General features: G+C 36.9%; 1 protein-coding gene across 2 annotated transcripts; it reads right to left on the minus strand.

The window, feature by feature from the left end:
* Nucleotides 1-3214: 3214 nt before the first annotated feature.
* On the minus strand, nucleotides 3215-114672 carry GBE1 (1,4-alpha-glucan branching enzyme 1). 2 transcript variants are annotated; one of them, XM_018077075.2, is made up of 16 exons: nucleotides 114465-114672; nucleotides 105758-105873; nucleotides 88853-88978; nucleotides 86774-86909; nucleotides 84223-84313; nucleotides 83234-83443; nucleotides 59764-59879; nucleotides 58116-58243; nucleotides 54310-54408; nucleotides 51484-51594; nucleotides 48407-48578; nucleotides 20646-20830; nucleotides 19423-19553; nucleotides 13502-13619; nucleotides 11715-11771; nucleotides 3215-5221 (listed from the first exon to the last, which is right to left on the minus strand). In XM_018077075.2, exons 1-16 carry the CDS (start codon nucleotides 114655-114657, stop codon nucleotides 5165-5167), a joined length of 2046 nt encoding a protein of 681 aa, XP_017932564.2. In that variant the 5' UTR covers nucleotides 114658-114672; the 3' UTR covers nucleotides 3215-5164. The 2 variants fall into 2 exon arrangements, with proteins under 2 accessions (XP_017932564.2, XP_017932565.2); XM_018077076.2 differs by lacking the exon at nucleotides 11715-11771.
* Nucleotides 114673-144179: the final 29507 nt, after the last annotated feature.

Here is a 144179-nt window from a genome sequence, read left to right on the forward strand (position 1 = left end):
GCTCAGCACCTACCTCCCTGTGGGATGCAGTGAATGAATTCCTTGCTTTGCTTGTATGCATGGCTTTTGCCTTCCCTATTAAACTGTCTCTATCTCAACCACAAGTTTTCTCACTTTTACCCCAAGCTGATTCTTTCCCCTCAGTCCTGCTGGTGGGGGAGTGAGTGTCTGTGTGGGGCTTGGCTGCTGGCGGGGGTTAAACACTCTCTCTCCAGTAGAGAACAGAAAACAGACCAGAGTTGGTTTCTTTTTTATAAGAGACTAAGACTGCTACTGGAAAGTAGCACAACAAAAAAATGACCACAGGGAAAATGCTACAGCATTACAGCATTTGCATCTTAGTGTTTGCAGTTCAGTGTTTGAAGACATTGCAGACAGACTTTCTTCCTAAGAAGGGAAGAGGGTTTTTTGTCATAAACCTCATATCATTAGCAGAGATTGAATATTCAATGCATTAAATTTACATCATTCTGTCACAGACTGTCCTTGTTCTATACATTAAAATTATAATCTGCAAGGCATAGTCAGAAGAAACAAGCAAGTTTAGAGAGAGTTCCCTCTTAGCTTTTAACAATGCTGAAGATTATCTCGGAGTCAAATGGCATGGGTGATTAGTGCTGCATCAATCTCCTAAAATTGAGAAAGCACTGTGTTTGTCTTACCTTTATAAGACAGTTTTCAGGCCTAGTTCAATTAAACACTTAAGTTTTTTTTCAGTGTTCAGAATAGCTATGTAAATGTGCAAAAACATCAGCGGAGACTTACTTCAGTACATACATGTTCTTACATTTTCTCCTTATTTTTTTTAGGCTTTACTTTATCATGAATATCCAAGACCTATTTATATTTACAAGGTATATATTGTACTCACAGGCATGTAAAATACAATTTGTCTCATCCAGTGAGTCACCATTAGCTTTTGTTTTTACCTTTCTATAAGCGGATATTTTTAACGTAATCAACTGGAGTTATTTTTACCCAACAATTTATGTAATTGTTTTTAATAAGATCAGTCATATGTCAGACCATCACTATTAATAAAGCTTATTTTCAGATAAAACAAAAATGGAAAAGCCTACATAAAGGAAACATTGCATGAAGAAGAAAATACTTCTCTCCATATAAGGGCAAAATGACCAAAACTTTTGCATTTTCTCTCCTTTTTTTTTTTTTTTTTTCCCAGTGCTCATGAGGCTTTCAGAAAGATGCTGCTTTTCTCCTAAAGAATTTAAAACCAACTCTACATAATCTGGAAACTTAAACAGAATTAAAAAATAAGTTTGGCAAAAAAGCCAGCGCTCCATCAGAGCAAAAAAACCCCTCACCCTCAACCCCTTCAGAAGACTTGCACCATATACTATGAGGTTTGAACACAAACACATCCTTGGTAAAAAACTTCTAATTAATTGTTACAAAGATGCCACTTATAGGCTGATTTTTATGAAATTCAGATCTTAGATAGGGTATGATGTATGAAAACATGTAAAATACTGGTTCATCTCTGTAGCAGTACTTCAGTGATGACAACACGCCCAGTTTGGAAACATCAGTCAAAGATAAAACCCTTAAATGCTGAATACTTAAATTCCTCAGAAAGGGAGTAATTTATGAAACAGAAGACAGACAAATCATACACCTTAACATATCCTGAACAGAATATCCACATCTATTTAAGTTAAAGGAAATAACTCCTGCTGTTCATTCAGTTAACCCTCTCCCTTCACTACTAACGAGTTACTTTTAAGCTCTGAGAACGGAGACTTAAACAAACAGGGAGTTCTTCCTTTAACCATTATTGAGCCATTAAGAACCTGGAGTCATGAAAAAAAAAAAAAAGGGGAAAACCAAAACTATTTCAAGCTGCTTAAAACATCATTTGAGAGCAGAACTGTGACTGACAGATTAACACAGAAAAATATCACCTTCCATTGTCTGCTTACCCAGTTTGTTGTCTTACAGCTAGTCTCCTTTTGGCAGAGTATCAGCTACACCACATTCCTGTCTTTCAGAGCACATAGTTAACAAACTTCTCACTAAATTTAATATAAAAAGCAGGAAAAATTTCCTAGGGAAAAAAAAAAAAACCCAGAAAGCTCAAACAGGTTTTTTTCCACTAAAATCGGTTTTCCTGAAGTACTCACCAAGCTGAAATAACCACTTCATTCTTCATCTTCAAAATAAACCTCAGGATAGTAAGGCTTGAATTGTGGGAGGAGATAAAAACAGCAGGGAAATCAAAACTTATTGCTCACAGAATACACCAGTCTAGTGGGTGCCTTCCTGTTATCTCAATAACCACCTGGTTCAGAGAATAACCTGAATTATTAAGTAAAAAGAACCACTGAGCACACACAATGCAAGATGGAAGGAAGGTCAGCCTGAATCTTCAGATAAACTGGTAGGTGGAGATGAGCTTGAGCTCTCATTGACTGTGGAGCAACAACTTCTGGAGACCTACCAAGTATTACCAGTACTCTTACAGGTGACAGGGAAGTATATATCTCTAAATGTTGAATTATAAATCCTTACCAGTCCTTGCAACCAAGAGAGGCTAACTTTAAAGAGGATTCTTTCATTACATCGAAATATCCGTGGAGAGTTTTGTACCCTGGGGTATATCACCATGGGCCACTTAATTTACTCCTGTGACACAGTCAAAGAGGACTGATTTGAGGTGTACCCAAGCAGATAAAGCTCTGGAGCTCATGTGCTTCTCAGAAGGAATCTGAGGCTTCAACCAGTCATGGTGACAGGCAGCTACAAACCTCAGTGCATGATGGCAAGGAAGGACCTTGGCTGCAATCTGAGTGGCACCAGATACAAGGTGAAAGCTGAATTTTTCTTCGTAATCCGTCAAAAATTCCAAGAGCAGGAGCAAGAAATTGGCTTTCCGTGGGTATTACAAGGAAAAATATTCCAGTCTTGCAAGACAGGCAGGAGTACACTCACCATTGAAACGTAGAGGTGGATTCCAAAAAAGCCCTAATTATTATATTTCTTGAATTTACATGTTCAGTTTACACATTTTGTAGTTTGCTTTTATTAATCTATCACTATATCGAAGAAAATGAGCACAGGACAAATATTCTACCAGTTTCAGAGTATTTATGACCAGGATAAGTTCCTGATTTCAAGACAGAGTAAAATCTAATCTGTCTTCCAGTGTTAAGACTACTGTACAATTGTTTTACAATACAAGCAATGAAACCGTATATGAATTTATTTTCTCCTCCTCAGAGTTTATTTTGCATGTAATTTTACAGTTTATACTTCACATCATACATTTATTCCTTCTCTTGAAAAAAGGTTTGACACAGACACTTGCCTTGCATTACATTTTGAAACCTGGAACTGGTGCCAGTAAAAAAACAAACCACCCTATAAAACATATTAGATCAATACAATGTAAATATAACATGTATTAGAAGTTGCTCGTTATTTCACTACAAGAAAAACAATCTGGGGAAAAAAAGAAACAAAGATAATCAGTTCCAGTTGCTAAAACAGTTCTGTATATTTTATTTAAAGTCATAGCGTAACAGGAATGCTTTTATTAGCCCACAACCAAACAATGATCAAACTGGTGTAGAGGAAAATGAAGCATGATCCTAGAGTACTCAACTGCAATATAAGATTCTCTGTCACACAGAACATATCAGACTGGGGATGTTCACAAAGTCCTTTCAATGTGAACTCTGCAAAAGACTGTTTTCCATCATGCTGCATTATTCCATCCCTTATTTTGCTTAAGAAGTAAGCCACAAGTAAGCATTCCAAGAACTGTGGATAGATTTTCAGTGTTGGCACAACTATTCAGTAATTTACACAATGGTTCACAAAGGAAACTGGGTAAAATTATGACTTGGAAATGGTCACGGACATCTTCCTCTTTGGCTATTTTAAAAGTTAGAAAATTCAGATTTGTACAAAAGACATTCATTTCAGAACCAATTCAAATTTTTAAATTAATGGAACAAAATAAAGCATGTCTCGTTAATTTGGTATTAATTTTCCAGAATACTCTGCAACATTTTCAAATATACAAAATCTTACTCTTTACAAAAAAAAGTTGTAGCTCATGAAGGAACTCACTTGAATTATCTTAGCAGCACTCCAATAATTAACTATCTTAATTTTAATCAAAAAAACACCTTAATTTGATCACTGTATTTTGAGACTGCTTCTTCATGAGAAGCAATGTTTCAAAAGTCATAAAAGTGCAAGAACATCATCATGTTCCAAGCTGAAAGGCAGCTTCTGGAAGTAGTGAAATCAGTGTTGCAAGGTCCTGATGTCAGTGGAATAAATCCAGTGGGAAGAACTACACTTTAAATACATCTTCCAGTGTGGTATCATTGCAGTAAGAACAAAACACACTTCTCACTGAACATTTAAGTGATCTAAATAAAATAGTTGTGTAAATTTTTGTCCAGCTGTAGCAAGTGAGATGGACAAACTAAGTGATTTGGGTGGAAGCAAACAAGCAACACACACAAGAGCATCAGCCAGGTCGCCAGTCGATCGGCCGGCTCGTTCTGCTGTTCAGCATTATTTGTGCATTTTTAATTACATAGAAAATGGCAAAGTACGATACTCTCAGAGGACCTTCTCATCCATTTGGATAAACATTTCTAATTTCATGCTGGACTTCATTGAAGAAGAGGAGCCTCAAATTAGGTCCCACAAACCATTAAGGCTGCCTTTTAGCCAAAAACTTCTGTTTTATTTAAGCAAACTACTTACTTTTAGTAAGAAGAATTCATATATAATGAACATTTGAATTCACTATCAAAATGAGGATCACAAGAAATTACAAACTTTGGAGCAGGATCACTCTTATTATTCCTGATAAAATTCTGTAAACAACAGTTTAATTGAGAATACCTGCTGCTCTGCAACACCTTAAGTGTAATTTTGTACTACTAGAACTACAAACCCAACATTTTCCTTTCTGCCTCTTTGTAGAGTTTCCTCAAAAGAGGATCTAGCAAGTCAAGAGCTCTGCAATTATATGTGAATATTAATCTTACATTTTAAACACCTAATATTACTATACTCAGTTTCAGAAAGCCTCCTTAGAGCAAGTTTTGTTATACTTAGTACTAGCACAGTGTTTCAGCACTTCTTCTATGACTTGCTTCTTCAGTGGCAGTTACAGAGAACTTCATTTTGGGATATCCATATTCTGAAGCACAAGAGCCACTCTGCTTGGAATGTACACCTAGTGAAAATATGACAAGAACACGATTAGCTGAAAAAAGCATATACCTTTACAGGAGACAACTTTGAAATAACAGTTTGTTTAAAAAAAGAATTAACTGCTCAAAATCTGTCATTTGTGCACTGTTGTGGGTCATCACATTTTTAAAGAACGACTGCTTAGTCCCCAGCATTTGAATTACACGAGATAACCTAAAAATTTAAAAGACAGCTTGATTGCAACCTCTTTTCTATTTTTTTTTTTTGTTTTTTAATGCATGTATTTTACCTTGATCTATTTTAGGTGGTTACCAGTAGAGGGCCTCGTTGACTCACAATGACCGGTTTCAAAAACATGAGGGCATGTGGGTCAATAGACCGTACGATGACAAATGACAAAGTTTCACAACACCCTTCTGCTGTGAATTAAAGCTGCCCCAAGGTCTGTGATGTCATTTCATACAGGTAAATACCAGCAACATGACACAGCAGCATATTCTTCTCACTCTTGGCACCTATGGAATGTGAGTGGCCCAACAATAAAACCCACTTTCAAGACCGGACAGAATCAAAATTAACCACTTAAGTTATCACATTTTCTTGCCCTTTTTCCTGGATACCATGAGAAAAACCTAAACACATATAATCAAAAAACTCCTCATAGATCACACAGAAGAACTTGTGGCAATATATTTTACATGACATTCCTTGCAAGCAGAGTAGAGTCACAATCTGCAAACAAGACCGATATGTACTATCTCCCAATTACCTTGATATATGGTACTCCATCAATTGTCAAGTCTATGAATGTGTTCTCTGAATAAGTCAATAAAAATGCAATTATAAAAGGTAACACAAGATTGAAGATTATTGGCTTCATTCTGACAACGTCCTCTTTCAGGCTACCCTTCATCCCTGTGGAATGCCTAATATTCTGCAATTCCAGCTGTGTTATCTGCTAACTAGAGCCTGATGGCATGAAAGGCTTTCATTGTTTTCAAAACAGAATAAAGCAATGAAGCAAAAAGCTTCAGGAAAAGGAGAAAAAGGAAAAGAACAGCTGATCTTCATTGAACCAGACAGAGCTACGTCCAGTGCTTCTTGAAAGGCAGTGAACATAATGATTTCCCCTTAAGGTTTCAGTGATAAATAGCTTCTATAAATCTGTGCAGGAGAGGAAATACCTAATGAAGTCAGCTACCTCAAAACATATAGATGAAGGAGAGATTTTGAAATTGTGTATTGAGAAATTCAGCGCTCTGGGTTTGAAAAATGAAGTGAGAAGTGAGAAGGAACAAACAGAAATAAGTTTTCTAACAGAGAATTTGCAAAATGTTACTTCAGTTAAGGGAATAAAAATTAACATTAATACAGGACACAGCAATTCTCAATTATATTCTGGTCAATATGTCAGATCTTCGGAGGAGTAAATTAGCCCAGCTCCATTAAAGTCAATTTACATCAGCTGAGAGAGGATCTGGGAGCAGTGTGGAAGCATCCCACTCCAACCACTTCACTGCCAATCAGAATTTTAAAACTGGCTTAAGCACAATTTCAGAACTTGTGCAGATGACTGTATTTAGACTAACGACAGATATGTTTTCCATTTGCCATGAAGGTATGTATCTGCCAGCTTATTACTTTAGTCACCTGTTTCTTCCTTACCTAGGCAAATTCAATATGCATTTTAGTGTCTTTTTTTTGTCTTGGTGGTCTCCTTGCTAAATCATAGAATAGCTACATATGGCACTATCTCCTAATCTCAACTTATTTCGTTGATCAGTGCAACCATCTCCAAGGCTGTTTACTACAAAAAGCAACAATTAAGGCATGAACAATGAATAAATATTAATTATTGATTAATAATCACAAATAAGATGATTAATTATTCATTACACTGGTGTAAATTTTTTTAGAAAGGAAAAATACTACACAAGTATTTGATAATTCCTGTTACAAATATATAGGTAGTATTTCTCCTTCCCAGCCCACTGGTATTTCAAGAAATACAACAGTGAATGTGCTCTGGTCTTTATTATTTATTTGAACAGACAGAACTCAGAACATTTGTGTAATGGACTGAGGGAGATATAGATCTATCTATAAACAGATTAGTAAAAGTACATAGAGGTGTCCTGATTAAAACCATTATTGGAAATCTCAGTATTCATCAGCAAGAGACATTATGAGAGATGTGCAATTTTTGACTTTTCCCATACCCTGGGAAGAGGGTCTCAGAAGTTTATTTTGTTGCTGAATTATATACTTCCAATTACCTGCTTCAGTTCTATTGATTTCTGCTCTTCTAACCTGCTGCTTCTGATCACAAGGTTTTTCTCATTCACGTCTCCTTCACCATTTCACAAGGCTCACTTGATGAACGTGGACAGAAGTGAAAGCCCAAAGAACAGAGTACTAAAGAGAATGTAATCTCAACTAACCCATGTCTTGACTATCATTCAGCCAAACCACCCTCACAAGCTCTCTTCTGTTTCAAGCTGTCAGTTCATCTTGAACATCCTTCTCAGCGCTTTCCTCCCCTCCAGGCTCACCCATGTTGGAAAGGGCCTCAGGAGGCCCAGATTCCTTGAGCTCTGAAGTCAATCCAGGTTATTCAGGGCTTGAGATATCTCAGTGAATCATCTCTCTACTTTCTGTACCGATTGCTTAATTATTACCTCAAGTCCTCTAAGGTGTTACATAAAATCTGCTATTTTAGGAAGCCATAAAGACATCTAAAAACACACATATGAAGCCTCATAAGGCCTTTTCTGATAGGGGACTAGAATATGGAGACTGGAAAACATCAGGTCTGTTTGGGACAGTTAGGATGACTCAGCTTTAAAGATGAAGTTTTTGACAAAGTTAACGTTCAAACATTTAGCCATCAAATAATATTGAAATATTCTTTTTTCCTCAATGGAATATTTGGTAGGAATGAAGTAGAGTAACTGTGGTTGACTTCACCAGCAGATGTGCTACCAGAGAGGATGATGGAGGATAGGAATCTTGTTTATAAGTCAAATACAAAACTTTTTTTTGTTATCCCCTTTGACCTTTTTTTATACTGCATGTCCATTTAGGCTATGAGTAAGTTACACTGTCTGAAACTAGGCAAACCCCACAAAGATTAAGGCTTCTGGTACTAAAATAGCATAGCCACACACAGAGGCAAAACAAACAAACAAAAAAAACAAAAAGAGGTTTATTATAATCAACCTCTTTTCCACCAACACACATATGGAGTTCTATTAAGATCATAGTCTATTCATGATGGCTAATTCAAAACCAGGGAAAAAAAACTGGTACTACTACTGGCCAGAAAAATGAGATGCTTTTCAGCCAAATGATTACTCATATTAATACCCAGAATACCCTGTGAATACCCAGATAATTTCAAGAAAAAAAAGCAATTAAAAAGCTAAGAAGAATACAGGAACACCATGTGTAGGGAGCACTTGTGAACAGCAGCGACTACAGGCAGAAACCTCACCTTACATATTCTAGGAGAGGACTAAAAGACACAGCAATGCCCAAATGTATCTAAAACCCCACAAGCAAGAGGTTCTGCAAATGACAACTGCAACTTTCAGATCTGTCAGACTAATTCAGGACCAGCTGCAAGCACAACTGAAATTGGCTGGAACTCCAATGAACTCCTCTTCACCCTACTTTCAGGACTGGAAAACACCAAGTCCTAAAAATAATTTCAAGGTCATTTTGTAACAGATGGGAGAATTACTAGAACTCAGAGCTAGATCAGGCACTGCAGAAAAATATTTGATAGCACATATTGCAGCTGGTAGATGCAGAAGGCAATGTCACAAGAGTCTGTGCCAGCACTATTCCAAACTTTTAATTAAAATGAGGGCTTTAGATAATCTCATGTCTCTGTATCACTACTAATTGTCAGACACTGACACTATTCTGAGAATATAATTAACCATCAATGAATAAAATAGACGGTAGCTTTTGCTTTTTGACTATAATTTACTATACAAAACCTCAGACATTTTGGTTATCATTTTGCTAGATATTGCACATGACAAAGGAGGTATGCTTAAAATAAGGTGAAGTTCTGCCTTTCAATTTGTTTTTTCAATTTTACAGCTGAACAGAATGAATATGCAGAAAATAATTTCTTAGACTGTCTTGCTTCATTTATGTAAAAGAAGACCATATACTGCACAGGCTGTATCTCAGAATTCCTCCTCTATTATCTTCTGCACTCTTTTTCCAGTTTATGAAAGGGTACTTTTTAAAAAAAGACAACGAAAACCCCTGACAAACAAGTAGACTGAAAAATAAGATAGGATGAAACAAAATTACCGACAGAGTAACTTTGGAATCATTGCATTTGCTGGTGGTTTTAAGAAGCCAAACGATCGATGAAGATGAGCAAATGAATCTATAAGTCTTAATCATCAAGAGGTAAAAATAACAAAAGACCTTTCTGGTAATAAAGTCTTGCTGATTCCCTCAGTTAGAACAGTTAAGTTTCTAGCTACAAACATTCTTTCATTTAATCTGTATATCTGTGCATGGCAGGGGAGAAAACAGTTAAAGATTACATCAGACCCTTAAAATTCAATACATAAATCCTTATCGTGAAAGTTATTCAAATCAGTTTTCAAAGCTAAGGTCACTAAAAGCTTTTAGATCATTTCACTCTATGTGAGTACTTTAATCTGTCAATAGACTCAAGGAGGCAGGAAGTTGCACTTTGACCTTGAATAGTACACATTAAACTCAAGGTTAAAAACCCAACCCTGTAATAAAGATACTCTTAAAATAAACTATATAATTTCAATTTCATTTAATGTGATAAGATTATATCAGTGAATTCCAAAAATAATCAGAAAAAGACAGCACTGGAGACAGGAGAAAAAGAATACTTTGACATGTATTTGTTTTTTAACTAACTGAAATGAACGACAGAAAAAGTAAACCTAAATTTGAACTATGTTAAACAATTATATTTCTTGATAAACCATATACTACTTTTCCAATGACACAACATACTCTGTAATATTCCATTTAATCTTCTTATTACTCAAGTCTGTTGGTCCATGAAGTACAAACCTCACCATTTTCACATAAATCCTAACTTTTGCTGTGATCCAAAAAAAAATTTACTAGGACACACATTGATATCTAGTTCTTTTTTACAGCAAAATTCAGTCAAGTTGGAGACTTTAGAAAAGACCAACAAAATATTTTGAATGACACGTGTTATAAAAAAAATCATTGCTTTTCTTCCTCCTGCCCCAAATCTAAGTTTCACATCCAACTATAAAAGCAAAGTAACTAAACAAATTACTTCATCCCTTAAGGGGCATTAGGATCTGACTGGAGTTGAAATGTGTGTGCAGCACTTAATTTACATCTTACAAAGAGATGATAAGACATAAAAAACAGAAGCCTTGAAAAAAGCACACATCTTTTATAAAACATACCCCAAAAAGCTATTATAAGAATAATACAGTGGAGATGTAAACAGAAATAAAGCTGTGCTAAAAAGAATCTATTCTTACAGTGACAGAACGGTTCACAGCTTATTAGAAAGTTTGATAATGTGGAAAGTTATGCACATTTCATACATTTGTTAATAACCAAGAACAGAACAAGCAGTGAAATGGAAAAAAAATTATAATAATTATTTACATAAGTCATACAACAAAGAACTTTTTTGTGCATTTTTCTATGCAGTTTTCAAGGTTTGTCTGATGACTTTGAAATCTGGCCCTTTAGAGCTTCACTAAACAAGCCTGAAAATTGTACAGAGAAAGGCCTAGCAGTGCTTAAAAAAGCTTCCTCTTCATCCAGGGTTCTTTGCACCAAGAATTTCACATCTCTCTTTTCTGATTTTGCTATGTCACCTTGAATATTTCTTTTATTAGGTGATGTTTCCAGAATGAATCCTGTCACATTTCATCTTCTATTTTCTTAACACATTTGTGTGCTATTTAAGCTTGACTTGAGAAACAGAATTATTGCATGTGATTTCATTTTGTCACAACCCTCTGGGCATGTTTTGCTGACAATGTTTACTTACACACCTTAAGGGAGGTGTATCTGTCATTAAAAAATTACTTCTTTGAAGTTTGTGGTAGAGGAAGAGCTAGAATTTTTGAAGCAATAAACTAAAGTCTCATGTATTGTGTAAAGAGAATAAAATAATTGTTAAACAGCAGGAAAAGAACTTCTATGAGTTTATTGGGGTGGCATCATATGCTTTTTGAAAAGAAATTGGAAGGGAAGACTTCTACTTGGATTTTAGAAACTGCTATTAAGACTAAAGCAACTCCCAAGCAGGACAAATTACCCAAGAACTTGGAGGCAAATTGCTATTTAAAATAAAACATCTCTGTTTTACTGCAAAACAGCTGCTGGAGGCATTTACTGGAACCTTTGCTCTTTCTTAGCTGAAGATCTATCCTGCTGAATTTAGTCCAGTTTTCCAGATTTTTTCAACTTGCTTACTTTTACTCTGTGTCCTTTTGTGAGTATTTTACCTTTATTTGGTGCCATCCTCTGGGGGGGTCGCTGGAGGTGCTCTGTGAATTGAATTGCTGAAGGACACAAGAGAAAGTTTACCTGACCCACCTTGCTGGGTTTCTTTCTAACCTACAGGTTGCCATTGCCATGCCACAGCTTATGCTGCAAAAGTGCATTTGCTGCCTCGTTTGTCACATGCCTTATCTTCCACATGCTCCTGGCAAACAGCATCTTCACAGTTTGTTTTTCCCCCTGTCTTCAACGACTTGCACTCACCATCTAACAGGCTAAATGTGAACTGAACATTCCAAATTCCTGTTAATTGGCTCGCAAAAGTTCAGTTAGTGGTAGATAATGAAGATGCTCTCCAGTCACCAAGGCAAGGTATTTGAATTGGACACATGAAGCAAGAACTCTGGAGGCATTAATTTGCTACATAACCTCACGTTTCTTTGCCTGCAAATTAGCACAAATACTTACCCACACTTTGAGGGCATTGTCACATGCATACACTTTAAAAAAAAAAAAAACCACCCCAAAATATTCCCAAGATCCTTTACACCAAGCACAACGAAAGCACAAGAATTCTTTCATGTAATGAAACTATATTTTAAATCAAGCAAATGAAAGAAATGCCAATATTCTGAATGCAATGAAAGAAAGAGAGAGATCAAAAGTGACAATAATTCTCAGGAGTTTAGATCTTATGAGAAACGTTAAGAAGTGACACTAGAAATTCATGTCTCCATTCTGTCATGGAAGAGGAGTGGCTCTCACAAATCATTTTTGTAGGCTAGGATTACAAGTGTAAGTTATTTATAAGTGTTTATATGTATCAATGCACCTATGCATGGAGACACACACCCCTTCACCCATATACATGTTTTAGATATAAAAATCTTTTCAGTGATATATGCATTTTCAGAATCTTTTCACTGATCTCTTGCCTTAATTCACAGCCTTTTTGCATCTTATTTTCTTGTGCATGTGAACATACAACCACATACATATATGTGAAAACTTACAAAGAGTGGGAAACACGTGCATATATGTATACATACATAAAGAATAGGAAAAATGACATTTTAAAATTGTTAATTGTGGTGATTGATTTCAAGAGTAGTTAAGAAAGGTAGAGTTCTATTAGTGATCATCTCAGCTAACAGAAATTGTATGCAAGGATGTGCTTCCCACTCCATCTCAAGTGATTTGTGGGAAAGTCTTTATCCATTATTCATATCACTTTAGGACTGCAAAGTCTTGAAATTCTTGATGTGAACCAAGAAATCCTGTTTCATTTTGCAAGGTTTTTCTGTAAACTGAGGAGGAGAAATGCATGATTTGCTCAAACTTGTATTTGTGGAGTTAAGAATACGACTTTAAGAAAGCCAAGCAAGATTCAGTTTCTACAGAGCTTTAAATCAAAAGCAAGCATGAAGATGGAGCTTCTTAGGCATGAAAATAAAGCAAATTATAATAATTAAAATGGCAACTCAAAAGCATATCAGTAGGCTTTCATGCATGTTGGCAAGGAGCACTGTGTGCCAGACACTAAAAGAGTGCACAGAAATTTAAAAGTAGTGTTGAAAAAGAAAGATCAGTTAACAGTGTTAGTTATAATCAAACCATAACATTGTTATCTCTCCTGTATTTACACAAAGGCTGACTTCAGAAAATAAATTAAAACTACAACCCCCCGAAAATACTGGAATAGACTCCATATTTGTGAAAAACAAACAAGCAAACAAAAAAGCAAAACTTACACAGATGAAAGTAGAACTAAAAAAAAATAAATCTTGCTTACCATAATTGAATGAGGTCGATAATTGTGAGGAAATTCTTCAGAGAAGTACTCTGTATTGTGGTCCAGCCTTTGATGCCCTCCATATTCTCCAGCATCAGAATCCAGAAGGATTTTATACTTAAAAAAAAAACTGTTAAGGAACTATGCCAAGTTACTTTAAACTGGGAAAGAAATCAAAGCAAAAAATCTAGAAGAACTGGAGTAACTAATATAACTAATATACTCAATATAAAGCACAAACAATAATAAAATTTAAGAAAAGAGTGGAAAACCAAAAAAAAAAAATATAGAAGTTGTATCACATTTTGTCCTGAAAATTTAATTTTAGTATAATAACTCAATCTGCCATGTAAGTTTATAGCATCACAGCAGCTCTGCCCAGCACTTCAAGTGAAGAACTAGTCAAAAAATGTTCCATTAAACAAAATGATGCATTTGAGTTGCATTTAAGAAGCAACATAATTGTGACCGTATTCAGCAACGTTTTATGGTCTGTCAGAATCTGATCAATGAGAAAAACGTAATTTTACATAAGAAAACCCCATAACTCCTTTGAGAGTTTGCTGGAAAAGAGTCAGAGTTCTTATAGCACAGAGGAACAAAAATAAAGTATATTTAATAGAAGACTTTTTAAGAGATAAACATTCTGACTGCAGTTGTTACAATGGTGTGAACTATTTAACGAAGTGTAACAATGAGTTTAAATATCTGTACAGATACTTAAAAGGATTCAAACAGATTTCGCAAATAATGAAAGATAAAGTTGAAAGAATAAAATCAGAAAGCGTAAGGGAATAAATGAGGAGACAAAGAGCTAACTCACATTCAAAAGTGAATTTCTTCTTATTTAGAACAACAACAAATAGAATATTTTAATTTTATGATTATTTCAGTGCCTTTTAGTTTCTTGATTGGGCATAATTAAAGCACCTTTTCCCTCCTGAAGTTACAACAGAAAGCAATCTCTACTCCCCACCACCCAAAAAAGAGAGGGAAATAACAGTGCTCCAAAATCCACAGTCTGCTTCCTCAATTCTAAGCCATGGAAGAATCTTATTTTCCTACAGCTTGTATTTAATAGGATTAGGCATGAAGGAAGGAACAGTCCTTTAAAGTCAGCGGATCTTAAACTGCTCTTGCCCTTCTGCGTTTGCTCAACCTGATGGAAAATAGACCTGCTCAAAAATGTTTTATTAACAGAATTGTTTTTCAGTCTTTTTACACGACTCACTCTCAGATGAGCTGGGAAATTTCCCAGCCACCAGCCTTACTGACTGAAATCTCCAGTGACAAGGGAGACTGAAGCATGACATAACACAAAAGTAACTGCAAATTTACTCTGAGACACTTGAGTATAAAAGATTGCACAGGTTTTGCTGACAAAGGCAACAAAGAAAAACAGATGCAGAGGAGGGAAAAAAGCAAAGCTGTCAATTAGCTACCAGATCACTAATGGTAACTAATCCCTTCCCCACAAGTATTTGCAGCACAATGAGAGAAGGGTCCAAAACTGCTAAGTTAGTTTCTGATTTCTACAGGGCAGGTGCCCAAAGATCACCACATTCTCTGGCAAAATCTTCATGATTGTTACCTTTTTTTAAAAAAAACCCATAAGTTAGGAAAATTCTACTTTGCCAACTTTAGTCCTCAATGGCTTTTTTAGATGCACCTCTGCCCTCTATTTTACAAACACATACAAATTACCATTCATTTTGTTATAATGCACAACATACAAAACCACAAGCTACAACTTCTAGTCACTCTCTTCAGTGTCCTTTTAGCATCAGCAATGTCTGCTACTATTCCTATATATATAAAATGATATTCTGTATATTTTATTAACATGGCAAGAGAATATCTCTGTCAAGCATTTCACTCCTTGCTTCTGTGATTGACACTGTACATTAAATTCAATAATTTATCAATGTTGCAGAAAGCCCTGACATGTTTAATGATTCTCTTAAAACTAGTTACAGCAAATGCCATTGTTATGGCTACAGTACTTTAAAAACAATTTATAAAATTGTATCTGTATTTCTAGAGAGCAATGCTAAAGTTAATATCACTGTGTCTTTGCACATGTATAGCATATTTAGTGTAAATACTGTTAACCAGATCCTGAACAAAGGACTTTAAGATCCTCACAAATTGGGTATTTTGCTGGAAAAAGAATTAACTAGTTTGGTAAACATGCCCATTTGCCTTCCAACTTAAAACCTCACAAAAAAGTCACTTTTCACATTTCAGAACTTTACAAGCATCTGGTTTTCTGAAGACTACTTTCACTAAAACATTAAACAATAGTTGTGCATTTTAATTAAGCACATAATAAAAGTATTTCCTTTTGCAGTGAGCTCTCTTGTTTTAGTGACAGATTGTTGGAAATACTAACCTGTATTCTCGTTGAAAAAAAAAAAAGCCTGATTTGTGTTCAGATTGGTGCTCCAACTAAATTTATTGCCCAATACAGGGGAGGAGAGCAGCAAAATCCATGAACTCTTGTATGGATAGAGCTGCAAATAGAAAAGCTGACACATTATCTACCATATTACTTACTGAATTATTATGGTTTTACAATATTTTGAAATAAATATTTTAGTGTAATTTTAACGTAACCTTATGCATGTTTAATAACATATTTGCAGGGTAAATGCAAATCACAAAATAGGATAATTTGGATTTTGTTCCTCAATCCTTATATTTATAAAACAATCCAAGTGCTATTTGAGGGGGTGATGGTTCAGCTTCATTTAAAGCTTTGGAGAAAAGGAGGTAAGAATTTCTACTGACCAGCTGTAAAATGATGTCAGGTTTATTGACTATTTATAGAGAAACTTCTCTTTTCTCTACAGTCTGGTTTGGCTTACCCAAACATCTATCACAAATCAAATACATTCAAATAATATTAAATAGATTGGGACCTCTGTATTATATGCAACTGCCCTGTTACAGAGATTATCCATCAACTTAGCCTGGGCACAACTGAGTAGGACTCAGGAAGATATTAAAAAAGATTACAGGTGATCTTGATTGTTTCATGTCCATCCTTTCATAATCTGTTTTAAAATCAGGATTAGGAACTGCTGTATATTGTACAATGACATGTGTTGCCTAAATAAGCATCCATATTTCTGTCTTTCTGGTGATTTCCAGATGTGCAACTACAGCATGGTTGTGCATGTAAATATTTATTTTCTTTTAAATTCACATGTAAATCAGCTCTCATTTTCTCACTGCACTTCAATATACAAAAGATTACCTAATTAAGATTTCATCTTTATCTCTTGCTACCATTGCTTGGCTAAAAGCAAAGGATATGGTTCTGGCAACAGAGATGGGATGAAGATAAAAGTACAGAGCAAAAAAAGATAAAAAACTGTGCTGAAACATTTAATACAGAAGCTAAAAGGACAAAATGTATGCATTAAGACACATTAAGGAAAGTAAGAAATTGGTTATTAAATGCCCCATAAACACAGGGAAAATGAAGGAAAAGGCACTTTCAAGTAGGACTGTAAAGAGTCCAAAGTGGTTAGGCCATTTTTTTTTTAATAATTCTTGGATTTCACTGAAAAAAACCCAGCATAATTAATTTCAAGACGAAGGGCACCTCTGTTTCTCCTCTCCACACACTGCTAATTTTGGAGAAGACTAATTGACAGAAAGCATTTGAGGATATTTGGTTGAATTTTGCAGTGAAATTAAACACCTTGTCCTGATGAAATTCAGCTCAGAACATTTAGAAGACAGAGGAAGCTATTTAGCACTCAACTCATGAACATGTACTGAGGAGAAAGGGGGTACTGTAGCTTTTTTCTTCAACAAAATATGAATGTCTTTTGCTTAAACCAAATGCAAATTTAGAGATTGGTAAATCCATATTGATTAGTAATCAAACATGAAACACAGATTTATTTTTGTGCCAAGATAACAAACCTTGCTTATAAAGGGGGGAGACATATACAGTGTGGGACCTTAAGGACCTTAAGGAAGGAAAAGGAGTGATTTCTGAAGACTTTAAGCCTCTTTCCTGTTCTTTCTCCATCCAAAGAAAGTATCTGTATTGAATTTTTACTGCAGACTGGCCTTGGAACCCAACCACTACCCCACAGTATTAAAAACATAAAACTGGAAACTTATGAATGGTTTTCCTTTTAACATCCAAAGTTTTATGTACAATCAGAGAACTAGAGACAGCTGACCTAGATGTTGATTATTCATCTACCTCAAAACTGAAGCAAATTAGGCCAAAATAATTTGTTAGTTCAAGCTGCCTGTTTCTCGTGAAAAGGCTTCTGAAAGAGCATAATTTATGAAGGAAAATTCCAGCACAAGCACAGAAATGTTTTCCTTTTGCCTTCACATAACGACACAGAAACTGGGCAATAGAAGATGCCACTCTAATATTAGTTACACTGACTCACAGTGCTGTAAACCTGTGCCTTTTCCCATGCAGATCAAAGATTCATTCCCACATTAGTATGCTGTGTTTCTCATTCACACCTATTAACCTTAGGTATCAACTACCTTGATAGAATTTAGCATTTGACTGATCCCAAATTAAGGGGTTTTTTTGTCTCAACGTGCCAGATACCCCCTGAATTCTAACAGGCAGGGACAGTTACACAACTGCACTTCAAAGTAGTCTGTGAAGCAGCTTCTTTGCCTTCAGCAATTGCACACCAGTGACTCATTTAAGTGACCTTACGTGCTCATTAGGAGCTCTAGGTGCATGTTGTAAATGTCAGAGAGCCTGAATTAATGTGTGGTGGCTTTTTTTTTTTCCTTAAGTATGTTTTTGCTGCATTTTGATGACAGTATTTGTGATACCCCAAGCCTCGCCTGGCTATTTGCTTATGGACAACTCTGACCTCAAATTATGGAATCATAGAATATGCTGAGTTGGAAGAGACCCACAAGGATCAAAGTCCAACTTATGGCCTTGCATAGGACATCCCAAGAATCACACTGTGTGCCTGAAAGTATTGTCCAAATACTTGAACTCTGCCAGGCTTGGTGCTGTGACCACTTCCCTGGGGAGTCTGTTCCAGTGTCCAGTTTTTTCCTAACCTTTTCCTAATATCTAACCAAGCCTCCCCTTACACAGCTTCACAGTATTCCCTCAGGTCCTGTCACAGGGCATTAGAGAGGAAAGATCACTGCCTGAATGTTCTTAAGCACCCTAAATTCAGGGCACTCTGGAGTTCCTTCTCTCTAGGATTAAAATGCTTTGATATGTTACACTATGTAAAAATGGCAATGTGTAACACAAAGAAACCACTTTTCCCCATGACTGTTTTTCTTGCTTTACCAGTATATGACAGGAGTTGGACTCGATGGTCCTTGTGGGTCCCTTCCAATTCAGCATATCCTGTAATTCTGTGAAACAAAATTCTTCCAGTAAATCGGCATTAATTTTTTGAATCTTCCTCAATGCTAAGAATTTGGACACAAATGCAAAACCAGCCAATTACTCAAGAGTAATCATTTACTGCTTAGGTGATCCAAGAGCAAATTTTCAGTCCACCCAGTCTTAAAACAGAAACTGTGCACCCTTCCTGATGAAGGTTTACACTGATGCATTTTCCTGTGGGACTGCGTGCACAGCATCACCTTACTGTGGTCACTCTCTGTACTTCATTTAAGTTTACTTGCTTTTTGATGCCTCAACACAGTTCCAGGAAGCAAGGAATCACAAGTCTTCAAACTGCAATTTTTTTACTCATGCTATCTTCAAAACTATCTTTTATTAAAAAAGATAAATTTCTAAATTACTTTTCTGTTGTAAACAACTAAAGCAAGATTATACTGACAAGTAATTTCTTACGTTTTCACTACAGTTTGCATTCGCATTAGAAAAGAGAAATAAAACCAACTTCTAAAACTTTTCTGCACAAGCAAAATGGTAAAGAAAAGGATATTTTCCTGGAGTTTCAATACCCACTCTGTAGTCCACGTAACTTTGATATGGATGGAAGTTAAAAATAAAAACAAGCCTTGCTCTCTCAAATGCTATGACCTTATTGCCTTCATGCTTTTCACTCACATAGGCCTGGGAAAGAAAGGAAAAAAAAAAAAAGACAAACCAAACAAAAAAAGTTTAAAATATTTAATTTCTAACAGAATTAACAAAAACAAGAACTCTCCCACTGTTTCCATATCTCATTTCAATAACGCACTTAGAGATTCTAAAAACAAAGATATGGATGTTAACATGCAAACCAAAATTGTTTACCTATGCAATGTTGTCTAAAGTTTTAATTACTAAAGTGTAGCTGACAGTTTTTATAAGGTAATAAAAAATTAAAGAGGTAGATACCTGGCTGACATAGAACACTTGACAAATTCTTGCTCAGAGGTTCATAACATGGTCTTTTTATCACACTCTCCTTCAGTAAAAAAATGGATTCCTTTTATCAAATGAAATATTCAATCTACTTGTTATGGGGATCTGCACCCCACCTACTGTTATTAACTTAGAAAATGAAGGGGTTTTGTTTGTTTTTTTAGAAACCTCTGTCAGAAATAGTTTTGCTAAGCCACATTAAACTGCTGCACATACCACCTTTTTTCTATTTCCTAAAGCCATAACTAGATATCAATTTAAAAAAAATTATTTAAAGTGGATTATGTCTAATATGAAATAATTAAACACTGAGAAATTACAATAATCGAGTTTCTTTCATAAAAGTTACAATGTACACTTAAATAAAAAATGCAAATACAAAAAAGGTAAGTTGAAGAGTGGGAGACTATTACTGACAGTTTTTTCTCAGAACCAGAGTAATTATTTTTATAAAGTGTATTGTCAGAACAACTTACACTTTCCCAAAGCAACACTTGGATTGGATTATGGACAATTTCATTGTCTGCTTTATCCAATCCACAGTTACTAAACAAACACAGGAAAAAATAATAGGAAAAGACCTTGCTATGAAGCTAAGAGGAGACTGTTTCAGATTTCTATTCTCTGTGGAAGATATTTCAGTGCCATGTTTTGACAACTTGAAATATATGGTGAGGCCTTAAGCAAGGCATAATAAAGTGCTGTTTAAAATTTCTGCATGCAAATTTGGTATTGCTGTTATTCTGAACATGTACCCAAATGGTGACTAGAACTTATCATTTAGTCTGTACAGCTTACCTGGGGAGATGCAAGCCAGCCAAATCTTTCCTCCAATCTATTCATATCTCTATCAAAGGCATTTAGGAATTTATAGCGAAGAAGATCATCCTCAGTAAGATTAAACTGTCTCCTGGCATAGTGGTAGCTCTCATTATTCCCTATTCTGGGGAAGTCAAGCCATTCTGGATGTCCAAATTCGTTACCTGTATTTAAAAATATTAAGGATCTGTGAAATTACACACTAAAAATACACTAAACCCGTAGAAGTAAAATATATTAATGTATAACTTTCCACAAGTTAGAAATTCCAAACAATATGTTTCTTTATATAAACCAGTAGTTTTATTATTAATATGTCTCTCAGAACTTCCACATTTGTTAGCAGATTTGTTTTGGCCAGAGTAAAATATCCATGGACTCCAGGGAAAGAAAAAAGTAATGAATAAACTATAAATTCCATGCTATCATACCATGCTTAAAAATTTCCCATTCCCATCCCTCAACAGAGGCAAGACAAATTCAGTCATCTGGGCTACAAATTTTACAGTCACTGTGAAACCTAAACCCATCACTTTAATAGTAAAAATCTGTTGGTTTAGAGTCCAGTTCTGGGCTCCTGAGTACGAGAAAGACATGGAGCTCCTGGAGCAGGTCCAGTGGAGGGCAGCAGGGATGATTAAGGGACTGGAACATCTCTCTCACGGGGAAAGGCTGAGGGAGCTGGACCTGTTCAGCCTTGAGAAGAGATGACTGAGAAGGGACCTCATCAATGTCTGTCAGCACCCAAAGGGAGAGTGGCAAGAGGATGGATCAGGCTCTGTTTGGTGGCACTAAGGAATAGAATGAGAGATAACAGCAAAAAACTGATGCACAGGAAGTTTCATCTGAACACGAGGAAGAACTTCTTGACTGTGCAAGTGACCACTCACCCAGAGAGGGTGTGTAGCCTCCTTTCTGGAGATATTCAGGAACCATCTGGATGCAAACCTGTGCCATGTGCTCTGGGATGACCCTGCGTGAGCAGGGAGGTTGGACCAGATGACCCACTGAGGTCCTTTCCAACCTGACCCATTCCATGATTCTGTGAAATCAGAGCTGCCATTCACATAACCATTGAGAGAGAAACCTCCCATTTTACCTATTGAACTCCAAACAATCAAAAGACCAGTTGCACGCACTTTGACCACCTTTTCAAGACTTTTTATCTTGGCAATGAATACTTTCATTATATTTTCCAGTGATATAAAAAGTAACTATTAAAAAAGATGACTTGAATCTCAGTTCTAGAAAAATTCAAAAAGACATTCCAGTTCAAGCAGCAGCCTAGGTAGCAGACAGTAAAGCACAATGCTTCACAATGATGCATTTAGTATTTGATACTGAAAACCAGTGACTGAAGGGGTGTGACTATTTGGGGATCCAACAGTATGTCTCAATTCAGCAACCTTACAAGAGCAGCTCCTTTTCCAAACATAACACACTGTCACGAGCACCAGAGACACATTTCAGGCTGTGATGAGGGATGAGTGCTGTGTCCCTCTGTGTGCCTATCAGTTAAGGTCCCTTTGCACATGTGTAAATGCCATTATATTTCAATTTGGTTTTTTACAGCACTATGCTTCATAAGTCTCATCCTGATTATCTTGCCCACACTACTGAGCAGACTTCACTTGAAGACAAAGGTTCATTCAGGCTTGGATTACACTCCTTTAAAAAAGAAGGAAAAAGACTGTCATTTAATCAAGAAAAAGATTAGCTTTTCTTACATAGAACCTCCAAAGCAAATCTCAGCTGTCAAAGCTAAGGATTCACAGCAAGACCTCATTTGGGACTCAGTATTTGAGTGATTTTCATGTATCCAAACTTTTCTCGGTTTATACATTGCCATTATTAAATCTGAGATAAATTCAAATGGATTTGATCATCCTAACTCATGCTGTAACCCGCTGCCAGGCAGACTCTCAGTCATTCTGGACGATTCATTTTACACAGGATCAAAATATGTCAAGTTAAACGCTCATTTCAAAACCTATGAACAGCTGGTTCACGAAAACCATTTTGGAGATTACACAACACCTCCTCACCATAAAACAGAGACAATAATGGTGTACCCGGAAATATGTAAGGAAAAACATTTCTACAAGCTGTTCCTCAAGTTTTATCAACGAACTGGAGGTTTGTGGACCGACAAAGGGCAGGGATGCTGGGGGAAGGCAAGTGTTGCCTGGATGGATACCCTGCACGTGCAGCCCCAATGCTTCTGCTGTCTCACCCAGCCTGCACTGCCTGGAGGGCCTGGAGCAGTGACAACAATGGACTTATACTTCTGCAGTGATTTTTGTGTAATTCCATGCTTCCTAGGAACAAAGAAATGACCAGAGAACAAAAGAGAAAAGCCTCATGTATGTGTTTAGGAGAATCCTTCAGAGTGGTATCCGCTTTGTAAACGAGTTGACAGGTTGTAAATTAAATTTCTCATTCAAAAGCTAAACCACTAAATTTCATATTCAGCTCAGAACTGGAGACAAATATAAAAGAATCAGAACCACAGCAGGGCTTTCAAAATGACCTTGGAATAATGCTGGACTGAGCTCTTAAACTGTGCTAACAATACGGTTTGGAAAATGAGGAAAGATATTACTGCAAAACAGACACTGTATCTAACCAAATTCAATATTCTCTGAAGAGCTGGGCAAGGTATTACCTTCTTTCGTGATCTGCACACTATTGAAAAGATACACTACATGAGACAGCTCAGGTAAAGACAGGAAAAAATATCAGAAAGTCAGAGATGATACATATCTTGAAACAACAGCCAAGGAAAGCATACCTATTTGTTCAAGAAAAAAACAAAACAAAACAAAACAAAAATGGGGGAAATAAGTAAGAGAAGATAGCAAATAAATTAGACTAAACTAGCACATCTTTTCCATAGATTATTTCACTGTAAGCAGAGCATACTTCCTCCACTGGCTTTGCCTATTTCCCCACCACAGTAACTGGTGTTGTTCCAATGCTGTGTTTTGTTGCCTTGTTTTTTGTTTTTTGTTTTTTTTTTTTTTTTAAACAAAAACAATACAAGTGCAGAAAAATCAAAAAAAGCAGTCTTAATTTCCTAACGATTACTAATGGCTATGAAGAAAAAAAGGGAATTTAGCACAGTGCAACAACTTGACAGAAGACTAAAATACTTGCTGTGGTCAGAAAAGCATGTTGAGGGTCTAAACAGCACACACACTTTGACACTGTTTCTATGGGCAACTTCTGCACCACATACTCATGAGACTTTTGCATAAGCTGCTTGATTTTAAGAGGGCCTTTTGATTTCTCTTTGTAGAAAGAAAAACAGAAGTCCACAAATTATAACTGAATGAAATCAAGTAGGCTATCTTGGTTATGTTTTTAACTGTGGTATAGGGAAAAGGAACTAACATGTAGGATGTAGCAGGCCTATCAATAAACTCCCAAGATGATTCTGCACTTGAGATGCATTAAGGCTATGCATCCTTTAAAAAAACCCCACATCCGATACCTCCTTTTTTTTGTTTGTTATTTTTTTTTTCCTAGTTTAAGTTTATAACAAATTCCAGGAGGGACCAGGGAAGGGAAGGCACAGGTAAGGGACCAGGACTTACTTCTGGAGATAACTACTGGTGGTACCTGTGAAGTGTGCTCTGCATCCTTCCCCACATTCCACTTCCATTCTTGTGAAAGTCCCTAAGCACAGAAGTACTACTGGGATTTCTTTTCCTCTAATTAATTTACTGTTTGATGTAAAGGTTCAAACTACAGATTGACAAGGAGCCAGCTGCCACAAATGATGCAAATCAAGACAATGGAACTAATGGGGGGAGGGGGCAGAGAACAAAGCTGAAAATTAGGAAATTTTGATTAGAGAAACAAAACAAAGACAAATCCTTGAAGTGCAATGCATACTAATTTTATCTAGGAATTAATTCAAGTTTGCTATTTCCTGCATATTGCACATACTGGACAACCTTTCTATGTAAAAGATTTCAAGATCACAATTACAACAAATAAATTGACTACCTATTACCATAATAAAAATTTCTATCATGCCTGTTTATTAGGCTAGAAATGCATTTCCACCACACAGAAGTTACACTGCTGCTGATTGCTTTGAGGTTGTGCCCCACAGGTCATTCAAGTTTTCTTGATCTCTCTTCTTTAGACATCTTCACTAGCAGCTCCCTCTCAAAGATTCAGGCTAAGCAGAACTGAAGGGATATTTAAAGGATGGAGCAGGCAGTGTCAAGAGATGTTTGTATTTTGAATTAAATATGACACTTAATTCTTAATTAAGTATGACACTTAAGTATGAATTTAACGTCATTGCCTTTGTGAACAATGATGACAGTGCAACAATCTGCAGATTATAAATAGAATCAGTGCAAGTCAGATCTAGATAGCATGTGATATTTACTGTTATTTCAAAAAATAAACACTTCAAACAATGAATCCCCATTTGCCCTAATTGTGAAGCTCTTGGATTTTAAGTGATTCTGATACTCTGCATTTACTCATATTTGTACCAAATCTTCTTAACATTCATTACTATCAAAACCAAGCAAGAAACACTATATTGCCTTCAAATGATGAGAGAATGAGCTTCATTGCCAGCATTCATTTAGTCTTGTAATCCATGCAAAATTAAAATAAAGTGAAATTCCAAACGTGCTCCTCCCAAAACACTTGGGTTAGATGACTCCAAGACATTCATATTTTCTTTTAATCCTCTAGCACTTGTATTCAGTGACATATTGGGTCAGAAAAGACAAGCAAAATCAATTTAGGCAAAAAATTCTATTGTAACTCCTACATAAAGAAGAACCAGACCAGCTACAGAATGAAATCCTGAGGAATTCCATTGGAATGTCTCACTTGTTTCCCTCCCATTCCCACTTCCTATCAAGTTTGGTCTGTCTTCACTCATTTCCAACTGATGTTTAAATGTTAGGAGTTTTTGCACCATACAATTTTATAACATCGACCAGAGAGTTCCAAGCTCTTAAAGGAGATAATTTCCCATTTGTCCCAACAAAAATTCCAACCACACTAAATGGCCTTGTTCTGTTCTCATATTTCAAACCTACAAACCTCTTTTTTTCAGATCAATTACAGAAAAATAAAAAAAAACAAACAAACCAAGTAACAAGAAAAGAGCAATTCTGCTATGATTTACTTTATTTTTCACCAGAAGCAGTGGGTGTGATGGTTATGCCAACATGTTTGTAATGCAGGGCTAAGAGTTGGACTCAATGAGCCTCATGGATCTCTCCCAACTCAGCATATTCTGTGATTTACATAGGAAAAAAAATAATTATCTGGAATAAATAATTCCAGATAAATAAAATAAACGAGTATTCAGTGAAACAGTAGTAGTGTCACTGACAATGGTACTCAGTTCCTAAGGGCAGATGAATGTTTTCCCTTGAATGCTTTACTGAGCAGAGCTCAAGACTTTCTGCAATTCACACAAGAAATAAAGAGTACCATGAGAAGTTACTTAAAGTAGAAGGGGCCCTGAGAGGATGGTTATTTTATTTGTTTACTTTTAGAAACTTTCAGTCCTGAAAGTTTACATTTCAGCACCCCTTTCCTAGCGTAGAATACAATATTTCAGATTTTAAATTTACTCCATGCCCTCATAGAGCACTTAAAAAAAAATAAAAGTAGCAATTAAACTATCTGTGGAGCTTTTATGCTGAAATGGTTCCCATTTTGCTGTTTCCTATTAGCTGCAACTTGGTAAAAACAAGAGACCAACTTTGATGCTGTGGCATTTCCACCAGGTTCTGTGTACATGCACAGTATACATTATCTAGGTAACCACTTCCAAGAGCTCACTAAAATATTAAAGAACAGAAATATTGCACAACACACTGCAAAGGTTAAAAAAGAAGAAAAACAACAAAACCAAAATTCAACAAAAACATACAAAACCTATGTCAAGAAACTTTCTTGAACAGAAGATGCAGTCAGAGAAGTTTAGCTAAATGTGGTGCATTTCTGGGTATTGACTGGTACCACAACTAACAGGTTAAAGGGCCTGAAAAGTGAATATAGGACCAGACTGGAGCAGGATAAGAGGCCACACAAAGAAGGATATTCAATAAATAGCAGTTCACTTACTGCTATCAGTAAGTACAGAATTTCATTGTCCAACTTTGAAAGAGCACATAAAGGATGGAGAAAAAAAAATGTAAACTTAAAAAAAAGACCACATAAATAATATTTGATGCATAGGAAAATTAAAGCTTTTCATGTCAAGTAAATAAAAAAATTAAAGTTCAGTATTATTCTGTTCTTGCTATAGGAACAAATCTAGTTACTTCAATAACTATGAGTTTGTTAACAACACAAAATAAGAAAATTTTAAATTAAAGTTTGGGAAAAACTTTTTAAAAAGGAGAGGGGAAAAAAGAAAAGGCATCCTAAAGTAAATGTTAGTAAGCAAAACAGAAAGAGATGGACTGTGAGAAGCCTTGAAGGTTGTGGAAAAGTAATCTGAAGGAAAAGAGAGACATGGGGATGGAGAAGAGGGAAGTAGCATAAGACAAAGTAAAGCATCAGATAGACAATGGTTAAATTAAATGGTTTTATCTGGGGTGAGGGAAAGGTAGGGAAGTAGTAAAGTACGTTTGCATAAGGGAGAAGTCATACCCAAAAGATATTTAATGGTTTCTGTTACTTCTTTTTGCATATGCAGAGACATCTATTGTATCCCTACCAGCCTGACTGGACATGGTATTGTCACCCCAACCCTCACAAAGGTGAGAACAACACACAGAGAGCATCAACTCTCTTGTCTTCAGGCACTACTCAAATGCACACAAGGTCCATCTGCAACTGGCATATCATCCATTCTGGGAAACTGGCTTCTTTCTTTTATATAAATAATTATATGCACTACGAATATTTATATCTACATAACACACATTTCATATACAGAATTGATACAACAAGAAAAAAAAAAAGGCAGAAAAAACACTGGTTGAAAACTTATTCCACTGTCTACACACCAGGCAGGTCATCCTTATGCCAAAGTAGGAAAAAACAAAAAAACAAAAGAACTGAAAGGTCTTGTTTTCTTGAAACAGTACAAATCAGCCATCAAAGTATACTGTATACTTCTGGTTACAGGTCTAAACCTTTTCTTACCTTATGTCCTTATGTACATTCCCAAGATTCTTCCTAGACTCACATATCACTGCTTTGAGAATACATTAAAGCTTCTTTCTGCCAGCTGCCTCCTGCCCTCCATCTGAGGCTGACTTGACCCTGCCATGCTGAGAACGTATTTATAAACCTCCTGAAAACAGTTCCTTTAAAAAACATCTTCTCAAGACCTTCACGGTTTTAACCATCTCTCATTTGCTGCTGTTTCCAGTGAACCCAGGTGTTTTCAAAACCAGAATGACGTGTTCACTGTAAAAGTCTTTGAAAAGGAACAGAATCATACTGGCTTTTCCTCAAAGAAATGGAAGACTCCAGACAGCCACCACGGCACCTGAAGCAAGTGGTACCTGGGCACGGTGGCACAGCTCTTAGAGTCCAGAGACTTGCCCTTGATGTGCTCAGTCTCAAGGCTGTGGCTGCCAATGTTAAACTCCTCTGATGCAGCAAACCAATCGATGGTATTTCCAAGTTCCCATATCAAATGTGTTTTACTGCAATTAAGGAAATGGAGTTATTTTTTTTCTGACTGTTACATACGTGATTTGTGAATTTTGAAGGGACAACCAGTGTTCTGCCTGCAGGACTTGGCCCTGTTTCGAAGCAAACTGTTACTGTAACGTCTCCTCATTGTGAACTTGCATATAGACAAATATATATGAACATAACAGGGAAAAAGGTAATGAAACGGTTTATTTTTGTTTCTAAACACAGTTCTACACAACGGCTGAAATCTTAGGTGTGACTGACATCTAACTGGAGCCAGACTTTAGATATGTGAGGATATTTGTCTAAGAATTACTTGGAACAAATAGAAAAATGGTAAAATCAAGCAGAAAAACAGCTATAGAGCCAGGCACATTGCATGTGAGCTAGTCCTTTCCTGGAATAATTCCAGCGTGCAACATTCTGCCTGCAGAAGACTTCACTACGACAGAGACCACGCTATCCATACATTTTTCAGCAGTGCACTCACAAGTTGAATTGTGCTACCTGTCTGCTCACTCCTCAATCTCTTTGTGAAGATATATAGGAGATAGTTAGTTCATGTTGCTAGGTTATCAGTGTTCTTTTCAAATGGACATTCTCCAGATTTATGAGGGCAGCCAGGCTGAAACACGGCTTGCACTTCAAACACAAGGTTGCAGGGTTGTGACAGCCCTGTTGAGGAGCTTATTTCTTGTTCTCTGATCGCATTTCATTGATATCTATTCCTTCAAAGATCTGCTTCCCCCATTTAGTAATCCTGGAGTCAGAGATGCCCATCTGTGAGCATGGTCATCAGCAGGTCTCTGAGACATGGATTGTGTGACACGTCCCAGCACTACACTTGGCTTTGAGATATGAAACAAATGGGAAAGTTATGCAGAGGACTGAAGAAAGAGCAACAGCATAACCTGATTTATTTGTGTCAGGTTCCAGCTGAATGGCACGTGAACTTTCAGTGCTTAAATAGCCCACACTTTACATCCAGCACAGTTCTGGTGAGTGTACAATGAGCTGACCTGCTGTGGGCAAATACAAACCGTGTATAATCAGGTCTGGACACAGTTTAGTCTCCAAGACTTATCTCTGAGATAATTTGTAAAGCTCAAAGGTCTTCTATGAGTCCTTGCACAAAACAACAACAACAAATATGCGGAAATCAGCATGGAAAATAAAATTCAATATCCTAATCTCAAAATAAAAGTTTAAAGAAAGAAAAAGAATACAAATTTTGATATCAACTTATAGAACTCCCATGCATCTTGAATGTTAGCAGAGAATTTCACCACATCGAAGTGTGAAAAAACAGTGAAATGATTCCGAAATAAGCCACACATCATATTTTATAAGAAAATGTGTATATTTAAATCCTTCCAGGTTCCTTATTCATCAACTAAACACCATGGCAACATATGGGAAAGACGTTTTTGACCATAATCACATCTTCCAATTACATACTGTTCAGAAAATAGAGATGGGTCAGATACAGACATTTTTTCAAAGTGTTCAATTATTATGGAGTTTGACAACATCACTCCAGCATAATGCATGGGGTGCTTGGTCAGTAAACCCAAACTGCTCGTTAAGGAGGAAGGCAAGTGCTGTGACCCAGAATTGCTTATTAGCAATGTTTCAGAATACAGAAAGCCTGACGGAATGAGAAGAGTTGCAAGCGTTTTTTAAAGTCAGGTTTCTCTTACAGAATGTTCTCAAATAATTTGTTTCAAGAAATAGACTTGCCTCAGTGAGCCGATAAAAAGCACAGCACTGGCAAATGCAGACTTCCTACTGTTCAGCCGTGCATTTTCTCTCTACAATTACTTCAGTTCCACTACTTAGCAGGAAAACATTTAAATTTTTATTGTCCTCCTGCCTTGCAGCAAAAGCATGTAAGAGACTGATGCTAAATAATCATGTACTGAGGATTCAAGGTTAGAGCAGGTTAGTTTGTTGTTGTTTAGGTTTTTTTTTTTGTTTGCAGTTTATGTGGTTGTCTTTGTTTTACCCAACAGATGAAAATAAATGCCAGCTACTGACACTGGAAAAGATTGGTCAACTATTCCTTTTGCATCAGGGCTACTGCTGAGGGATGAATGAAATATTAGCCATCTGTAAAATTCAAACGTGCTGGGGAAAATGTAAACACAGAATCCACATTTTGAGAGTCATACACTTTGTTAATAGTTTAAAATAATACTGAGATATATCATATCAGTTCACTAATCTATTTTCCTATACAGTTATTACAGTAAATATGATCCAGGAAATAAAATTCTTTCCGTGAATCTTCTTACGTGTAGACAAAAGACACTGTGGGCAACAAATAAAACCAAACACCTCATCCTGCCACTTTCAAATGCTCACACTAAACCAGTTTCTGACATCAATACACTGCAGGAACTGTAAGAGGTAAAAGGGCCCAAAATATCACCCAGATACGTACGCTTGAGTTGGTGGCTAATTTGTGTGACTGGAGTTATTTAAACCAACAATGGAGTTGGAGGAAAGGAGAAAGTAAAGGGAGAATCAGATCCAGCAGAAATTGGACAACTATGTTTATAAAAAAGCCAAGATGCTGCATCAGAAGGGGTAGAGGCCCTTGCTAAGTTTAGGGCTAGCAGGGATTGAACTACCCTGCCAATCACGGAGACTGAAAGGCCAAAAATCCAGTTGAAGCTCTGAGCTGGCATTCACTGCCTCCTGTTGCTCATCAGCTGCACTGGGCTTCCTCACAGGGAAAAGATCAACTCTGCTCCAGCCCAGCCCAGCCCACTTGGACTGCCAGCAGCCAGCAGCAGAAGCTGCTGCAAATTCTCCAAGCCCAGCTGCTGATAAATGTTGGCACTTTGTCATGCTAAAAACTGCAACACGCCACTGAAAAAGGAGCAGTGATGTTCTCACTCGTAGCCCACAGTCCCACTCCAAGCAGAGTAACTCTGCATAAGATATTACCCTGGGAAAGAGTGATAACTATGTCTGGTCACTAAGACAAATGTTGGTTTGGTGTTTTCTAGCTCTGTTTAAAGACAGTAGAAACATCAGCCCCAAAGCAGAGCACAACACAGTGTCATGCATTACTTTTTGGCATTTCCACTCAAACCAACACAGTGCTTCAGTATGCTCTGCTGGGCTTTAGAAGGAATCTTTATCTAGTAACTCAAGTTAAAACATGTGGCTGTTCAAAAAACCATCTACCAGTAGTTCAGATAGATTGGACTAGTTAACAAAGAATGACAGTACCTGAAATCAAAACTGACTATTTAAGCTAGGAAAATACAAGCTTGCCAAAAACCTCCTTGTGGAAGTGTGAATACTTTGAGCAACCTGAGGAGAAAAGAGGTAGCCTTGGAAGTTTCACATTCTCATTTGGCCTGTGCAAAATGAAACAGTACATTTACATTATGATTCATTTTCCTTCTGCTTACTAGTAAATAAATACATGAAACAAGTACCATATAACCAGTTTAAACTCCACCAAGAGGAAATAATTTCCTGATTTTTCCTCTCCCAAAAATTCGACTTTTCCTCTTAATCTGGAAAGAAAATTAGCTTTAAAATATACTGTTATTCCGAAGAACAAAACTGCTGCTTTGCACTGTGTTTGAAAAGCAGTATCCTCAGTGGATGGTCAATATTTATGCTAGTATAAACATAATTAATGTGTGTATCAGAAGAACATCCCTCATCAATTTAGGTACTTTTTGCATTCGTTGTTCTGGAGTCTTTTGTTTCCTTCAACTTGTTCATTTTTAGCTTCAGAGTTTTTGGTTTTTTTGTTTTGTTTTGTTTTCTGGGGGATTTTCTCTTTTAAGATACTCTTACATAAGAAATGAAAGATGATGAGTAGTTTATGTAAGCCTCTAACCAGACACTTGAAAGCGATTTTTCTAAGTGATGTTTATTAGTTTTAGCATATTTCAAGACTGTTAGCATAACAATCTTATAGTGACAGCATAATCCGTTGCAAGATCTCTGCTCATTAGAGTCAATCATAACCAGGATGTCTAGGGCAAGATTATTTGTATTGTTGGTGAGGTTTTTGTTTGGTTGGGTTTTTCTATGTGGAAAACATGGAAAGTTTGGGTTTTTTTCCAGAGAGAACAGTTTTTTCAGAGAGAACAGTTAGAGATCAGGAGTCAGGGTCTTTGGCACTTTGTCATGCTAGAAAAAGGGGCAGGTTTTAAGAAGAGTCTCATCTGCCTGACAATCAACTGAAGCACTGATGACCATCAGTCAGTACATTGAACTGACTAAAGAATTGACTGTTCAGTCCTGAAGCAGAAAATGTATAGTTTGAATTGAAATGCCTTGTTTATCTGTAAATGAGATCTACTAATGAAGATGCACGAAAGTTGTGTATTAATGAGAAAAACCTCTGATGATGTAATTCTGACCTGTTGAAGGCATGTCCTGGTGTTCTCTCTCTCCCTCTTACCAGAATAGGGACCAAATCTCATACAGTTTCTGAAGAGTTATTCTGAACTTTCTGCAAGATACTATGTGTCTGTCAGAGGGTGACTGCACCTGAATGATATTAAAAATCAGAACTCATTTAAAATCATTGAGATGTGCTACTCCCACAAAAATACTTAGTCTTGGAATGCTCACTGCTCCTAGATTTGCAATTGCATCATGTGGACATTATGCATTCATGCCTTATATGAAAGGAAGTGTTACAAAATTTGATTTTTAAGCAGCTTAAACCTAATCCTTGAGCCATCTTTAGTCACATCTCAGAGCACACGAAGGAAAAGTTAAAATATCATAACAATATAATGCTTGCATATTGTTGAAATATTTTTGTGACTCTTTACAACACCAGAATGGGATAAAGAAAGGCTATAATTTAGAACCAGCCTTGAAGAGCATCCCTTTCTAATACTAATCTACAATTAGTACATTAGACACCAAAAATTTCTGATGCCATGCTATTTAGGCTATGAAATAAAAACCCAAAACCAAATGATTTTGCACAACATAGACTTAGCAACTTTATGAAGCAGGTCTCTGTTTGGGTAACTGAGGAAGGTGCTTCCAGTCTGAGTGGCCACATGGAGACTGCAACTACAGCAAAGGCTACAGAGACCCTGTAGCCTCAGGCCATCAGGCAAGCAGACTGATGAACAAATGGGCTGGATTCACACTGTGAAGATAGTTTTGACTCACCTGGACATTAAATCAGGGTCAACACAACTGAGAAGTGGGTGAAAAAAACCCCAACAAACACAGGGAAAGATAAAGGAGAAAAAAAATTAGCAGGTATAGATATAGCCTGAAGCAAAACATTGTTCCTCAGATTAAAAAAAGGACTTGAAGAATTGATACTGATGGCACCTTTGCTGCAAATAGCAGGTGAGTTATAAAATAACCACCAAAATCTGATATCTGTAAGATATGAGCACAACTGTCCAGTGAGGCCTTCATCTTTTTGCCTTTTTTTTCCGCTTTTTGGCATGTGGGGAGACAGGAAAAAGTAAATCACAATATTGGGAGAACTGGGTGAAAACAAATTGTTTGTTGAAATTTAAAACATAAAAGAGGGAAACAAACTAGGTTAACTGCATGTTACCACAGCCTTTCAAAAATCAGTTGTGGCAGACAATGCCCTTTCTGCATGTTTAGTTAATCCTTCACACTCTCCTTCCCTTGTACTTCTGAACAGGACATGCCTTACAAAAACTGCTTCAAGAGACATCAGAAGAGCCACAATGTGCTCTGGTTTAAGTGGCATTAGTCCACTCCTCTTCCTTCAGGTAATCATTCTCACTAGAGCCAGAAAGACTAGAGAAAAGATTTTGGCCATTTGCTCCCCAATAACAGGTCATTTGATCACGGGCTTTTAAGAGGTACTCAGAGTGACATCAGGCAGAGCTTCTGCCAGTTTTCTATTTTGTCTACCAATTTGCAGGGTTCAGTATAGAAAATTGTTCCAACGACTGGGAAATCCCAGCCACCCTAATGCACACTCCAGCATCTCCTGATGATGGTACATTACCCACGTAACTCCAGACACACATCACCTCATGTATTAAGAACGCTGGTATGAGGCACATGAGCCAAGCAGCAGGGGTTCACAAACCACAGCAGAGGACACTTGCTAGACTTCAAACCACTGGTGATGGTTTTTGGCTTTTTTTTTTTTTTTTAAATTTGTAAGAACCTCAGAAGAGTTAAAAAATGTCTAAGAACTTTCTCTGACTGAGACACTAAGGGTGACCAAAGTGACTTGCCTAAAGTGATGGGCATATACACAATAAACCAGAAAAATATGGGTTTTTACAACTCCAGTTTACTTCTTGAACTTGAGAACCAGTCAAACAGGATTTTGTAATAAAAAGGAATCTAACCAACTCCTCCTGGGGGGCTTTGCTGGGAAGAGATCAAGTGCTCTTTCTTCCTGGCCCCATGGTGTGGGTGTCAGGAAAAGCTGCATTTTGGATGGTGTGTTCTTGTGACAGCTGGGGAAGGGATGACTCTGAACAAGTGTCTTCATAGATCAGAACGCTAAATTTTGCCTAGAGTTGTTCCCAGATTGCTTATCTGTCTTCACACTCATGGTTTTTTCAAATCACTTTGTTCAAAGGAGTTTAGAAAACAAGTAAATAGTTGAAAATGAACAGTCTAGAACTCCGAACCTTTGAGATTCAACTTCAAGAAACAGAGTTTCACCATGAGCTGTCCCCTCTCTTCATTCCATTATCTCATGCCTCTTTATTTGAGGATTAGAGCTATCCCTTCTGGCTTTGAAATTCAACAATTTGCTATATACACAGAGGCAAATATTCATTTTATACTCAAAACATATTTAAGTTAGCCCTAAGACCTGAATCAGCTGAAGGCATAACAAAGCTGTGACTCTTTCAAGGCATAAGTAACTAATAAGTGTAGATTTCTCTTGTGACACCAAGTTGATAGACACAAAATAAATTTACACTAATAAATGAGAATCAGAGTAGAAATTATTTCTAGATTACATTATGGCTGCTTAAAACATGATAAAATTTTAATTTGTTTTTCAGGTTTTGAAACAAATACTTCTGGATTAGTGCATAAAATAATACAAGCAATGTCATTTAAGTAGCCACCTTCAACTCTTTACTAAGAACATATTTTCATACGTATTTCTCCCTTCCCTACCCCAAAGTTTCACACAACTGCTGGAATTTATTTTGTATGCATGCATTCATTAATTTTTTAAAAATCTTATTTCCAAAAATAGCATTTTATTTCACTGAGATATGCACGTAGTCAAAGTGCTACGCTTCATGCTGTCTTTTCACTGTGTACAAAGAAGTGGCACAACTTTCTTAAGGCCTAAGTTGAAAATGTACTGCAGCTCTATTTGGCTTTTTGTGCCTCTGAGAGAAAACTTCTCTGTCAAGGGAAAAAGCAAACTTTGATCTCAGGAAAAAAAAAACAACCAAACCTGCTTCAATGTCTGAAAATCATTGTGTTACAACTGTCTGAGGAAAGCCAAATATGTACAAACACTACGATGATTTCTCCTCTCCCCCTCCAGCAATGCCGTATGGAAACTCAAAGTGACAAAAGCAAAACACAAAACAGAGACAAAAAACCATCAGAGATTACTTGCACAAAGACATTTTGAATCTGGCATAGGCAATATTTCTCAGTAAGGATTTTTTATTCCTTTGTGGGTTTTTTCTTTAAAAAAAAATGAACTTGCTCAACTGATAAATGCTTTACACAGATCACCCATTAAAAAAAAAAAGGGAAAAGAATCCTCTGAAATAAGTAAAATTACACCTTTATCTGCAAAAAAATGATTTGCCAATGTCATTACTCATTCTGTTTTGTTCCATTTCATTCCTTTACACAGCCACACTACAGTGGTAGCTTATTTCACTACGTTTTCTTATTTAGGTCTTAATGGGAACGTTTTCTTGTCAGAAAACAACATATCCTTTGAAAACCTGATACCTCATGGTAACAGCAGGAGGGAGGAACAGAGAGACAGGGCTGTAACGTGTGACTAGTAAAAACTTCTCATGTCCCTGAGCCCCATCTCTTGGTGTCTCACATCATCCCTTTATAAACCAGCAGATGAAAAAAAGTCTCCTTACAGAAAGATGTGCTACAACTTCTAAACCAAATATGGTTGCTGCTGCTTTCTACAGGCTTTCCTCAATACACAATCCCAGCACAAACATTTCCACATTTATACCTTCAGTCACTCATCATCCTGTTTTCCATCCCTTGTTCTAGAGTGCCTGGTCTCTCAAGTGTTCTCAACATTTTCATATCACAGAAAACAGCACAAATCAAAAACTTACCCAGAGAATATAACATGTAGACAGTTCTTTTACTAAGATAAATTTTACTTATTTCTACAGGCCTCTTCCTGGATTTAAGTTCTCAGAGACGAGCAACAGACTTAGTTCTGATTTCTTATGTGCAGTGTACAAACCAAGCAACAGCCTTCCATGTAGGCAATAAAAAACTAAAAATACAGTCTTTCTGGCCTACAAATATAAAAACAACTAGTAAATACAAAAAGGGACTTTCATAAATTTTCTGAAAACTTCAGCTATGCCTAGGTTGAACTCCAGAAAACGAAGATTGTTTTTAATGAAGATACTTCCCTGATTCATTTTCAGTCGAGACTCCCCATTCCCTCCCATACATAGAAAAGCAGCATATTAATAAATAGCTACTATATTTCTAAGACTAGTCACAGTCAGCACTGTAAGAAGCTTAGTGTAATATTGATTTTTCTTTTTTTTCCCCTCCCCTTCCAAACAGAACAATAAATTTAACACACTGGAGAAGTCTGCACAAACAAGACAAGTTTTCTTTACATCTATTGAAATTATTATGTCAATAATCTGGCATATTTATCAATTTATGGAGTTTGAATACTTATAGCATCATTAAGGTTGCCTGCAAAGTCCAACACTAAACCATGTCCCCAAAAGCCACATCCACATGTCTTTTAAACACCTCCAGGGATGGTGACTCCCCCACTCCCCTGGGCAGCCTGCTCCAATGCCTGCTCACCCTTTCAGTGAAGAAATTTTTATTAATATCCAATCCAAACCTCCCCTGGCATAACTTGAGGCCAATTCCTCTTATCTTTGTGCTTGTTACTTGGGAGAAAGAGGCCAAACCCCACCTGGCTACAACCTCCATCCAGGTTGTTGTAGAGAGCAATAAGGTTCCTCCTGAGCCTCCTTTTCTCCGGGCTAAACACTCCCAGCTCCTTCAGCCACTCCTCATAAAATGTGTCCTCTCCACCCTTCATATTAAATTTGACATAAAAAGGCACTGCACAGTTTATAGCATAGCTTCTAAAACTCAGGATAAAACTTGAGGGTGGGAAGGGGAGTAGCAATCCTTGTGACAACGCCAGAAATAAAACTTAACTTGGAGACTGGTCTGGCTTAACTTCACATTTCTCTGATTGAAAAGCACCTGCAGGCAGGAATAAGAATTATGCCAAATAGCACCTCCATTACTTTAAAAATACATTGAAAAATAGATTTTAAGAATGAACTATTTGCATATTCCAAAAGATAATACATAGAAGCTGCTTAAGTACAGCTAAACAGTACACAAGGAGGAAAAAAGCACAATGACACAAGTGAAGACATATGGAAAATAGAATATCCATTTACACAGTATTTCAGTATCTATAAATAACTAGCACTTTCACTATGTTACATTAGATGAAAGAAAAAATTTGATTTATGAAAGTCCATTTATGTTCAGAAATCTGCACTTCTCCCCTTCAAGCAGCACTATCTACAATTCCTCTCTTGCTAAAATGGTGGCAGCCATTAGGAACTACAATAAATAACAAATCACGAACATAAACGGACGTAAGAACAAAAACTCAGCTCGTGCTAAGTTGATTGTTTGTTTTTTAAAAGTCATATATGCATATTCCCCCAGTCTTGGAGAAAATGCATGCACAAAAGACACATATCCAGAAGTCTAGAGAAAGAAAACCAAAAGAGGTGCTTATAACATATCAATTAGTAAGAAGTACACATCATAATTCTAAAATCCGTGCTTTTCACAACTTAAAAGTGCCTAAGATAAACATGTTGCCAACCCAACACTATGTTAACAGAGGTTAATGGTTTCCTTCAGATATCTTTTTTTTCCATTAATACTTTGAAATAAGACCATACATTTCTCCATTATGAAGATAAAGGTTGTGAGCTTAGGCTGCACGAAGAGCTGACCTATAATACAGCCATCCAGATGATCCAGGCTTTCCTGCAGTACTTTGTATTAACAGCTAGCCAGATTAAAAAAAAAATAAAATATGAGAGGCTTAAGGGAGCTGTTTCACAGTCTATGGACTGACTCTTAAATCAGGAGCGAGTGGATTACCAGATTGCTTTTAAATAATCTCTCTAAAAATACCACTTGAGAAGATATTCAATGGAAATACCTTGCTTGAGGGACCTGCTCTGAATTTCACAATAAGATCTGAATAATTATCCCAACTGAGTAAAAGTTCTAGGCTTCTGGCTGTAAACAGACTGCACAAACCCTGAAAAATCCTCTGTTCTCCTTAAGATGTTAGTCACCTCTCTTGTTACTCCTCCTGCTCTGCACTTTTCTGTAATACATTAAGACAGAAGTACTGTTTTATATTCAACAAGGCCTTCCAACTCAGAAGGCACCTGTACTACTTGGAAAAAAGATAAAAATCAAACAAAAAAACCCAACAAAACAAACCAAAAACTCCCCACAACCAAAAAGCCCCTAACAAAATTCATTTTCTTTTCAGCCAAAATTAATTTTATTGTCTTCCTAAACTCCCTTTCTAATTTACTCCACTATAAATTCTGCCTCTCCCTTCTCGAAAGCTGAAGAAAATCAGCTCTACATTCACACTCAAGATTAACCTCAAAACACTTCCTCTGAAGTACAATTAAAATACCTCATTTTCACTGTATTTTTATCTATTTCCGTGAGCTCACAGAAATAATTCACCCCGACTTATGTAAAGGAACACGTCTTTTTAGCCAGAAAGATAAAGAGACTTTCCTGGGTTAATGGAGCCCACAGCTCCACTCCAATTCCAACTTGATTGTGTCCTTCCTTCACCCCCACATCGTCCTGGTTGGCTTCCTACCTTGCACCCATTTCCTCCCTCCAACACCAATACAGAGCTGCCTCTCTATGACTGATACCATAGAAAAGCCTTTTTCCATTAAATATTTTGCCATATGGAATCACACCAAGTGGGTTAGGGTGCTTTCAGGCTTTTTATTATTTTTTTTTTTTTGAAAACTTCAATAAGGTTGTAATAAATTACAACAGAAATGTAACTCCAAATCACAGCACCTGGTCAGTGCTTGCAGTGACACATTCCAGTGACAGTCACTTCCAACCCTAACAATTCCATGTCTCTATGAAATTTCAAACTGAAGATCTCAAAAGAGATCTGAGAAAGACAAGTCAGTATTTATAAAAGATGTTCTAATATGCTTTGCTGTGCAGACTTTACCACTTCTCATGAAAATTTGCTTAGATAATACCTTACCCCCTGGAAGATCAATACAAATTAAACTACAATGTTGTTAAAATTCTTATTCTAGTAAATTCCTCTGTGTGTGTCAGATTGATGGTCTCAAAAAATTAGGACAATGAGAAGATTTTAAGCTAATAAGACCTTGTGAAAATAAGAAGCTCTTGAACTCATAAAGATATCTTTTTTATTATTCCAATGTCATCACAAAGTGTTATCTCAGCTTAAACTACATTGACTGGGGAATTAATGACACTACTGAGATAAACTCATTTCAAATTACCACAACTGCACACATTAAAATCCAAATTGAAATATATGCCTAAGGATCTATTATTCAGACTTTACAAATACAAAATGTCACCTGCTCAGTCATGTCTCAAAACAGCAATTCCTTACTGAGTAACATGTGGGGTTTAATTCTATTTGGCTCTGCACTACTCAAAACTAGCCTGGGAAAGAACAATATGCAGCTAAAGGAAGGGCTGCTGACCAACAGATTCCTCTGCAGCCTCTTACACCAGCTCACTATAGTTTGATGTTGCTAAATTACTTGATTTGGATGTAAGGGAAAAAAAGCCAGCCTACAAAGTATAATCAGGAAGAAATTTTTTGCTCTTTGGTAGATGGCTTTGGACAAATAGTTCCATTTTTCTCTCAGTCAGGCAATTGGTGGGCCCTTTCCAGGCTACTGAGTACAGACAGGCTGCAGAAAGTAGAAGTGAAACACAGCTGGGCGTGGTAAGAGGCTTCTGCTGCAGCTTCTTTTTGTCATGGGGGGTTTCAGAAATTAAGCAACTTAAAATGAGCACTGACAAATTATCAACATCAAAATTGCATGAAGTACAGTGACCAGTAGGGAGAAAAAGCAAAAGCTTTAACATCAACATCATGTTTGAACCGTTTGAACAGGGCATGTCTGGCCTTTTTTCCTGCCCTTACACACAAAGTTCTTGCACAGATTTAGTTTTAATCAGGTATATCACTTCTGTAGACACCTGGCAGCCAGGAAATGAGTGACCTCCTGCACCAAGCATTTCATTAGTGACACTGAAACTTGGAAATAAACATTCCTCCTCTGCTCTGTGCCGTGGCAGAAGCCAAGTTTTGTGTGAAAACTACATGTTTTTACATGAACACATTGAAGGAGGTACAACAGAGGGAAAACCCTCCAAACAAACCCTCTCTCTCTCTCAAAAAAGGCAAATTATAATGGAGACCTGAATGATGGACTTTGGTTTTATCTGTAGATGAATTTCACATTTACTTGAAAATCTGAAAATACTTTTTTTATTTAAGTTTTGCATTGTGTTTTCCAACAAGGACCCAGAGAACCAGATATAGCAAGTCTACTCAAGCTGTCATTCTGAACACAGTGACAGACCAAAGCTTCATGTGAATAAGAAAATCACATACATATCCCCAAAAGTGCTCTCTGCTCAGAAGAGAGAACCAGCTAGATAATTTTTCCTCTCTGAAAAGGCATTATGAGTAAAGTCATCTCACAATGGCATTTTTACACACCTTGAAAGGCTGAGTTTCTTCTGAAGCCCTAATGATTAACAAATTGTTCGTAGGGTGAACCAAGCTTTAGAAGATTTTAAAAATAATTATAAGTATGTAACATTTTAAAGCACGAGATTATGTAAAAAGAAAACATTCAAAGCATTATGTTTGAATCCAGTTTAACCACAGCATTGAACATGGAAGATGGCTACACTTGATTGCTTACACACTGAATGAAGCATTGAGCAAAGAAACCTCTCGTAGATATAAAAATAAATTTTCAATATATTATCAAATTTACACAAGTTATCAAAATTCCATACTAACAGGCAAGAATATACTGTCCTCTATAAAAATCTTAAGTTTGGACAACATCTGAAGACTCATGTATCAATATGCACATTTATATGCCCTCCCAAGAAATTTGAGATACATTTTTATGGCAGAGCTTTTACAGTGCTTACATTCTGAATTAAAATAGCAATAAAACAGAAAGGGAAGTAAACCTGTTGCTTTAAAATTTATTTGGATTCCAGGTGAAGAAGCTGAAAGCAAAATATAATTTAGAAAGAATATTGTAATCCTTATATCTATTTTTTCAGAAAAGACAGCTAAGTAAAACTAAATAAATGTCATCTGTAAATAATTCAGTTATAGTTTACTGAAAAGAAATTCTTAATTTTATAGCTATGGAGGGAAAAAAAGTAATTATGAAAGGAGAGAATAACAGCCATGCTCTGTAGAATTATAAATCCAGAATATGTGAAAAAAGCATTTCATAACGATATTAACTTTGTCATAATTTCTGTAATAAATTATCATTTTGAAAAACTGAAAAGAGAAATTCCACAAAAAACCTGTGCTGAAAGTGTAATAATCATAAGATAGACTGTAAAGCTTTAACATAGAGGCCTGTTTCTGTGATTTTTCCTCAAAACAACAATAAAGCAAAAACAAAGGCTGTCAAAGAAGCAGACATGAAACTCTAATAACTCCATCACACCAACTATTACATCAGTAGACCAGGCTTTATGCACTCATACATGGTGACAGAAAAGCTGTTCCAAGCCTCAATTCTGAGCTGTACAAACCACACAACATGCAAGTCAACAGATGGAGTCTTAGGAACAAAGCTTGAGACGTTAGCAGAAGTTCCAATAACAATATCACCATGGTTAAATGATGGCATAATAATAAATAGAGCATAATAATAAATAAAATACAAATAAAAAATATGAGTCCCATCCATAAAACACAATGTCAGAATGGCTCAATACACTATAAACCTACTCCACTGATAATTCTGGCATATCTGATACCCAGCACATGTGGGAACAAACTAAGGGAACATCAAGATTACTCTGAAAGACCTTGATTTAGACTCTTCTCCCTCCCATCCTGGAAAATCCCACCTGGATTTCACTCCATGAAGGCAGTGATTGAACTGTTGATTCTTCAGCACTTCTGAGGATGCTGCTGCCCATGAAGGTTTCTGTTTCAAGGTTCCTGACTTCAGAAGCCACAGTGTGGACACCGACACCATCACATGCATAGATTGCTGCTACTGACCTTTTTACTGATGTATTTAAATAACTTACAGACCTATGGAGCTTTATTCCCTATTCTTTCAAGTAGGATGTACAATCCACTCCCACAACAACAGTATGTCCCAGTATTTGGACATAATAATTTGTGAAGTGAAGATGGAATAAGATAGGCTTGCATGTGTGTGGCTTAGTTTCAAACTCTGAGACAGTCTTTAAGTGCTTTTCTCCCAGTCGGTCTAATGTGTTTTGAGCGAGTGTAGAAATGTTTCAATCAACTCTTAATGAACAACAAATATTAACAGCTTGCACTTCTAGACCTTGCAGAAGAAGTTCTTGAAGTGATTAATGAAGACTAATATATATATATATATGGATTCTTCCTACTGCCACTGTTGTGTAAAACACAACCAAATTGTAGGTGATCTACCACTAAGTCTTTGACAAACTGTAGGTAAGATTTCAGATTACACACTTCTTGTTTCCCACCTTCAAATGAACACAATTGTTTTCTGTCAGACTGCTGTGAAATTAAAGCTCCCACCAGAACTGGTAGCACATTTTTCAGCTGCACCAAGTAAGCATATTAAGAAGGATGACTTCAAACTGCCTCTCCTAAAGCTGCAGTTTGCACCAACCGAGCTCTTCAAGGTTGTTTATCAGGAGGAGTCGACTGAAGTGAGCAAGTCTGAGGAGCATTTGCTCTTGCAAGGCCACGTTCTAGGTCACAGTCTAAAAAGTCACCAGTGCACAGGAGAAATAAGCATTAGAAAGCGTACAGAAAAAAGTATAAAAATGCAAGTGATTTGCTTGCAAAATGCCTAGGAGAACCAAACTCTCTTAGGTTTAAGCTAATTGTCCTTGTTCTTCATAAAATTCTTTTTTATCTAGAACAGGCAGCAATAAAAGTAGTAGTTCAGATTCTGTCTAAAGCAACATTCCCATTTATATTGTAAGTTATGCTGTGTAATTTTTATTTCAGGTTTTAATCGATATTCTTAAAGTAAATAGTACATTCCTTTCCCTGATATTCGTGCTACTGATACAATTTTTGCACCGTTCCTGTTCTCATTTGTCAATACTTTTTCAAAAGCCTTCTGTTACGAAATCCCATAGTTTAAAAGTAAACAAATGAAAAAATTTCCAAATTTCTCTTTCTAAAATACTCAGAGGAATATATGATGCATAGCATTTTATTTTTAAGGGTAAAGAAAGAACAAGGTCTCACTACTCCAAAGAATTAGAGAAGAAACTGTTTTGGTGCATGCTAAAAACCCTGATGACTAGAGAAGGTGGATAAAACTACTGTGTAAATAAACTAACAAGTGGGAAAGAGGAAGCTTAACAAATCTGATGTTAGTGAAACAGGTAAATGTGAACCCAAACAGTAACACCATCAGTCAATGCTCATGATTGCAGAAAATGTTCTAGTTACTGCAAATAACTTTCTAGCTATATATGGAGATACATATATATACATATATATGTGTATATATATAATCTCAAAAATTGTTTTGTAGGGAGGAAGAATTGCTCTCTGGAGTCCTAATTAAGAGTTGTTTTACTATAGAAGAGTAATGAAAAAATAGTGCTAGAGGTTCTTGTAGGAACTAACCCCCATTTAAACCAATAGATACGAGTTTAAGCCAATTTCAAATGAAAACAGAAGCAAGAAAATTCTTGTTAGCAAGCTGAAAAGGAAGACCCTTACAGTGGCATAAAACATTAAGTATTGGTGCTATGAAGGATCCCTAGGACCCAAAATGCTATTTAAGGCCCCTTGGGTTGGATCTTATGTATATTCAAGGCAAAAAAACAACTACCCTTGCTTGTCTAAATCTAGACAAGCAGATGTATCTTGCTATATATGGAGAGAACTTGGAAACAAGTTCACAGAACTGGCACAGCTTCTTCACATGTCCTGCAGGGTTGAAATGAGGAAGAAAATAGAAAAAGAAAATTTAGAGGAAAGGAACAATTTACAGTTGTCTACAGCTTTTCTTCAGGGGTCAGAGAGAAAATGAAGCCAAAGGAAAATGGAAGGATACACAGAGAGCACAGTTTTGTAGTGGTACGTTCAATATTATTTTCAGGAAATACGTGTGAGCCTTTACACTGAAGTTTAACATTGTCCAGTGGGTAACAACAGTGGTTGCTTTACTTTCAAGCTGAGATCAGAAGATTCCTGTGATACTGCAGAAGTATTAGAACAACTTCTATTAGTCCTCGTTTAGCAATCGAGGAATTAAGACTCAAATCTCAAGCCCCTTTGTTATTTCGTAGAGGGCTAAAATTGACAATTAGGAATTTTAGTCAGATACAGGGTTTTCATTCTGGATTTGTTTTCGAATCCTGATATTAGGGAGGGCAAAAATCTATGCCTCAAATATTGTTCCACGTACTTTTCTGGTTTTAATTTAATTAGATGCATATTGTATTCCGATATCACTACAACTACAAAGAAAAATACTTCAGTAGGAATAGAGGGTTTTTTCATATTATTTACAATTAGAGGATTACTTTCACTATTTAATATAGACACACACTGTAACTGCTGAGGTCCTAAGTGTCACTTAAGTTCAGACAATCAAATGTGCATTGTCTATGCTGATATCTTCATGGAAAATTAGATGTGAAGAGATAAACCCTTAAAGAAGCAGCACATGTGCTCCTACTAAAATATTGTGCAGAAGAACTTGGCATTTTTGTAACTTCCTAAGGTCCCATGACATCCTCTGACCAGTACTGGGCAGTCTCAGTATTAAAATCTCTGCTTAAAACAAGGGTTGGGTTGAACAATTGACACCTACACAGGGATTGTTGAGCTCTACTTGCTCTGAAAAAAGAGAATCTAGACACAGCATAAGCTTCAAAACAATTGCTAATTTTTTACTATTACTACTGTTTACTATAAAACAAACTGGCCTTCCAGAGTGTTCATTCACCGCAGCAGGATGTTTATCATTGTTATTCTGATTTTCAGCCAAGCATATAGAGTTTTTCCTTTTCTGGGTTAAGTCTTCCATGCCAGATGCACACATGAAGCCCCAGAGATCACTTGTAAAGCTGCACAGAAAACCAAAGCACAGACTGGAGGAAAGAATGCTCCCCAAGGTTTTTGTTACAAGCAAACCAATTTACTGAAACGACAAAACTTTCCTATTCACATTTAAGTTTGCATACATCACTGCTTGCCAATACCAGGATACAAGCAACTGGAAAGAAAAAGAAAAGCCTTTGGTGAAAATTAAACACCTCAAACACGAAAAATAAGAGCCACAACTTTCAGGATTTTTGCAGTGGTCTCCTACAAATACATGTAAGGAGGACAGAGAACCACCCAGTGTGGAGAGTGAGAGAGGGGAGAAAGCCACGGTCAGTGTTCGGTGTTCAACGGGGCACGACTTCCCTCAGCAGGGATCTGCACGTGTGTATGAAACACAAATGTTGCTCCAACACACCTGTAACTAAACATTATTCCAGATTTTCAAAGAGAAGTTCCAGGATACATTTGAGAACACAAGTTTCCACTCCTGACACAACGTTCTGTAGACGCAGTTTGTTTTCCCACGAGGCAAGCAAGGCACTGAGAAAGCAGTGCTGTCTTTATTCTCAGAAAAAGAAGGTATAAGACGCTTATGGGAGGACCTAGGGAAGCACAGAGGCACCTGGAATGTCTTCTCCAGGTGTTGTGAAATAAGATTTCTACTTCTTCCCCCACCCTACAGGAGGCTTTTCTTTCTTACCCCCAGCATTCACACAAAACTGGAAGTTAAAGAATTCGTTTGTCACTGTATTTGCTTAACTAGATAGCAGGATGAAACACACATTTTAAGTACACAGGGCTACCAGCATTCTGAATTTATATGCTTCCTCTGCCAACATTTATTACAATCTTTTCACCTTTACATATAGCAAACTATTAGGTAGTTACTGAAACATTTGCAGTACTCAAAGATACCCAATATTAATTACTCAATCAACCTGCATTGACACACTGGATTTAACATGCCACATTGAATTACTGATCGTTTTTCTAATCTTACCAAGTCAATCTGGGGCAAAGACATCTGCAGTTTAGCTGGAGTATTTTTTAAACACCTGCTTCCTTAACTATTGTAGTATCACTAATTTGAATGGGTGCATACACCTCACACCTTGCACGTTTTGATGCCTGATTGCACACTTCATAAATATTTATTTCATTAACTCCTCTTCGCTCCTGAGAAAAAAATTCGGTATTTTATTGGAAATAATAGTTTTACTAGTGTTGCATGTACTGAATTAATTCGTTCTGTACTTAACTTGCTTCAATTCTTTTTAAGAAAACAAACATGGTATTTTTTTGAGTTTTCTTCTGATACCAAGAAAGAGAACATATACCCCTACAGACGTGCTTAAATCCAGTGTCACCACTGCCATATGTTCTCTAGTTTCTTAATCAGAAAAAGATGTTGTTAAATATACTATCATGGAAGAAGGGCAATATACCTTCAACAGTCCACTTTGACTTCATAAAACAAATTGTTTAACAACAAAAGTAGAAGAAAATACCGTGCTAAAATTTCTATACTTTTCAAGTGGTTTATGATCAGAAAACTGAAATGATGATTTTACAGCAGACTTTCAGCCTTTTTTTTTTCCCCACGAGACTGTCACAACTGCTATACAGAACTGGTCACACCACATGATGAAATTGTGATTTTTAGTATAAAGTAAGAACTATTTAGCAAAGAAATTGAAGGAATGCATATGGTAAAGAGCAACCAGCTTAAACAGCTTCAGAATTTTGGATGAAAGTAAGAACAACATTCCACTTTTAAGATGACCACATGGAACCGCAACTGGCTGATTAAATGAGATTAACAATTGAACTTTCTTGTAAAAATTGAGTTTAAGAAGAAAGGCAACAGTTGTGTTTTACAGCTTATGGACAAAAAGAAAGTACTACTAGCTCTTAAAATTTCTGTGATTTGATAGGAGAATGTGCCTCCTGTCTCTGTGATTTGTCCTTGCCTACCTCTTTAAGCCTCTGCTCTTCACTAAGAAGCTATGAAATAAAGTCAACTGATCCCAGACTGCTTCCTGGCAATTAATAACTGAAATAAACACTATACTAACGAGCTATCTTAAGTAAATTCACTGTGATCCTAAAAAGTTTAGGAAAGTAAAAGAATAGAGGCAAAATACAACCCAGCTGCATGAGCCATAGCTCACCACCTGACAAACTTGTAAAACAACAATTAAAATACCTGAGCTGTAAATAAAAGTACCCTGAAATAGAGCTTACCACATTTTTAAAAGTCACTTCTGTTACAGTTAGGAACCATCTTGATTTTATTTTCTTGTCTTACAATACATCTTACAGACAGAAGAACAACGCATATCACCTTTTGTACTAAATCTGTAAACGCGTTTGTGCTCTGAACTTCAGCACCGTGATAAATACCGGGGACGTAAGATGATGTCAGATCATTTTATTTCCCTGCCAAGCATCCTGCAGATGAGAAAACGAGGGACTCGTTCCCAAGATGACTTACCCATGAAGTTCAGATAGCTCTCCCCTCCGAGGGCATGAGTAATGAGACGAATCATTTTATGAAGCTGTATTCCGCGGTCAATAACGGGCGTGAGAGGCATGAGCACGCTCATGTTTGTGTACATCTCTGCATCCATCAGGCGAAAAGCCAGGGTCTTATCGCCCACAAGTGCCTAGAACAGTTCAAGAAGACAGAAGTGTTTCTAATTTTTTTTTTTTTTTGGTTTGTTTTTTTACAGCAGGTGCTCTGTATTGTAAGGGGAGGACTTGCAAGATGGGTGAGGAGCCAAGGACATGGCTCAGGGTGCATGATCTAGTCCCTGTTCCCAAAGAAACCTTCCTGCCACTGCCTGTGATCACCAGGTCACAGCAACCTCACCTTCTAAGTACTGACCCTGTGTGTTGTGTGATGTGCAATCATTTGAGTGTGATACAGATCTAGGCTGAGGTCAAAAGGAGGAAGGGTCTAAACTGAGGCAGGGATGTCCATGAGCTGAGCCTCAGCTGGATGTCAGACTCCAGCGTCTGTTTTAACCCTCCATGTGGTTACTGGGGCTCCCCAGACCGACAGGATAACATTATTATCGTTATTATATGATAATAAACAGCTGTCTAACCCCCTCTGACGTCCTACATTTCACCTGATGAGATCAAACTGCATAATTACTTCTAAGAACTTTTCTTTTTTTGCCTACGGATAACAAAATGTGACATGTCAGCATCAACTCAGTAAGTCACAAGTGGGAATTTTTATAGAAAACACAGAAAATGAGAAAGCAAGCACCCCAAGTGAAGTTCCTGGAATGTGAAAATAGAAGGGTATTAACAAAGCTCCTGATTTAGAGATGCAGAATGAGTACGAAGCATTCATTTATATGCAATCAAGAAGGTGATTGGTTTCCTGTGATTTCACACAAGAGTGTCTAAAAGCAGTGACTGAATTACCAACTTGCTAGTGCTTACTGCTACTTGAGAAAGGCCACACAAATGCTGTTCTAATATACAATCATGCAGGTAGTTGAAAATGTTTTGAAGCAATTACGTGTAAATAGCTAATTTTTGTTCAATTAGCCTAATTTTCATTTTATACTCTTGCATGAAAACTCACTAAATTCCAAAGGGACAGATGAATTGTAAGCAGGTCTGGCTGAAAAGCACAATCATCCTTTATATTTCCAACTGACAATATAAGAGACAATCTACAGATTATTCCCTTAGGTAAAAAACAGATTTAAAAAAAAAAAATTAAAAAATTCCTACATTACAATGACAAGACTGAAGATTGCAATGAACTATTCTCTGGACTCAGAATGTGGCATTTGTTAGTGTCATTTAATATCCCTTAATCTTTTTATTCGAAGAGAAGGTAAATGTTCCCTCTTCTTGTTTTCTATGACAGCCACGATTTTATTAACAGGTATATTTCCCCCTTCAATGATCACTTTGCTACCCTGAAGAATCTCACTCTATTTAGTTTTCTTCTGATGAAAACCAATCCACACCTGCTGACCTTCTTCCCAACTCTCTCACAGCACTTTTTCCAGATATGCTGTATATCCTTGGAGACAAAGGACCAAACCTGCCTCCAACATGCCCACGAACCATGACAGACTCCAGGCGTGCTGACTGTGCCCTTTGTTCTCCCTTCCATTCATAATAATTCCAGGACTGCATCTGCTTTTTTGACAGCAATTAGCTTCAAGCTGCTATTTTCACACACTTATAACCACAAGCCCTTGTACTCTGACTGGTAATAGTCAGTTCATAGCCCATTATAAAATATGAGAAATTAGAATTGTACCCTCACATGAGTCACTTCCAGCATCTTCAGACTGGATTTTATCTACATTCCCATATCTACATTTTCTTTCTCTATCCTACTTTTCACGTATCAATACCTGCAATCATTTTTTTATTTTAATAAAAAATAAACAGATTTTTCCCAAGTATGAGATTCTAAACCAAAAACACATAGCGATATAGAAAACAACTTAATTAATAAAAATCAGCATAAAATCAAAGAACACCAACAGTAGTGCTATATGCCATGCTTTAGGATGAAGAACCAGCTTTGATGAAAGCAAATTATCATACAATAATATGGATTTCCAAGTAATTTCTGAAGTTCTTTAACAGGATCATGACTCTTGTCTCATGCCTTAAGTGAACACTGTAAAAGTCTGAGATTAGAATGTAAATAGGTACACAGAATGAATGTACTGAATGATAAATGCACAATTCTCTTTTCAAAATAAAATATAGACTTTGTTTCGAACACTTCTGTTGACTTTTATTATAGAGGCACAGCAAATTGAATATCAACTTCTATGTAATGAAAAAGTTGAAGGTAGCTACTTAAGGAAAAAAAATATTAATTTCTAATGAAAGGTTTAAATTCCTACTTTTATAATTCTTGACTAAAGTTTTCTGACTCTTCAGAAAGAACTGTCAAAAAGATTGTGGGAGATGAGTATTATCCAAATCCATCATTATTTTTTCATTTTTCCATACACAGAACTATTACTGTTACTGTGTTTTGAACCAAAATGTTACAGAATATTTCTTTTAGGTCTCAAAAGAGGATATTTGCAATCCTTTTAGAGAGGAAAGATCTTCAGGAAGGGAATACAACAGTCACAAACACTGATTCAGTGAACAAATTTTCTAAATTGGGATGTTGTTTATGCTTATCATAAACAGTGCTCCAGATTGCTGAATGGAAACAAGATTTTCAAAAGCATGGATCATACACCTTCCTATGTTCCATGACAGACAAAACAAGATGCTGCCACTTATTTCTTAAAAACAAAACACAACTGAAAAATCAACATTACCCACCCACTCCAGGCAGGACTCCTTTATTAAAATGAAGGATCTAAACAAAATAAAAAAAAAAACCCACAAGAAAACCCAACAAAAAATTAAAAAATAGTAAAAAAATGAGCAGTAGTCCACATCTACCTATCTCTGAAATTCTTGCCATCCTTCTCAACTCTTGCCTCATTTTGAAAAAGAAAACCCACCAAACCTATAAACATTACCTTTTACTTCTTATAAATAAACAAACAGATAACATACCTGGTCATGACTCTCTGCATAAGCAATGTATTTTTCTTCATACCGTCTGTTTGTTAATGTATGCACAATATTGCCCATGTTCCAGTCTTCATCTTTCAGCTCCTTAATTATCTGCAGGAAAACAGAAGAAAGATGCCTGAAAATTTATTGCTGTTTTAACTAAAAGCATGTAGCATTATCTTGGCACAGAAATGTCCAGTGGATTTTGAACTGTAGTAATTCAACTTCTCCTGTTCTCTTTTTGAAGTGATGAGCTTTCTCTGACCATCCAAAGAGACTTTTCCTTTTTCCTTCTCAATTCTACCACATAAATAACTAGAATACTTTGTTTCTCCTATACTTCCATGTGGAAGCATGGACATAACTTGCCCTCTATTGCATGAATCCTCCAATACAGCAGGTAATGTGATTGATAGGACCTGCAAGGAAGCACTGCACCAAAAACCAGGGAAAAATATGTGGGCACACACCTACCTGGTCCACAATATCAGGAGATGCAACCCTGGCATATGAGAGCCTCCAAATACTTCTTAATCACTGGGCTGTGTGGTGCCTCCTGATTTTCAGCAATTTAAATTAACTCCCTTTAATAGGAATTTTCTGCCTCATATGACATGATTTCCTCCCTCTCCTGAATCTGGTTTTATTTCAGTGTTAGCCCTTTCTTTTTTTCAATACTGCTTTATAGACCTCCATTGATCACTACAACTTAAATATATACACATAAATATATAGACATAAAAATAAAAGTGATAAAAAGGCAATAACACCAAGATGGCTAATATCATGCTGTAAAATTTAACTTTCTGATTCTAACTGGCCATGTACCCCTGAGCAGTCATGTTTTCCTTTCCTTGTTGTTTTTTTGTTTGTATTTTGGGGGTTTTTGTTGTTTTTTCTTTCCTGAGTCCATAAGTTCTGGCTCTGAATACATCCAGGTCCTTAAGCAGCACCATATTATGTAATACACATATCTTTAAACTGAACTAGTACAGTCACTGTTATGACAAACAGTTTATCTTTCTTACTCTTACAGATTCCTCAGAATTAATTCATGGAATCCTTCAGTTTTAAAACTGATTTTAAAAAGTTACCTAGAAAACTTACCATTAACAGGTATACACTTAAAAACTGGAGGGAAATGAGAGCAAGCAGTCTAGGAGAGTTTGATAACAACTGATAGACAGCTGGTTCTAAATGTCTCCCTTCTGATCATTTCAGCTTTATTTTTCCCCCCTCAAGAAATGTGGTACCAAACTAAGCACATCACCTTTCTTCAACTCCATGTTCTCTATTGTGGCTGCTTATTTGCAGTTTCCTTAGCTAAAAGATTCCTGCCTACATCACACAACATTCTTGTGCAATTAGCACATTCCTAAATAACTGGAGTTCTGGGAAACAGGCTAGGCTATCATAGCTGACCTGCAATCCCATCAGCATCCCATGCCTGGCCCATGACAAGGACACGTTTAGGCTGGAAGAAGTGAGATTTTCTCCCATTAAAGAACAGAATTTACTGCACCATAACTATGTTTCCTATTCAAGCATTGCAAATTAAAATAGGTAGACCAGAGCAGAGATTGCTAAATCAGATTATCAATTTTTTTGTACTTGTAAAATTCTAAAGTCTGTTTTGTTTTTTTTTTTTCCTATGTAATATGAACTTGGCCACTTGCATTTTGCCTACCTGGGAAATTGCTCATCTTTACCTATCCTAAAGTGTGATAAGGAAGTTGAAGGTGTAAAGAAAAAAAAAAACCAACAACAATAAAAAAAATCCCTGCAAACAACCCTCCCCACACTTTGAAACATCACAAAGTATGTCTTGTTGCTACAAATATCTGAGCCCTCACTGCACTCCAAGATCTAAATATTTAAATACGTAAATTAGACATTCCAAAGTTTAAGGATGTTGTCCCTGCTGGAAAAGTTGCCAAGTTTATCTCCTTAAAAAATTGGTTTGAAATCTGTTTTCTCAATTGGCTCCTCACCTCCTAGTTACAAAATTGAAAGATGCTGAAGATAAGTTAATTTGTTTTTTTATTTTTAGCTACTCGCTATATTTATTGAAGTATTAGGGGTAGTATAAAACATTTATTGCTTTCAGATCATCATGATAGCCCAAGGGATTTCAATGTTATCTTCTAACTGAAAAACCTTCTCCAAAACATCAGATTTGAGATCTTTTTGAGATCATTTATTGTTTTTTTCTTTTTTTGTGATTCTCTGTATTAAGGAAAACGTGATATAAACCCTTGTTGTAGTCAGTGTTTATTAGTATATTATTGTTCTTGAAGGGCACTTACAGATTTTTATTATTCTTTCTGTAGCCCCACTGTACCAATTGCAGGTGTTTGCATAATTCCCTTGGGTTTACTTTGGTTAAAACTTTCAGCTCTATATTCTATTCCAAGTAACACACACAGTGCCAGAAGGGTTTGTTGCATGTTTTGGGGGTGATTCTTCAATATTTATATGCATATGGTTAACTTATTGTCTACCTGTTCACATTCCATATAGATTACACATTCCACAGCAGTTGCAAGATACAGGTTATTTCAAACAGATTAAGTGTATTGTATGAAGAAAACAAACATCAGCTAGAATGAAAATACCAGCCCCTGAACTTCCTCACCTGAAAACCTCCATGATATCTGACAGCTCTCGTTTCAGCCATTAATAGCTGTGCTCAAGCTTGTCAGAATTTATTTCAATAGGACATTAACAGCAGAGAAAGTAACATTTGTCAGCAGGATTCAGAAGTGTCTGTGTGTGAGAAACACGCAGCTCTGAAGAGCAGAATGTGTTTTGGAAGTTCTTTCTCACCTGTATCCACTTATCCGGGATAGCCATGGCCAGCCGGTAATCAAAGCCCCCTCCTCCCTCTGCCACAGGACGACAAAGTGCTGGCATTCCAGAAACATCCTTAAAGAGATAAAAAAAAACACAACCCACAGCATAATTTCTATGGCATTTCAATTATTAGTTTGTATTTTCTATCATACGGTAATACTTGTAGACAAACGCTCTCTAAACACAACTCTATAAACAGCTTCAGAGACTCACCTGGTTAAGGGAGATTAAAACAAAAAACAGCCATTACTACACCCAGATTTGTTGCTTGAATGCAAAAGCTACAGGGAAAAGCATTATGACTGCTCATCAAATACTCTACCTCAAAACACTTTAACAGAGCAGATATTTGAAGGGGAAGAGACCTCGGTAGATGCAGAGTTCGAAATAATTAGCTCTCTGGAGCTCCACGTAATCAATAGAAAGTACAAAGTAGTCAACAAAAGACAAATTAAACCTTCATTTTGTTTATTGATATTTTTGCATAAAGAATGGTATGAAAAAAAAGGCTAAATATTAAGTACAGTAAGGAAGTAAAATACGATCCCCTACTATTTCCTCACTGTGCAAAACCAGAATTATTGATCAAGCTAGCCCTGGAAAGGGACGTGCTCTTTGCATAATTTTTCATTTTCATGTTGATGGAAGCTGACCATTCTTAAATTTGTAATTGCAAGTTCTCCAAATATTTATTTCACCATGTTCTGAGGCAATTTTATCGCACAGCATTCTCTTGCTAAAGTTAGCTTTTCTGGACAGAAAATGCAAGTCTCCAATAATTACAAAATATCCATCATTACTCGACGTTATTAACTTATGTGGTGGAACGACTTTTTGCTGACAAAGGTTATGGATTATCATACACCTCTCGCATCTACACATGAGAATTTATGGAATTAAATACTGACTAGAACCGGGGCCTAATTAGGAAGCTCATTCTGGTTTTCTGGATTCAATCCAGTTTTCAATCCAATTGCTGCACTGGACTACTGAAAAAAGATATTTGCAGTTATACACATACACACACACACACCCTGACATAAGTAAGATCAACCACATCACCATGAAGCTCGTGGATGGCATGGAAGACAGGGCTGCCATCCACAGGGACCCTGACTGGCTGGAGGAATCAATCAACAGAAAGCTCAGGGATGTCACCAAGGGCAATTGTCAAATCCTGTCCCTGGGATGGGCGACCTCCTGCATCCAACACAGGCTGGGGAGCAGCTCTGCTGGGAAGGCCCTGGGGCTCTGGGCCAACAGCAAGCTGAGCATGAGCCAGCAGCCTGCCCTGGCAGCTGGGATGGCCAGCAGCATCCTGGGCTGTGTGAACAGCAAAGCCAGGAGATCAAAGGAAGGGATTATCCCCCTTTAGTCAGCAGTCATTAGATCACACAGAAAACTGCATCCACATTCCACATGCTGTAAAAACCAAATAATTAAGTGGAAATTCCTTCCAAACTTTTTGATGTGATAAAAGGAAGTTCAATAGCTCTCCTGTATCAGTGAGAAAGGATAAAAACAGACTAATGGTCTCCAAGTTACACAGGGCATGATGATAGGCAACGAGAGCCTTTTTCTGTGATGCCATGATGCCTACCTGGACAAGGTCCAAGTCTGAAATTTAAGCAGCTCACATCTATTTGAGTCACAGTTTTGAAAGCCAGGTTTTTAGGAAGTAAAATTCTAAATTTAATACTCCTCCTAGGAGGAAAGGCTGAGAGAATTGAGTTTGTTCAGCCTGAAAAAAACAAGGCTTCATGGTGACCTAATTGCACCTTTTCAGTACCTGAAGGGAGCCTACAAGAAAGATGGGGAGGGACTTTTTGCAGAAGCATGTAGTGATAGGGCAAAGGAGAATGGTTTCAAACTGAGAGAAAATATATTTAGATAAGATATCAGGAAAACGTTCCCTGTTGTGAGGGTGGTGAGGCACTGGAACAGGTTGCCCACAGCAGCTGTGGCTGCCCCCTCCCTGGAAGTGTTCAAGGCCAGGTTGGATGGGGTTTTGAGCAACCTGTTCTGGTGGAAGGTGTCCTTGCCCATGGCAGGGGGGTTGGGACAAGATGATCTTTTAGGTCCCTTCCAACCCAAGCCATTCTGTGGTGTTACAATTAAACAGCTAATTTCTAAACATTTGTTCAGACCTAAATTTAAAATGAGCTGCATATAAAATCAGAAACCTCAGCAGTAGAAACCTCAGCAGTAGAAACCACAGGTGATTTTTTGCCTGTTTGCTTTTATAATACTTCAGGCATGATGTAATTTAGCTTAATACTTTTCCTTCTCATTATAAAAAACTTTAATCACAGCTTTATTTGGAAGACTAAAGTGAAAAAAATAAACATATAGTCAGTAACACCTAAAAACTTCACAATTACTAAGACAGTGAATAAACAGAATATTAAAAAGCTGTAAAAATCATCAATTAATTAAAGAATATATTATAATTAGTTATGGCTAGAGAAAAACATTTTTCTCACATGGCACTCCTTCCATAGGCAAGCAGACATTCTTCATTGACTTTTGTAATTTTCAATTATGTCAATAGTTTCTCCTTCTGAAATTCTCCTTTAACCATGCAGCACATTGATCAATTCTATGATTTATGTAGCAACTCCCCGAGGTAGAAAATTATGTATTGAAAAAGAAGCAGCTTTCAACTTATGCAAGAGAAACTGAAGACACATCTTATTAAAAAAAAAACCCCAAAGCCCACAAGAACAAAACCACTAAAACTCTTAAGCCAGGTATTACAAGACAACTGAACTCAGAATTTCATTGGTAGGAATGTTTATGACCTAATATCACCTAGAAAATTAACAGATTTCCCTTCAGATAAGCCAATGAAACCACCTCAAGTTTACTTGTAATTGCTCACCAGATGCTGTTTTTGATAGCTTGTCGTTTAGCTTTTAGCAGTGATTGTCTATAATAGAAAACTTTACCATAAGTAAGAAACGAAGTTAAGCTGTATTTTATTTCCTGAAAATAAATAGGGAACTTTTAAGCAACACAATAAGTTTTATTAGAAATACAAATAGTCCCTGCTTTTATCAGATCGATCCAACTTTTTCTTTTAAATAAAATGAATTATTGAAACATAGTAACAGAAAAAAAATCCTCAATGTTTGCGTGTTTTTTCTCTTTTAGATAAAGAGAAAATATCCATGAAAACATACCTATTCATAGAATTTTAATGCTCTGGTGTTTCATACTATAAGTTCCATATGCCAACAATATTTTTCTGTCAAAAGAGTTAATTGATCTTAATCAACTCAAATAATATAGTCTATTAACTCCCTCGGAAACCTGGAGAAACTTAATAGTAAATTTAAATTAGCCTATACATTCCACATTTATAAGTTTATTGCATTTAATTTGAAGGGGAATTGTCAGTTATGCCAATATAACTCAAAATATGCAAAACCACACTAGGGCTGTTAATCTTTAGTACCCTGAAGCACTAGTGACAAATGGGTATCATGCACAAGAAATAAACTAATAAAAACAAATCTCATTACAAGTTCAAGGTGATGAAGGAAAAAAAAAAGAAATCACCACATTAATTAATAACCTATTAATGCAGAGAAAATTCCCAAAGTGCATATTCAAGTTGTTTTTCCCCACCAGGCAAAGTCTGTCCACTAATTAATAGTTTTCAACTCATGTCAGTTCTTGAGTACCCAAAGTGCAACTTGATAATTAATAAGAAATTCACATCCCAAAGCAAATTAATCAATATTAATGTCTTTGAGGATGGCAAATTCTGATCTTACCTCTGCTATGGTTATGCACTCTGGATGCAAGGTATTAATCATGTGATTGGCCAGCATCAGATAACACAAAGCATCTTCATCCACATGTAGGCCAAAATACTCATTGTAATCTCCACTGAACCCTGTGCCTAATAAGACAGACCGATTTAAAAGCCACAATCAGGTTCTTTTTAGGAAACATATTTTGCAATATTCCATTTTATAAGCACCATATTTATTAATGATTTCTGATCTATCTGTAGAGCAGCAAAACAAGCTTTTAGCAAATCTGGATTTTTTTGAGCATTTACAGAACATGCTAAGTTGGAAGGGACCCATAAGGATCACCAAAGTCCTGTCCCTGCACAGGACAGCCCCGAGAAACACACCATGTATCTGAAGGCACTATTCAACTGCTTCTTAACTCTGTCAGGCTTGGTGCTGGGACCACTGCCCTGGGGAACCTGTCCCAGCAGCCAACCACTCTCTGGGTGAAGAACCTCTTCCTGATATCCAGCCTAACCCTCTGCTGACACAACTTCAGGCCATTCCCTCAGGTCCTCTGTCCCTGGTCACCACAGAGCAGAGATCAGTGCCTGCCCCTCTTCTTCCCCTCACAAGGAAGTTGTAACTGCAATGAGGTCTCCCCTCAGTCTCCTCTCCTCCAGCTGAACACACCAAGTGCCCTCAGCCTGTCCTCACACAGCTTCCCCTCCAGGCCCTTCACCACCTTTGTTGCCCTCCTTTGGACACTCTCTAATAGCTCAGTGTCTTTTTTATACTGTAGTGCCCAAAACTGCACACAGGACTCGAGGTGAGGCCTCCCCAGTGCAGACCAGAGCAGGACAATCCCCTCCCTCAACTGGCTGGCGATGCTTTGCCTGATGCCCCCAGGACATGGTTGGCCCTCCAGTCTCTCAGGGCATTGCTGACTCACGTTTAACTTTCCATCCTCTAGGACCCACGGGTCCTTTCCTGCAGTGCTGCTTTCCAGCATCTCATTCCCCAGCACATACGTATATCAAGGGTTGTTCTGCCCCAAATGTAGAATCCAGCACTTGTCTTTGTGATCTGGTGATTGCCCAGCACTCCAGTTTGTATCTCTGCAGGGATCTCTTGGCCTTTGAGGGACCCAACAATCCAGAGGCTCTCAAGTGTGCCACTGCCAGCTGTGAGTTCCAGGCATTCCAGCCCCTTCCTCACATATACCACCTCTTCTGCCCTGTCTATCCCTCCTGAAGAGCCTGATATCATCCAACAGGGCACTCTAGGCACAGGACTCATCCCACCAGGTTTCATTTATGCCAGTGATGTCATATCCCTGGGACTGGGCCAAAGCTCCTCGTTTGTTCCTCATGTTGAGTGTGTTGGTCTGGAAACACTTCAAACGTGGTTTGTTGTAGCAGACAGCTCATGGAGCAGATTGAAGGATCCCACTAGTGCTCAGTTCCTCAAGTTTTGGTGTGCCATCCCATTGCTCATCACTGGCAAGCCTGGTTTTATCCCTTTCCCCCTCTCCTACCTACTTTAAAGCTTATCAATGAGCCCTGCTAGCTCCTGTTCTAAAACCCCTTTTACCCCCTCTGAGAAACAGTGAACTTGGTAGCATTACTTCCACAGCAACAGCTGCAACAGGACTGCTGAAATGAGAGTTGATTAAATTACTTACCAATCCCATGATGGTGATACAACATAGATGTAACGCCGTCAAACCGGAACCCGTCAAAGTGATAGTCTTCAATCCACATTCTCAAATTAGACAGAAGGAACCTCAAAACTTCCCAGCTGAAATAACATGAACATACTTTATAAGCTTTAAAAACCTTGGGATCAACTAGAATTCCTTAAACCATGTTCCCCACTTGCATATGTAGTACTTGTACTGTGCATTTTACCATTTTAATGGCTTCTTCTCCATTTTTCATTGACCTTTCCCTAAGAAGTTTGTCTTCTTAAGTCTTTGTCTTTTACTGCACATAATTTTAAGAGTGCAGATAGGAGGTTAGGAAGAACTCTCAACTATCTATGTAGACATCTAACAAGGCTAGTGTCTAAATACACGTACTGTATTTTACATACTTGCTGGGATAATTTTCCTTTGCTTCCCTAAGGAAAAGATGTTACAGAAATGGAAAGAAAATTATAACAGGTAAGATTTTGTCCCCAAGATTTTATGGATTTACAGCAATTTTTAGGAATAAAGAAAGTAAAAAAGCTGTCTTTCCCCACCTCCCTCCCTGATTATTTACAAATCACAAATCACCAGTAGATTACCAAATCACCTGCTATTCTACAAATTTACACATTTGAAGAGTAAACCAACTTATGGAAGTTGAGGAGATATTTTCTGAAATTCAGAACAACAGGAACGGGGTTTAACACACACACACACACACACAGAGTAAGCATGGATGTGAAATAAAAAATATAAAAGAGGTTCCAAAGTGAGCAAGCATTGGGAGACATTCGCGAACAGAATTTGATATTAAGGAATAAAACAGTTTTAGGAACAGTTTTCCTACTATTCTTCACCTCCTCTCCTGAGACACTGATCTCCATAGCTTCAAAAGACCCCCCCATATCTTGTTTCTTCTCTCCACCCTCCAGGGCACAACTCTCTCTGCCACCCTCAGCATGGGCTGCCTCAGGTGCATCCCCTGCGAGTTCCCCCATCTCAACCAGCCAACACATGACACAGGGAAACTTTTTCTGCCAATATCTTCAACACTTGCCAATTCTATGATTCCTCTCTAATTAATATTCCAGGACAGCACAACTATGAGCCCACCTCCTACCAAGTTTCTGTTCAGAGAAGAGAGCAAGCTACACAGCGGGACGCAGGGTCGCACCTGCCACTCTCTGGTGGGTGAGGTGGAAGGGGTCACCCAGCACAAAGCACCTCAGTCAGCATCCCTGTTCCAATTTTCCAGTGCACACAGTAGGCACAAGGCAGTGAAGGGGACCCTTTCTACATTTCATTTAACAGGCATCAGAAACAGTAAATTCCTGAGGAAATTATGACACAAGGAATATACTCCATTTTGACAAAACAAACCTGCCCAATTTCCTTCCTCCAAAAAGCTTCCACCCATGCAGGATGTTTTAAGTCTCGAGGTGGTTGTATTACATGAAAAAAAATGTGTGAAAACACTCCCAAACTGGTCAAATCCTCATCTCACCAAATAGCTAATCCTTATTTATTTTCATAGAATTAGAACATTTCTCCTTTTTATTGCATGCACTGCACTGTGTGCATATAAAGACAGAAATATTACCAAATCAAACCCTCCAAATTTAGGAAATGAGAATTCCAGTTGACTGTGAATTGCCTCAGTTCAATACCTTTCCTTGGCATGATAAGATTTTTTTGTTCCATCCCTGTACTCCCCTTTCCCCAATTCATCCAATTTCCAAGTTAACACTATATGAGGATGATCTCAGGAGCTTGTCTGAAGAACCTTTTATATATTTGTTATTTCTCAGGTGAGATGTTTTGCAATGAATGAACAAGAGAGAGAATGCTCTGACATTAAAAGGAATAGAAAGATATAAAAAGTCCTACGAACTGGCAAACTGGTCACAAAAATACAGCTTTGAGCAAGCATTTGCTGTATCTTTTTCTGACCCAGCATGAAATTTGCAGAAAGCTATTTCCTGCAAGCTAAATACTCTGAGAAAAGTCAAAGCAGTAACTGTATTACAACAAAAATAGTATCTCACACAGAATTAAGATAATACATGTACAAAGAGTACATTAATTACTACAAGCACCAGCCAGACTTAAAAGTTATTTCTTCTCATTAGACTGTTTGACTTTATAACCTTAAAGTCCTTAAGACTGTGAAGAGGATTTTTACATTTTTAAAACACACACAGAAGTCTCAAAACAGATAGCAAATGTATTTCCACCATTGTTGGCACTGAAGATTGAACTTTGGGAAAAGATGGAGAACAGGTTATGAAAATAAATTGTAATGACTTTTAGATGAAAAAGTGACTACGGATAAGAACAAACAAGATGAATTTGTTGAAACAAAATATTAGGTAGCAAACTGATGAGATCAAAAACCTGAGCAGGAGCAGCAGATGTTTTCCAACCATCTGATTGCACATGGGAGAGAAGATCATAAATAAATAAATAAATATTAACTCTCATTCTAGCTTAAACATGGAAAAATTCAGGATAATTTTTAGGAAAGATATCAAGTACTAGAAACCATATTGACTTTTAGAGAGAAATGCACAGCTCCAAAACACGAGCCAGAATAACAGTTTTTTTGAAACATGCAAATCACACAAACTATACAGAGGTTCATTTTTTCATCCAAGTCAATTTGTTTATGGGAGCAGCAGCATTAGACTTAGAAGTTGACAGATGTAACAAATAGCTTGGCAGAACGCCAGCAGAGGCCAAAATTGAAGAGGCATAATTGAAATACATCCACGGCAGAAGCAATAATTCTGGAACATTTCTAAAACAGCACATTCTTGTAATTTTACAGAAAGATATGGAAACAGGATAGCATTCGTTAAGAATGTAATTTCTTTTGGGCAAAAGCCATATCTCAAATTATATCCTAAAAAGTCTCGCATTTTTGCATACCATAAAATTGAGAAAGTTCTTTCATTGCACGCATGATCAAAGAGAGGAAAATGTATGCTGTATCATCATTAAGGAACAGAATGATTTACAGCACAAGAAATTTAAGCAATTCAGAATTCACTCAGACATCATTCAAAACAAAGAAGGCCTTTGCGGAGAAGTATTGCTGTTTTTTTTTTTTTTCCTCACTCTTGGAGCCCACAGCTCACTTGTTAAAAACAGATTTCTTGTTTGAAAAAGTGAAACGAGCACATCTACCTAGATGACCCGGTTTCACGAGGTGATAAGAAATTTAACAGTTTTCCTATACCAGGTCAGCAGAAAACCTGTGAAATTGCTTACTAGACACACCCATTATTTACTTTTTTCCTCTATACTACTAAAAAGAGCAAAATAACGATTCACCATAAGCATTCTAAATTCCAATCCATGATGAACATGAAATACTTAGATGCGAGCAATCCATTTAAACCAGTTAATTTTCTTGCTATGGACAAAAAAAAATATTGGCTGTACCTAATACAGTTTGAAGATGTAATTCTTGAACCACATTAATGTTGACCTTCAGAAATTGCATTTATTATTATATATTATAGAACTACTGACCTTATACGAATAGAGACTTTTATGATGATATACTTGTTTCAGTTCTTAGTGCTTAATTACCTTAACATATAGCACCACTGAATTGCTAAAACACTACTTCTCAAACTATCCCCAAACATTTCAACAGCTGACTGGCTCAAATTCTACCAATGGATTCCTGAACATAAAGAAACTGGCATTCAGTCTGATATTGTTAACTGTCAGTGAATCTGGCACAAGTTATTTTATGGACTAAACATCTAGATCTGATACAGAGATGTTTTTTTTTTCCTTTTTATCACTGCTTACCAGCACAGATCAGTTTGCCTGCTTTGGAGATGCACTTTGTTTAATCAGTTATACAAAGAGGGCAACCGGTCTTATCCTATTTGGAAAACAACAACAGAAACAATAAAACCCTTTGTATTTCAACCTTCTTAATTTACCACAAGTAATTCCTCTCTGTCACAGCATCATTGCCAAATCCCAAATCATCTCCAGCCACGAGGGATTGAGAAGCTGAAGCAGTGCAGGAGGTGCCTGTCTTTTAACTCCCACTGCCAGACTGCTCTCCAGACCTGCACTCCTAATTATTCCAAACAGCATTCCACGGGAATATGCATGTCTCTGTCAGTCAACAGAACATGATAAAGCTGTTAACAGACCAAAAGAGCTTTTGCCTGGCAATCCAAACAGCATTATGCCTCCAAAATGGACTGTGCAGATGACAAACAAAAGAAGAGCTCTCCTCTTGGAGCGCATGATAACCTGTGAGCAAAAGGGGTCAGCAGCAACGTGTCACTTCCCCTCTATCAGTCCCAAGAAGAGACAGAAGCAATGAATTAATTTTTTTTCCCCACAGCAACAACCAAAGGCACTGATGCAGAGTGCTAGTTTTTCTGGACTTGGGAATCTTGGAAGTGCATTGCATGACTACCTCCTGTACAGCCAGAAAATAATAATTAAAGAAATCCTCCCCAGGCAGTTCTATTTCAGCAATCTTAAGCCAGCTCACATTTCAAAGTTAGTATTAGGACACAGAATAACTTAAGGAAAAAGCTTATTTGGGAAACAATTAATAGTAGTGGCACAGATATAAAAGGTGACAAGTTACATGAGACTAAAGCCTTCAGTTTAACATGCATTGAATTTTTAACATTGATTTAAAATAAATAGAAGACAGTTAACAAAAATCTTGAGGACAGTCTCCTGTCTATAATCCAGTTTCTAGTTGCAGGAGAGCTTGACTGCTAAAAGCTTTCAGAATGGCTGCAACATTCTTGCAATATTCTTCAATTACTCTTCAGAGTGCTACAGTACTTTGGATGTTATTAAAATAAATTAATATGATGACACTGTTTTTTTAACATTGCCACCATAAGCAACCAATGCAAAAGATAATCATTGTGGTCATGATCCCTTTGGTGAAGCAGTTCCACTCTGAAGGTGATCTGAGGGCCACAAATGGACTTCCAGGTTTGGTGCATAAGTTCTGATTTCTCTACCACTTGTCCATCACAATTTTGCACACGGATGAGGCTTGAAATCAAAACTTTCAGCAGCAGTAGATCTTTACTCACACAAAGCTTGGAAAGATGTCACCCATACTGTATGGATTAGAACTGCACTTTCTTGGACAAGTTAATGGGGACAGTTCCTAGTTCTCTAAGTCTCTTGCTGCTACTGGCACAAAACTTCCTTAACAGGGATTTTGGATCATGAAAGAAGATTATTTCTTTCAGTCATATCATGATAGCCAATTTTTTTCCCCTCGAAGCCTGTTATTTATTTTAAAATAAATATTAGATTCAGACCTAGTTCCCTGAGTTTTTTCTCAAATTTATCAAATATCTTAATTACTACCCCACGGTCTTCTCCTTCCCTACTTACTGTTCACAATCAATTGTTTGTCACTTTTCCTCTGTTCTCTTAATTGTGAGGTTTTGTTTGTTTGTTTTAAAGAGAAACAGATCCATACCATGACCCCTCTCTTTCACTTGATTAGATTCTGTTTGTTTTGCTACCTGTATAGAATTCATATCCTAAAATTATCAACCGTAAAAGCTGATAATTTATATACTGAGATGCAGTAAAGATGTTGACAGTGTCAAACAAAAGATTTTGTAACCTTTGATCTTTGGTCTGTAAAGAAGCTTTATCTTTTAAAAGACATTTTGAACTCCAAGGTTTCTCTTTCTTTAAGGTCCCATATGACACTGAAAACTAGAAAAGCTTCAATCACCAATTAGATACCTTAGGTTAAAAATTTCAGTCAACTCTCCTTACAGCTAACAAAGGGTCCTCACTTAGGAAATCTTGATTGACATTGCAAGTTCTTGGGACCCAACCTTGGAACAAAGAGAATTCACTACTGCAAAATGCACATATGTCATTGCAAGAGGGTGAAAGGTTTTGACAAACTGCAATTGCTATGCAATAAAAAACCAAAACTTTCAAAATTATTTGCCTGCTCAGGTTCATGCATGAGCAAACAGCACTCTGACATCAGTTAAGGGAACAAAGATCTACGTTAGGGACACATAAAAGAATTCTGAATTATGAGGAAGTAAATGAATAGAGAAAAACACTACACTTCTGAAATAACAGAAGAGAAAAGACAAGCAAAATTGAGTATTAAAATGCAGGCATTTGAAAAAATACCAAATCTTAACCTCAGGAGGCAGAGACAACATTGTTCTGAAGAAGCACTAGATTATCTGACTTGCCAAACATTAACCCACTTCTGTCTGTCCTAGAAAATCCCATCCCACTGAATCTCAAAGAAAAGCAGAGTCTGCACCAGAACACAGCAAGTGCTCTAAACTGGTCTGAAGTAGAGAGTCTACCCTGAGGCCAGAAGGGGATGCAATTCCTATCACAGACGTCTGAGACACTAAGTCCCTAATCAGGATGGAGCCTCAGTATGATCCTGAAAAAAACTTGCCAAGTTTCCCTGTGGCCATCAAGAACGTTTCACTGTCTGAAGAGACAATGAAAAAAAGCTCACGAGTCCTCATGGACTTAAAGCAAACCCCTGGTGACAGTGAGGTGACAAAATGTCACACAAAGTGGATGGGACCTGTTAAAAGTCACTCTCAGTGTGTTTCTTGTCAGTATTCAAGTATCAAATCCCACATTAAGTCTGCCAGCCGTGAGGAGAACAGTGGGCACAGAAAAACCCAGCACTTGCTCAGATCAGTGTCTGTGAACCCTTCAGACATGCAGTGATTGGCATCCAACTTCCACTGGGAAGAACAGATCCCTCTGCACAGTACCACAAAAGCTCAGGGCTTTTTGCTGTGCTTTTGTTTTCAACAAAAAGGGTGCTAAAAAGGTAGTAGTGGTCGCTGATATCAATTTTCCCAGTAGGAATGGACTTCTGATGAAGTGCTTAAGCAGATTTCCCATCTAGAGCAGCTGGTCATTACACAGTTGACTCTCAGAAGAGTGAAGTTTCCAGCTGGCTTTCTAACTGGAAAACACACACAAACATTACCAGATGCGGGTCAGCCAGTCAGGATTTTAAGGAAGTCAAGATTATACCTTTCCATGTTCCAAGATGGTATTAGTTTATCTTGAACACAATAGTTTCCAGGCACGTAGTTCTCACAACTACTAAATGCCTCTCACTCACAGAAAGAACTAAGCTGAAAGATGGATGGCCACAGCAGTGGAAGACCTTTCATCACAGCCTCTTACTCCCAGCTGTTCTGAGCACTCTCACAGAAGGATACAGATCTTTAAAAAGGGCAGACAGGAAAAAGGTTGCTTTCTCTATTTTTACGGGACATTATTCCATTAAGCTGAACTGTGTATGAGGTAAAAATACTAAAAAAAAAAAACAAACAACCCAATAAACGATTAGTGCCTCACTGTCATGAGCATTTGAGACCCTCCATTATTTACAAACCTGTGCTGAAGAGAAATTCTGGAATCTTACATTTGTGAAGTGAAATTAATAGCAAATACATGACCTGGGCACTTCTAAATCCAGGAAGAGGATTTTATTCTTAGCCACAGAAATTGAGGATTTATAAATAGAAAGCCAACAACTATATCAAATGTAATTATAGACTATATCAAATAAGTCACTGAAAGATTAAAAGTTTCCTCTAACAGTTAAAAATAATGGATACTTTTGCCAATAGTTGTGGCAGAAGACATCTTTGTTAAAGTGTTAACATCCCATTCCATGAATTAAAGTGGAAAAGCTCAAAAGCATTTGAGAATTTCAAGGCCAGCCTCCAGGAAGAAAAGTCCTTAATTATTTAAGCATATTATGAAAAAGTCATGAGAAATCGAAGTGAAAGGACTACTTTCAAATTTGGAAGCATTTGTTCAGTAAAGATCTGAAGTTCTTTCAAAAACTGGTTTCTATTAGAGTGAGAAGGTCTCCCATGAACCTTTTCTCCAAACTAAATAGTCCGAGTCAGTTTTTAGATATATACACATATAATAATGCTAATATGTTATACATAACATAGATTGTGTTTTATATAGTTGTACTTTTCTATTTAAAAATTCCAATAAGCAGAACACTGGTTGTTACGTAGCTTTTCATGTTTTTCTTTTGAAAGTAAACAAGAGCAGAAGCTCTGAAAACGCAGAGGATTTTCTATTTTAATTTAAATTGGAATTCTAGAGAGCCATACCCTTCTGGAATCATTAATCCTGATCCCCAAAAGTCAACTGTTATGCAAGAAAAAAGCACTTTCATTCAATATGCTGCAAACAATATCATAGCAATATGCATTTATTAGACTTTATAGACTCCTATTCAGCAATTACTTTGGGAAAATGATTTCTTAGAAAGAAGCACATCCTTTATTCATATACAACCAGGAGTTCTGAAGTCTTCAAGAACGTATTTTAATTTTTTCTCCCCCTCAAAATTCTACTTCATCTGCTGGTGCAAAGCAGTAGTGAGGTCCTTGAGGAGTTATGGCACAGATGATACAAGACCCAGTTAAATCAGGGGTGACTGAACATGTGCTGGGTAAACAGGGATGAATAGTCTGACATTTTGGCTAGGAAAAGGAGAGATGATAGAGGGTAACTCCTTCTCCTTCTTGCAGGTTCTCTCAGAGTGATCCCAGGGACCACACTGCTGTGTGTCCTTGGCAGCTGATTCCTCCCAAACACGAGTGGAAGGAGCCCCAGTCCTGCATTCACACGACTTTACTGAAATGCCATTTGCACAAGGAGAAAAAGTCTCTCTTCAAAATGAACTATGGACTACATAAGGGTTTAAAATATCAAAGTGAGCAGCAATGTCCTAGGCTTACATTTTTCAGGCTACTCCTACCTACACTTGGTAAGAGTAAACTAATATCCAATAAAGCATTCAGATATTTGCCCTATAAATGGAAGCAATAACTCAAATACTACTCAGTAAAGGTTATGTTCTGCAAAACATGAATATAAGAATAGCCTTGGAGGCAAAGCAGGTTGGTACTTATTGTAATGAAATTTAATATTCTTGATGCTTTTTGCTCAGAGGGTTTCCTTAAGTAAATAGAAAAAAAAAAAGTAAGTACCGAAGACAATTACCTGCAGTTTTAAGAGAGCCTGCAGGGCACACACAATTTAAAATAGAGAAAGTATCAAAAATAAAATTACAAAACTCTTTAAAGTGCTGATAAAGCCTACATGGATTTCAGCTATGATTTGGATAAATTAGCACTAGTGCCACTTATGTTCAACCCAAGTAAATTATACACTAACAAAGTGAAAATCTTTGAGATCATTTAAAATTCTATTCTCTGAAAATAAGCTTCTTAGAGAATATTAAATTTGTTTAGTCATATAATCAACCCTACAAATTAACAAAAAAAAATTGCTATTCTGCAACATGCAGCTAAACCACATCTTTTAAGATGTACTGTCAGAATTTGCATACTATTTTCTGCAATTGGTGATTTCCATAATTAACCAGAGATCTCAAGCATTTCACAGTAGTTTACTGTTCAACACTGGGTTTGCTTTCAAATTAAGTCTAAATGTAATGCAGAAATAGACTACAAACTACTACATAGGAGGTGATTTGAGGTTTTAAACAGACCATTATCCTGAACTTTACCCAGAAAACAGTACCAGAGTTGAGAAGGGGATGGTGAAGATTCAAGTATCAAGAGCTACTTAACTACTTTGTTGAGAGGTGTTTTTTCTCCCCCAAAATAGTATCCTATTATATACACGTATAAGAATAGAAAACAATTATCCTCAACTTCTATATTCCCTCTATAGGCAAACAAAATTACACTCAAAATCAATTCATTCCATTAGCAGGGACAAAAATACTAACTACCTGGCAAATTGTTAACATTTTTAAGCTCTACTGTCTCAAAACCATCTTATTAGAAACCTGAAACAGTGCTTTCTATAAACCTCATTTCGTTTATTACTTTAAAATACTGGTTCCTCAATTCATGCTCGCACAAGAGACTCCAAAGGGACACTGCAGTGGTGTTTGGTTCACTGCCTTTCCCTTGGTGTTTCCCACCTGATCTCCCATTCCCAGCCTTCTCTCTGAAGAACCAAAACGGAAATGTGGTTGACATTTGCAGCTCAGAAATGCTGCTGTGACCCCTACCCAGGTCAAGGTAGGATTTTGAGCACACTCCATCCCCCTCAAACACCCAGAAACTAAAGCTACAGCTGACAAAGCACCACCCTTCTCTTGGTTGGTGGTAAAGTGCAAGAATGCCAGTCTAAAACCAAATGCACAGACACACTAAAATATTTAAAGCATTTGTATCATGCCTGTACCTTTCAGATGAAAATACAAACTGGTTTAATTTGAATTTGGGTGGATTTTTTTTCTAATGCTAATGAATAGAAATGGGTATTTAAGAAGGAAAGAAGTAAAATTCTTCATAAAAGAGAATATCTTGAAATATTCTCTAAAGCTTTTACTCCCAAGTAAAAGCTTTTAGAGAAATGAAGCAAGACCAGATCTCTGCCCTTGAAAAATTCCAACATTAGTACAAACATACCATCTAATACCTGCTTTTGTAAAAGTTAAGTGCACTGATTATTGAGAAGTCTTTTCTGTGTACAGATGACACCAGAACACAGTTGCTGTGGTGGTGTAAGGCTCAAGTTCATATGTACCAATAAGACACTAATAGAACCTTATCAATCTACCATTCAGTGTCCATATGCTATTACAGGTTACCTTTTTTAAGTAGTTACCTTTAAAATCCCAAATCAAAATATTAATCCAAAAGCAAAGCATGTCAGCTACTTTTTGTGTTAACATGGCAAAACCAACCTCATAAGGAATAATTACTATCACATAAGAAGACTGAAAAGGGGGTGGCTCTTGCATTTTACTATCTTAGGACTTCTTTTGAAAATATGATCTGAATATCCTTTCATTTTAGTCCCTCAGAGACTGGCACCCTGAACCCCTGAAGACTTACTTGCCTGTCTGTATTTTATTGACCAAAAGACTATCCTTCCTTTCCTCCCAACAAGACAGTTGGTAGCAATGCCAAATCCATGGAAGGAGAAGAAAATTTCAAGATAAGTAGAAGTGTTCATTAGCAGTCACCATCAAGTACAAAGAACACAGGAGGCCTCTGAGATACTGACACCATGTCCTGAATGGTAACCTACTGAAAGGAAAGCAGGATCTAAGGGAAGTTCACTCTTTATACTAATATTAGCTAATACAAAGCTTAGATTTACACTACCAGCTTTTATCCTCAGCATAAACAACTGCTCTTCATACAGCCCAAAACCTTCTTTTCAGCACCACGGGACAAGACTGCTCAGCTACGTGACCGACTTCAGCATGAAGGGCAAAAAGTTTGTACAATGAATTCCTACCTTCACAGAAAAACACTTGCAGTGGAAAGCTCAGAGAGCCTGACAACTGTCTTGTGTCATCCCCTGCACAAGACTCAGGAGATGACTGCAAGGGTAAGCAGCCATCTGGCAAAACCGAGCCGTGCTTGCCTCACTCCCCCTCATCTTCCAGCAAGCACAAAATGCAGAGCGAACAAAACAGCCCAGAAGAACTGAAGCAAAGGGTTCACATTAAACAGGAACCTGTTCTCAGGCACAGCACTTCCCTCTTTGCTGCACTTTTTGAAGTCGCATTCTTCAGAAATGTAATTAAAGGAAGATATTAGCTCAGATTATGCTGTGCCTGTAGAGCTGTGAACTTGCAAACACATTTTCTGTGTGATTCATAAATACTTCACCTAAGAGAACTGGAAAACAGGTTTATATTCGAAGACACCTAGTTTTTAATCTCAATTTCCCACTAGATACTGTCATTTCAACTACATAATTTGTGCTTCATGAAGATTAATATGAGGACAATAAGCACATTTATAAGGACTGTTACAGTACCTTTGTTTAGTAAAATATATAGCAAAGTTATTTGAGTTGCCTCTTGCAAAAATAGCTACAATGTAATTTTTTGTATTGATTCACAGATATACTTTGTTTTATCCATTATTCTATTCTCCAAGAATTAGACACCTATTTTAAAACCTTCTGTTACCTGAACACATTTTCATATACCCACTATCTTTCTATAGCCAACAAATTTGTAAGCTCCACAAAAGACAGGTGGGAAAGATACTGTGCCAAAACATATTCAGTTGTATTTCCATCAATTCACTGAAATTAAACTGTGACAATGGAAACCTCCGATATTACTTTGAAAATATTGAGAGAATAATCAGTGTCCTTCTATTAGATATAAATTAGAAAAAGCATATTCTACTGTCTGCAGCTTATTTGGAAAACTGTTTAAAAACAAAACACTCCTCCACATTTCAAAAGCTTTGAGTACTGTATTTACATTTTCAAGTCAACAATGGAAAGAAAAGTTTAGATAATTTTAAAATCAACTTATATTTCTCAAAGATATCTGATTAGTGCACTAGAACTTGTATATTAAATCAGAGAACTACAGAGTTATTTGAGTCTGAAGAGACCTCAAAGATCATCTAGTTCTGACTCACCTGCCATAGGCAGGTACATCATCAATTCACCATGTTCCTGAGGGACATCACTTGTTACTATCTCCATTTGGATGTATTAATCTAGAAGTATAGTTAATATATTGGAAATATGTATTTATTTTTAACAGTAAGTTTTTTTCCTTAAGTTCCATGATTTTTAATTGAAATGAAAGCAACCATTACTACTACAGGTATGTCCTATTTCAGATCATATTTCAGGGCAACTACTACTGATCCTGGCTTAAGAGGGAGCAGAATGATAGCAACTTTTGATTAAAATATAAGCCTGAAGTAGAAACTTCATAACCTTGTAGAAAAACAAATTTTGTTATCTAGGCCAGGATAAAATACAAAGAAAGCTAAAGCTAAGATTCTCTGAAATAGCTTAAAACAAGTTTGCCTTTGCATATAGTGACAATTCCAGCACTGCAGGCAAATGAGTTGCTCATATCTTGGGCTCCAATCAAATTTTTTTGTTTTTCCAAATTTGGGTGAAGATGGCTCTGTGCTAAGAGCAACTGGAGAGGCAACCTGCAGAACATTCACTCTTTCCAGTGTACAATTAATTAGTTTATAAGAATGCTATTTCACTCTACTGTCTGCCACTAGCTTTGTTAGCCAATGCTGGATAAGGATTAGAAAGAACATCCAGCTTAAAGTTGTTTCAATTTATCCATTTCTTGATAGACTTTCAGTTTCCTCCCCACTTAACCCAATGACAAAATAATTACCCTGGAATTTCTTATAACATAGTCAAAGTAGATTTTTCATCTTTTCCAATGCCCTTATCCAAGAAGGTGGTGGCAAAGGAAGCCTGAAAACAATGTAAATTTTAGTGTTTTGTAGTTCACTTTTTTCTTTCTTAAAAAGCACTCACTTTGTGAATCGTCTATGAGATTTAAGCCCCCAGTTAATTTGTAGGAAGAGAAATACAGAATTTCAGATTTCAGGGTAGCGAATAAAGTCTAAAAATCCAGAGTGATAAACACTCAAATCCAAAAACAGGGGGAGATATAGCAGTGGACATCTTTTGGGATTTTTTTTTCCAAAAAATATGTTTGGTTGACTGATTACTCCAATTCCTTGAACATAGACACTATCTAGAGAATCTCATGCCAAGAGTTAAATTTCAACAAGAAAAAGGAATTTGACCTATTCCTGTTGTCCCTAAAATCAACTGCATATTTAGCAATTTGAAAGATTATACTATTTATTTCCTTAATTTAAACACCAACTTTAAGTACTTGTTTCTGTACAAGTTGAATTAAATCCAAGCCAAATCCATTTCAAATTAAATAAATTAAGAGAAATCCATTAAATTTAAATTACATGGTTCAGGATAAGAAATATTTTTGGCTTGCAGCTGTGACTACTTTTACAACTTCAAAAGGTCATTCTTTCAGACAAACTTGGCACATGAAGCAATAAAGTATATAGCATATTTCCTTTGAGTGAACAATTCTATTTATTATTATTATTTATTATTCTAATTATTTCCCATTCTGACTAATTCGCTGAATTAATAATTCAACTAATAAATGAAACAATAACTGAAATGGTTTTTTCCTTTTTTTTTTCCTTTTTCCCTTCAGGGGAGAAGAGGGAAGACAAGGGGGAATTTAGCACTGCCTCCACCTGCTTGCAAAAGGTCAGGATATGAAAATGTAACATTGACCAACACAAATATCTCAACTGAATAGTACTCAGAGGGATGATTTTATTTCCAATTGTGGTTTAATAATGAATGGATTCTTTCTTCAGAAGACATCAATTTCTCTTTTACTTACTGTACTAGAGACCTGTCTTTGAAAACTTAGATATAGTGCAACTAATAAGCCTGTGCCAAAATGTGCTCTGAAAACTCACGCCTTGATCAAAGGTATCAAATGAAAATGCCAATCTGATTTTTTCTAAGTAAAAACACAGGCCCTGGGTCTGGCTGAGCTGGATGCTCATTCTGACAGGGTGAAAGGAATATGGCTTTACTCCACATCATGAAGTAACAAATTCTGTGGCATCTACGTAAATCCCTCCAGCCAAGAAATGTGTTTATTTAATCAGGCAGGTGACAACAATCATTACTTTACTTTCCTTACATATCTCAAAAGGAATATAGAACAAAAATAATGACAGCAAAGAGCATTCTTTTCCTCGTTGTGAAGTCCTTTAATAGATAAACTCAGCTAAATAGCCTGAGTGCAATTAATAAATATATTATAGATACCAAAAATCCATACTTTTACTTAATTCTCCGGCGAACATCATTCTCAGCTCTTTGTTTGAACAAATTGAGTCATCTCCTACAAAAGAAAATTACTACAGCATATACTAGTGACTTATCACATGTGGATGTGCTTCTTCATTCTTGTTTATTTGTTCACAGGTATCCATCCTTAAAACTACACTTGACAGGATATACTGACCAATGATTAAGACTAAAGAAATCAAAAGGAGTAAGGTCTACAAAGTATTACTTGTACACTTGTTTCCCTCTCTGAAATAAGAGGGAAGTTAACTGTACTAGAATAACATAGAAAAACTTCTGTCAACTATCTAACCTAATAACTAATAACGAGGGCAATGAATTCCTTTTCTTTCTGAAGAAATTTATAGCAATTTTCAAGAGATCACAAGGAATTGTAATACAGACACATACATATAGATCTAATCAGAGAAGAGATACAGGTATGAACCAGGAGAAACAGATGTTTGATTGCAACAGTTGTGGCAAACTAGAGAGAATTCTTTGAAGTTACCTTTTATAGGGAACTGCCCAAAGAAAATGCATGGGGAAAACAGTCAAGCAAATCTAGTGTAGTATGCTTTAAAAAAAAAAATAAAAATAGAACTCTTTTTCCAGACCTAGTTTAGAACAATTCACTCTGTTCCCAGGCATAAAGCTTTTAATACTGTGTTTTCCTTATTCATTAAGACACATTTGACATGATACACTATTTCAGTTCTTCAGACTTGTCCTGTTAATTGTATCAGCCAGAACAGAACCTAGAAGAAAGATCAGCAACAGCTGTTCTCTGTCCATCCAGTACTCTTATAATGGGAAGAGTAGAACCAGGTTTTTTTCATCTTCTTTACAATTTCACCAATCATTTCGTAAGTATGAACTCCAATAAAATTTCTCTCAGTAACACATCAGTTCCAAAGTCATGTTGGCATTTAAATAATCCCTGTAGAGAACATTCACCAAAGCTGAATCTCAGTCAGTGACTACAGCTAGGAAGCAATTTGGCAGGACAGAGACAGCCACCACATGAAGCAACAGCCTGGTCAGCTCTGTTATCTGCACTGATCTCCATCCTCAGCTTCAATCAACTTCTAGGGACAGGAACTTAGTCCTTATGCTAGCCCATGAAATGGCATTCCTCAAGAAAACCTGGCACCCCTTTCAAAACTGTAAGTAATACAACAGGTCAACGTGATTTTTTGCAGATTATTTCTGACCTGTTGGCCATGCACACACTACTAACTGTTGGAAAAGCCATAGCATTTTGGTAGTTTGTTGTTTTCTACTTTGTAGACACAGATGTTAATTGTTTTGCTCCCTGTTATCGATTTTCTTTCTCTCTCCAGTAAGCTTTCAAAAACTGAATTTCCAGTGGTTCTCTACGTTATAGAACATGCACACACTAGAATCAGGGGAAAAAACCCAAACAATTGTCTTAATGACCCCATCTTCTTTCCCTGCCATGAGCAGTACCACGCCTAATTTTCATCCAGCCCTGAAGTTCTTTGGATGAAACCCTATTAGAAGAAAGTCAACATCCCCCATTTCATTTGTGGATTCTTTAAAACCTCTTCCTCATCTCAAACTTATACAACCATCAGCATTTTCCCCAGCAAAATCTTCTATTCACAACAGACACTGCTTGTGTAACCTGCTGCTGTTGCAGTAATCATTTAAGAGTGCTGTGAAAGTTGTCAGTCAGGTGTGGATTACCAAATGAAAGATCATTATTGCATTAAGACTGATGCAAAATTTTTCTCTGCAGTGTGTTGAATCTCGTCTGATTTTAGATCTTTATCAAAATACCATAATCAATGTCAGGAAAGTGGTTGCATCTATTCAAGATATGACTGAATTTTATTGGCTACAAGTGGTCACCTCTGTAGTTCAAAATGTGTGCCTTTCCTTCACATATCAATATATTGCTTTATTGCTATACCACTTTTTGTACAGCTACATTTTTGAAACTTCACACAAAGCTGTGATTGCTACACTGGAGGTTAATATGGGAAACTGGACACTTCAAAGAAAGTTACCCACAGTCTTATAAGAAGTTCTGAGTTTTAGAGCAACTACAGATTTAAAAGCCTCCCAGTCTGTTATATCAATCTAAGTGCAGTAAGACAATTCAGCTTCTAGATGAATGTTTAATTAAAAAATTAAAGCAACTCTATAGCAGGTCAAGACTTCATATACTATAAATCACATTCTTATGGCTGGAACTCTTTTTTGCACTATTATTTTAATTTTTCCAATTACATTGCAGGAAGTTGCTATATACCATCCCCTCCATTAATGCTTTCAGTACTCATTCCCTTCAAAAAGGCAATTTATTAACTGCATTGGCCCCATATTTGTAAGTGTTTACTTGCTAACATTCACAACTGTTACTTAGAAGAAAACGGAAACAAAGATTTTCAGACTTAAGACCTTCAGGTCTTAAACTTTAAGGTTTAAACTTTACAAAGTACTTTTATGCTCTCACAGTCACCGTCAAAGTCCAGTCAGCAGAAGGTGACTGCTAAGGACATAAGCAAGCAACGTTTTTAAAGTCAATCTGTAATCAAAAAAATTACATTTATGAGAGCTGAGGGAGGAATAAAAGTCTCACTATAACACCACAAGCAGTGCTTCCTTAAATCAGTCTTTAAGAAATAATCTTTGCCAGCCAAATGAAATTGCAATGCATATTATGGGGATCTTTAAATACAGAGCTTTCCTAAACTAATTTAGTGGAGGAAGACTGGCAGGAAATGAATTAAAATCAGCATAGCTGAATGTTTTACATCACGAAACACAATTTACATCCCTGTTCCTACTGTAATCACCGTAGAGCCAACAATAAACCAAAAAGATATCAAATGACTGAGAGTCTGGCTCATTGACAACTTTAATCCCGGTGGAATTATGGCCAAAGTATCTCTCCATTATTTGTGGCAAATATGGCATGCCACTGGATGGCATTACTAGAGCCCAAACACAGGTGGAAAAAGGTCACCTGCACCTTACTAAATCCTCAGAAGCTGCACTTCAGCCCTTACACTCTGGGAAGTCAACTCTTTCCTATATGATTCACTGAATCTTCTGTAATCTTCCCCTGCTGGATTTCCCTCTCCTCTTCCCCCTGTCTAGGGGATCAATTGTGTCCCAAGACCTGTACAGTTTAAGCCTATAAGGAAATTACTTAGTTGAGAGGAAACTGAAAAAAAGTCTTTAGATTAGAACTGTCAGAACTCTCAGAACAAGGTAGGAAAGGTAAAGCTACAGACAGACAGGTTTGTCAGGAACTCTAGGATTCAAAAGGGAAAACATGGAAAGGTGCAAAACAGCAAAGAGGATAACCCAGTACCATCAAGGGTCTGCTGCAAGTAGTGGCAGTTTCCTTCCTCCCACCTTACTCATGCTTCCTGGCCAGCAGGGTCTCTTCAGGTGTCATTTTGGAAGCAATGAGTGTACTGACAGTTTCTAAATCCTACTTATTCTTTGTGTGTGTTAATTAAGTTTGTGGTCAAGCGGTACCACCTTTGCACTCTAAAACATGCATGAACAAAGTGGCCCCAAGACAGATGGTAAGAACACCCATAGCTTGTTATCTGCATTCTGTAACTCATGCTGATGTCCCACTTTGCTTAAATTCAATCTTAGGTTAGGCAAGGCACCTAATAGTGTGGTGCTTCATAGAGTTTATAGCCATTTAAAATGCTAACAGTGCAAGTGATAAAGAATAACAGCATATTCATTTCATCCTGCAAACTGACTGCTACAATCCACGGGGATGCTCCCAAATAAGGCAACAAGCTTTCACCTCCACAGATATTTAGAAGAGGTCATCGTTGAATTGTAGGCTACTTGAAACAAACAAATTCTGGACAGCTATTCTTATAGGAGAATTATGAGCCCAGCCCTGTTGAACAAATACCAAACCCTGAAAGATGTATTTTCCAATTCTTTCCACCTACTAATAACATTCCAGCAGCGGCAGATGCAGATGTGGAAAGTTGGCAATCAGAAGAAAGAAAAACAATTCAGGTGAAGAACAGCTGTTTAAGGAGAAAGTAAACACTGCCCTCAATAGGGGGTGCTGAAGATGTTGGAAGATCGACATGTCTTTAAGGAGTCAGATCCCAAAGCCAAGAGGACATCAGAGGACCTGTTCTCCCCCTTAAAATACAGCATGAGGTCAATGAAGGATTTAAACACTGGGTGGCAGAAGAGGCCAGAGTCTCGGCAACCAAACATAGGAGCACTGTGTCATTCTACATGCCAGAGAGCAGCCAAGATACCCCCATGGGGCCGGGCCACGGCACAGGGAAGAAAAGCCCCAGGTGACCCACACCACTCCGGAGGGGCAAGCTGGGGAACAGGCCACCTTAACCACAACTAACACATGTGCTTCAGCACCTAACAGCTGCCCTATTTCTGCTGCACTGAAAGGGGGGTTAAAAGCAGTTTCTGAGCTATGGTACTTTATAACCCACCTTAAGAAAAAATATTAAAAAAAAAAAAAAAGGACAGAGTTATGATCACCTGTTCCCCCAGCAGTTTAGAAGAGTGAGCTGGAGAGAACATCTGGTTAGGCAGCAGGGGACTAGCAAGTCATCTGTTGCCCTGATGTAAAAATTGTGGCTTGAGGGACAAAACATTTATACTCTAAACCCGTTTCAAAGCACACTTGGCAGGGACATCACTTGACACTTCATACAACTGAAGGAGGAAGAAAAGGCTAAATAAAAGCAGAGATTTCTCCCACTATATAGCTTAGTTATGATTTTTAAACCCCAAGGTATGGACACAAAATCCAATCTAAAAAAAAGCCTTGAAAGCAAGGCACCAAAAAGCCCCAAAGGAGATGCCAGGACACCTGCTGGCCCCAAAACCTTGTAACCAACATCATCTCTTACTGACCATACTGCTGCACTCAAGAAAGCTGTACTCATCAAAAATAAAACCAGAATGTAAATCGACTTCTGACTTTTGTGCCAAATTTACCTCCTAGAATGTGCAAGAACTTAAAATTTTGGCTAAGTGCTCAGTTGAAAAGGGTCACAGTATTAAAAAAAAAAACAAAAAACAACAAAACAACTAAACAAACCAACCCCTCCCCCCAAAAAACCACAAACCAAACAAAATTCAAGGCATCACATGAGTTCTGAGTTTTACTTCTACTACTATTCCTAAAGGTTCACAGAAATACATCAGTGTACCTATTGACATTTATAATTGGATTAGGACAGAATAGGATCTAACAAAGTCTAAGGAGAAAACAGGAAGAGACTTAAAAATAAAACCAATACATTCAGACCTCAGTAAGTCTAGAAAGGCAGCATCATTTAGACATTCTATTTACATAGCACTTGGGGGGGAAAAAAAGTAAACCCTTATCTTTGCTAGGTAATATCTTGTTCTCAATTATTTTTAAATTGTTTTGCCTGATTAGTATTTTAGACACATTTGCTATTTGGAGAAATGAATTTAAATCAAAACACAATCAACCACTCTAGTTGTGATCCCACCTGGTCTCCAGAGTCTACAGCATCACTTTTAATGAACTTGGCAGCTGAATAACCTTTGAATATGATTTTAGTAAGAGAAAAAATTGTTATAGTTAGCTTTTGCAAAATTAATTACGAGCAGAATCCTTGCTTAAGGTGGGAGGGTGTTTTGCAGGTATTTTAAGCGAGTTGCCTTAAACAGGAACACAATAGAGACAATTGATTTACTACAAAATTAACTAGACAGTGCCAACTAGAGTACAGGTCCAGAGCCTGGGGTAATTAAAAAAAAAAAAAATGAAATCAACTGCAATTCTCAGTTAAACTTTGTGATTCTGGTTTTTGGGTTGGTTGCTGAGGGAGGGAGGGGCTGGGAATGGACACAGACATAGGCAGCAAGGGATGGAGATGAAGGAGACTAAGATTCACCAAACTGGCATTTGAGGGGAAAAAAAAAACCACCCAGGATCCAGATTTCAGAAAAATTCAAAAATGCGCAAAAATTATGGAAATCATGAAAGTAAAAGTTTGTTTCTGTATATTTTGGTTGATTTTAAAGCACAATTTATAGTATTTTTATTGAAAAGAGTTAAGCAGAATATAATCTTTTACTTGTCCATTTATCTTACCTGCAAATTCTCATTTCAATGAAATCGAGGTTTTATTCTCCTGTGACACCATGAACAGCAAATTTTAAGCTGCTGCTCAAAACTTACAGAAAAGCTCCCTGTTTATACACCACTTGTATGAACACAGATTAAAAAAAATTAAATACAAAAACATGCTTTCACCTTTTTAAGTAGCACTATAGTGCAAGATACAAAATCCAAGTTGTCCTTTGAACAGTTTTACTGTTGCTTTGCTTGGATCTAATCTCAATTTATATAAAGTTTACTATAAAATAGTATTTAAAATACATCAGGCATATAACACATTTTTTTTTGCATGGATATAGATTTTTTTGTCACATTCTGTTACAGTAAGTATTCACAGTCCCCTTTGCAGACAGCTGAATAATCTTGCAAATGCTGTGAGATAAATTTACTTACATCTTGGCTTTCAAAGAAAATGCAGACAGACTAAACTGATAAAGCAATTGTTCCTTAATCTCTTTCGTGGCAGAGAATTAGTTTCTCTCAATTCCAAAGTGAATTGAGCATTCTTTGCATTTGATGTTTAAGTACCTGTGGATTTAACAGTCCTTCCCACTACAGAAGGAAAGGGATTTAGTACAAGCACTGTACAGGACAGAAGCCTGTATTAGCTTGAGAAATTTCTCTCAGCAAGTAAGCTTTTCTGTAGACCATTCAAGAGACTGTGTTTGGTGTCCTCTATTTTCAGCAAATTTGCAACATCTGCCAGCAACTTGAGTCTCTCTCAGATTTTTACACTCCCCTCTTCCAGACTAGAGCTGCTCATTCACTGGTGTGGAAATTAGCAGCATGTCAATACAGTCTAAATGGAAAAAAAAAATAAATAACATTTGCAATGAAGTGTCAGTTCTGATTCTTTCACAATTTTGTTTGGGACTTTCACACACAAAAACCCAGGAAAAAAATCAAACTATTTTTTAATTGGGTTTCAGTAACTTAAAATAAACATGATGGTTCTACATTTTAAGCCTTAAAATTTTACTATAAACACACACAAAATATTTAGTGTTTCAGATATTATGAGGAAAGCAGCCCTTAATGACTAGAAACAGTTCACAATACAATTTAGTGGAATATGAACTTAAAGATTAACAGGAAGCAACTCAGAAAATTATTAAACATACTGAAATGCATTTTTTATAATAATTAAAATCCCAATTCAGAAAGTCCCCCTGAATTATTCTGTTAAATTGTCCCAAGTAAATAAAGAACAGCTCATCCCATTAACTAATATAGTGCATAGGATGCACTATGGACCACAAAAAGACCACTTTTCACACTGGTCACCTGGTTTATTTGAAACTCAGTTACCCTGCAGGAGTTTCCATTGGCCCATGCTATGACTTCTGCAATAGTGCAACGTTAGACACATCCAGTTCATGGCAATTCAATGCAAGTGAGGGAGAAAAACGGGAGAAACTTGCAGCACACAAAACCTAACAACTGACAGAATAACAGGAGACCAGAACTCCACAGATGCTGAGTGATTGAGCCACCACAGGAACCACTCCAGTGTAACCTTGAAAGGGTTAAACCAGAACTTTGCAATTCATAAAAAGGTCAAACCAGATTATCATGCATCTTAAGGGGGGAAAAAATAAGAGAATTTATCCTGGAATAAGTGAGTGATGCTGTATAGAATTTATTAAGGCATGCTTTAAGGACATTGTGAAGTTATGCAAAACTGATGGTGGAATGTTTCAGGGAAGAATCAAAGACAAGGAAAGGGAGGAATCAAGGTGGTTCAGGGATGAACACGTAAAAATGTGAGAAGACTGAAACAAGTTGGTTGCCTGTGTCTGTTTCTCCTTTTTTAAACCACTGAAATATTCAGCATACAACATCAATCTCCTCAGCCTCAATACCTCAGAGAATACACAGTAAACAATATTAAATGTTAATAATCATCTGGGTTTAATAGGCATACTGACACATGCTGTATTTATACCAGGTAATTAAGTGTGTACAAACTGGGTCTCAAACTGTCTACTGAACATGACTCCTGCTCTGTATTAACTGTTGATTGACCTCTGGAAGCTCTTTGGAATGGAGTTAATTGTCCTAGGGGGAAACTTTTCCTATATTTCAACAACCTGACAATCTGACAATAAGTTTCCAGAACTTACAAGTTTTTCTTCAGCTCTTCTCATCCTTTTATTTTTATATAAAAACATATTACATATAATATGAAAATACAAATCTATTTTATAATGCATAAATAAAGCATACAATTATATTATTATATAATACATATTCATATATATTAAATATTTAAATAGGCATCTATACATATAAATAATGTAAAATAAAAAAAATATATACCTACACCATTATGTAATACATACAATGCACATGGTGCATAATATGCACATATTGATGACATAGATGACAGAGGAATAATGAAACCTCAACACTATCATTTAGTGTTAGATTTTAGGTGTTTAGACAAGTAGAGGAATTTAATTCCACCTATTATAACTGCTGAACAACTCAACTGACTTTATTGGGCAAATAGTGTAGTTTTACTAGAACTGGTAAGAAATAATACCCACTCCCACAGCTGAAGTGCCATTTTATACCTACTTTGCATAGTCAAAGAGCCTGCTGTCCCAGAGCTGGTGGTTCCCTCTGTAACCGGAATGGAAGAAGCAGGAATCCGTCCCATCGAACTGGTTGAGACCATCCTCCGAGTTTTTGGAGGCGTGGCTGTGCACCACATCCAGCAGCACCGTGATGCCCATGGAGTGAGCAACGTCAATCATCTCCTTCAGGTCATCTGGAGTTCCGTAGCGGCTGCGGCAGCAAAACGGGACGTGTTATGAATTGTACAAATCGGGACTTACGCTGCCATTGCCCAACACTAATCAAGCAAACTACATCCAAGTCAGCAGTCCTTCATCACCAGTTGTACACAGGTTATTTTTTCAGCCCCTGAAAATGTTAGGTTGTAAGTAATAGCTACTACTTAAGCAATTTTTCATTATGAAAACGTTTTGCGGAAATAGATTGTTTTATTCTTCCATTTTAATCTATTAATACATCAAATTCAGTATAAAAACTGATGCAACTTTAAACTTCTATTTAATATCAAACGTGAATTCATGTTTATCAGCAATTTTCAACCAAGGCCTCAAACCTAAGCACAGCCTGTTACAAACCCGGGAAAAAGTTCCTACAGAACACACAGAGCCATGGTTTTAATCAAGTGCATTAGGAGCAAGCAGTGTATAGTTCTGTTTGTCAGAAAAGAATGCCCTACACATCCTGTTTGCTACTGCCAAGAATTCCACAGCACAAAACCCATGCATAAAGACTGCTGAAGGTGGATTACCCAGAATATGCTATGACAGCTGAAGTTACTTATAATCTTTTTGTTTGTATCCCATACAAAGTGTTTCACAGAGCAGTTGATCACTGTGCCAAATTGATTTCAGATTTAAGAGTAAGCTTGAGCAAATACATAAGCCATTACTTTCCATTAAACACTCCCTTGCAAACACACATACAGAGATACTGATTTCAGTGGATGGGAAAGAAGGTAAAAGAACAGATGCTGAAGTACTTAAACCTACCTTGATGCTGCAAAGAAACTTGTGACCTGATAACCAAAACTGGCATAGTATGCATGTTCCATAATAGCCATCAGCTGGACACAGTTATACCCTATAAAAAAAAAGAAATATAACAAAAAAATTATGCCTTAAGGATAATTAAAAGAGGATTCAACACCTGCAACATTCATTTCAGTCTTCTCCCCTTTTAGTTGCCTTTGACTCTAGTGATTTACCACTAAAGATCCAGTAACTTTCAGGAGGCAATTCTACCTAATAGTTTATACTTACATGATCTTCCATTACAAAAGAAACAGTCAATTTGTCAAGTGATCTACACATAACTAGGAATATTGAAACTCCCAGGTGTAGAAAGAAATAAGTGATATGCGAGTATAACTTTTATTTAACTTCAGAATATCAGCTATGCCAATCTGCACATCCTGAACTGCTTCACTTTTGACAGTTGCAGTCATTGGGTGTGGAGTTATTCACTGGCTGCACATGCTGTGATAGAATCACAGAATAGTTTCTGTTGGAAGGGACCTTAAAAGATCATCCAGTTCAACTCCTCTGCCATGAGCAGGGACACCTTCCACTAGACCAGGTTGCTCAAACCCCTTCAAGGGATGGGGCATCCACAACTTCTCAGGGTAACCTGCACCACCCTCACAGTAAAGAATTTCTTCCTAATACCCAAACTAAACATATCCTCCTTCAGTTTAAAGCCATTCCCCCTTGCCCTGTCACTGCATGACCTTCCAAGAAGTCATAGAATCATAGAATCAATTGGGTTGGAAAAGACCTCTGAGATCATCAAGTCCAACCCTGCCATGGTTCCCAGACCATGGTGCTGATGCCACATCCAGTCTCATCTTAAAAACCTCCAGAGATGGAGAATCCACCACTTCCCTGGGCAGTCCATTCCAATGGTGTGTACTACCAACAACAGATAACTTTCAGGTTTTATCTACAGGCTGTTAAAACTCATACTACCACCACTTAGTCTGAACCAAATCTTCATTCTTTAGTTTAGACAAGATGCTGTGGGTTTTTTTATTGTTCTTGGGGTTTTTTTATAGCTATGACATTTAAAAACAGAGCTACTGTTAGAAGACAGTTGGCATGAGCTCAACAATTTGTCAGATTCATTGCTGGTTTATAATTCAGGCTCATTGTACTTATTCTTATTTACAGCATTTTTATAAATAAACAGCAACACAGTATCAAATTGATCTCATTCAATTTGCTTGCTATTTATTTCACTATTTGTCATGCACATATTTTTACAAACTATTAATACATTACAATTCTTATATAGTAATGTCTTTAAAAATTATCCTAACAAGTAAGACATTCCACAACTGAATCTAACAGACCTTAAAAATACCTTTAAAAATACTTAACTCCCACAATGTCTACTTAATGTAAGTAAGAAGGAACATTAGCTATCTAAATTTGATACTGCTTTTATTTTGAGGTGTATCAGCCTTTTCATGACATTTCTGTACAAAGAGAAATTCGCAGGTAAAGCAGAATGCTTTCCTAATTCTGTAAATCATATTAACCTCCTGGAACAACTGAAATTCCTTGGCAGTAAGGAGTCACAGATACATAATGCTGAGTTCAAGTTTACTTTTTGTTGAGGGCCCCCAGACATGTAGATGTCCCTCATCCCACCTGCAAGCTTAACTTTATCCAAGGGCAAAAGCCACATTCTGTGAAACACTGATTTAACATGTAAACCTACACAAAAACATATGGCTTATTCAGGGACCCTGATAAATAAAATAAAAAAAAAAAAAATCAAGTACAAACACAACCACCATACACAGAGGTTTCAACTATGGGTGTCACGTTTATTTTACAGTTGAGTGTAACAAAACATATTTCACCACAAGGCAGTAAAAGCCAGGAAGCTCTAATACTGTCCACTACAGACACAGTGTAAAGACACCATGGGAAAAAAATAATCCAAGAGAAATTGAGTAGAACAGTTTTGCTACACTTCCTGAGATAATGGTGCCAGCTGTTTCATACATCCTCTCCAATATACTAGAAGTTTTTTTTCCTGAAGAATATTTTTCACATTTAAAGTTTCCATGTTCTGATACTTCATAGCTACTGTTCAGGGATTAAAAACAAACAAACAAAAAAAAAATGTACATTGCTTACTCTGGCAAAAAAACCAAACAAATAAAAAAAATCCATGTACTTCTTGCCCTCTCTTTAGAATCAAGCTTTACATTAGTAGAGCCATTTTGGAATGTAGTATTTTCTGAAGACTTTTTCACAAAACCAGCTCCTTTTTCAAGTTGAAAAGCACGCTAAAAGCAAACTGCCCTGCAATATTTATCCAGGCTTTAGCAATCCCATTTTACTTCAAAGCCTGCGAAATGGATTTTGATTCACATATCCTATTTCAGTCTTTGTTTCTTCTCCATAGATTTCACTTGTTTCTAAGAACCAAGAATCTATTTTTATAGTATGTGTAATCAGAAAATGCAACTGTAAATACTTGACAGTTATCTTTTCTAATAAGAGCGCAAGTACATAAATCTGTGTTACTTACCAAGATCCTTTATTCTAGGTAGCACATTGTATGTGAAGTTTTTATAAGAAGCTACTTTCCCTTCTGGGGAAGCAATCCCCACGTGAGATTCATAGATTCTTAGGCGTTTTAATCTCTTGGGGGAAGGATGCTTATGCTACAAGGAGAGTAAAAACAAACAAGTTGTCATTAGGAACAGCTTAGGAGTGTTGTCACAATCACACGATTTGCACAAAATGAAAAGCAATTTAAGGTTTCTTTTGTTTTTTTTCTCTAAGAGCAGAAACATTTCAAAAGTAATTAAGCATTTTAAACCGTTAAAGCAAATGTCTCTTTCAAATTAACATTTTTATGAACAAGAAACTGGACATTCCTGATTCAACACTTTTCTTATACCCTTTTTTAATTACATTAAAGTGTACAGACTGATAGTAAACATTACACTTAAAGTTCTTCTGAATTACTATGAAGCTTGTTTGAAAATAAAACAGAAAAATAGAAAGATAAGCTTTTATGTTTCAAGCAAACCTGCTTTTTGCAGGTATTTGAAGTTGTTCTGCCTTCTCCAAACTGAAATTTATAAACATTTTATTCCTAAAGAATACAGTTCCATAGCACAGAGTAACCTATATTTCAATTACTTAGGACTAAGAAATAATTAAAAAATCCCAAGTCTGTAGAAGAGTACACAGAATTTCCAGATGGGAGAAAATATTTAAAGAATACAGAAGCAATTGAAGTTAATTACAAAATCTCTTCCTTACACTTGAAGAGCTTATACTTGATCAGGATTTTACTTTTTAAAACAAACTGAGAAAGTCCGAGAAACTTTGGAAAACCACTCTGGAAAAGTAATGCTTAAAACTTATTTTCCCCCAAAAGACGTTTCTTTTCCTCCCTCTCGCAATTAAGAAAAAATTGCAAGATTTTATATTCTATATGTTAGTTTATTACTCAAGTGAAATTTTGAAAAGTTAGAGGGAAAAAAATTAAAACCATATATATACGAACAGAAATTAAAGGGACAAGGAGAAGAACAAAACTTTTGGTTGAGGTGTGTTGCCTGTGTTTTTCTTCCACTGGACACCTCCCCTATTCATAAAGGTATTCTTTATTTTTGCAGTAAAGCCTTGTCTGCACCCAAATGTTCTTGCCTCCTTTTCACTCCAGGTCATGTCAATCACTGCATTTCCAATTCCCTCTCCATTCCTTTTCTTACAGAGGATGGAGGTGTCACAAAGCATCACAGACATTGTAGGTCACTACACTGATAAAAACTATACATTTAAATAAGAATTACTGTATGTTATGTTTTCTATTTTTTTAAGAAAATATTTGCCATGTGAGTAACCCTTTCTTGGTCAAGCAGCTGCTTCACAATTTCAGGTGGGTGCTCAAATTTCATTCAATACAGAGGTTGCAGCTTCTCTTACACAGAACACTGCATACACTTGTAAAAAACATCAAGAATTGTGATATGAAATAACATCACTTGGATGGTCTGAAGTTTCCAAGTGTTCTCTGAGGGTGTTTTTCATATATCAGCTAAAGAGTTCTCTCTCTTATAGCAGTACGTGAGAAGTAAGAGGGCTTTAAACTCAATAAATGGATTTTCCTGATACCAGCAAACTAGGATTTGACTGGAGCATGAGCTTTTTGACTGGAGCACTTTTGAAAGCTTTTTTTCTGACTTCATACAACATTGACTTATTATTGAGTACTGAACTTAGCATTTGTAGATAGCTAACTCATAAATCCAGTACTGATAATTCCCTGCTCTTCTCCGTACCAGGAAGGGACATTGAGTCATGGAACAGTTGTCAATCTTGCCTAACAAGTGGGAAACCAAGTTTAAAATACTACTTTAACAGGTAACTATTTTTCATATATTCTACAGAAGAATGAAAAAAAGTAGCTCAAAAACATCCATCATTAAAGTCACCTGTTTCTGTCAAAGCCATGAATAAAACCCCTTCACTTCTCAGGTAGCTACTTTAACTAGTTTGCAATCTCCCTTTTGTGAAATAACTCTTATTTTCATCCAAACAGGGATACAAAGATGACATGATACACCTCTTGAAAATAATATTTAAGCCTTACTATATATGACTGTGGTGGATTCCAGTGCACCCAATCATAATTCACTTTGTCTTCTTCACGGACTACGTATCTCGCCCAAGGTGAAATACGATAGAGGAGGGCGCCGTTCTGAGCACGAATCACCACCTGTAAAATAACCACAACATATGCATGCAGTCACAGATAACTCACAGAACACCTCCTATGCAAACCAGGGTGGGGAATGAAATAGTGCACCAAGCACAAACTTAATTTAAGGGACACACGAATACACAATGCAAGTGGAGAGAGGGAAGAATGACTCTGTTCACTGAGGTGATTTGTAAAGGGACAGTAAACCAAACATGCCAGACACAGGAGTGATGTTCATGAGTAAGAGCTGAAAGGTGAGGATATATACAGGCTTTATGTAAGTAATGGGAGAAAAAGCCTTCCCAAATGGATTACTGTTCGGTTCCCTAATTTCCCCTGTCATTGCTATTTCCTGTCCGTGTTCTCATAAATTTAAATAGACATGCAGTGTAATGCTATGAAGATGAGAACTGTGATTTGTTTAACTTGGCAAACAATTTAATAAGCCAATTTTAATATCTTAATTTCATCTTCTTTTCTATGCTCTGTGAGTCCTTACCAATGTCATATAGACCAGAACCACAAATAACACAAGAAAGCACAGGACAGCTTTTGGGTCAAAAAGAAGAAAAAGTGAAATTTAAATTGCTGGGTCTTTTCAGTGTCTCTGTTATCCTTCATCATTCTAATGCTAAAACAAAGTATTACTGTTGGTTTTACTCTCCATATTTGGTTTCCTCTATTTTATAAGAGGACATGAAAAGGGACCATTATTTCATTTGAAAGCTCATAAAGCTTCCCTTCACCAATAAGAGTGACCAAACACAAACTAGGAGCTCTTTTGGACTACTTTAATTTTACAACAGAAAAGTAAAATCGAAATAATGATTAGGATGACGTTGAAGAAGACATTGCATTTGAGGAGGTGATGTTGCTGACTGGAAGAGTGTTGCATATTTAGGAAGTAGGGCCTCAGTGCAGAAGGAACAGCACCACTCTGGTTTTCCTTCGTGTCTTGGCTGCCATTATAACAGTAACACAGAAGGTTTGCAAACTTACAACCTGAAAAATGTACAAGCAAGTGAAGTCCTGCAATTCTTAATTCTGCTTTTGTTAAGAAATCGATGGCTGGGTTTTTAAAAACAAGTGTCTTGTCTTTGCTCCCACTTCCTAACACATAGTCTGGAAGAGGACAATTATCAAAGAATTGCCTTTTTGCCTCTGGCAAGTGTCTTTCATTGTTTTGATAATCTGTATCCTTAACCTAACCACAGAAAAAAGTAGAATCACAGTATCATAGAATAGGTCAGTTGGAGGGGACCTTTTTAAGGTCATCTAAAGCAACAAGGAGGAAAATACTTAAGGTCATCTAAACCAACAAGGAGGAAAACATGCAGAAAGATGATGGAGGCTGACAGAGTAAGGCAAGGAAGTAGGATTGCTGTGTCTCAGTATGTACTGCTACATACTAACCACCTCATCAGAAAAAGCTGAGGAACTTATTGAAAACACTGTACAGCTGCATGGAAAATTTCTTCTGGTAACTGTGCTAGAAAAGCTGGCCCAAAGAGTATTTCTGCATAATATGGCAGCACTATTAGGATCCTCCTTGCTGATAGCACTGACAATTTGCAAGTTACTCTTAAAATAATAAAACTTATCTCCTCTTTCTGATAAGATACTTCTGATGATGCTGTTGCTTCTTTTATTATTTTCTCCTGATTTACCCATCACAGAAGTAAGATGATTACTGAATATAAAAACTGTAACTAATTATTCGTGTTGGCAATCCTTTTTCTTTAATATTTTAGGGCAATTTATACTTGACAGGCTTATGAGGGGTGGGCACCACTTAAGAAATATGAAGTAATTAATCTACATTCAGAACATTATTTAATTAGATGCAGTACTGGTTTAATCCAAAAATGATCATGGAGGGGGGGGAAAGTTTATTTATTATGATATAGAAAACCCAGTCATGCACTGTCTTTAATTTAAACTGTTAAGCAAAGAAAAACCGTTAAGAAAAAGAAAGATTATAAATCCATTTAAATGAGCAGCCAGTTATCTCACTTTTTAAACTCACACTTCTACAGTTATGCTGCACATGTTAGATAACCATAGCTCTGTATCCCATCCTTCTGACAACATATAAGAACTTCTGTTGCTCTGCAGTCACTCAGCTCAAATTGACCACATTTTCCCTCGCTTTTGAGGCATCAGTGCATTTGATTTACCAGCTTTTCAGGAGTCATTTTGTTGAAGTACTAGCTTTGCTTTTATTTGAAACATCTACAAAGTCAAGTTTAATGGTTGGATTTTTCAGGAACTGAGAGACTTATAGGGACTCATACAAGTTTCTATCAACTTTCACAGTCAGAATTTTAATAGCTAGAACTAAAACTTCCAAGAAGAAAAGACAAACATTTATTTGTCATATATTATGATAGTAACAATGTCAATATATGAACTGGTGGTGGAAATCTACCACTTTCAGAGTTGGGTCTATACACTTCAACAGTATTAGACTTTAGAGTCTGCTCTATTTTAAGGCTCACAATCTAAATTTTGGGGTTCATTTATTTTAAAACTTTACTTTCAGTTCTATTATGTGAAGATAAGAAAACTTCCATTGCTTAAAGGAAAAGGATATATTTATCCGACTATAGAAGCCACAAAATTTAACCATGCCAACATCAGGAAAAAAAAAGAAAATCACTAAAAGTGTGGAGGGAGCACTTATTTTAAACAAATTTGTTGCCTTCTTCACAGTGCAGGAGGTGTTAAACATTTTTCAAATATATCCAGCCATGGTTGTAGATTAACCTCACTACAACAGTAGAAACCTCAGTTTTGCTTATGTGTTGCTGTAAGTTTTGAACATCATGGGCTGTGCTCAGAGAAAGCAGAGTCAAAAGGAACATCACTAACACAGAAAAGGAATCCTTAAAACACTAAAGCTGGTAAAGTTGAATCCTTTCAGTGTCTGGTTTACAGAAGCATAATCAACACAGCATTCTTAGACCTCTATCAAGTGATCCCAGACAAATTCAATTCTTGATTCCTATGTTTGCTTAACACTTTTTCTAATTTTATGTGAATTTCATTTACAGAGTCACTCCTAGGTTTAATTACCAAGCTCTTCACTCAATCAACTTTTTCTTCTCTCCTGATACTGTAGAAGGTTGATCTATAAGCTACAAATAGAAAGACTTCAAATAATATTTTCTTAAGTTTATTGGGACAGAAACCCCATACCATGCCTGGTTGACACATGAGAAAAAAAAAAAACAAATTGCAAAAAGCTGAATGGTGCCACAAAACAAAGAGCAATTCGGCCCAAGACTGACAAAACTAACACTAATGAAAACACCCCAACAGCTTTCATTCCCATATTTGCTTTGGCATTTCTTGAAATAATTGCACCCAAGTAAAAGCTGTACTAAAAGGAGTAATAATATAAAATATATACAAAACCAAGACAGATAAAACCTCTTGCTCCACTCACCCCAAACTATTACTTGTGGTCCATTCTCTACAGTGTTCAGACACAAAAAATATCTGCCATGTATACTCTGCATGTGCTGCTATGAGTTTTGTATGTATAAAGAATACTGAATATAGTCACTACACAGCCCTTTTGACAAAGTACCTCTAAGTCTATTTAATAGATACTGTATTTTTGCTCCAAATTAGTCTGAACTGAGTAAAACCAATTTCAGAAAAGTTGCAGCTTAAGGTAGCTACCATTTAGTCCATCAACACTTTATAGGTGACTTTACATTTTCTAATTAACTCAAGAAAATGTTCTCTAAAGAACATATATAACATTATGATGTTCATTAAATTGGCTTCTACAAACTTGCCTTGGGATTTACCTACTTTATTTTCAAGAGCTATGTCTTTGTCCTTTCCCTAAGGTATATGAGGAAGCACACCACACCATTCGATACAAAAACTATTGGTTGTTTAAACTGTTAAAAATACCCAAAACTGGTTAAGAAGAAAGAAATCTGTATCTCAAAAAGTGTTACATTCACAAAATGAGAGATGTAAAGAACTCTCCACCATCTACACTAAACATCTCTGTCTGAAACATAAGATAAAGTAGTATTTTACTGTCAAACTGTAAAATATATAACATTTTACAGTAAAAAATATTTTACTGAAAAAAATTTACAGTAAAAATATTTTACTGTAAAAAATATAATAATAGGAGGACAACATAACGGTTATTTTTTTGTGTGTATAAAAGGAAGTCTCTTACAACAGCCAGCCTCTGTTCAGAATTCTGTTAAAAAGTCTTTCCCCAACTGGCCCAATCTCCAAGATGTCTCACCCAGCAGAAATTTCTAATAAAATAATGTGGAAGATTCAAAGTTAGTCATGTCGAATTTGCCTACATCAACTCTACAAATGGCTCACCCTGAGTAGTTTTTGTTTTTTTCCCCCTCCTCTGGTGGTAAATACATTCACATAATATGTAAAAGTGCAAAATCCTTGATGAGACCATTGAAAGTCATATGATTTTGGCTTCCAAGTGAAATATAAATACATGTAAATAAATGCTCTCCCACAAGTAAGTGTCAGACAGAACGAAAGCATCCTTCAAAACTTGACATTAAAAAGTCAATTTGCTCTAAAAGTGGACATGGCACAGATATACAATTTATATAAGCCCAACTGTAAAACAACAAGAGTGAAGACCTTCACCTAAAGCTGCACATCTTTTGTATGCAAAGGTTAAAAACGTGTGTTTTGTATTCATTTTCCATTATAGAGATGTTGGGTGTATTTTCAAAATTTCTATCTGAAGTGTTTAGCCCACCTGAAGTTTAGCATCCCAAACCACTGTAATTAGAGCAGTGGATTTTGTAGATGAATACACCCAAGATAGCAAAAACATGCGTTGGCAACCTGAGGTTTAAGGCTTCAGTGCTACTGCAGGGATTAATTTTGAAGTAAAAACTTTCTGATCAGAATAAAAATCAGCAGAAAAACAAATGCATGGTTGCAGTAAAAGGAAACCCATAACCCACAAAGACTGGTTTTGAAGGTATGTAAAAACTGGTGTGCAAAAATTATCCAAATGCTGGACTGCTGAAAGACAAGGCAGGACCTAAATCTCATAAGAACATTAGTATAAAAGTCACATTGTCCACTAGAGTATAGGAAACTCATGAAATGGAGAGTTAGCTGTAGGATAAAACCTAGTATAGAGGTTATGGGTCTGTTTGGATGATCTTTAAAACTCTCAAAAGGAGTTTATTACAGTTAAGGGGAAAACATCACTCTGAGGGCAGTCCAGTGCCATAAAGAAAAAGGCAATAACACATTTGGAGCAATTCAGAAGCTGAAATAGGCTTCATTTAATGTAATGGTGCTGCCAATGCAGAACAAACAAGATTCAGGGGCCTTGAGTTTTCTGACATTTGAGACTCTTGGGTATCCCACTATTCTGCCCTCCCAAAACAGCACAGGTCTTCCATATCACCTCCACTGCATCTGACAACCCCTTCTGGATGTCTCAGGGCATTTAAAGAAAAACTCTGCACTTACAGCCAGGCAACTTTCAACTTACTGTGACTCAGGGAAATTTGCTGGCTATTTATAAACAGAAGCCACACATTTTTTCTTACACTGTCTACAAGGATAAGTCTGAAAGTTTTGCAACACTTTAAAAGTTCTCTCACAAATGTAGATAAAAAGTAAAACCGTGTGTAAAATGGAGTTTAATATGGCCATGTTATTAATGACAGAGACATTGTTGTTTTCACAGATGAAACTGTGCAGAAACAGGCCACAAACCACTGCATTTAAACTGCATTTAAAATTCAAATGCCTATGAATAACCCTTTTTTCTTTTTGTGTTTGCCTACCTTCTTCATCTTCTCTTCACATCAGCTCCATTTGGTTACCTCAACTTCCAGTCTACACATACACAGATCTTCAGAACAGGGTGAGAGAAGAATTCAAGTGACAGTTACACAAAAGATTGGGCAATTTCTCTGCTCAGCTACCATTCCTTTAGTTGTCAGTTCCTGCATTTAAAGCAGACTTCAATTCCATACATGAGCATTTTATTTGATTATGATGTGTGCTCCCACAAGGTGTCTGCCTCTGTTTCTACTGACTAAAATATAGGGTCAAACAATAGAAATAAAAAGCCCTGTTGCCTTGATGATTCCTTATTTTTCAGACACCTATTTTCATTTAAAACTATCATCTAGTGAGTTGCTGGTGTTTTTTTTTTTTTTGACAAAAGAATAAAGAATTTAGACATATTTCTGCTGTTTGAGGAATTTGTTATACAGTGGTTTGTCATTTATACTCAAGTTGAGGAAAGGAAAATGAGGAACTGATAACTAGATAACTGGAATATATGCAAACCAATAAACTGCTCTGAAACACTGTATTATTATTTCATTACTTTAATAGCTTGAAAGCAGTTGGAATGATTGTTGGTGTATGTGGTTTTTAATACAACGATGAAATTAAATCAGCCATCAAACCAACAATAGCTAATATAATGAGAGATTGGACTAGCTTTAATATATATATGGAAATGTCAGTGATTTGTTATTTATATAAGGGCAATAAGCTATTATTTCAGTATTTTACAATCTATAGCATTTCATTAGCTTCAGATCTATTCATTTCTGAGACAAGATTATCCAAATTCGAAAGCCACAGGAACACAGGTGGAAACACCACCTCATCTCAGTAATATACATCTGATTTAAAAGCAAGTTCAGCCCCAAATCTAAAAGGTGGACAGGATAAGCTGTTAAGAGACTCTCCAGGAAGTTTGTTAGGTGCCATAAAAACATAACCAAATTTTTCTACTGCATGAAATGCAGTAGAAATTTAATATCACGGTATTTCCCTCCCTCAGTCGTTCTATAAGTGCAAGGAGAAGGAAAACCACTGCTTGTATACAAAGATGGTTTTTAGTATAATGTGCACTGTAGACAAATAAAGACTACATTTTGACTTTTGCAAAAATAAGGTAAACGAGAGAAAGCACTAATAATTTACAAGAATACAAAAGATTCTGACCCAATATACTTCAGACACATTGCTGCTGTAAGAGAACCTGGTCTTAAATTTTATTTCCTAAATGCTGTTGAGTTTCAAAGACAGTTCCTGCATTCTAGACACTGATACAATCCTACTGTAAGATCATTTATCTTTTTCTTAAAATTGTTGATCCTTTTCTCCACTCCCTCAAGTTGCTACAGAAACAGAGAATCACAGAACTGTTTAGGTTGGAAAAGATCACTGAGTCCAGCATCACTGTGTTTACCACTAAATCATGTCCCCAGCTGCCATATCCACATGTTTTCTAGAACACTTACAGGGATGGTATCCCCCCACTTCCCTGGGCAGCTTGTTCCAATGCCTAATCACCCTTTCAGTGAAGAAATTCTTCCTAATATCCAATCCACATGTCCCCAGGCTTAACTTGGGGATTTCCTCTCATCCTGTCACTTGTTACCTGGGAGAAGAGACTGACCCCCACCTTGCTACAATCCAACAGCTGAAAGTGCCTTTCCCTGCTCACCTCAGCCATCACCTTTCCTTCCACAAAGCAAACCCAATCTTGAGTTTAGCCCCTAGGATACAACACACAGTTCTGACAAGCTTTTGCCAGTGGATGATGTAAATTGAGCCCATTTACAAGAGCAGCTGAAATCACATCACCACCCCACCCTACTCACACACACAGAGGAAGGTGGAAGAGGGCAACTATTACCAGTCTTTCTACAGATCTGCACTGGTTTGGGAGAGAAGCACTACAGTCTAGAGGGTATGTTTGGCTCTTAATACATGGCACCACAGCAGAACACTTTCTGCTAATGCAATGCAACCTGCTGCAGAACCCAGGGCCAGAATTTAAAGATTCTTGGTTGACAGTTTGCTTCAAAGAAGGTTTAGATAAAAATACAAAAGCCTGAAAAAAAATTGGGATCTAACAGCACTGTTGAGAGCATTATTCTGTAATTGTCTCACTCTACCTGACAGATTTTTAGAGACCAGATAAAACATTTCTCTCTCTAATAGCCTCAGAAACAGAAGGCGAGGAATGAAGAAGCAAACACAGCATCACTAGTGCCTCGCTCTTCTTGCTACTGCACAGCCCTTCCTAACAAAGCTTGGGAGAGGTAGCAAGGAGGAAAAGGAATCAGAAGCTGTTCAACACTTGAGCTTCCCCTAGTCAGGGGTACCTTTCCAAATGGACCCTCCACCCAAAGTCGTGGGGCAAGACACATGGTAAATGGGAGATCTTCCAGAACTCAACTTCCTCTGAAAAGCTTTACCATACTCCATTCCTGCCCTTCCCAACAACCAAGAAATCAAGCGGATCTGTCAAGGTGCTTGCAGTCACTGAAGTTATTTTCTAACAGAGAATTGAGTACAAACCTTGAAATTAAGTTTTGCAAAGAATAGACAGCATGTTGCTTCTTCCAGGCTGTTCTCCTTCCTAAATTGCAAAATCAGTTACAGCGGAAAGGAAAAGTAATAGAACACCAGGCACATGATTCAGAGTCTCCCTTTCTCCAGCTTTATTTTCCTTATCAATTTACAGTTACTGTCAAAACTAAGTCAGCTGATACAAAGCTCTCTGGTTTGTTCTTTTTCTTCCAAGCAATTTTCTGGCAATTAAAATCAGCTAAAGGGGCAAGCATTCAAATCAAATATTGAAAAAATATTCCTTAGTTATCAGACACAAAATAGTGCTTTTGAGCTGGTTTACATGTTTAACAAAGTTCTGCAGATGAATTTGTGTAGTTCAGAAATCACTAGAGAGAGATTTATTTGCTGTGTAAACTATTTTTCTGTAAATACATCATGACATCAGCTTTCATAATCTAAACTTATTAGGGATATTAAATATTTGTTCACAATTCCCCCTTCTTTCAGCTTGCCTTCCCCCCCCAGGGAAAGAAAACAAATTAAAAATAAAGTACAATCAAGATATGAGAGAGGTAAAAGCCTATCTTCTAAGCCAAGTAACAAAGTCATGCCTTGACTTTCCAAAAGAGGGAGATATAGCTCCATTTGTGATTTAAGTATTTCTATTGCTTTCAAGAACTTATGAACATGTTTACCTAGTTTACTAGATCAGATTAAAATGGAAAGCTTTTGCTCTTTTTTTTATTTCCACGTTTTTCTTAGAAAACTGAGAAAAATTAGTAAATAGTAACCAAAAAAAAAACAAAACTAGAAAACACTATATTATCTGTTTGAATATAAAACTAACTCAAAAGAGGAAGCCAGTAACCCAGTATTACAAAATATCTATACAGAGAGAGATAAAAACAACATAGGAAAATCAAACTGTTAAAATCCAGGAAACCATAGGGGAGTTGTTAAAAATGAAAGCAACATCACACAGAAACAATTCCCAATTGATTTTAACAGGCACAAGTGTGGGGACAATGCTTCACTTAATCATCCAGGTACATGGATTTGTAATTGTTAGCTACACAAAGGTGGCATCATTAGGTATGAGGGACAACCAGTTTATTTTTACAAAGGAATAACACACATTTGTGCTGAGGGATAACATTCAAACTTTTCTTTCAGTCTAGAATCCAAACCTTGAAAACTTTTTCCAAAACCAAAATCAATAAATCAAAGGAAAACTGGACTCTCTAAAACACAGTTCAAAAAATACTTTTTCTGCTGCTATGACTTAACCAGACTCAAGTTACCATAACAACAGTGGCTTAGCTCAAATACTATTAAAATTCATAGGCATGATATAAAAACATTCCTACATGTATTATGTTAGCCCCTTAATTAAGATGCTTGGGGTACAAAAGCATGGTTTGAAAAGCAACCATAATAAAGCACATTACACATAATAAGTGTAAATTATTAGAGTTGCTTCAAGCCATGCCAAGCAGAGAAGAAGCTGAGGAAGTGTGTAACAGGGGCACCCAAGCACCCACTCACCCTCACAGCTATGAAGAATTTGTATAAAGGACAACTGCTGCATAATGCACCTTGCAACTGGGTGTTTGTGGCATGGTGGGTTTACTTTTTGATTCCCCATTCACAGCTGTTTCAAACTGACAGTGAAACATCTTTTGGGGATGAGGCAGGTCATGCTCAACACCTCTGCTTCCTGTCACATACTCCCACAGTGCCTTATGAACTGGGATAGCCTACAGCCCCCAATGGTGCTTCCACTGTCCTCTCTCTGCTGTTGCTGTTGTCTCCCTGTCCAACAATTCAGGAGACCTTAGGTCACACACTCTTTGGTGGGTAATAAAAAAAGTGCAGTGAATGGTGGTGTGTTTCCTCCATGCTGAGCTCACTTGATTCTCCCCACACATCGTTAAGTGCTTTAACTCAACTGCTTTTCAATACTCTAAAGTAGCATACCTTGAATATTTTATCATAATGCCTCAGAGGAGCTCCTCTCAAACAGCTCCAGTGTTGGCTGTGTGGCCAGTATGGATTCCACCTGGCAAGACTTGGGCATCCAAGGTGTGGAGTAAGTCCACTACAATACCAAAGTTTATCTTCGACTTTCTCCTTGACCTATAATCTTCTCTGAACATTAGACACAAATACAGCTGAAAAAGTCAGGAAGTACTTGCCAGTAAGTCACACTGAAGAGAATGTCAGGAGCTCTACCTAATTACTGGCCATATCCTCAAAACAAAACCAATTCCCACAAGAATCACAGCCATGTCTATATATACCTCATATGGACCCTCAAAGTCCATTTCAAGACCTCTTCTTCTTTAAGATCTCTCCACCTTTTCCTCAAAAAAACTCCCACATTTTGCTTTAACAGACACCTAATAGCAATTGAAACAATTAGTCTGTATGGATGAAATAAAAGCAAAGTATTTCTAAATAGCAAAACCTCCTACCAGAGAATTGTGCAACCTTCAAGTCACAGGAGAACTGAGCCTGCCAAAACAACTGAACAAGAATATTTAAAAGTGCTGAGCTCAGTCTGCTAAAAAGGCTCCAAAGAGCAACAGTCCACTGCTTTACAATGGTTCATTGCTCCTACAACCTCTCCTATGAGTCCACCAGTAGTTGCACATTGTTTACTAAATCCAAACAGGCAATGTCAAGTGACCATTTACCTCCCAATGAGTTAACAACTCTTCCTGCTGGCAAACCCAATCTGTAACCCAGAAAAGTCCACAACAACTTGCTGAAGGGTCATGGTTCACAATCAAGCAATGAAACATGAATATTGCCACTGATTTAGCAAATGTTTTACTTCCATTCAGCACTGCTGTTATCTAGAAACACATATGCTGATGACTTTAGACCTGTTTCACAAAGTTCAAAATCCCAGGAACGCCATGTCCTTGAGGTCCCTTCCAACCCAGTATTCCATGTTTCTATTTGCATCTTACATTACTGAAAGCCCACCACATCTTTATCAATTTTACACCTAGCATCCTAACCACCAGCCTGTTATCCCATTATTAAAAACTTGCCTGGGTTTTCACACTTATTAAAAACACCTTCACATTTTTGACTGCAGACTGCTTGAAGTGCAGGAGGCCTGAACTCAATGCTGGTCTGATATTTTACTGCTGGACCTCCTGATCAGGAGGGTCAGCTGCAACACCATCTATTTCATCAGTGACAGTAATTACACTTGATGAATTTTACTAACAGTGGTTCCCTGACACTGATTAACCTACCTGCTCACTATACTTGATTTCTTTTCAAGGTTTACAAGCTAGACACAGAGCATGCAGATCTACCACAAAGTATAGCTTACAGTAGTAAAAACTAGAAGAACTAGGTTTTTAAAATATTCTTCACAACTAACTTTCCTCTACCCAGTACCTCCTGAATACAAATGTATTTTCAGATACTTTTAATCATGATTAATAAACTGTTAGTATTCTGACTCTTAAGTTCCTCCTTTGCCCACTTGCATATTAAAAAGTGTAACACGTTTGGACTGGAGAACTTAAACCCAATAATAGTGAACTTTTTAAGCATTCTGTACAAACTGATGAAAAAATTGTGACTGTTGTATGTGCCTGCCCCAATTTGGTATTGGACTTGGCACCTATAACTATTGTTCAGCAGTCACTGAAACCACTCACACATGTAAGAGTGGAATATCAGTAGAAGAATGTTAACAAGTGCACAAGATGTCAAGTCTAATCACCTCATTACAGTACAAGATACTCCCTCAAAAAATTATAAACTTCACCATTTAAATACATAGATATAGATACATATACAGATGAGTGTGAAGGAGAAAAGGATACAGACTTAGCAAATAATGGAATGCAGGTTTTTAAAAAAGTTTCTACCATTTTCTGAATGACCTTTCCAGGAGAAAACATATGTTATTTGTTTCCTGAGCTGTATATATTATTAGTTCTGTCAGCATACATAGAGAAATGATGCAGGCTACAATGGTACACAGAAATTATCTGTTAAAAAACCAACTAAAATTAACTAAATGAACTATAAAACAGGGGTGAGGTTTTGGTTTTTTTGGAGTTTGTTTGGTTTGGGGTATTTTGTTTTTTTTATCTATCAATTAGATAAATGTTAACTACAAAAGGGTAGCTTTCTCACACAACTCATAGGGGTTCAAAAATGTAATAAAAAACCCCAACAAACTTAGTCACTGACATTTTACAGACAATTTGCCAATCTTTACCCGGTTCTTGGTAAAAGTTGTATTATGGAGGCATGTCAGCCATCCTGACTCTTACCTTCATATCAGAAACAAGCCAGAATCACACTGAACTAGATTTCATGAATACATGTGATGTTTCGTTGCAATACAGAGTTTTGTGCACCCACCCAATATATTGCCAGACGAGTTTATTAGTATATAAAATTCTTGTTGACAATAATGTCAGAAATTGCAGATCTACTGTCATTACTAAAAAGTTGACTAATTCAAATTGGTTTAGTATATCCTCTTCAGTTCACAAAAGAAAACTTAGTACAGATCTATTCTTATTCCATGTTCCAGGGCAGCAGGTAGCTCAATCATAATTGCCAATATATTTCAAGTACTGGTCTTGCCATCTCTTCTTATTTAACTCTGCGAAGATATTTTAGAGCTTGAGCATCAGCCATGAATTCGCAAATTATTTTCATCTAAGATTCGATTTGCTAATTGTTCTGCATTTTCTATTTTGTTCCTTGGCATTCTTATAAATAATATGAAACAAATTCCCCACTGCAGATGCTAAGATCTCAATTTTTACTGATGCTACCCCCACCCCTAAACTCCACTGACTATTTTAAAATTAGGATCTTGCCAACTACAGTTAATTTACAGGTACTTTTAAGCAGCTGGAAAAATCATTTATAAATAAACAGTAAAAGAACAAAGTGAATCCCTGATTAAACTCCTGCATACGTATGACAACACATGACATGACTTGCTATAGAAGTCTATCCATGTTAATTTTTCTAAAAGCTTGCTGTATCTTGTAAAAAGGTCATTAAAAACACTAAAAATGAAGAAAAAGATTCAGTCATTTTCAACTATGAAAGAAGATAAGCACACTTGCACCCCAACTGCCATCACTGCAGAATGACAAACATTCTAACATTTAAGGAAAAAGTCTTTCTAACTACCCCATTACAAATAGAGGTAAAGAGGGTTCCTTTATTAAAGCATAAAGTTTTGTTTTGGGCTTTAATCTGTGCTCAGCCTCTGACATCTGCCAGAAGTTTAAAAGCAAACACCACAGAACCACAACAGCAACTATATTTGTTCACCTAACTCATTCTGAGCTCCCAATTGATCCACAGGAGAAAGAACAAAAAAAAAAAAGTCCTTTTCTAGCAGGTAACCTTATTTTGTAGATGGGTGTCATAATCCACAAGGGAGTCACTCAACTGTCATAAGCATCCTTCTCTTCAAACTGAAGAAAATGAGTCATTAAAAACCCTGCTGTAAGTCTTCTGACACTTTTCAGTGTTTGTATTTCCTTATGAGAAGACTGCCTCAAGAGCTACAGTAGGCAGTCTACTGCTATTGAAAACAGGCAAATGCTTGACCTCTGCTCCTCACTTATTTTCCTACAGAAATATTTTGTGACCTGATCTAAATTAATGTCACCAGCTACACTCCATCCCTTTCCCATTCTGGTTTAGATATTACTTATTTAAAAGGAGTGACCTTGTTACTATTTCAGAATTTGGCATTCGCCTGTGTAGAACTGAGGATGAAAACAGTGTAGGCAGAAGCTGAAGACCTTCTGGAGGAGACTTTCCCCTCATAACAGATTAATCCCCTCATAAATCTCTGAAGTTGACTATTTTAACTTAAGTATTTCAAATCATATTGGTAAAAGAAACTGTAAAACCTGCAATTCTCTTAAGCTTCTTTAGTAAAGAAAAACAGGGATTACTTTCATTACTAAAAAAGAGTTTCTGTTACCTAGTTCAGTGCAGACATGAGTGCCTGTGGATTTAAACATTACCTCTGCAACCTGCATAGCAATTTCCATCTGCAGACAACCCAATATTCTCAGCTTCTCTGTGAACAAAGGACTGCAAAACTATGCTCTAACACACAAGTCCTCAAGTTGCCAAAAACACATATGTTTATGAACAATCATAATCTAACAGTTCAAAGAAAACTTACAGAAAAGCAGTTTTCTGAACCCATTAGTGGAACGAGAGAGAATAAGATGATCAGCTGTAGCATGAGAGTAAGGTACCTGCCTACCATGTGAATATTCCAACCTCATTCCAGTTTTTGTGACATAAAAACCATTTTTGAACGATGTTAGCTGGAGCTTTTGTTTATATCATCTAATTCCACCACAAGTACACGTTGTGATGTGTTAGATCCAGTTGTGCAGGCACCACGGAACAAAAACTGTCATGAAAGCTTATTAGCAAAGTTACAGATGAGGCTGGGAGTAGTTTCCTGTAGATGAAGTTATCAATTATGACTATGTACAATTGTGAATCAAGTTTCTAAATCTTTGGTTTTGTTTTGTTGTTGTTTTTGTTTTTCCTTGAGGAATATACTCAAAAGCAAACCTATTCACAGTCCTGCTTCATGAGCATGTTGGATCATCATGTATTTTGAGCTTTATCTGTTTAAAAGTGACCATGGTAAAACACAATTAAAGTGGCAGGGTAAAAAAAAGCCTAAAAATTAAAAATAAATAAATAAATGAATAAACAAACCAACAAAAAAATAACAACAAAACCAAACAAAAAAACCCACACCCAAGTTACATTCTACTCTGCCAGCAGGTATCTTACAGCTTTTTCAGAAGGCTCAGAGCAACTACAGAGCCACAGAAATTCATCTTACTAGGGCATAAGCACCAAGGGCAATCAGTAGTCAAAAATTCTGCATACTAAACAAATTATGTAGAATGCAATCTTTGCTTTATGGAGTTTATATTTCAAAGAAAATGCTGAATAGGGAAAAGGTACTATCAAGACCCGTACTTCAAAAACAGGTTATATGACCAGTGATTATATAGGAAGAAAGACAACAAAGTAATCTCAAATTGCTCCAAATGCATTTAAGAATCCATAGTTTATTCTGTTACGTTAATAATTATCAACACTTATCACTCACATCTCTTATCTCTACACAGAGCACAGGATATCCTACAGTAGATGAGGTCAATAGTTTTGTAGATAAAATATAGAAGGTAAATTGAGCAACAATGAAAGAAATCTAACTTACTTACATCTCAAAAGCATGGAAAATATTAAATAACCGTTCTGCACTCTCACACATTACTGCATAATCACTGCACTTCTGAGCTGATGACAACTGTTTTCTTTCCTGCTCCATAAAATAAAAACAGCTTTCTCGTCCTTGAATGATTATTCCTAAATTTCAATTTATCCCTATTTATTACTGGGATGATTTCATAAGCCATAACAAAAAGCAGAGAGATAAGCACACGCACTGAGTAAGCATTTCTATACATATTTTTGTTTTAACAGATTTCTTGTTTCCCTAAGCTGATTTTCAGCACAAAAATGAGGATTTTTTTCAATATGTTAGTTTTGTTGATGGGAGCCCTGAAAATGTACTAGTATTATACAAATGCTTCCAGTTTCTTGATTTTCCTAATTTTTAGATAATTCCAGTACATTTCTTTCCTTAACTACTCATTACTGTCCCCCATTAGCATCCACTGCCTCTGGAATTCAAGTTCTGACTGCAAAGTAAATCTCCAATTTAAATCAATATTCACCTACAAATAATCAACTCTGCTGATAGTTAGTTGTCATTATGTATATCTGCACTAAGCATAACAATTGTGGCATTTGACAGCTCAAAGAAATTTTCCATTACTTTCTGGAAGAAAGTATTTTATCCTCACGTATACTCCTGAAATACAGTTATATTCAGTTTAACTTACTTAAGCCTACTGCTCTTAATTCCTTAATTCCTAAAGGATAGGTACAAGTTTGACAAAGCTGCATGTACCATTAAAGCAATGCAAAGAGATCACTTGAAAAGCCACAGCTAAAAGGATCACAAAAATTATCAAGGTACTGAGATCTGAATGTGATCTTGAACTCAAGTAGTTGCAACAACAATAGAAAGAATTTATCTGCACATTACTTTTTATTTTTCAAGTTATCAACATATAAAGAGTTTTCATCCTGTAACATGACACAATACACTATATCCACATTTCAGCCATATATGCCTGTTCCTAAAAATTTTACTCTGTGATGCTTTATGTTTCACTCCTTGAGATCACTTTGCACCACAAGTAGTTAAACTGATCCTGCTTCTTCAAACAATTAAAAGATGAAGTTACTTAAAAGAAAACTGAAAGTACAACTGAGTAAGAAAGGTTACAAGAATTAGAGTAAGTCTAGAACCAACACCTTTAGCTTTGATCCATGGGGCACAGCAGGACAACCATCTTCTCTAGGTGGAATGAACAACTCCCACTTCCCATACTCCAACTTCTTATATGGATGGGAAAATGGATTCCAGCCATCTGCAATATAAAAAATAATATTAAGTATTTATCTTAAAATGTGTCCAATTACAATTCAAAAGCATAACACTATGTTCCATCTTTTTCAGAGTTCACTTCAGTGAAAAGCAGACAAATATTTTTATATCTGATACTATCACACACATTCAAAAGAGGTAAAATGAAGTGTATAAGAGTTTCACTGTGAAACCATACTCCAAATCTACTTTAACAATGACTCAATTATTTCTATTTCCTTGACTTTCATCAAAGTCAACACAACCTTCTCCTTCCCCAAAAAGCCTATTGATTTTAATAGCACAAAATCATGGTGGTATGAAAACTAGTGGCTGAAAAGTAAGGCTTAAGGTAGATTTCAAAACAAAAAACCTCACCTCTCCTAAACAAGTCAGCAGAAATACTTGTAGCACAGCTATGGAAAAAACTAATGAGCAAATATTGGTTATGGAGAGAGGAGGTGGACAAAATGTAGGCAAAAACAGCTTCCATAAATTGAGTACTCAGACCAGGCTCAGACACATACACTGCTCACTGCCTCTATTTTGACAAGCTGATGTATAAAATAAAAGTGTAGGACAAATACGGGGAAAACTGCAGACAAAACTTGGCAGCAATGGCTAGAAAACCAGACAATAAACACAGCCAGGAAATGTGGCCTGAAATGGCAGTTTTAAGTCTTGAGGAAGACTACTTTTTCATTAAATTTTTATTGAGGCAAGCTTAGATACCATAATTCCAGATCCTTTGTTCCGTTTGGATTTCCCGAGCACTGGACACGGGCAAGGTTGGGCATTATGACACACCCAACTGAACAGACATCTGCCAAGGTGGGCTTGTGTGCTTGCAGGCATGCCCAAGGTTAACTCATACAACTGAGAGTGAAGATATTGCTTCTCAACTGACACACTGTGGCAATGAAATCATTTCTAGAAGGAAATATCAAGCTAAGTTTGAAAATCACCTTTTTTTTTTTTTTGCCTTGGAATATGTCTATCCCACATAGTTCAAGGCAATAGACTCCTAAGCTAAAAAGCAACCAGTTGACACAGAAAATTGTATTACAAGACATTAAAGCAACCCATGCTAATCTTCCTTCATGGTAATTTATTTGCATGCTATGGCTTGTTGTAATAAAAAAAAACAACAACAAAACCAAAAACCACACCTCAGTGAAAGAAGAATAAGCAGCCTCCAATTTAAGAGTATTAATCTAAGCTCATATAAAACAACATTGCAACTAAACATGGTAGTCAAGGTTAAAAGCAATTAAATGAAAAAAAAAAAATGGACATGCGACCATAGAAATCAACAGGGAAAGTAGACACAGGAAGGAGTTACAGTCAAATCAACATGTATATTTTCTTAAACATCAGTAACCAAAAATATTGTCTGCTGTGCAACAAAAAGATAATCTTCTCTAACAAGATATGGATGTCTTGAGTTTCAGAAAAAGACTAGGCTGCTTTCCAAGATGCTCCTCGCACTTCTGCAGCTGTTTAAAACCTGAGAACTGCCAGTCTTCAAAGAAAGCTGAGAGGTACAAATCAAACAGGCCAGACAATGTGACCAAAATAACTAGGCAAGATAAATCTTCTAGTACCTATTCATTTTACTAGTAGGGAGCAATGTCAAAAGCAATAAAAAGATTATTATCATAAAACATTTCCCGTGCTCAAAAACACAAACACAATTAATTCAATTCTCCATTTAGATGATAGTTTTTATCACGATTAAAGTATTTGGATAGTGCAGACAAATTGCACATATTAGCAGAAAGAATGTATTTACTAAACTGTTACTTGATTAACAGCAAAAGAGCTTGTGTATTAGTAAGATTTAGATGGGCCCTCCCCATTGGTTTTATTCTGAAATTCCAATCAAGAGAAATACTGAAATTAACACTACTAATATCTACAAAGACCAACATCAAACAAACAACACCTTAGCAATAAAGCAATACTCCTGAACAGAATGCCTAAATTGCAAAGTATAGACAGTATTTATACACTATAATACATTTATTTATGTATTTCTGGGCAGGGCGAAAGAATGTAGAATACATCATTGGATTTGGTGACTTAAAAAAAAAGGTTAAATTATTAATTTTTATGCTATAAACAGCTAGACTGTCTGAAATAAACATTTCAGGCAAAAACGAGAAAACAGAAGAAAGATGAAAAATGTAACAATTTTAAAAAGTTTCAAGAAGACAGTTTTAAAGAACTGGTTAGGATTTCTGATAATCAAGACCCATCTTATGGGATTTACTCCTAATTCTTTCAATACTGTCCCCCCAGATATCTGACCATTTTTATTGCTTCTCACAAAACTCTTCCAAGTTGAGCTGTACCTCTTGACTACAATGCACAAACTGAACCAAGTATGCCAGGCCATGACTTGCTAATATTGAGCAAAATAAAATATGTTACAGCAAAAAAAAAAAAGCCTCAGGCCCAGTTTCTATAAAACTCACTCTGGGGAATCTGCATGGAGTTTGTCACCAAAATCACTGAATTCATACATTGTTAAAAAAATTCTCGTGGCTGCTAATAAAACCATGGCTCTTCCCTCCCTCAGAGGGGGAATGGTTGCATCTCTCTACCTATTTAAAAATCTCTGCTCTCCTCAGGCAGATTTGATAATTCTGCCCAAGTTGCTTAAACTTTCCCCTCCACCTGCCAGATGCTCCTATTAATCCCTCCTGTTCCCAGCCACAGTCCTTCCTGATTGGGTGTCCCTGGTTCATGCCTTAAGAATAGATGCAAAGCAATAACCATCTGCCCCAGATGGTCCTACTTAAACCTCTGTTTGCTACTTACCCCCGGACAGGAATTCACTTTGGAAGGTTATAACAGAAAAAATTTATCTCTATTAAGGCAAGAGGCATAAAGAACTTAAAACACCTTGAAAACTGAAGGCTTCCTTCCAAGAGGAAATGGCTCAGGCTTCTCAGTTTTACTACTTAGTTTTCAGATTTTTCAGCAAAACTTAGCCCAGAATGCCTTAGGGGACAACAGAAAAAACAAACCCAACCAACCAGCAACTGATTAACAGATTTATGAAGCTGAAAAAAAAAGAAGTCAAAAGAAACATTTTCGATTGAGAACAGAAGCTTCAAAGACTCTGCCAATAGCTACAAACAGAAAAAGGCTGAGAAGATTACCAGGAGAAGTTCAAATAACCAGCTCGAATAGAACTTAGGGAAAAAAAGGACACCATCATGGAATATCCATAAGCCACACAAAAAGACAAAAGCTTTGTGCAAAAGTTCAGGCCCCAGATACATCTTAATCCAACACAGGAACCGTCTTCAATAGCCTGATACTTTCCTTTTCTCTCATCTCTGTGATAATGTCTTCCAAATTGAACCAATTATTTAAACATTACATCCCATCTCAGCAACGAGGCACAATGGAACTTTCTGCTCAGAACTGCACCCTTAGCATGCCAAACAATCATGAACTGAGCTTTAATCTAGAACTGAATTCAAGGCTATAATGGTTTGGGTCCTACCATTTGTCATGAAACTCAATTTAAATGCAATACTTCAATGCAATACAAAGCTACATCATCATTTAAGTGACTTCTTGTTCAATCCCCTGACTGTTTTCACATGGACAAGTATGTAGCTATACAGTTCTGAGTCTCATGGCTTAAACTGGGAGTTCACACTAAAAAATAAACACTTCTCTTGCTTCTCATAGAGGAAAGGAGTACTTCTTGCTTTTTAACCCAACCCTTGCCTTTTTCCATTTAAGAGCTGATACATCAGTGCAATGCTGTACCTATTTTTTTAGAACTGAAAAGACTTCATATGCCGAGGTTGAATTCTCAAGTGAAATAAACCCATCTCTTACAGCAATTATATGTCCACATTCCACTTTTTGATCAACTGAAAGATACCTAAAGAGAATAAAGCAAGCAAGAGAATAAAGAAAGCAAGCATTCACACAGTGACCTTGAGGAAAGGATATCAGACAAGGAGAAGTTCAGATAAGGGAAGTGACATCAAAATCCTACTATCCCAACAAGATACCTTTATTGTACTTTATTAGAATATGAAATCAGAACATAAATGGAGAGGTTCTCCAAGGACACTATACTGTTCTACACAGTGGCCAATTAGGTCTTCTCCCACACTGCCTTATTTCCAACAGCTCGACAGCAGATCATTAACATAATCTGCTTAAAAAGTCATTAAACAGCTGAAACACTGACATAAAAACAAGTGTCACCGCTTCTCAGATAGGATGTTTCTCTGGATATTAATATCAGCTTATACTCCAGACTACTGCCTTCTGGAGGCACAGAAGTTTTGCTATTTGACTTTACTCATCAAATCTGGGTATTTTTCTATAAAAATCTTTGAAGAAAGCAGTAAGAAGTTCAGTATGATATTATACTGGTATCTAGAAGCCGTTTTGGTAAAAGTCTGGGAAAAAAAAAACCACAACAAAACAATCTGATATGAAGAGTTTCCTGTCAGCTGTCAGACATCCAAATTATGAAGGCTGGTGGCTTAAGCTCTCCTTTCTTCACTCTGAAGGAGGCCTGTCAGAGTTTAAATAATAAATAAACATCCACCCCAAACCTGTAAGCCCACCTTCCCTCCACTCCCAGCAGAAGCCTCCCCCACTCGTGCAAGAAAGAGGAAGCAAAAACCAAACAGACATTCTACAGTGATCAACATTTCAGACCTCATGTTAGCTGGGAAGGAGGGTAAAGAGGGCACATAAAAGAAAAAAGGGGAAAAAAAGAACAGAAATCACAAATATTACACCATATTATACCAAATACTGACTTCCAAATTAACATATGCATACTTACTCTTTCAAACATTTTTTTTTAATTAAAGTATTGAAGTATTGTTTATAGATAACCTACTGAGTCTCTGCATGGCCAAATACAATTTTGAGTGTTCTAATCCCCAAATAAATTCCTTGGGTTAGCCTCAAAACCTGCAGTTCTCTGAGTTATTTTGAAATAGTCAATTGTAAAGTGGCAATAAATTTCCAGCAGTCACCCTGTTCCTCAGCAATGCAGCACATGGATGAAATATTCAGTGTTATCACTGAGAGCTTTTAAGGGACCCATAATGTTGATTCTGCCTCTGGTATGGGGAATTCAGCTGACTAATTGCCTCATACACTTGATTTACTGAGATGCTGAAAGCACTAATTGACAAATCTTAATGGTTTTGGATGTTCATCTACTCAGACAGAGTAAAGCATCATACTAGAATACCAACACATATAATACTTTTTTTTCTCTCCAGTTATGGAGTTTTAAAGAGACAAAACCAACTCAGTCTTTTCTTGAATTCATGTTTTCCCATTCTCCCATCAAAATACAGATTTGTGTGCTACTACTAGTTTCAGTGATACTAAGAATTTTTCTATTGTTCATTACAAGTTTCTCAGAACAAAGTACGAAAATACCATTATTTGAGTCAAAATACCTTAATAGCAAAGTTTTATTGTCTGCTATAAGGCATAAAAGTCATTCACAAGAAACTTTACGGGATCAAGGCTTCATGGGTATATAATTACTGAAATAAATTATTCATGTTTATCTGAAGCACAATTCATAAAAAGCCATTATCAACTATCAGCTTAATTATAAATTTTGAAAGAAGTTCAAGGTCTCTGTACCATACTTGCCATTATAATTTTTACCAGTTTTTGATTCTCAAAAGCACAAGATGAAATAGCAGGGACTAATATTTTGTTTGATGGAAAGACACAAAAAGAGACACGTCTAAGAGATTTGCAGACAATACCCCATTAAGGAAAACCCTGAGAACTCACTGCCATCCATCTCCAAAACCAGAGCATGGATGGACAGTTTTCATATTATATACAACCACAGTTCAAAACCCAAAGAGCTCCTGTCATCTAAAGTTCAATGTTTATTCCTTGGTACAAGATGTCCAGCTTTCCCCCCTATGGTTCCACTACAGTTCTCTTGCGAAAAAGTTCTATTTAAAAAAAAAAATAAATTATTAAAAGCAATCCCAATATCCAATTTAAATACGATATGAACGTAAATTTAGTTTGAGACTTTAACCTGCTTGAAAACTTAAATAAAGGTTAAAAGGATTCAGTTTTAATTAAACATATCTGTAGCAAACTGATCTAAGTCTTGGGGTTTTGCAATGCAATTTCTCATCAGAATATTATTAAAGCTCATCTGAGTTGAATGACAATCTTTCCTTCCTCCAGGCTTTCCAAGTACACTTTCATCCCCTTTTGGAATGAACACTTTACTATGATTTTTTTATTATTACTATTATTATTTACTATGATTATTATCATTATACTTCACCGATTAATACGATTAATATATAGGAGAAACAGTTTTTCCACATTAAAGTGAATTTCTTTTCAGTTTTTTTGACTTTCAACACCTTTCATTAGTGACTAGATAAAACTACTCTAAGATATTAGTCCTAGAGTTTTGCTTCATATGATGTATTACATCCAATATTTTGAATGAAGTAGAGTTTAGAAAGTCATTCCAGTTTTTAGCTACTGTATTCTGGTATACACACACTTCCTCCCCCCCACTCTGATAAGCTAATTTATAAGTTATAATCTCTATTTAAAATATTAAACATTTTATTACAAGTCTGGTTTTAAAATTACCATCTATTAAAGTACATGTTTAAAACTACTGCATTCTAGCCTTAACTGCATTGAGTAATTTAAAGACTATTCTACCCATCACAGCCCAGGAAAACCTTGAGCAATGGGTGGGGCTGCAGCAAGTAGAGGAGATGTAAGGAGGAGAATTTTCTGCATCTTTATACATATAAAGTTAAGCTCTTAAAATAACCTCATCTACGTGTCTTGCAGTTGGTATTGATAACTGAAATCACTGTTATCTAGCAGTAGGTGAACTAGACACGATTCATTATTCAGTTTGGAATCAGAGGACGTGTCTGATTCCAATATTAAAATTCAAGTACTGCACTAACCTATTTTATCAGTGTCTATTCCAATAAAATGACCAGGAGTACTTCAAGGAAAGCTACTCTACCATTCACTGGGTTCACCATATCAAACAGGGTCATGGCTGAAAACAGTGTTGCACTAACTTTATTGTTCACCTTTTGCATCAAAAACAGAAGATTTTTTTTTTAATAATCATTTTTTTTAATAATCACCATGAATAGTGGACCCTCTCCCAATTTAAACAGACGCATTATATTGCTCTGTTCAGAAAACAAAGCATAACATGAATATTTCAATGCTTTCTTTTATTTGGTTTATAAATGTATTGATCTTGGGACTGGGGAAAACCAGTACTAAAGCAGATTGCTATGAAGCATTGAAAAAACTTCTTAACAATGGATCTGAAAAACACTTTTTATTTGATTTATTTCTTTATTACTACACACAGTTTTACAGAAGTTTAACCACAGTACTTTAGAGAGCACCACCAGATACTACAAATAATGGCAAATGCAGTTAATCTAACTCTAAAGTTATCTAAATACATACAATTTTAAGTTCATGACTGCCTCCCTCAAATACAGTTTGTCCTTTCAAGTTTCCTCAAGGACATGAAAGGAAGAAGAAATACTCAACATTTACCTTTTTTTTTAAGCACAAGGACTAACTGCCTCAAACTGGCAATTTATATACCATTTTGTAATATAAATACATAAATTGAACACTCCCCCCAGTCAGTATTTTGGCAAAATCAAAGTTGGATAAATAACACTGCATGCTTCTGAAATGCAGTTAAATGAACAAAATCATTTCACAGCCAAAATCCCTGTTCAATAAGTACCAGCAATAAAAGATCAAGTACCTTGATGGACTAACATCTAACCCTGAAGAGAGAGACTAGAGATGTGAAAAGGAAAAATAGAACAAGGTTCAAAAACCCCAAGCAAAAAAGAGATAGAAACCAGTATTGCAGGATTTAAGACCAATGATGGACATGCCTTTTATTTAAGAGTTTGCAGAACAGGATTTAGCCTTCCAAAGAAGAAGTAAATTCCCATTTTTATTTCAAATTCAAAGGGAATAGTCTTCCTGGTTTTCAGAGCAAGCAATGCAATTCCTCCATGTAATCCTGCCACCTTCCCATTCCACTAACATCCATCCTTCTCCCCTCAAAACAAAATAACTACTTTTGTTACTGTTTTGGTTTGATTTCAGGCTAACGTTTTCCAGCAGAACTTTTGCCTACACTTTCAGGATGGGTGAGAATTGGTCCATTGCTGATCAGTAAAAGAAGATAAAGCAAATTATTTCACTGTTATTTTTGCTTCTCTGCATACAGTTTTATAAAAGCCTAACTACAGAGCTTTAAAAAGAACTTCTGATAGTTTAGACAGCCTAAAGTACCAATGTGATGCAGTGTGACACAAATTATGGGTATTAAGAAAAATATGTATAAAGCTGATCATACAACAAACACATACCTTCATAGGCTACTGCAACATAAAGGAAAATATTATTTATTTTAGCCATGACATATTTTTACAGTCAGAATTTCATCACTGCTACAAAATTGTCTTTAAAGGAAATTTGATGTAAAACACGGTGCAGGGGAGAAGAAATATTCCTGAGAATACTTACTGAAGTCACCTGCAAGAAACACCGCTTCTGCTCCTGGTGCCCACTCTCTACAATATATTCCACCTTCCAGAAGCTGGTTAACTCCAAAGGTTTTGTAACTCTTTGTAAATTTATCAAGGCCTCCTTCACATTCCTCAATGTTCTTCAAGTGGTTATAAAAGAGAGAGTACCTTTCAATGAAAATAGAGAACATTTTTTAGAAAGTTTAGTAAGTGCCTTTCTTACATTAACAAGTGTAAAAACCTAAAAAAAAAAAATTAAGTGAAACACACTGACACACTGTCCTAATACTATAACATCAGAGTTGTTGTCTACAGAAGTAGGAAAAAACCCATCAAATACAAACCATACAATTTTTCCATGGTTGTTACATAGTCCAAAGTTGCAATCTTCACATTTGTTGGCACTTTCTCTACTTTATGGAACAGTTTGCACTTTCAATCTAAGACTCCAGCTCCTGATTGGCAGCCAAGAAATCCCAGTATTACCACACAGCAGGAGAACTTCACACTCTGAACAGCCCAGCACTTTTTCCTCCACCTTATTAATATCAGACACAAGCCTCCCAGGGAGAGCTGTATAGCCCTGCTACGTCTCTCACAGCCAGTTTTAATGGACAGACAACCTCAGGACACTGAAAAGTTTGCAGTACAGCATATAGGGACAAACTAGTCTGGCCCTTACAGAAAGGGGTTCATTAGGCAACCTCTTTACAGAGACAACCAGCAGGACTCTGCAGTCCCTGACACTGCAACGGTTTGGAAAAAAATTAGTTTCATAGAAGTAATTATTTGGACCATAGCCTACTTACACCAGTAGGACTTGAAATGCCATAAACTTCTAACATGAAACTTTGCTAGTACCAGTTTAGAGGGTTTTAACATATCTTGCTCTGTTTTCTCCAAGTGTGGTTTTGGAGTCTGTGGTAATATCAGGTGTACAATATAAAGACGAGAGTCAGCTTTGACTCCTCAAGTGTGAGCTGTTATGTTTAGATGTGCAGAAGCACATCTAAAAGCTGCAGCTGGGCATTTAATTAAGGCAACCTGTACAGTTTTTTCTCTTTTGTTTTAAATAAGACACTCCTGTGTTAAATTAGAAATGTGTTTCTCTTTTCCATAAATGGTGAGGAATCTTCTGAAGGGTGTAAAAACCTAATAAGAGCCCCAGCAAAAAAAGTGTATTTTGAAAAAGGAAAGAGAAACAGTAACAAAGTAAATGCTATGAGATAATACTTCTCTTAGAGGATAAAAGCAGCAGCCTGTTTGCAGTGTCAGGGCTTAAGACAGAGCTCTGTGATTTGTTGTAAAATTTTGATTTAGCATTGGCCCTTAATTAGTTCAAAGTAGAAGATTAAGGTGTCTAATTACTAGTTAAAGTAAATAGCATTACCTATATTAATTTAGAGTATTATGAATACTTTCAAGGTTAATCTCCCAGCAGGTTTTTTATTATGAAGACTGATGCTCATCTTTAAAGAGAGCAAGATTTGAAAATGTCTCCAGGATAAACTATAGCAAATACACTCAACTTTTCTGCCCATCCACCCGCACCATTCCCTTAACATTTGCTCGTGGGTATAATCCTCAGAAGTGCACTACTAACTCCTCCTGCTCTGATAATCAATTTTATTTAAAGTGCTTGAGGGAGAACGTTTTGTCAGATTTCCAACTACAAGTGTATTATACACATATACAAACTCGGCTGACTGACTCACATTTCAACCAACTGCAACCACAAATATTTGCATAAAGTTTAAATACAGAAACAGAGCAAGTCACAAATAGCCTCAAAAGCTCAACATATATCATTTAATAAAGTCACATCGCTCCATTATTACTGAAGGGTTCTCCCTAGGAAAATAAAATAACAGAATGGCATTGCAATATTAAGTCTTTTTTTTAAAATATGTTGGTTATGTGATACAAGAAGTATAATTATATATATATACACACACACACACAAGAAGTATATCTCCTTGATAAAGGAAAAACTATATATAAAAAGAGGTATATTTGCAGTGTCATGTACAAATCCCTATTTCTCTACCATACATACACGTCCTGCATTGTTTTCACCTCATTCCACTGCAGCTGAAGCAAGAACTGCTATGCTGTAGGTAGCTACTGTAACTCCAAAGAAGATCTAACTGAAGTAATGAGTTTGACACAGGTAAAATAGAAAGGGTGTTGTGGAATGTTATCTAATTAAAATTAATCTTTCCCCCCCTCATTCTTGCCACAAATACAATTTCACAGCTTTAAGAACACCTTTGGTTGAACGTGATATTTCCCACATTCAGGAAAGAGGGAGAGAAGTGATGAGTATCTTTAAAAAAAAGTCAGTCACAAACCCTTGAAAGCTGAAGAAGAGGCAAATTATACATTTATTACCAGAGAAGAACAGCAGGGCAAAGAGAAGGACTGAAAGCTCTGTGCAGAAAAGGCTGATACCCTTCACATAATCTCCCTTTTCCATGGCCTACTCCTCTTCTTCAGGGTGAGCCCTCCCTAGCAAAGAGGAACCAAGCCCATTCATCTCATTGCAAGGAAATAAGCAGCAAAGAAATTCAGAATTTGAGCGTGGGTAGGATGAAAATGGACTTTCAGAAAGCAATTATATGATTCTCTATCTTTGGGAAAAAATCACAGACAGTAATACACACAATATACACTCTGGATTCTTGTTATAGAGGCACTAAGAGTACATCCACTGCTTCAATTTTTGTCTTTCAGTTTAAGCAAACAAAGAGACCAAGGCAGAGAGAGACCATGGCATTCAATATGTGAAATGATCGTGACTATTAGTGAAAAAAAGACTCTGCTCACTTTGGAGTAGAGGAGAGCAAGACTACACACTCAATAACATAATTTATTTTGAAGGTAGGAGGTGGGGGGGGGCAAGAAGGGAAACAGAAGAATTCTTGACCAGGGGTATATAACGTTTTTACAATAGCTTTTTACATAGGACAGATTTTGAACAGCTAATACAGCATCATGTACATTTACTAAGATTGCTCCTTCAATTTGCACACAAGCACACTGTGATAGACCAAGTTAATTCAGATATTACTGTTCCATCATCACAGCAGAAATCAAGATTTTTGAAGCAATTAGTGTTCTCCCTAATTGCTTTTAAATTATAATCTGGAAAGCCTCCAGGTTTGTTTGTTTTGTTTTGTTTTTTGGTTTTTTTAACTATCTCCTGAGATTATCAAATAAAGAATTGTACTTTGCTCAAAGTTAACAAAAAACCCCATCAACTTCGGAAATGGATCAATTACTGGTGCTGTGAGCCACTCTATAAAACTCATCTCAGGAGATGAAATGCATCTGGACACGGGACAATGTTACTTGTCCTAGAAGGTCTTGTAAAACAGCAGAAAGGTCTTGTAAAGCAGCAACTGCAGCCTGTTGTTGCTTTAAAGGAAAGGACTGAGTTAAGTACATGCTCACGTCCATATTTAGGGAACTTTAAGGTTTTGCTTTCACAGAAATTTCAGCATTCATTTCTACACTACTGAAGCTTATTAAATTTTTTTTTTTTTTAATCTTCCAAGCCAAAGTCCCAGGATTACACACAAAGTGACAGGAAAGAGTTTTTTGCCAACTAATTCCAAACATTTATTTTGTTCACTACTAGAATACAAGTCTTAAAACTGGAGAGGTAAACATTATATTGATAAGACAGGATTTTGTGATCCCCTCAACACTGGGTGTTGTGTCACATTCAGTTATGCATATATGCACATATGACACATGACCCTGGACACATTTCATAGGTGAGAACCTCAACATTCTGGACCTGGGAACAGAGTCAACAACAGCACTCAGCCCTACAAGTCACAACAGAAGACTGACTTCTGCCTTCATACTTTTCAAGTTCTCACAGCTCAATGACTGACTGCAAAGCCTCTGAAGATTTTTCCATTTCCTGGCACTACAGCTGACACCGAAGAGGATTACAAGGTAAAAACTGCACCCAAGTATGACTTAGAGTACAACCATTACTTTGGGACAAAAAAACCTAAACAGAGAAACAATAGGACCTACAGAACTTCAGGTACAGAGGGTCTGTAATAACTGGAAGTAGCTGCACATGAAGTCCTTTTCTACAGCCAGGTACAGCCCCACACATCTGACAAGTGCAGACAGAAGGAGGGGGCTGCTTTTGGTGCATTCCTTGCTCCTAGAGTTCTTACAAAAAAGCAAGCTTTCCAAGTCCCATATCAACTCAATTCTGTTAATAGATCAATGTTTTTTAAAACTGAAATACTGAAATTGTTTTCTTCAGACTTAACTGGAAAGACAGACCAGTCTTGGAATTTCTCCAAGTACACACACACCTAAATTGCAACAAAGTACTTTTCTGCCACCAAATGCTCCTACACCAGCATTTCCCCCTCCCCACCACTGTTTCCCTGTGAAATACTGGTAATCATAAACATCATTTGAAACAGGGTCACAACAGTCTTTTCCTACTGTTACATTCATAATTTGTAACACAGCATTGCCTTAAATCCCATGCTTTATATGCAGCTCTGTTTAAAGCCTTACAATAGAAGTGCAGGAATTGGCTGACTTTCCACTGAAGCAGGATTAAAACATCAAACATGAATTAGTATAATGGCTATTCAGAAAGCAAGTATCTTGCCAATAAAATAACCTTCATAGAGAACAAGTAAAGACAACATTAAATCAGTAGTCGCTTCAAAGATTGGCCTTTCAGGTGAGCACTTACTCCTCCCACTTCCATCACTAAAACACCCTCAAATATTCTATCTTATGGACACCTATAGACCTAAAACTTTTACAGTAGAGGTACACACTTCTCAGAGTTCGATGCAAAACTACACAGCCCTTATACAAAAAATAGTGTTCTATTTATTTGGTAGCCCTGATATACTAAACACTCCTGGTGGTGCAGTTCCTATAACCACTGACTTAATTCAACTACAAATCCCATTAAAAGTTTCAGGCATGTGTTAGAAGCTTCAACATGGAGAATAAGAATACAAAAAGCCAAGCCTCCCCCTCTTCCTCAAAGTCAGCTATTTTAGTGAAATAAGACTTCTGGCAGACCATTGAAGAAGTCTGATGGTAAATCAAAACACTGAATTAGAGCCCCACATAAAGCTTTCAGGTCTTTATTCTTCCAAGTAGCCAGGGGCACTAACTCCTTCTGGCTGCCTTGTAAAACAACAAAGAGGTATTGTAGTATTTTAAACTTCTATATTTAATCAGATTAGCTTTAGTTTCTTAGGCACCACAGTAATCCAGACAGAAACTAATATAACCAGAAAGGCCTTGGCAGCAAACAAATCACCCTCATTTAAACAGGCTGGTTCTGAACTCCAAGATGGATGCAAAACTTCAAGACACTTTTATGTCCGTTCTCAAACTTTCTAATAAAGCTGTTACTGCAATTTACAGAACAGTCAATCAGTTTATTTTAAGACCTGTGGCGCCAACACCGAAATTAGTGATTTTAGCCCCTCTTCTGCTTATGATGCTGATTTTTGTAGCTATTCATCCTTTACATTTTTTTTTTTGTTGATACCAGCTTTTTTGTCATAGTTTATTTCTACAGCATTGGCCCAGTGTTAATGCTAATCTATTCAAAAAATGAAAGCAAGTAGGAGAGATGTTGATAAGGGTATCTGGTAACCACATGGAAAGCCCAATTTTGCAGACACTGAAGGGAAAAGGATGTGGAAGAAAACATCCAGTAAGGTACTCTCTGCAGCCAAGTTCTCAATTTTCCAGCAAATACAAACATTTACAGTAATGACAGTGTTAAAAATAAAAACACAGTCCATAGCTTTATGAGGCTGTTCCTGAATTACTTTCTTCTAATATTGCTGCTATCACTTTGAAGATGCCGTTACACTTTCACTGACACCAAAGCCAGTGCAGAGTCCCTGATTCTCATCTTTCCCTTTCTCTGTAGCTAGTTATTCCCTCAAATTCTTGTCATTCAGCTGCTTAGAAGAGGATGGATTGAAGAAAGACAGAAGTAGGATAGATGAGGCTCTTCCTAAAGCAAATTTCTGCAGTCCAGCAAATCAAAGGCATCAGACCATGCTGAACTAGAATTATGTGATATGGTCTTATGTTTCTACTTGCAATAGAAGTAAATTCCTGTTTGCTGCTGCTTCTTCTACTTCATTTGTCACTAGTGGAAATAAACCAAAACAGAAGCCTTGGATTCTACTTCATTCTTTCCTCCATCTCCTGTTATAAACTTTTAATTTGGTTCTTCAGAGTAGTACACAAAGTAATCACACTTAAGGAAAATTGTATGTAAAGGCACAGGAAATCTCAGGTAGGTATGACTACATCAGAACAGCAGATTTACTCTATTTTTACCTCATATCAATTTTATAATTGTAGATGACTGACTTACACTTTCTGCACAGATGAGTCCTATCCCACTCAGGTAATCATTTTAATACACATTTAAACAGATCAAGGAACATCTGAACACATGCAACCTTTGAAGTGGGAGAACAATTCTGAGAGATATGCCTTAGAAGTACAGAAAGTAATGGCTGATGATTACAGAGATTCAGAAGATGACCATTTAATTTTGCTTTTCTACAGGTTAAAAGTAAAGACGTTACGTGATTCTGAAATCATGATCTTAAGAAGTCTCTCTGTGGCTAAATCTGAATTTCCCAGAGGTTCTAATTCCTCCATTCAGAAAATTATTCCCTACACAAGTAATTTACCTCTCTTCCAAGTCAGGGGCGATTTAACACACATTTTCAGCTGAAAAATAAGGATTCTGCAGGTTGGCCAATGATATTAAGTTCCTTTCAGGTGTAATAAAATTAACTGTCATTCAAATGAATCGAGGAGACAGTTATTCCAATAAGGAACTTACACAGTTAAACCATTTTATGTTGCAATTCCTACCCAAGAAGGGCTTTATTATTAACTAGTAAAAAACCACCCAGCAGAGAACTCATACAAGCGAGTAAGAAAGGCAAAAGCTTCAAAAATAACTTTCCCAATTCTGCTCTACTGGGCAGATAATGAATAACTCCCAACTCTCTTTGGATGTTCCATGATTTCAGTATGGATAGATGAAACATTTGTGCACGGAGGGATAGTGTAGTTTTTGCATCTCCAACTAAATGCAGTGTTATAAAAATTAAGAAATCTTTTCTTGGGGGTGTATAATGCACAATCACTCGCTCTGTTGAAAGGTGACTGATTCAGAATCAGCTCTTTCCAAACTAACTTCAAGTGTCACTGCATGTGCAAGTCAAGCCACAACAGCAACATACAGTCCAGTATGTAGGACCATGACAAATAAACAGCAGAAGAAGAGAAACCACAGTTTTTCTTGACATGCTACCAGCAGAGGATGCTTCTCTTCTAACAGAGATGGTAAAGACCTATAAGCTGTGAAGCCTAATAAATACCCTTCCATAGTATTTTAGCAAGAAGATCATTTGCTGACTGAAGTTCTGGCACTGTTTTGTGCACAGGACAGGACACCAGCAGCATCTTCCCTGCTTTAACCATTAAGGCAACTTAGTAGCTTTACCAGCATTTGACAACTATAATGTTTTGGCCATCAGCTACATAACAAACACACACAGTTCTCAGTTGGGAAGCAAATGCAGGGGTGATTACAAGGTGTATCAAATGCAAACTCAATGCAATCATTTAGTAATGATTACTCCAGTGATTTATCTAAACCAATCCCACTCCTGAGAACAACCCTCCCCACAGTATTGAGAGGCTCTCTTACACATATCCCTGCATGTTTGTTCATCTATCACCCACTTTAGTTTATTAGAAACACATGGATGCACCTCGCAGGGTAAGTGTAACAAATTACTGGTGTTTAGAAGGAGCAAGAGGCAATTTCTTTCCATCAAAGCCCATCAAACTACTTAGAAACACCAATTCCAGCCGGAGAGAAGTGTATACACAAGTATCAACACTTGCTACAAGAAAGCCATTTTCTTTTACCCTCTAATGATTTAAAAGGTATATGGTTACTTTTTAAAAATAACTAAAACACATACTCCCCAAGGTAAAAAAAAAACAACAAACCAAACCAAACAAAAAAACCCCCAAACACCATACAGCCAGCCCCAAAAACCTTATGATACTACACTGTGTTACAACCTCCCAGAATGGCACAGCACTCAAGACAGCTTCCCTTTCATTAGGAAACAGTCTAAATAAAACAGCAATTTCAAAATAATGACAGTTCTATATATTTCTCTGTATATAAGGAAACAAAGTTACCAGTAGTGTATACTTCATTTATTTTGTTTTACACTTTAGAACATTTATGAGATCAACACTTTAGGTATAAGATTTCTTCATTTAATAGCCAGTTTCACTATCCGTCTGCTAAGCCTTCTTTATTATGCATGAACTGTAGACTAAAGCCCCTCTTTTAGCTATAATAATTTGGTGCTCTGTTGTGATGATATCTGAAGCAAGTTGATGGAGTTCTTTTTGAATTAACATAACCACAGAGAAACCCCATCCCATCTGAGCAGAGAGCTGCAGAAACGCAGCGACAGATTGTCTCAAAACCTAGACTAAGACTGTGTTAGCTCATGTTTCATATTACACAAGAGAAAATAAACTGAAAGGTCAGTTGAACAGTTACAGCATTGCCCTTTTCCAAGGTAATCAGCAGAGCATGTAGCAGAGACATGAACACAAGCGTGACTGGAAAGACAGCAGCTGATAAAGAGGCTCTTGCTGCCAAAAGTATGTGGGACAAGATGCTGCTCTCAGTGACTGTCCACGAGCGTGGCATCCTGCAGGCCCTACTCCACTAACTCTGATTTATTGCTTCAATTTGAAACTGTGTTCCTGTTAAACATTCAGATTTCCGTATTGCCAAAACACACTAGAATATGTAATACTGAACATTAATCACATTCACAGGTAACCTACAGGAACAATATAATTGTTAATGTGTTGTAATAGGGACACAACACAGTCAAAAAATCATCTGGTTTACTAATGCATTTTTATTTTAAGTTCAAAAATTCTTCATGTTATTCAGTACATTTAGCTGGAAACCATGGGTTAGATTTTCTCCCCATAATAAAATCAGTTTATTGTTCCTTTTATAATCATGTACTTAGTAGTGGAACATTCCAACTGTTTCTATTCATCAGATAGACATATGCTTAAAAACACCTTAATCTGGAAAGAACTCAAATGTTTTATTTACCAGAATTCATTTTAATGAAGCTGTAGACGACAGCTTATCAATTCCCATTTGATTCCACTGCCAACTATTGCCAACAGACTGTCTTTGTGTTAATAGAAATCAAGGCCTAGTTTGGGGGAAAGAGTCCGTGATTCCTACAACACCAGTAAAAAGTTGTAATCAACACACAAAGAAGCTACACAAGAGGGTTCAGGGGAAAAAAAAAACCCATAGAATTTCTTAAAAAGAATTTATTATTTCCCTCTTGGTGGACAGGTGTTTTTACCTCTTGTAGGACTTCAGTAACCTGCAAACACCAGTTAGTACCATTTATAAAGTTATTTTTTGTATGGTGAGAGCCAACTCACACACCTCCTATGGGTTGTAAAAGCCCTGCACATACTCACAAAATAGTCCAGACTTCAGTCACTCTTTAATTTTGTTTTAAAAGCTATTTTGTATATTGTGGGTTTGTGTTTTGGTTTTTTTGTTGCTTTGTTTTTTTTGGGTTTTTTTGGTTTTTTTTTGTTTGTTTTTTTTTTTGTTTTGTTTTTTTTTGGTTTTTTTTTTTGTTTGTTTTTTTAAATTAGCTTGCCAGAGCAGCAAACATAAGCAGGCATCTGTTTCTTTTCAAACTTGGATTTCAAGACTGCTCCATCAGTTCAGCTTCTACATTCTTAGTAAAGCTACAAGCAACAGTAACTGCAATAAATGAAGCTCAACACAGCAGTAAGACTTACCTTTCTAAATAAATACACAAGAAGTTAAGAATTGAAAGCTTAATTTGTCTACCAAACAGGGAAAAGCTTTTAAATCACAAGTCAGAACTCCAAGTTAATTCAAATAAAACACCAGCTATTCCTCACTGCCTTTGCCACCTATCCCACTTTGGTGGGAACATGCTGGAGTATGAATTGTTATTTGAACTCCATAACAGGAAAGAGCACAGTTGCTCTGGCTACATTTCACTGCTAGTTTCCACAAGTCTTACTTCACCTCCTTTTAGACTTTGTTGCACAAACTAAAAAATAAGTCATGATTTAATGGATCAGGTGAACAGTTTGTATATTCCAGCAGTTCATTATTTGAAAGTTACTTTTTGAAAGGTGTGTTAAAAACTCAATTTTCTCATCCTTGATAATTATCAAAAAAATCACCCTTACTATAGGACTGTTTCTTTGTCAAAATTTAAACAGATTTAAATGGACAACCATCTTAAGAGGCTGTCAAAAAGGCAGCTGGAGAAAAGGTACCCATAGCAACAGCCAGATTCTCTACTAGCTCACCAAACCTTTCTCCATGTAGCAATTATCCTCTCCATAAACCTACAGTATTCCACCAAATAAAATAACCCTTTAAAGCCTATTAGTTTAGCCTAAATGTTGGGTTGTGCATGTAGTCATACACCACCTAAATCAAGTGGCTTGTTTTCCCTTTATCACGCACACAGATATACTTCCACTGTCTGTTTCTTCTCGGCCTTTAAATATTTGTCATCCACTTTTCAATTACCTCCCTATTTTATTGCAAGAAACAAAACTTCCCAGTACTCCAGGAAAGAAAAACATGTGTGAGACTTTTACATATAGAATCATAGTTAGAAAAACAAGTATTAAACATCAAATGAGAAGGAAGGACTTTTGATTTTATTGCTGACCACCGTGCCACTTTTGATCAGGCACTGTTGGTCTGATCAAGGAGTGTTTTCTCTGTAGGCTCAGCAGCTGAGTGGGGCTGTTCACACAGACCACACATTCAACTCCCCAAGTCTGGTGTGCTCTCTGGGTTTCCTGAACCGCCTATGAAAAGCAGCCCTTTTAGAGGACAGTTTTGAGGAAGAAAAAGTTACCACCAGTGATTGGAAAATAAGATCTAGAGGGATTCAGGGTGGAGGGAGGAACACCATTATCACACCAGCTTCAGGCACCTCAGCAGAGGCACCACATTTGCTTCACAGCACAAGCTTGTCTAAATTTAATTCTTAACTGCTTTTACTGCAGACAGGACCAGCAAGGGAAGCCAAGCACTCAAACATTTATACAGCCCACAATGCAGAGTCTTTATAATTTAGTGTCAATGTACTAGAACTACAATTAGAACTTGTGTATTTAAACATCTGTAACTAGTCTGAGGCAATCAAGTTTATTCCCACAGAAGAGGAGTAAGCAAAAATCATGTCTTGTTGTTGTAAACAACAGCTTCTGTCATTCATGGCCAAGCATTTTTAAGGTGCAGTCTAAAAGTTGCTTTTTCCAGACTTCAGTTAGAATGATCACCAAGGTAAGAAATACCAATTGTTATAATTTGCACCATCACCCAAAAAAAGTATAAACATCAAATTCTTGAAGTTGTTATGCTGAATATTCAAACCTTCATAGAAAACAGAAGACTGCAGATTTTACATAGTCTGGCTAATTTTCTGAAACATTAAGCTACTGTACCTTCTTCACACAATCTCTAATCTGACTACAACTGTATGAATTCCTGCACGCCAAAAATTTGTTAAGCACTTAACTGCAGAAAGAACACTGCTCAGCAGCTGTTGGATTCGTCTCAACCATATACCCACTTTCACATGATTTAAGCTCCTAAGTACATATGACATAATTTCCAAGGCACCTGCCTTCTGATGGGATTGCAGCTGTATTTGATATTAGTAGGGACAGCTCAATAATCTTAGATGTTATCATTACTTTGCAGCCTCGAAGCACATGAGTCATTTATAATTTGTGATTTATCTGTCACAATATTAGAAAGCTTATGATTCAAGTTTTGAATTGATATGACTAAAGGAAAATTGCAAACAAAAGAGAGGGGAGGGTATTAACTAACACTGCATTACTGTGCAAGACTCAAACCACTGAACTCGAGACACAGTGAGACAGCGAAGTTTACATCAGAATTTTAAATATCTGAAGTGATGAGGTAACTTGGGACACAGAAAAGCACTTGCAACAGTTCAGGGTGCGGGGGAGAAAGAGGAAGCAAAACTACAAACAGAGAGAGCCTGGTATTGCCAGGGTTAGTCATCCTGATACGTTGCACATAAAAGTCTAACTGTGGTCTTACTACTATAAAGTACTACTGGGAAAACTTCAGAGATCATGGAATAAACATTTGTCTAATATTAGGAGTTAGGAAATATAAGATGGACAAGCTATCTGCTGCATGGATGAAACCATTCTGGTTTTTACAATTTCAGATTTATCACTTCTGCTTTCAGACTATATGCACCTTCTAAAACAACTACTAGAGATGTCTTTCATGTTAAATTCTGACATAAGCTTTATTCACACAGAACCTTTAATGCAGAAAATGAATATCTTAAGCGCTCACTTCAAATGGATAAACTTAGACAGCAAAAAGGTTGAGCAATGTAGTAATGGATTATATGTTGGATACAATTTCCCTTTTTAGTAATTTGCACTCACTATAACATTCCTATGACCACTTTAGTATGTTTTTTTCTCTTTATAGAGGAACTTAGACAATTCACACTGGCTGACCTGCTTGAAAAGTTGTATTTTGAAGTGCTTGTCTATCTCTAAAGTACAAAATAGAAAGTGCACTACAGTCTTGACTGATAAATATAAATATGTATATGATTATCTGCAAATCTGGGTGTTTACATCCCCTCTTCCACCTGAAACTCAGAACATAAAAATAATCTCTGTTAGAACATAAAAATAATCTCTCTTTACTGGAACTAAGCCTAGAAAATACTACTAGTTCCAACTCCCAACCTGAAAAGCTGCCAAAGAAAAGCCTACACACTGAAGCCAAGCAGGACAACAGGTTAGTCCCAAAGCTTCAGTCAGCACAGCCTCCTTATTTGAGGTCAGCTTGATATGCACCAGTACAAGTGAATAACCCAGGAGGAAAACCATCAGCCAAAACTTTAGGTAATCACAGGAATGTTAGGAAATTAACTTCTTCATTTATGAAGAATATTACGTATTAAGAAAAAAGCTGGTGAAAAAATAGTATTGTTAGGTACACAAAGAATTATTGTGTGCATTTTTCAATCACAATGTGGTCATTGCATCAGAGTAGCTTGGCTATTTATTATTCCATAAACAAATCTGTAACCTGTAAACTGTATGTAATACCCCCAAGTAATTAATACTTAAACCTTTTCTTCTACTCCTGGAGAGCTTGAACTCACAGTCAGCTCCTACAAGGCTACACATACATTAGCATCTATAGGCATATTCTTTCCTTCCTAACACACATAGTTTGTGTACTGCCAGTTAGAAGCCTTTTTCAATTGTCATCTGAACTGGGACAAGATGAAAGATTTGAGAGTAAAACATATGTAAAAAATGACAGGGGGTGCCAGCTAAACAGAAGAAAATAAATGTTCTCTTAGGACCAAGGCTCCAGAGATGGTGCAGAATCTCTATTCTGTCAAACCTATGTAGGTTTGACACCCAAGAAAACAAAATCCTAAACAATCCAGTCCCAATTCAACAGTAACCTGAGCCTGAGCAGGAGGCTGAGACATAAACAGCATTCAGAGGTCCCCTTGGACCAGAATCGTTCTGTGAATATTTAGTACTTTACACCTACTGAAGCTAGCCAGTTCTGCTTAAAAACAAAGAAACAAACAAAAAACACCCAAAAAACCCCACAAAAAAGTCACACCACAAAGAACATGACAATATATATAAAACCAGCAATGCACGTAATGACAGATATACAACAAGCACTGCAATGCCAAAGCATTCTAATATATCTTAGATTACTGGCAATTCCACACACCTCCCCTAAGCCTGCATTAATTTTCTTTGTGTATTTATGCACACAAATAAAGGAATTCCACAACGCTAAAACATACAAAACCACAGACAAAACAGCCCAGCTGCTACTTTGGAAGGACTTTAACATGCCTGTCTTCCTTTGCAGAAGACAAATCAACATACTTCTGCATCAGCAGGGAGGGAATGGGGCAGTTTGATTCACTAGAATTAGTTTCATGCCCACACATGTAGTCTCTGACAGCAAAGAGCTATAAGGATGTATCTCCCTTAGTTTTCAATCTGAAGGAAGACTGAATTCTTACAGTCTACCATTCATTTACCTCAAGAAAAATTCATAATTACTCTCACATTTTTCTGAGCTGAGCATTTAGTGCCTTTAAGGAGGTGCACACTAAATGAACTCTTAGATTTCTTTGAAATGTTAAGCCACAGCCCATCAGTGGGTGACTGTGTGACAAAGTTTACAGACACCTTTGTTCCAAAGCCCTGGTGTGCCGTTCCAGTGTGTCACATCACACAACACCCTCGCATTGGGCTGTGACAAAAAGCTTTCAGCAACACACCAGACAGACAGGAGACTCTGGCAGAAAGGCCCTTCTTGCTACCAGTCCCTTAGTACAGGTCAGACATGAAACACAGGCCACAACCACAAAATCCCAACTATCATCCAGCTCATGTGGTCACAGCTCAGGTCCCACGTGGAGTCACAGGAGCAGAACCAGCTCATTCCAGGTCATCAGCACAAGATGTACATACCATGGAAGTGTGAGGAGGAGAATAAGCAAGTTTCAACTCTAAACATTTGTTTTTCCTTTGCAGGCATCCCTACACATGACAAGGGGGTTGGAACTACATGATGTTTAAGGTCCTTTCCAACCCAAACCATTTGATGATTTTAAGAAAAACAGCTGAATAAAACAAATTTTCAACTTGCCAGACAACTCCTTGAGAGAATCTTTTTAAGTTTATCAATTCTTCCTAATTAAGTATAAATATTCAGATTGCTTACTGAGGTAAAGTCCATAATAAAAACAAGATTTTGAAGGCACATCAGTATATGCAATGAACAGCATGAACAAAAATTGATCTGGACAATATTAAAGAGTGCAAACCAGTAATTCATCCCCCTCTTGCAGTGTTAAAGAGTTGCTAGGACTGCACTGCAATTATATAACACCTGAATTTGGGAGCAGAGGGAGAGGGGGTCTCACATCAGATAATACAGACTTCAACTTGCACTCATTTCACAACACGATTCTTTTAGAGCCTTTAACAGCACACAGGACCAAGTCAGCTCGTTGGCAGAGAAGGCTCCCAGCCCTTCCAAACTCCAGGGCAAGCGACAAGCAGGGACAGCCAGGACCTGACCTGCTCTTTGCCCACAACCTTCCCTGTTAGCAGGACCTTGCCCCTGCTCTCCACCTCAGCTTGGAGCAGAGCCAGGCTTTGAACTCCCCGAGAAACAGGGCTACATTTCTCCACGCAGTTCCCAAGACAAAGACAAGTGTCCACAATACAATTTCATGAATCTGATATTTCAAAGCCAAGACATACAGGAAAAAAAAAAAGCTTTAAAAACTGAACAAAATCCATTCTGCTAAAAGTTTAAGGTAGCAGGAAAAGCAAATGTGTTCCTTACTTAGCTCATTATTTACATATTAAGTTATTGGGCAAAACAGGTAAGCCCTTGCAAAATACGTATTTTGGCAGAGATAGATGCAAACTAAAATGAGTGACAGTGACTGTGACATGGAAACTTTTTACTAAAACGATCTTGTCTCATTGCTGGTCAACCAGCTCTTTCTAAAGCAAATTTCAGTGTCAGGCACCCTCTATATTTCCTTTAAGAATAAATTCTAAGTAGCAACTAATTGTCAAAGTGTTTGGTGGGGTTTTTTTGATGGAATTTCTTTTTTGGGAGGGAGGGAGAGGGCAGTGGGTGGGGAGTGAAAGCAACAGAAACTACTCCAGCTTACTTGGTTATTGATTTCCCTATTTTGTTTGTTCTCCCAGAAACAAAAGTAAACCTAAAACTAAGTTTATCTTGCACCAAGGACAGCTATTCTAAGACCATTCAGTGAACTTCAAAGTTTGCTGACTGCTAGAGTCCAGAAAATCCTCACTGCTTGGACAGTTCACAGAGAAATTCAGAGAACAAAAACCCAAAGCAAAACAAAACTCCATTCCCCCCCAAAAAGTCACCAAAACCACACATACAAACAGTGGCCCCCCATCAAACCCACAGATAACACACCTTGAACAGAATGGAATAGCCAAATTAACCTCATTTTGTTAATAACTTTGAAGACTGAAAACAAACACTGTCATAATTTAACTTGCACTTGTAATTTCCATTATACCTGATCAGTATGACTCCATGCCACCAGCTCCATCCAAACTGACAATGCCCTCTACTCCCTCAGCCCTGACAGCACTCATGAAAACTCAGGAGCACTCCTGAAAAGTTGCAGTGGTATGCAGCAGGTTTCAATTGATTTACTTAATAACACTGAAATATTAAGAGTTATGGCAATGATACAGAATCAAACCAATTTTGCTCCACAAATACTTTTGTTCTGAAAGTTTACAAATCAGATGCAGCGCAGACATGACAGGAACAATAAAAAAATACCTTCTAGATTACTACCAAGTACTTGGGTATTTCATTATTACACTTCTATCTTTCTAAAATATTATTCTTTCTTTTGTAATTAAATGCTCTGAAGTGAATTTCCTCCACTACACCTTGCAAGTTACCCAAGTTCTGTACTTTGCAAAGAAAGATTTATTATCAGCCTCAGAACCCCAAATTTCCCAAAGGCTATGAAGTGCTGGCTTGCACACCCACAATACATACTCCAGATTGCTCCCTGTGTAAAAAGTACACAATAAATGCTTACAAGAAAATGGCAGGCAAAAGCATTAATGAGGTTGCTAATGTAACTAGCAAAGAGAAGATGCAACGCAGAATATCTGTTAAAATCTGAAAACACACAAAAAGTCTGTGTATTTAATAATATTTAGTTAAATTCAAGATATCTTTGCAATAATCACAAGGGTTTTGTATTGTCAGAAATGTATCACGACATGTTTACACCCTACACAAGCCAAGCCAAACAAGAAATATTTCCCATAATATACAGCATTCACTGCAGTACTGACATGATCGTATCCAATACAAATTGCACCATGAATAATGCAGAAAGTATTCTTTTAAGTCATCTGAATTCCCAGAAACTTAACAAAAAGCAGTTACATGATTCCACCTACTAATAAAAACTTCTTAGCAATATCTAGCCAGGATATCAGAACACTAAGAATTACTGAAGACTCACTGAAATATGCCACTATTCTACCTGAAGGTTGACAGCCATCATGCTCCCAGGCATGATACAGTGATGCAATTATATAAGCTCCATGCATTTGACCATCTCCCTCATCAGCTATCACAGCAGAGCACAAAGGAACGAGCCAGCAGAGGCAACAGCCCACCACAAAAGTTACTGAGATGTCCTGTGAGCTGCAATTACCACGTCACTGCAATGACCAGCATGAAAAGCAACACTACAGGTTGCAATTACAACCTGTTTGCTCCAGTCATCTCATAACCACCCTAACTATTATAAAAAAAAAAAATCCTACCCTGACAACTCCCACACCACACACTTTCAACTTCATAGCTGGAGAACAGAAGGCAGCAAAGTCTGATACTTTCTGAGAGGGAGGTAACCCAAGGTTTCTTCACAACCTTTAGAGATGGTCTGCAAATCTGCATTTCCTATTTCCTTTTCCTTCTGCTACCGAGTTTGCCTTGGCTCTCACACCATCCACACCTTTTCATTCTTTCCTGTTCAGGCAATGAAGTTTATCAAAAGTTCTAAAATGAAATTATTTGACAGGACAGGAATTCAATGTTATACTACAATAGCCACTGTGTGTGTAGGAAAACGCATTGGATTCATCCAATCCACAATATGCTTTGGCTATATTATGAAAGGTAGAAGTAGCAAAGTATACTAGAATCTTATGGTAAGTTGCACAACAGTATCCCACTATCTTATCCTTATCAGTTCACCACCTACCCTGGATTTCAAGTCAATAATTAACCCTCAACACTAAACTAATAATCTGATATACTACAGTAGTCCAACAGACCAGCTTGCTTGCTATGGATACATACAATTTCAATAATGTTTATTTAATATCTCTGTCATTCAATTAAGGTCATACATGTAATCTATATTAGACAAGGCCTATCACTGTAAAGGCTCTAAATTCAATTTCCATAATTTTGATACCTGGAGTAAAGATTAGAGAAGCAACAATAAAGTCAACAGAACCCATTCTGCTCATGCAGGATAAAGCACACAAATCAAGAAATACTTGATTTGTGTGAACAGATTACTTTTCTCTCACCAACTAGCAAGTTCTTTAAATGTGCTCACCAAGAGGGGGAAAAGCACACCTTGCACAGCCTGTCAAACACTGAGTAAGGAGTTAAATTACAAACAGTTATTTAAAGCTATTACAGCCTTCAAAGCTTCACCTGATTTCCCCTCTGAAGTCTATAGTTTCTCATACCACATGCACAGAAGTAACTACAAGCCCCCTGGTTATCCTCCCCACCTTACTGCATATCAAGGGAACCTTTCCTGAGTTCATCTGTCAAGACCACGATTTTCTCTTCACATCAATTTCCCTCTGGGTTCTTTTATAATTTACAAGTGGATCAGTTGATGAAAGAGTATCAATAGAAATAGCAGGGAAAAAGAAAATCTTAAGCCTAAGCTTTTAGTCTAACAAATGATGCATTCATTGCCAAAGCACATGCACAACACCAATGCCATCTCTACTGTTTTCTAGATGCCTCTTTACATCTTACAGACTATTAGATTTTTACCAGGTGAAAGCTTGTACCCCACTGAATTTTAAGTTTTCTACAATGCCTCTTTTCTTCCAAAGGAAAAAGCAAAGTAGAGCAGGAACATCACCTTGATGAAGTACAGCAAGACCCAGAGAACTCTCAACCATCACTTTTCACTTCCTTCCTACCTTCTCCAGCAGAGCTGCCCATGAAGCATCAAGTCTTGGTCAGACTATTCTGCACAAAGCCTTAGAAAGCCAGAGGAGTAATTCACAAGCTGTAGAGAATGGAGTACTTTCTTTGCTTTGACATTTGAGAATCAAAAACTTCAGCAACACAGACTGGGAAAGCTAATCTACTACAGGTAGATTTTAAAAAAACCAAAACCAAACCAAACCAACAAAAAAACCCCACAAAAAACCCACAAACAAAACCAAACAAACAAAACACCCACACACAACACCCCATACCTCCACAAAAACCAAAAACTTTCTGGATATTTAAAAAATACATACCCAGAAAAAATTGCATTGAAGTACACCATTACAAAGTATGAAAGACATTACAAGGCAGACACAAATTGCTGTTTATTCCTACTTTTCTGTTACAGTTTCTCTGCCACAAGAACTGCGGCCCTTAAAAGAAAAAAAAAAACAACAACAAAAAAAAAACCAAAAAAACCCCCCAAAAAAACAACCTTATCCTTATTTTTCTGGTAAACATAACTTATATGCTTTTGCATGACCAGAAACACCAGAGTTGGGGTTTGGAGCCATCATACCAAAATCATGTTTCTCTGTGCCAGAAGGAAGCAAGTGTCAGCTTCCAACCACTCCAGTAAGGTGGTAAAAAAGTTGATTTAGGGATTTTAAGGTTCTATGCCATTGTTTCTCTGATACAAACATGTCTGATCTTGCCCTAACTAGCAACACTCACTGGAAATATCAGAAGTAATGTTACAAAAAAAAAAATTCCCAACAAACACCAAAAACACAGCACAAGCCATTTCTAGCCTTTATTCTCCTGCTGCTCCTTCAACTCATTGCCATCTCTATGGAAATTTATGGAATACCAAGTGATAAAACATCTGCCCACTCACCTCAACAACATCTGTGCATTGGGTCTGTATTAAACACTAACAGACATGACTGTAAGCACCACGTGTCTGACACCTATGGTGGAGTAACACTAACAGAATGAATGCCAGAAAAGGTTCCAGAGGCTCTTTGACAAAACCCCAGATTTCTTACAGTTGCCTTACAGGCAACCCACTGAGTCTAGGAAAGAGAATCAAGATAAACTTCGAAAACAGAATAAAGTGACAGCATAAAAGAATCTTGACTGTCTTAGCACATCTGTTCTTTTGAACAAGCAAGGACTGGATAGACAAACCTTAGTTTGGAAAAAAGATGCAGAAAAAATACAAAAGTCGCCACAGTTTACTACTATCCCATTGCTTTTCTTCATGCAGACTAAACATGGCTTGTATTAGACAAATGTCATGAAGCATTTAAAAAAAACCCATCTGTGGAGAAACTTCAGTGGCATTTTTACAGTTATTTAAACAAGCAATTACATATATGCCCTGCTGACAAGAGTCAACACCACCAAGAACAGCCTCTGAAACTGATAACCTACAGTGATCAGTGGAGCCAAAAATCTGCAGTTCAATCAGCTTCCTCTTGGTAAAATCCACAAGTTGCACAAGTGTGATGTCAAACCTTGTACTTCAGTCACACCCAGCACCCTCTGCGGGACTTAGGCAAGCCTACCTAGAAGCAGTCTCTAACCTTTCCAAATGTGAAGACTGTTGTTCTAAAACCAGGCTTACATTAGAAATGCTTGTCAATGTATTAGCAAACACTACTGGTGAGCAAAATAATTTTGCTGCCAAAGTCCTCAGTGGAGATGCCATTACATGAAGGTATTCATCACTGCAGGTTTTGTCTGGGTTGGACTGGGCACCAGCAACAATTTGTATTATTGTATTTGTAAGCATGCTCTTGCACCTACAAACTGTATCCTCTGCTATATTGGCAACATATTTCTGTGGACTTTCTACTTCAATACCTCCCTTTTTTGTTTCCTTGTCCAAGAATGCAATGATTTTCCAACTTACACCCCAGAGCTGACTACGCATTTTTGAGAAATCACTGTTAAAATTGAACAACAATAACTGACAGGTAGTGGGTTTGCAGCAAACTACACTTATCTCCACTGCATAAGGACCAACAAGCTGATCAGAGGGATATCTGGGGAAAAAAAAAAAAAATCTTAGCTTGACAGACTTGGCATTTCCTACCTCTGCAGTGCTTGGGAGATGTTTCTGTCAGAAGTCATTATGGTCAAAGTGGTTCACAATGACACTTAATGGACATAACTGCCACTCACAGCTACCTCCATTTTAAGTTGGAAACCACCCAGAGTGAACCACAACACTGCTGAAAGCTCAATCTGATGTGTACTTCTAGGGCAATACATTATTTAAGATATTAGGGAAGGTCATGTCTTACTTCTTGTCCTGCAACTCAAAGGTTCACATCTCAGATGAAGTATTTGCTTCTGCTGTTAAAGAAAGTGTGTTTATGCAGTCGTTTATACTTCTTACTGCCAGGCAAAAAGCCAAATCACTTGGCCAAAATACAGCATGGCTGATAGTCCCACTCAAAGACATCGCTTGTTATCTTATAATACTCAGTCCATAACTTCATGGTCCAGAAGAGATCCTATTCAGAAGGCAGAGACACTTTAATCCAGTCATTGTTATTGTGCAGTAACAACATTCCTGGTTTACTGGTTGTGCTAAAATAGTTGACATCCAAGTCAGGTCCAAACTTGATAAATTTTCAAGTGAGAATATTCATTAGTTCTATTTAGGTACCTTATCTTTTTAGTAAAGCTTTTCACATCCTTCCAGAATTCACAAGCTGTAGCTGAAAGACACACTTAAAATGAAAGTGCCCTGAATTTTACTCATCTGGAACCTGCAGACACCTTCTACTAGTTAAAGGTGTAAAAGATTAGATTAACTTCTGCACTATGAACGCTACTTTTTCATCCTGTTATCAGTTCATGGAAACAGCAGCAGATTGCTTTCCTCAATTGAAAACGTGTATTTTTGAAGAGTCAGATTTATGGATTGATTTATTGATTTCACTGCAATTAAGAACTTTATCATCATCAAGGAAAATTAAGCAGTTTATGTTTAAACAATCCATGCTTGAAATCTGTACCAGGAGCCTTGCAGAAGAAGAGCTGGTGACATCTGCTGTGTTTGGCACTTAGGGATTGAGGAGGTTGAAGGTTAGAGCCTGAGTAGCCAGTCCCTGCCTGGGAAGTGGCTGAAGGGCCAGGCTGAGGACAAAATGAATTTTAAATTAGCTTATGTGCCATCTTCAGTCTTATGTGCCATGCTCAGACCTGTCTCTGGAAAAAAAATACCTTCAAATCAGAGAAATGATGAGTTCACATTGCAAATCAGCATTCATTGCATGGCAAATTCTGGGGATAGAAGGGCAGAATTTATATACAAGTAACACAGCTAAATTTCCCCACATAATGTCAGTACATGGCAATATTACTCCACAGATTAAGTCTGGTAGTTAAACTTCTCCCCAAGTCTTACCCTCCTGCAAACTTGAACTTTTCAACCCTGGTCTACACCTCAGCAACATGAAAAAACCCCACATATTTAATACAATACATTTTTAGACACTGATTTAATCCAGGGCCCCTTTCTCAAAAGAAATAAATAAAATCCAGCATCATGCCACAGTTAATATTGTTTTGAACTTTTGAGGAAAGTTCTACATAAACCTACCATCAACTATGTGGCAGCTAAAACTGAGGGCACAGGAGGGGGATGAAGGGGTACTCTTCAGCTTTGAGATGTTAATTTACAGTGTTTAAGTGAAGTAATAAATAATCTGATTTATGAACTCATACATTTTGTTATTTTAGCACAAGTAAGTAGCAACCAGAAAAAGCTTTTCTGTCCAGAATTTTTTGATGATACCAAGAAAATGCAAAGAAGTTCAGCAAATAAATCTAAATGCTAACATGTCTTATTTAAAAATTTTTGTCTTAAAGAACTAATCACTATAATCACATTCAAATTACACTGCAATAGCAAGCAAATTTTTTAATAGTAGTGCTGCTATTTAAAGAAAAGACTGTTAGGAACCTATTTTTTCCCCCTTAAATGCCTTCCAATTGTTGTAAACAGGATTAAAATAGAGCATCAATATTTTGAAAAAAACTTCCAGATGTTTATAAAATTAAGCATTAAAGAACTCTTGTTAGAAAATTCATATCAAATATGCTATAGATTAAATTAATAAGTTCTATAAACCATAGCTAAACTTGCCAGTGAACTCCAGTGGAAGTTGGATTTATACACAGGTTAGCCAAAAACTCCTCCAAAAAAAAGTCTGTGTGTGTACATACACTTATGCATTAAGTATGTAAAGTGCAATTAATAAAGATATTTTTATGGCCTTTTGGGGAGAATACACGGAAAGCTGTACAGCAAGCAAAGGAAAAGCCAGTTTTCACACTCATATCAAAAACTTCAGACCACTGAAAGCTGAGAGACAACTACCTTGAATTTTGCACAGACTAAAAACAGTTTTAGAGATACCCTTCCCTGTTCCCTTTTTTTTTTAAGGGGGAGATGTGGGAGGGGTTGCATGTGCCGGCAGGGCAGGGAGGAGACCTTTGTGATACTGTTACCAGTACCGAACTCCGGCCTTAATCGACCTTTTTAAGCCCTTTATCAGTTTAGCCTTTTCCCCTCACTGCCTTACAAAGCAGCAGTAACGCCTTTTTTGATTTCCTTTCTCCAAGAAAGGGAAAAAGCTGCTTAGACAAGGGACACAGCCCGAAGTGTGTAACCCAAACGCTGGGCTTTGCTCAAGCGTCTCTCCCATCACTTCGGAGTTTGCCAGTGGAGAGGTTATTTCTCCACTTGTGCTACATGCTGAGAGTAGTTCAGCATCCCACAAGTACCTTCTGTTGTTCAAAACAATTGCTAACCGGCTCCAAGAATGTAGCCAAGGGCTGAAGAAAGTCAGAAGCACAGGGACAAGGAGCACCCCAACTAAAAAGAGCATGGGCAAATCGGTACAACTATTTAAGCCTCCTAAACGTTCCCCAAAAGGGAGAAGCACCATGCTGCTTGCAAGATGAAAGATTTAAAGATATTCCTACGCTGTTTTGTTGTGGTGGTTTTTTTAAGCTGTATTTTTCTAAATAATATCCTCTTTAAGCGAGAATAAAAAATTTACAGAGCATATCTGATCCCTGTAGAAAGAAATGAAAATGAAAACCCTGTACCAACAGACTGTGCTTCACTGGAAAACCTCACACACACGTTCACAAATCCATGCCATTGGCAGAACTGGACACATACTGTTTACCCTCCAAAAGTGAAATATATTATTAAAAACAATATCCATCTATTCACCTTGAAAGATATGGTTATCCGTGAGCTTTCAAAAGATTAAGTTGAAGCTTGGGAGTTCGTGTCAGCTGAGAGAGAGGATTCATTTGTTCAGACAGCAGATTTGAATCACCTGGCTCATTCAGCATGAAGAAGCTTTACCCAGTCCTCCACTGCTTCAACATTCTCAAAAAAAGCTGTAGTCTAAACAGACCCAGAAGTTGTAAAGTTTGTCTTTTTTCAGCTCTGGTCCTTCCCTCTTACCAAGGAGGGATTTTCCCCCATTTCTCCTAGGGATGTTTAGGGTTTTCGGGGGCAATTGTAGAAGGGTGGGACAGAGGAGGTAACACAAGATGACAAATCTCAGCAAAATACAAACTGAGGAAGTACTCGAGAACTGACACAAAGTATTTATTTGCCTGAGGTCTTACCTTGATGTACAAAGTATGTAAATTTTTCTCTGATTTCTACTTCCCAGAAAGGTAGATTTTAGCTCTAAGCTCTGGAGAGCCCCTGCACCAGGCTCCTGTCCCAGAGCATCACATCTACTCTTTCACAAATGCTTCCATGGAGTCATTGCCACTGTTTGTGTAACAATACAGACCTATTTACATGCTGCCCAAATTTCCTCAAAAAAGCTGGCAACTAAATAGAAATATCAAGTGTTGCATACTGCTTAAGCTTCAACAACCTCCTAAAGAAGTAGGATTTGTCAGGAAGAGCTGTTTATTCCAGACAAATTAAACCTTTCTGAAAGGATCAAAAGATTCATCATTTCTTATGATGGAAATTGAAGTTTTTTTCTTAGAATGAAAAGCACCCACAAACTCACAGCTTACCAATCCTATCAAACCAGGCACATTTACACTGTGGATGTATACTACAAAAGGTATCAAACAATTATGTTAACTGTTAACAGGTATCTAACAATGACAAAAAAATGTAACAGACTTGCTAGCATACAAGCAGGGATGTCCAAGGGCCTTTTAGACAGCATAAAATACACAAGGTATCTGCTTAAGCCTGACACATAAGAGAGAATTTATTAAACTCTCTGGTTTTTTGCTGGGATAGCAGGTACGGTACAATCAGGATGCCCCCTAAAGCTGCTAAAATGAGCTGCTGACTCCTATGTTCATGCAGTGAATACATTCTAGATGGGCAATTACCAAACAGTTGTAGTAGTGCAGTGTGTTTTCATTTAAAATACACAGTAACTCAGCATGATTTTAATAGGAGTCTTTCAGACAATTCCCCCTGGCCCTCCTGCCTTTCCTCCAAATCATCTTATCAAAAGGTTATACGACCAGAAGCTTGGATCTAATGATGACAAGGCATTCACATGTGACCATGGGGAATGCCTGGAAGCACATATTCTGTACATAAATGTAGCCTGCCTAGCAGGGACACATCAAGAAAAAAGGTTCAAAACACAAGTCTGACCTGCACACACAGTTGGCACACAGTTCAGTCACCATCTAATACATTGTTTTCTCAAAAAAAAAAAAAAAAAAGAAAAATCCCCACACTCACTGTAATAAACTACCTACATCTGTGATGAGCACTAAAAGTTTATTTTTCACTTGACCCAAAACAGTGTCTTCTGAAGAGCCTTCTCTAGCAGCTCCCTCTTGAAGAGGAGGATGAGAACAAGTGAAGATCAGACTCTAAAACACTGCCTATGTGATAAAGAAAGTCTCGAGTTTCTGTAAGTTTTTGAATAGGAGTTTATTACATGGTAAAAGCAAGCAGCCAGTTGGGTGACAGAAATGGGGACAAGTTTCCCAAATCTGCACACCTACTACAGGGTACATTTGGCATTTATCTTAGCTACTTCATGCATATTAATTATATCATATACATTTTACAGTTTTTTGCTAAGAACTTAATATCTGGGTTTTCTTACAGGTAAAGCTAAAGGGTTATCTCTACAACCAGTCATAATTCATGCATTCTTAGACAAACAGGCACCTAAAGATTTAAAGTTCCACCATATTTTATTCTTAGGATAGTGGGGAGGTTTAGGGCCCCTTGACCTTGTAAGGGTCTGTTTTATTTCTTTATGGGGTGTAATTAAGTTTTACAATCCGTTTGTTTTATTTTGATGTAATCACCCATTTGTTTCACAAATCACAATTATTTATCACAGCCTAGAAATAGAGAACTGATTCTCTTCAAGTCACACAGATTTGCAGCCACCCTTCAAGATCAATGAAGTCTCTTTGTTGGTTTATCCACATTTCTAGAGGTCTTTTCTTGACAAAAAAGGTGGGGTATGGTTTTGAATGGAAGGAATTAAAGAAGAAACACTAATAAGCTTGAAGTTCACACTCTGCTAAAGTATTACTTTGGCAGGATTCCTCCACTTTTCTATTCCTACCATAAAGGATATCATCTTTAGTTTGGCCTATCATACCAGCACCATTTGTAAGTGGGGAATTCAGATCCCAACTGCACTTTAAAGACTGTGGAACACACAAATCACTCAATGAATGCAAGACCAGTTCATATAACAAGGACCAAAACTCACATTTCCCATTCCACGAACTATACACATCACAGTTAATTTGGTGTGACTGAACATCCCTCAATTCCTTTTGTAGAAACAGGCTACATTTTTTTTAAACTTGGCATAACCTTTCACCAGCAGTACTCCTACTCTGGAGAGAATAAGTCCACCCTTACTGAAACTTCATGCTCTACTCTGAAATTATTTTCTCTATCACTAAGCACAAGGGCAGACATACCAGCAGTAAGAGAGGCAGCACAGTGAGGATACAAGGGAACCAAAGTACACCATGCCTGAACAACAGCTCCAAAAAAAAAAAACAAAAACAAAACAGGAGGGTATCAAGCATAAAGCATTAGAGCTACCTCCACATTCAAGGAACACCAGTCAACAGAATCAGTAAGTAACTGTCAGTGAGGCTTTTTTTGTTGTTGTTTTCAGTATATCAGGAGCATAGGTTAAAATAAGTTTAGCACTAGAAATATCCAAGATTAACGGAACGATTTCAACATGTTCACACAAGGGAACTAATTGACTTGAGTTCTTTCATGGGTCCTCAGACATCTATTTTGTCAAGGGCCTAACCTAACACTGAATGGCAAATAATGTCCAGACAACATTCACTGGTAAGGTGCTTCCAAGAGCAGCATCTCAGAGGCCTATTCTTTGCAGTATGGCCAGGAATCATCCCCAATAACTGGCCTTCAACTTCTTAACAGGAGTTGCTGTAAGAATATCAAACTGTCAGATACTTGGGGAAGAGGGAGTCATATTCTACAAAGAAACTATTTTTTGCTGAATAATTTTTTTTTCCAGATGAAAACTCATGTTTTAAACATTTTAAACCTGATCTTGTTGCACTTGACACTTTGCCTCGAGACATTATTTTCTTTTTAACCTAATGAATAACTGTATGAAGCAAAGTTTCAGAAGTACACAGCAAACGGAAGCATGAGTGAGAGGTTTTAGATCTCTGACACTGCACAAGTGAAAAGGAGCTTCTTTTGTGGGAGACAGAAGATGAAGGAACTGCTAAGATTAGAAGGCATAGTGGGAGTAAATAAAAGGTAACAGGGAGGCTGGGAAGAAATAAGTGTCTATATATAAATACAGAAATTGAACAGAGGGGGAAAAAAGCACCTTACTGAGATAGGATGACAATTTAAGATAGTCCTCCATAATAAGAATGCCTTCTTTACAGTTTTGAAGTAGTAAAGAAACATGCATAAATACCTGGCTTTAAAGTATTCAGCAAGACAAAGCTTTTTGTCGCTATTACAGCGAGATAGCAATCAGGTTCCTGGTCACAGAATATAACATTTTAAAATTCCAGGTAAATTCTCAGAGCCCATCCAACAAGCTCAGACATGCTAACATCACATAACAGAGCTGAGGGGTCTTCAACTCTTTTTTGCAGACAGTACTAAGTTTTAATTTGTATACAGAGGCAACTGCTTCGCTAACAAAATACAATACCTACATCTTAATATTTTGCTGCCTTTTTATAAAGTAGGCAGCTATTAAGACTATTGGCAACTTGAATCTTTTGATGAGGGCTACACTCAGACACACATACACTAGATGTACATTGGCCTACGTAACTACTTCCTCACAGACTTAAAAGTTAAGTTCATCAGTGATGTAGTCAGCTGTGCTTGTCAGGGTTAGCAACCAGAATGCACATGAGCATTCTAGAGAGTACCATAATGCAGGATATATTCCAATAAATTGTCAGGGTTCTAGAATCAACAGAAGTCTACTGAACTTACAAGATGACACCAAAAACAATAAAAACACAGCAATATATAGGACATTGTTTTTCATAAACATTTAGTTCTGCACACCCAATACAACAGTCTGTATGAGACAAAACAGAAAAGGAAAATCCAGTTTTTCCGAGTTGATAGCTTGGTTCCCTACACTGATGCTACATAGTGGTTGTGTTCATTTGTGACAGATCACACGCCAGTCCTTCTCCCCTCCCCATCTTCATCTAAAACTAGGATTCCAGCTGTGTCATTCTTCAACTCCATTCTCAAACTTGCTAGAGCCCAACAGCTGCCTTCCTACTCAGCCCTATCAAACCCAACCCGACACCTCTTCATCTTCAATACCTCAGTCAAGTACCCACCACTCTGCTCCCTTAAAATAGACAAAAAAAATACAGAACCATAAAGCAGCATTAATCTGATATTAAGCGCACACACAATGAGAGATACAACTGGAAGAATAGAAAGTACTTCCCTTTTGTAAGAGTGGAGGGATGTAAGAACAATACTAGAAACCTCTGAACCAAATGACAGACATCTTGGTAATTCATACAGCTACAAAAGCCACTGAGTAGATGTTCCCGTCTTCACCAACACTTCAGAAGCAATGGAACCTTCTCTCTCTCAATCCATACATATGATCAAGCACTATGGGAAGCATTTTATCTAACTGAACAAATCAGTGTTGTTTGAAGATAAAGACTGAAGTTATGTATTGGTAAAATTTTTCTTACCTATTCTATAAATTGAACTACTCAAAAAAAGCTTTCACCGAGGACTACATAGTCAGGAGATTAGAGGCAGTTGCAGGGACTGGTAAAATATCATAAGCCATGCACATTGTTATAGCAGAAAATTCTAATGGGCAGCACTTTCTAACACCAGTTTGTAATTCCATAAAATGCAATTACACCACAGGTATTAATGGCTTTAATTGAACCAATTATGCTCTAAGAGGTAAAAGACTAAAAATACATACTAAATTATACAAAGTCTTTAGTATAAATAACACTTGGGAGTTAACAAAATACTTGTGGGGAGACATATCACAGATGGTCAAACAATGTAGCACAGTGATATCCTACACAAACACTATCAACTTGGCGATTTTTGCTTGTTCGTTTGTTTTAAGTAGATTCTTGTTTAGAGTTCTGAACAGTGTGTATTTGGGTCAAGGC

The sequence above is a fragment of the Manacus vitellinus genome, unplaced genomic scaffold (genome assembly GCF_001715985.3).
Source record: "Manacus vitellinus isolate BGI_N305 unplaced genomic scaffold, ASM171598v3 scaffold_35_pilon, whole genome shotgun sequence".
Classification (NCBI taxonomy): domain Eukaryota; kingdom Metazoa; phylum Chordata; class Aves; order Passeriformes; family Pipridae; genus Manacus; species Manacus vitellinus.

Excerpts from the sequence above, each read along its gene's own strand:
- GBE1 (XM_018077075.2), bottom strand. The coding sequence starts at position 114,657 with ATGTTCTCTATTTTCATTGAAAGGTACTCTCTCTTTTATAACCACTTG. Across the intron at positions 88,979-105,757 it reads CCCATGGATCAAAGCTAAAG|GTGGTGATTCGTGCTCAGAA; the intron begins GTGTTGGTTCTA and ends GTTATTTTACAG. Across the intron at positions 58,244-59,763 it reads GTATCACCATCATGGGATTG|GCACAGGGTTCAGTGGAGAT; the intron begins GTAAGTAATTTA and ends CTGTCTTATTAG.